This window comes from Tinamus guttatus, unplaced genomic scaffold (assembly GCF_059628265.1).
Source record: "Tinamus guttatus ecotype Peru unplaced genomic scaffold, ASM5962826v1 Tinamus_guttatus_pri_ptg000639l, whole genome shotgun sequence".
NCBI lineage: Eukaryota > Metazoa > Chordata > Aves > Tinamiformes > Tinamidae > Tinamus > Tinamus guttatus.
Window position 1 is genome coordinate 1,377,178 of NW_028289173.1, and position 144,179 is coordinate 1,521,356.

Here is a 144,179-nt window from a genome sequence, read left to right on the forward strand (position 1 = left end):
TCATTATCTGCAATGTACACCACAAAATCATGCAGTTCCTGCTTGTTTTGGTTCCAGTGATATTTTTCATTTTTGTTGAGGTTAGTTTTTTAAAAGAAATCTCAAAAGGAAGAGCCAAGTGTGCTCTACATGTTGTAGAAACATTTTTAATTAATGGTATAGTGACAAATAGTAGATGGTAGGTAATGGAGTCTTCCTGTAACTGGAGAATGGCTTCTTATCACATTATTTTCTACTACCTTCTCTCTTATGACAAATAACTCTAATGTAAAGCCTACAGTATGTTCACTTTAATTGTGATAACTGTTTATCATTAAAAATCATTCTGTTTTTTGCTGGAAGTACAAAAAAGAGAAACAGTGCCCATCAATAATTTGCAAGTGTCTGAACAAGCTTCAATAATTAAAGAATTAAAAGATATATATTTTCAATATATTTTTCTAAATACATGCTTTAGTGTCCATTATTTTAAAAATATAAGCCTTCAAAGACATAATTACCTGACAAGCATGAAACATTTTAGAATGCACTTCCAGAATAGTTGTGGCACTATTCTTACTAAGCTAATATTAATGTAAATCAGAAACAACTCCTGTAGCATCTGAAAAATTATACTAGTATGAGAACACTGTGCTGAAATTCAGATCTGACAAATACATGAAGTGCAGCTACCTCAAAAGTATTTACAAAGACTATAGAAACCTGAATTAAACTCATAAAACCAAAATAATTCAGACCTGAGTCAAATTTTGTTCTTAAATCATCTGACTGTGCCTTTGTATTGCTTTGTATTGTTTTGTTGTGTAGACTCAGGTAATACATCAACAAAAAGAAGTAAATTAAAGAGGAAGTGCTGCTCTAGATTATGAATTTTTTTTTTGTTAAATGTGGAGAGAGCCATTTAATCATCTGCTTATATTGCAACTGAAAAATAAAAAATGTCTCTTCTAGAAGAACACCCAACACATTAGTGAAGTCAGATTCAGATGTGCAGAACTGGATTTTACCTCTTAATGCCCTCTCTAGTAATTTTAATCCTTAAGTAGTGCTGTATGACAGGTAGAACCAGGGCAATATTCTGTGGGGCATGAGGTTATAATCTCATCGGCCTCTGTGCTTTATCTAGTGAACTCAGTGAATAAAATATTATTTTATTCTGATACACTAGCATATTATTGCATACTTCATACAACATTGATCAATATGATTAAGAATAAAATTTTAAATTTTAAGCTTGACAACTCACTTGTTCCCTGCCTTAGATTATATTCAAATGATTTCTCTAATTAAATGTGTATAACTGCTTTCAGATTGAGATTGTTTGCAAACAGATGTACTCATGTTTATAAATGAAACATATATATAATTGCTTTTAGAACCAAGCTCTTTGCAAATGCAAAGTTCATCATGTTATCATGTGTTTGAACATGTTTTTAATTGCTCTCATAAATGTGGAAACGTTATTTCAGTTAGTAACATTTAGTAGGATATTGAGAAAAAGCTTTTGTTATTAGATCCAGACTGGCATAAGAAAAATAACCTACTATTTACTTTAAATAAAAGCATTGTAAGTAAAATAAGTATGTATTAGGTTTGAGGTGAAATAAATAGTGTTTCTTCAAGCTGGTTTCCCCTGTTACACTCATGAGATGACTGTTGCAAATATGATTTCATTATCATGTTAAAAAAATTCTTCAATATTTTCTCCTGCAAAGTGGAGAACGTTAAAGATTTTTTAAAAAGAAATAGGGGGGAAAGGGTCTTTCCAATATTACAGAGGATTAGATGAGGGCTCATAGAGGCCAACCAGCAATTTTAAGTGTCGTTTCTTTCATCTTTTAAACAGTCCCTAGAAGCAAAGTTATTTAAGTATTCAGTAGGCACAGAGCTGTTTGAATAAGCCAACTTACTGGATTTGGAGCTCCAGAAAGATCGCCATGCAAAAAGAATTTTTGCTTTTGAAAAAGAAAAAAAATGTATATATACACTGTACATATACACACTATATATATAATAACTATGGATACTAGCTAGTATATATACACACATTATATATATGAGCTATGGATGTGCTGATCAGCTAATCTTTTGCTCACTTTTTTTTTTATTAGATGATAAATGGGTCCTCTATTATCTTGCAGTGCCTTGTAATCATTTACAATATGATCTTAAATCAACTGCTGCCAGGATAAAAATTAACATGGGGATCCAAATAAGTTTAAAGTTCTGCTGTTCTGATTTCATCCAGAAACTGTTAAAAAATTCATTAAGTATTAGTTTCCAGGTAGCTAAGTGTAGCAGTAAACTATGGACTTCTTACAATGAAAAAATAGCAGCCCGTGTCAAGTCAACTCACAATTTTTAATAATGAAAAATTAAATGTTTTGTAAATATATGAGTGTCATAAGTCCATGTTGTTACCTGTTCTGTGCTTTAGGAAGCAAACACTTGAAATTCCATCATTATTTTTTCTTTTCAGCAAAAATATGTGCTGGGGAGTTGAGTCTATATTTTCATCAACTGTTTTCTGAACTAAATCTTGTATTTTGTTCTGTCCATTTTAAAAACATTTTAAAACAGTGGAAACATTAAAAACCATGGAAAGAACAATTCATATGATGAACAATGTTTGCAGTTATGAAAAGTAGTTTAATGTTATTGCTGTTCTTTTGATCAAAGAACAGATTAACACCATTTGTTCTCCTTTTGCTAAAATATACCAGGAAAAAATATTTACTGTAAACTATACATACTTGTTGCTATGGGTTGTTAGTGGCCAGGTATTTTGTTTGAAGTAAAAAAATTATTGTATGAAAATTTTATGAATATAAATATAAAAAAAGTTTATGAAAATAAAATGTTGTATATTAATTTTAAAATTCAAAATTTCACCTAAACATTTTGTGTTTATTTCCTAAAAGGATTTTTATTCTGCAATGTCAGGCTGCTAAAATTTACAATGAAATGGCATATTTCAAGTTTCAAAATAAACTCTATCATTCAGTTAGGAAGTATCATGAATTCCAAAACATCTTAAAAGTATTATGTCTTTCTTCTCAGTTGTTACCAATCCCGAAAAAAACAAGTATTTTGGAGCAGATCCTCAGTGTAACTGGTACAGCACTGTTGACATAACTGAGTAACTGACTTCAGTAGTGTATAGATATCTGGATTTACAACAACTGAAGGTTTCAGGCAAATGCTATAGCTCACTACTGGATAAACAAGGCAAAGGAAAGAGTTTTCAGCTAAAATCATTTAGAGAATTGACCTACTGTTCTTTGAGCACTGAACTGTGTGATCTAATCACGACAATTTGTGTCTGTTGCTCTGCACAAAACAGAACATCTACCCTGGGGGATTAAAAATACTTCATGCTTCCTCAGTGTTTGACAGATCTTACAAAACAAGTTCATAAAAGAAGATTTTCAGAGCTTTTGATACAATGCTCTAGTTTTCTTCCCTTTAATTGTAGTAGCTGGTGAACTCGATTATACCATTGATTTATACGCTTGAAAAACATAATTGCCTGATTCTGATCTGACGTACAACAAGGTTTATTTTTATGTAATACTATTTTAGAAGTTTGATTTGTTGTTTGACTTTTAGAGTATGTCCAGCTTGTTAGTTGTAGTTTGCGTCAGAGTTGGAAGAGCCCTGGTTGCTAGTAAGAGGCCATAGGCTTTATATCAAGCTTGCAAGATGTCAGGACTGGGGTTTGTCAAGCTTGCTATGTCTAAGCATTTCTTAAGCAACCTCTAGCTTTGTTTTACTGGCACCAAGGAATCCATGTGCACTAAGAGTTCATCAATGTTCACTTAAAGAAATACAGACTTGGGCCTGAACAAAACTCTTCTTAGGGATAACAAAGAGAACAAAGAAATAATATCTAATATAAAGTCCCATATGTAGTAAATTTGGCTGTAAACACAGAGCTGCAGACTGATAAAGAAAGATCGAGATGTAAAAGCACATTAGAAAACTTATAAAAATGACCACCAGCTGGATCCATATTCCTCCTTGTGGAAGAATTGCTTGAAAAGGGACAATTGAGAGAAAAACTAGAGTCTAACAGAAGTTTTGGCATTACAGAAGCTTGCTTGGGGTGAGACACAGTTGCCACTTCCAGGATGGTTGGTACGCAGGGACTCAGCTCCTCCACAGTTCCCTGGGCAGCACAATCTGCCCTCCTCGCAGCTGCAAAGGGGAGTAACGGAGGGTGGAGCGGAGTGAAGACACCGCGGCCAAACTCTGCTGCACTCCCTGTGCTGGGCTGCTGATAACCGGTAGCTGCCCAACGGGATATATACGATAACATGTCTGGTGCTGAGCCAGCAAGGGTAGCAAATCACTCCTTTTGGGTGAACTTTGCTTGAACATTGGTCATTATAAGCTCATTTTAACTCCAACACACACCTCCATCCCAAAAGTTACCTGCCTTCCAGGTATGACAACTGCTCACTGAGCATGCGCTCTAGATTTTCGATTCACTATTCTTTTAAATGAAAACGAGGGACTTTTTCGCCAGTGAATAACAGAAGTATGTCTACAGTCGCTCAAGCTCCACCTCAATGTAAACAAAAAAGTATGTATATGCAAGTTGAACTGAGGAGGAAAGATGGAGGAGGGAAGATTCCATCGTGACTTCACTATCAGTCGATAGGCTGATCCCCCTTTTCTCCCTTTCGGTCAGGACATTGCCTGAGGAGACTTCTTGAGGCTGAGAGCCCTCTCCCATCTTCTGAGGTAGGTGATGATTGCACATTTGTACATTGGAGCTAGCTAAAAACCCCACACTGTAGTAGAGAATTTCCTGTTCTGACACTCGAAACCTGCTTTGTAAATGTTGCATTTGAATAAATTATGTTATTTGTGAACTTAACTGCTTGTTTGGAAGGTGATCGGACCTACAGTCTACAGACTGAATCTGTTACTGCTAGAGTCGGGCCTATAGTTGATCATACTGTTCGTGAACTGATTTGCTCCTTGTAAGGCGATTGCACCTACAGTCAGCAGACTGTTCATGAATCCGACACTGCCAGAGTCGGGCCTATAGCTACCACAGTATTTGATATCTTCCTCCCCCTCACTTCAAACTGCAACACTGCCATCAAAGGACTCTGGAAGTAGTCAATCTGCCATAGCTCTCCCTCCCCGACACCAGAATGAAATGACCAATGGTAGGAACCAAAGGTTCAATGGAAAGGAGAGTAGGACACTGGTAAAAGGGATAAAAATGAAGAAGTGTGTGTTTAGCAATTTTAACTCTATTCTTTGTAGAATTTTTTTGTTTCCTATAACAACTAGATCAGAACTAAAAATGTTTCTTGGATTAGACTAATATCTCAATTATATGAGCAAGAAATTCAGTCTTTATATATATTTGCACATGTTTATTTATGGTGTGCTTTCTCTTTGCTCATAAATAAGAATTTGAGTGCAAACGTTTCTTGAAATTTAGACACGCCCCGGATGCATAAAAGTCTTCAGTGTTTCTGAACTTTTGAGAGCCTTATGAGCTTCATTAGTTATTACTTATGCTGATTTATTTTTTCCTTTCTTGAATCAGGACAATTTAGCACTCTCTACTAATCAACTCTAGAAGAAATCAGCATTTCTTTAGAGGGTTTGTAGGAAAGACATTATAGACTTTGCTTAAAAATATTTCTTGTATTATCACAGCAGAATGGGAGAGTTCTAGCCAGTCCTAAAGCACAACTTGGTCTTTTTTGCAGTTTTACCCACACAGTAATCACAAGTTTTAATGGAAGTATGAGATAGAAAATGGACAGTAAAAATATCCTCTGCAGTAGTCACAAAACATAGGAACATAGTCAGAAAAAGCAACCATATGGCTATAACCTTATATTATATTACAACCTTATATTGCTGTGAATTTGATTTTAATTCCAGGAAAGTTCTCTGATTATAGATTTATAGAAATATAATTGCCATATATGCTTTCTGGGTACAAGAAAGTCTAAGCTCCTTAAGATGAAAAATATGGTAAATATTAGCCTCTTCCTCCTACTGGAGGCATAGTTTTTACTTGCATATTGTTCTGACCTTCTTGGTCTAGATTAAAACTGTTTAAAGATTTGTCTTTTTGAAGATAGTTGTATGTAATACAATTTACAGAAATAGGGCCTGAATAAAGATAACTAACTGTGGGTCAGAATCATTTGCAAGTTAGTTTATCATATGGGTTACTAACATCTACTGAAGGATTGTATTTGACATATGGAGGACAGTTTTAGAGCTGAATTTCAGTGAATATGTCTATAGTGAAACATGAGAACACAGATTTTTTTAATAAATTACATTATGTTATATGTGATGAATAACAATGTCTAGCATAGATCAATCTTCTATTTACAGTTTTTTTTTTTTTTTTTGTATGCCCACTAAAGGCAGAAGTTTCCACATTACTCTCTCTCCTCCTAAAAACAGGAAGAATGGCTTGTAGATTCTGCTTCATTTCACAGGTTGTCTGCAGGGCCAGAAGATTAGAGGATTTGTAAATGTGACAAGAGAAATTGCAGTGATACCTTAGGACCTCTGAATAGTTGTCAGATTCTAATATTCTTTTGGAAATTTGTCCTAGTGTGACTTCTACGAGCATATGCTTTTTATAAAAATATATGCTTTTTACAAAAAGCATATGCCCTCCTTAGAGAGCCAAGGAGGTAAAATGAAAACTAGTCTTGGTTAAATGAATAGAAACTCAGCACTAGGTTTTCATTTAAAAATCTGCCCAGAGGAAAAAAATACTTCTCTAACTCTGTTCTCCTCACCCATAGGAAATTTAGGAAAGCTGTTGATTTTCTGGTTATTTTGCCTCTCTTGTGTTTCTATAGGACAAATGAACAATTAAACCTGCTATTGAATTCACATTGAAATCTCCTGAATCTGTCATATTTTTCCTGCTTACATTATCAAGAAATCTGACCAAGAATAAAATTCAGAAGTGATCTGAAAAAATGACAAGAAACAGCTCTAACCTATGCAGAGTACCTGAAGAATCTTGCTCCAAAAAGTAAACCAATTCACATGCATATTTTAGAATAAAAAATAATTATTAATTTTTAATAATTGAATAGTGCCCCTGCTTGAGCAGGGAGGTTGGACTAGATGATCTCTACAGGTCCGTTCCAACCTCAACCATTCTGCGATTCTGTGAATAACATGTGAATAAAAATTTGTCATTAAAAAAAAGTTAAAAATCTTCCATTTTGAACATCCAGATTCTATGGAACGTATGAAATGAAAAAAAAAAAAAGAAAATACCAAATATGAAGGAAGACTTCTTCATGAAAACAAAAAGAGAATCACTGTATGCCACTTCATTTGTTTTTGAACAAATAAGTTATTATTCTCTTCACGTTGAACATAATGAAATGTACAACTTGATTTTTTAAAGAGAATAATACATATTTGAACTAGAACTGAATTACATCTGAGACTTGTTTAGTTGCTTTTCAGTTTCCTGTCAGAAAGTAGCAGATTCTTCTTCTAATTTTTACTTTAAATATTTTAAAAAGTATTTTAAACCTTGGGGAAGATTATGTATGTTTCCAATAACTTCTCTAATTTTGAATATTTATGTTATTCACACAGAAGTCTATTTTGACTCTTGCTGTACTCCTGAATTCACTTATTTTTCAGTGTCTAAGTGTTTAACATAAATTCTGTCCATTGAATAGGAAGAATATTGATCAATTTAATATAGTCAAAATGTTCCCTGTTTTCATTGTTCTTGGTCTTGAAATGAGCAATATATAAAGAAAAGCAGGTGTTTTATATCTTTTGTTGGATGAAAACACCTAGATAGTGTCTGATAACACAGAAAATCCTTATACGGTGTTGCAGCTGATATCTATTTAATTCAAAATCATAAATATCAATAAAAGACATTTTATATGTCTGGAAAAACCTAAGAATCAAATGTTGCATTGACAGATTGACAAAACCTGAGGTCTGCAGGGCAATTTAAAATATAAACCTCAAATTGATGCTAATGTTGCTGATATTAGCAGGATGTGGCTCTGTGAAATAATAGAAAAACTTGCTAGTTGGGCATATAGGTTACAGTACATGTAAGTACTTATTAAAAATGTTAGAAAAAATATTTCATTTTAAATATTTAGTTATACTTACTCTGTTTTTCCTCAAGCACTTCATTTGTTAACTTAATGAAAGCTGTGAGACTATTTCTCTCAGTAAGTGTACTCTTACCAAGTTTATTTCTGTAGAGGACTGTTTGCTTTGTACTGTTAGCCTTAAGTAGCTCCACTGACATCAGTCTGACATCTTATTCATGAACTTAAGCCCCCGTTTAGATACTTTGCTAGAAAAAGGCTTGCACTATTTGCATTAATATTAGTCACATCCCAACTATCTACTTACAATTTTTCAGATTGGAGCATTGTTATAGCATTCTAATAACAGGAATACTGCCTGCTCATCTATTTTTTTTTCCATCTATTTTTAATATCAAACAAAAAGTCTTTAAATTTGGAAAATTTACAGATGACAGGAATATAGTTTATTTCAAGGACAGTTTTGTTTCCATATTATTTTGACACAGTATCTGGTGCTTCCCTGTAGACATGTCTTAAGAACTTCACAGTACAATATTTTGAATTCTTACATGCATACAAGAATATTTAGTTCTACTTTCAATATCTTTTTTAGTTTTGTCAGACAAGATTAAAGAGTGCATATACACACACAATTTCTTATCTTTTTCTCTTGTACATATTTTATGTGGAACTCATATAAAAATAAAATAGAATGATGTAATAAAATTAAACAATATAATTATTGCAATGATCAACCTAAACAGCTACAAGAGAGAAATATTACTTTTTTCAAATTGTGTGCACATGCTTAAGTTCTGTTTTTTTTTTTTTTTTTTTAATATATTTTGAATATCACAGAAGACATGTCCCTTTAACAAGATATGCCTTCAATTGCAGGCATGCTGGGAGATAATTATGTGGTGTTCAAATATGCAAAGCTGAAAAATTGCTACAGTTCGCAATTGCATGTATTTTCTCCACTGTATTGTTTATAGCTAAAAGCAGAGATGATGACAGAGATATACAACTAAGGATGATTTTTCTGAACTGAAGCACAGCCAATAAATATATATTTTCCTCTTTCCTTCCTTCCTTCCTTCCTTCCTTCCTTCCTTCCTTCCTTCCTTCCTTCCTTCCTTCTTCCTTCCTTCTTCCTTCCTTCCTTCCTTCCTTCCTTCCTTCCTTCCTTCCTTCCTTCCTTCCTTCTTTCTTTCTTTCTTTCTTTCTTTCTTTCTTTCTTTTCTTTCTTTCTTTCTTTCTTTCTTTCTTTCTTTCTTTCTTTCTTTCTTCCTTTCTCTTTCTTCCTTTCTTCCTTTCTTCCTTTCTTCCTTTCTTCCTTTCTTCCTTTCTTCCTTTCTTCTTTTCTTCCTTTCTCCTTTCTTCCTTCCTTTCTTCCTTTCTTCCTTTCTTCCTTTCTTCCTTTCTTCCTTTCTTCTTTCTTCCTTTCTTCCTTTCTTCCTTTCCTTCCTTTCTTTCCTTTCTTTCCTTCTTTTCTTTCTTCTTTCTTCTTTCTTTCTTTCTTTCTTTCTTTCTTTCTTCTTTCTTTCTTTCTTTCTTCTTCTTTCTTTCTTTTCTTCTTTCTTTCTTTCTTTCTTTCTTTCCTTCTTCTTCTTTTCTTTCTTTCTTTCTTTCTTTCTTTCTTTCTTTCTTCTTCTTTCTTTCTTTCTTTCTTTCTTTTCTTTCTTTCTTTCTTTCTTCTTTCTTTCTTTCTTTCTTTCTTCTCTTTCTTTCTTTCTTTTCTTTCCTGCCTTTTTTTTTTAAAAAAAAAAAAAAAACATATATTTCTCATAAAAGTTTCTGGATTGACAGCCCTGAAGATTGAAATCCTCAATATATCCACAGAACAAGTACTGTGTAGCCAAGCAATAATCCCTCCATGTACCTCAACCCTGACCAGGAGTGACCAGACAGAGGCTGAGGCTTTGTTTCCGCTCACTATTTGGCCTCTTGCTGACTTTGCCAATGAGGATAGTGATTAGTGCCAGCCAAGGGGTGGCTTTTGGAAGGAAATGCCTGCTTGCTATGATCAGTATTGACACTAGACAGAACATAAATCACGTTTCTAGACCTTGAAAGAGATAGAGCAGTAGGAAGACTACAGTCAGTGTAAACATAACGATAAATTTCTTTTTTACACCTATTGCCTGAAAGCTCACAAACTTGCTTGTTGCTTGTGAAAAGATGACAAATTCAGGCTAAAGATACACTGCGATAAATTGAGCTAGACTTTGTACGTGAGTTTTCTCTGTGTTTAATCCAAAATCCCATGCAAAATTTCAGCTGGGCTAATTGATGGTCAAGAATTGCCCTTGTAGTACAGAAACAAGGGAAACAAAAGTACAGTCTGTTCTAACCACAACTTCCAGAGTAAATGACATCCTGTCCCTTGCTGAGGGTCTGAAAAATGTGACTGCCAAGGACTTTCTTTGAACAGTTTGGCCAGGAGAGCTATATGGCACATTGTAGATGAAATGTGTAATATTTTCAATAACGCTGTGGTTAGTTCCAAACTTATTAAGAGGCAATTATTTAAGACTATATTATCAAAAGTTCCACAGGAACTTAAGGAAAAATTTCTTAACAGTGAGGGTGACAGAGCACTGGACAGGCTGCCCAGAGAGGTTGTGGAGTCTCCTTCTCTGGAGATCTTCCAAACCCGCTTGGATGCAGTCCTGTGCCATGTGCTCTAGCTGACCCTGCGTGTGCAGGGGGGTTGGCCTAGATGACCTGTAGAGGTCCCTTCCAACCTTAAGTATTCTATGATTCTATGATTCTATGATCCATTCAATTCACTCATTCATCTAAACAGAAGTAATAAAAGCAAAGTTCGTAAACTGGACTAGACATTTTACAGAAAAAAATGAACATCTCATCCATTTTAGCTGAAGCAATCTACATCAGGTCAGATCAAAGGGTTATGTAGCTCAGTAATCTCTTTGTGACAGTGGTCAGTAGCACACTGCTAGAGAGGATAAATCAGACAAGCAGTCCCCAGAATATCTCATAGCTTTCAGCAAGTACGCAACTCCAGTACTTCCAGAGCTAGACACAGTGCTTTTGTATGATTCAGCACAGACAGATTTTCTTCCATTTGTTTGTCCTGTTTCTTTTCATATCTCTGTCCTCCATATCACTTGTAACTGCTGTGCTAGAAATGACAGTGAGCCATCTAATACTGCTTCTTTACTTTTGCCTTGCTGCTTGCAATGCTTTAGACCTCTGTCATATCCCCCACAGCATCTCTTTTCTCTAAAGGTTCCTCACTCCTTCTCCTTGCTCCTTCTGCAGAAGCAGCTCTGCAGCTCATGCTGCTTGTTTCTCTGCCCTCAACAGTTGCACTGTGTCCCTCTTGAGGGAGGCATAGCAATTCCTCTATAGACACTGCTGTTGGGACTGGAGTTGCACATAGTGTTCAAGAAATGCGTGTACTGTCTATTTATATGAGGAAGTAAAGATACTCGATCATTTGTTTTCCATTCCTTTCCTAATAATTCTAACACTGTTTACTTCTTGGATTGCTACAGAGCATTGAATTGACAGTTTTACAGAACTATCTCTAAGTGGGAATAGACGGCTTACTGCCATTCATAGTTTATGCAAAATTAGGATATTTTTCCCCTGAGTGTTGCATTTTACATTTATCTACACTGAATTGCTTTTGCCACTCAGTCCATGTTTTTTTGGTGGTCATAGTGGGAAATTGTTGCTTATCTTTCGCAGTTTATCTAAAATGAATATCACACCCCACGCCCCCAAAATAAAACCAACAAAAAGCCTCAAAGCAGAGAGTTCACTGTTGACAAAGAGAGTGCTATCATCCGTGCAGGGAAGGGAGAGGGCAGGGGGACAGACTCTTTATTCTCTCTGGGGATTTATGTACATGCTACATGTGCAATTGCACACCAGAGAGTTCTGTTCATATGCTCCCAAAGAATGAGTGAAATGTGCTCTCATGAGAAATCCATAGAGCTTAACTAAAATAGTAGTTATTTAAAAGAATCGAATCCCACTGTGATTACCTTAGTATATGATCTCCTTGCTTACACAAGGGGCAGGAAAATTGGCACATTGTCTTGTAAAAGTGTTCCACGTATCACCAGGATGGACAGATACTTGCTAATCCAGTTAATGCTCCCATGCTCCCTCCCTTGCTACTCATACACCCAATTAAAGTCTGGTGATATTATGTTAGGGAGCCAGCTGGCAGCTATTTCATTGGGCTGCACAGTCAGAGCTGGAATCGACAAAACAGCAGGCTCAGGAAGAGAAGAAAGGAGATAAGACTGTCCCACAGTATAGGCAAACCTGTTCCTAACACATGACCCCAAAATACGCATTCCTGCAACTTCTCTCCTTTCTGCTGAATGACTTCAACAGATTTAAAAAAAAAATAAAGGAAATGTGAAAGAAATCAGTGCACTTTCTCTCATTTATCATCATGCAGTTTTGGATCTAAGTAACCAATCAGTGGAGCATTCTGCCCTTAACAAAAGGTTGAACCCCTGGCAAAATTAGAGCTCCTGTAAGGGAGTTATTAATAGCAGCACTAACTGCAGTGACTTACTGCTGAGGCAAGCTAGCAGTGCAAGTTAGCAGCTCTGAAAATGACAGCCACTCAGTGCCTGCAATTGCCTTAGGAAGCACACGGACAGAGTCCAGGACAAATGTTCATTAAGTCAGATTTGGGTTCATTAGGTTGGTTCAGTCTCACCAGACAGTCTTGATTATTCTTTTCCCCATATAACTAACAAAACTAGAGAAGGAAAGAAATGCACCTGATGAAGGACAAGATTCTCTGGCCCCTCTGGTAAAACTTATCAATATGGGTATTTCAGTTACTACGTGAGGCTGTGATGGTGAGGGTTTGCCAAGGGACTAATATTGTATGATACAGGGTTCATGTGAGTGGGGTTTGGGCTCTTGCCTATTGCTTAGAATCAGACACATCCTCGACAGTGGAGGAGTCTCTCATCTATTTTCTTTGACATGACAGCTTGGGGTGAAAAACAGAAAAAAGGACTATTAGGAAAACTGAAGATAGTGGCGCATGGTATAGAGGTGTGAAGATAATGCCAGGACAGCTGATATTTCTGCATATTATATGACTCCATAGCACTGCTTGAAAAGCCTGAAAGAGCACAGAAACATAATATTTCATCTCAGACAGTTAGCCCAAATCAGGGTTGGTGTATATACCAGCTGGGCACAGGCATGCTTTTCAGGACCCACCATGGGGCCTCTGCTGTTACACGGGGTCTTGATGCCACCCTCCCTTGCAGAACACAGAAATGACCCAAAGTAGTTAGGGAGACAGAAGGAAGTAACAGATCAGAAATCAGCAAAGGACCTATTCACAGGGAATAGAAATAGCTACAATGTATCTTTAAATTTTTCAAATTTTAGCATTGCTTAAACCTACCTGTGCTATGTCACAGATGTCCACATTAGCAAAATACTCTGTATTTACTTTAGTGATTTGTAACTGTAGCCAAGCTGTGGAGTAGCAAAATTTGTCAAATCATGCAACATATTTAGAAGAGTTGATGTTTTGGAAGACAAACATTGAGGAAATTCATTGGAACCCAGCAAAATGATCAAACATTGAAAAGATATACTGTTTTAATTTTTAAACTGTCATAGTATTCATAAACTGAAGATGTATATGTATGAGCTATCAGGTCTCTTTAGCTCAATCTGCTTATATTATTTTCTGAATGTTCTTGATAGGTCTGGTTACAAAAGAAGAAGAAAAGAAAGAAAGGCTTTTTTTTTTTTTTTTTTCCCTTTAAGAAAAACCAAATAGAATAGGTGGCTGAAGGAAGAGCATAAGGCTAAGTTTTCTTCAGGGAAAGATTAGAATCTTCTCTGCACATGCTGAAATAGCTCTATCAGTATGAAATATCTTCTTCCTGTCCACAAAACTTTTAATTAAAAAAAAGATCTTCACCCCATTTCTGGGTGAAATGTTGCCATATTTACAGCAAAAGAAATGCAAGAATGAATAAAGCTTTTATCTCAAATGAATATATTCTTTTTACAGTTATACTTTTAATAAAATTTCAGTTTTGAACTTTTTAAATGTATGTGTTCAATGAAAATTTAGGAGGCAAAATTTCTAGAAAAGGGGAGATTTTCCAGCAGATATCCTGATTTTTGATGAATGAGCATTTTCTGCCAGGATTAAAAATTTAGTCAGAAATTTTCCAGTTGTTACAAAGCAGAAATTTTTATGAAGCCATATCATAATTTAGATCCTTTTAAACTATGTATTCACATTACTGAAATTCCTAATGCCAAGTCAATTATTTTCTTGATTTCTCTTCCTATTTCATTATAACTCAGCAGTCCACGTAATACTAGTAATAGCAGTTTCTGTTAAGTACTTCATCTCCAGAAATTGCTTTGAGGAGCGGGGAGAATATTTTATATAACCACATTCCACTGTGGCATGTATTGTTTATAAGAGATATTTTAGTATTTTGGATTTACTAGGACACATTCACTGTATATCTTTTCCTTTTTCTGAGGACAGGAAGCAAGAAAAGAAAAGAAAAAAATCTCTAAGAATCCCCTAAAAAGAGTGTAAAATCTATTGTCAAGTTTCTTACAAAAAAATCACAATTGCATAGTCCAATTATTGTTGCATTGCCAGCTTTTTTGAAGGACCGTATAGCAACCCATCCTTTTATTTGTTGACAAGGAGCATGTGACAAGTAAGAGCTCTGACATATGACATAAAGTAGGTTCTTCTGACAGCTTTGTTCAAAAATATCGCTTCACATAGCATAAAGAGCTCTTGGCTACACTGTTTGCTATATAAATTAATACTTTGTCAAACTAAGTTATGATTAATTATATTATTAAGTATGTTGCTCATTAATTCATGAAAAGTATTCTACATTCTAATATCTGGAATTTAAAATCTTATCAGCTACACAAAATTAGATTTCCAGTGATAAAAACACAGCTCCCATAGCATCTTACAGATATCCAAGGACTTTGAAATGTCAGAAAATAATTATTTCCTAGGTGATATTAAAACATTGAGTAGTCTCATACTTGAGAGAACAGGGGTAGAAATAATCTCTGCAGATCAGCTCTATCATCAGTGAAGACTCTATCATCAGTGTTTAGTCTCCAAGGGATGTTTCTGACGTAAGTAGTCAATAAAATTCATCTTGATTTAATCTTGTTTTGATCTATGTTCCTAAAAAATTGAGAGAAAAAAAAAAAAGAAAAAGGAAATGGACATGAAGAATATACATCCTTTTGTATGCATGCATTTTACTGAAAACCATAGGCTCAGTTTGTAGGCAGTAAACATTGCTATAAAGTGAATATAAAATCATAGACTAATTTAAGTTGGAAGAAACCTCTGGAGGTCATCTGGTCCTGCTTGTAGCAAGACTAACTCTGACATTAGAGAACTTTGCTTAGGGCTATTCCCAGCAGAGTCTGGCCATCTCCAAGGATGGAAATTGCACAGCTTTTCTGATGATGTGACCACCTTGGATGTGAGAAATGTTTTCCTTGCTCCTCACTTCAAGCTGTGCCAATTGCCTCTCATCCTTTTGGCCTTTATGATGAAAGTCTGCATCCACCTTCTTTATAAGCACTCGTTAAGTAGTAAAGAAGACAGTCAGTTGTTAGATCCCCTGGAGACTTCCCTTCTCCAGACTGAACAGTCTCAGCTCTTTCAGCCTCTCCTCATGTGAGAGATTCTCCTGCCCTTTTATCATCTCTGTAGTCCTTTGCTGGACTTGCTCCAGTAGCTCCATGACTCTCTTGTCTTCAGGAGACCAGACTTGGATCCAGCAATCCAGCCGTGGCTGGAAATTGGCCTCCTTTCCTGCACTTGGGCATTGCTGGCCCAAGCTCAGCTTGCTTTTTTTTGCAAGGACCTCCAGGTCCTTTTCTGCAAAGTTATTTCTACAAAGCAGGAGCAATCTGCGTGAAAGCAAATTCATGAATAAAGAGTCTTGGAATTGATCAAGTCCAGCAGACATGTGTATGTGATTCTAATAATTATTTCTAGTTAATTTTATTCTTAACACCTCATAATTAAAAAGCTCATCTAACAGAAGACCACAGCATGAAAAAAATCTTACTAGTTCTATATATGCTCTTTTCCAAACAGTGTATTATTACATTCCTTTTTCAATATATGTAACAAATTAATGTGAATTCTCTGTACTCTATAAACCTTTCATTTGGAAAATTTACTTCAGAAATATAGCTTTGAATGTTATTGACTTTCACTGGGAGTTTGTGCAAATGTATGTGTCTTCAATTATGCAGGTTTACATGACTGCAGTTTTCATAGCTGTCAAACTGAGTTTCCTTTTTAAGGAGTTATTCAAGATTCAGTTAGTGGAGAAGTATTTTATTTTGGTTTGTTTTTGTTTTTACCTAGTGTTTTTGTAAAAAATAATATTAAGCAATTGAAAAGTAAACAAACCAAAGTACAGAATGTACCATGATTATTCAGTAACACTAAGCTTTTCTGGAAGAAAGGAGAAAAGTGAAAGTGGAATTTAGTTTCTTTTTTTTTTTTTAATTTAACATTTAGAGAGCAATTACTTCACTGCTGGTACGAAATTAAGAAATCTCTGTGTTTTTGTATCCTCTCTTACTATGCTAAACTATCTGGAAAGTCATAACAATAGTAACTACCCACACAGAGTTCACGCAAGAAGTAGATTGAAGCAGGAGGAGACTACCACGGCTTTTAACTTCTCAGTACCCTCAGTTCTCCATTATTAAATTAAGAATAATGATATTCACTGAATAATGCAAGGATTAATAAAGTGTTGTATTTTTGTGCTTCTTCAGAGAAGAGCTGTAAGGGTGCAAAGCAGCATTAGGTGCTGCTATAGCAAATCCTTCAATGACAGAGCCTTGGACTTTGGAGATGCTCCATGACTAAATGAAATGCCATTAAAAATATAGCAAAAATAATAGCAATGGAGCAGGCTTGTCAGCATTGACAGATATTCCTGTCAATGATTTTTGATAAAAGAGAATTTCAGTGACTTGATATTTTTCAGAAAATAAAGTATTTAAATCCCAAACGCTTGCATTCTAACCTGTGACATAACCTCTGCTTAGTTTAAGTTGCAAATGGAGCTGTATACAAGGATAAACCATTCCTGTGGTTCACAAAATTATATATAAAAAAAAAACCCTGTAGTTCTGCACTTTTCCTCCACCCCTGATTTAAGTGACTCTGTATGACTCCTTAGCAGTCAGTCATAGATAAGCTGAAGTTGACTTCATCACTTTGCTGCATACAAAGTGAAGGATGGTATCTGAGGCCCATGGGGTGCATAAACATGTTAACCAAAAATTTCTTAAAAACAAAGGGTAAGTTCCTACCAAACCAAGTCACATACCAGAGTCAGATAACCCTATTTTCCTCCCATTTGTGCTTGTAACAACCAGAGATACCACCACTGAAGTAAAAACTTTGGAATAGAACTCTTCATTTAATAATTTTTTTTTCTTATTTTTCTAATTTCAAATTAATTATTTATGTTCCACTTGGGAAAAAAACTGGCTAGTATTCAATGACTAGACCCTTGATTGCTTCAAAATCAAACCACCACATTGCAATGGACCAGTGAGTCCTGTAGGCTACAACAATGAATTTTTGTTCATATGCGTGTTTCTATCTTACAGAAAAAATAATAGCCAGTATTAGTCACTATCTGTTAAAGTATCCAACATTTTGTACAATTTTATTAAGAGTGTGATACCTCCTTATTAACTAGGTGAGTTCTGAATTTATTCGTAAATCTGATCCTAAGAGACGAGAATAAAGCAGGCTACATTTCACACATCTCTAATTACGAAATATTATATACTCAGAGAAAAGCTTCTCCAAGAGGAAGTAGCTAAAGTATTTTTCTTAGGCTTTAGAACAGTGGTGTAGGAAGTAGTAAAAAATAGAGGTGAAACCAACCTAAAATAATGAAAGCAAGCACACACCAAAGGTTATATCATCCACACTACAGTTATCAAAGGATCAATACTTATTCCACTATGGCTACCTAACCACCAGACAAAAACCTGGTGAGGGAGAATAGTATTTTTTGTGACAAGAATTATGAGGAAAGTTAAGACAAATTTAAATGAAAGTTAGAGATTTTAAAGAGATGCTTTTGTTTCTAGTCCAATTTAAAAATAGCAATCACAAATATTCTTTGGATGTAGTTAGTACATTTAGAAAAATTATTAATAAAACCTGTGCAGGTAATAGGTAGATTAAAGGGAGAATTGGATACATTATAAGCCAACCATTCTTTAATAACTAATAAGATTTTAATTACAACTTTCTGAAATGTAGCAATTCTTCTTCACCCTTCCCCAACAACTTGCACACAGCTTGGGTGAAAGAGTGAAATTTTTAAAAATTAAGCCACAAACCTGTGATAACATAATTAATCTATCTTCGTAAGTTTAAAAATACTAAATTGTGAGTATACTGTCATTTAATGCTTTGCCACAGTTGCTTTGGACCATGCATGCCTGCATAGCTCATTAAAAGCAATAAAAGTCCAAATGAACTGAACCAAATTTAGGCATAGTGGTAAACACTATGTTTAACCACATTATACAAGAGCTGACACAAACAATCTTTGATTTAAGACATGTAATTGCCATTTCATTTTTTTCCTACAAAAATAAGTCTATTTAATGCTGACATTAAAATTGTGGTCCTGATTTCCTATGTAAAATGACCCTACCACTGCATTTTAGCATTGAGAACGCTACCATAATGTTTCACTGCTATATCCAGAGTACATTTTGGATAATTAAACAAACTATCACTCCACCTGAGAATAAAATACAGAAGATATATAAAATGCATGTTTTCATACACCTCATTTCCTAGTCTGCTGTAAAAAAAGTATTTCAGTGTGTTTCCAGGGCTTTCTTTTTGTAAGCAATGTTTTAAATAGCAATATATATTGTTTAAACTCAGACAGATGACTTTACAAGTTCAAATCTCTTTCATTTGGAGCAGTGGATGGTCTGTACCGCATGATGAAAGACATTTTGTCTACTGGAAATTTGCAGAATTGCCGAAGAGGCATTTGAAGTCCCATGGCAATTTACTATCACACTAAATGAAAGATTCCATTTTTATTTAGTCTAGCTGAATTCATTGTCACTATTTTTTTTTTGCTTAAGTTTTTTTGTTTGTTTGTTTAGCTTTCTAATGGAACAGTTGTCAAGTTCATTGAAAAGTGACTGAATATTTTTGTTAAAAAAATGAAAATCTCCTTTTTTTTTTTGGACAATTTGGAATAAAACAACACAAAGCATAAAATAGTATTTTCCCTAGCCTTATGCATTTCAAAACAGAAACATATCTGAATATGTGGTTATTCTTTCATTTCTCTAAAGTATATGACAAGGTATGTTGAGCTTTGCAATGCATTTTATGAAAAACAAAGCAGAATAAAAAAGAAACTGATAACTATAATTAGAAAAGTTGTTCATCCTGGCAAGTCTCCAGCCTTTAACAGTGCTAAACCCTTTAAAGAGAGCTGTAAGGACTTTACGCTTGTCTGGAATTTTCTTTAATGAATGTCTAAACAATTTCAGTATCTTGAGAATGGGCTGAAATGTTTCTATAACAAGTTCTAGCGCAACATTTAAAACTATGATTTTAATAAAAATCAAATATTCTGATATTGAGTTAATTATGTTCTCTATTAAAGTGATTTTTTCTTGATCAAATTTAGAAGTTTGTTTTAATATTTTTTCTAGAATTCTTTGATGTTTGTATCATGTGAAAACACAAATAAAAGGTTCGCTTTTCTATTTTCTGCACCTTTATGCATTCACATGATTCTATCTCATCATGTCCTTTCTTAGTTGTTTTCTTTTTTTCTCATCTGTTGATATCTCTCCATGGATATACTTTCCATGTTTCTAATAATTCTTCTGCCTATTTCTAAACTTAAAGTGTGTGAGGTACAAAAGTATCTCATTTAATAAAGCCTGAACTATCCACTTGCAACCACAGTCTGTATCTGTAAAGTGTCAGTTACTTGCTCCTTATATTTCCCTGTTTTCCTTTCCATCTTCTTGTCTGCATTGCTGAAAGGATACATCTTTGTCTATGCCTGTGTTTTTTCCTCTTCTCTCTTTTTATCTTTTGATGCTGTTTCTGTTCAGGAGAACAATAAAAAGATTGAAACTATTACACTCTGATTTCAGAGACATTTTTCAATAGAAAAATTTTGAGGAAAATAGCTTTTCCTTGCTTTTTAAAGACGGAACAAAAATTGTAGCAGAATGTCATAACAGAAAAAAAATAGAAAATCTAATGTTCAGTAAGCAGAAAAACATTTTAATAGGATCTCCTGAAAAGAAAGACTAACCCTCAAGGTTCTGTGTCCTATATACTGTACTAAAGTATAGTATATGCTAAAGCAACTCAGACTGTTTTTGCTGTTTATGACTACTCACGTACCTACACTTAGATGAAGTAGAATGTTGTAAGTTGGACACTGACCCAAAAGGCAGAAAACTTTAGGATATTGGTTTTCCTTTTGGCCTAATGTATACTCCCTGTTCATGGCTGCACCCTCTGCTCACCTGCTCCACTGTTTTGTATCAAACCATGTTGACTTTTTTTCCTCTTTTTCCTTATATTCCCTAGTGCAATGGTTCTTGTTTTCAGTGGAGTCTTCTCCAGAGCTGTCTATGAGACCATCGGGAGCGGTAGAATGGTGTACCTTCTGCCCTGGCAGTCTGTCCCCAGCAGTGGCAACAGCAGAAAGTGATTAAGGAGACTGAAAGAGCCTGGTCATGCTCTGCACTTTATTGCTCCTCATGCTCCTCTTTAATCATTTGATTGCAGTTATTACAAGGGATATACCTGTCTACTTCTTTTAGTATCTCCTTGTCCATGATTTGCCAAATTTCTTTTTGATCCTGCTGATACTGTTTGCTGCCATGACCCCTGTAGCAGGCAATTCCATCAGGTTACTGCTCACCACATGAAAAAATACTTACTTTTTATCTATTTTAAACTGAGTTCCTACTGCTTCATTGACCCTAGTCCCAGTATTGCAAGTTTTGGTGAATCTCAATTCTACATGAACTTTGAAAAATATGTTCATAATTTTGTAGATCTTGCTCAGACACCCTTTCAGTCTTTTCTTCAGACTGAAGAGTCCTAAACATTTTTATTCACTTCGAGGAGCTGTTCCACATTCTTGCTCCGTATAATTGCTCTTCTCTATATATTCTCTGTCTCTTTGTCTTTCTTGAGATGCCAACACATGTACACATGACACAGCTGTAGTTTATCAAAATTTCATACAGAGGCAAAAGGACACTTTCTGTCTTGTTTGTAGGAATGCAGTACACATAATTAGCAAAAATTTGGAAAGTGTGTATGTCTTTAACATTGGAATTTCACCCCAAGGATCTCAGTCCAAACATGGGAATGATAGGAAGAAGTCATTTTCTCTGAACTAAAAAGTGCATTTCCTTAGAAATTTAGGATTTAAAATCCCAGAAGATAAACCATGATATGCTTATTCTTATTCTTAGAGCTACATAAAAGAGAAACAATACCAACATGAACGCTGTTTGAAGTAGTTATTTCCCAGGGACTTGTTTTTTCTGTGTGAATAGAGAGACTTAGTTTAGGCTTGGCTACTTGTGTATAAACACATTTTCCAAGGGCAGACTGAGCATTTTTTCAGCAAGACCTTATCAGTTCTAAAGTTACGTATTGAAAGGCTTAAACTCAATTTACAGAGAATCAGAGATGGTAAAATTGTCAAAATTTAGGAGTCTCTTGGATTTCAGTTTTCTGTTTATTTTGTCACTGACCAGAATGTAAATTATAGCACATTCGCACACATACAAAAAAGTAACATTTTTGGTAACTTCAAACTGCATGCAACTTCATCTGGGAAGTTTTGCTCCCCAAACACATCATTCTTCTTGTTTTAAAGGTAAACATGACTAAATTATTTCCGCTTTGACATTTTGCTCATTAAGAGTCACGCAGTTGTGGTCAGATGGTGAATGGTTTTAGATATGTTTGGGGGATTCACAGGTTCAATGATGCCTTTCTTCTCATTCTGGGAAAAAATAAATCAGAAGATCATGAGTTCATTCAGCCGTGTGAAATATAAGCAGTTAAAAATGGTTGTCTCGTATTTTTATCACTTTCAAATTTGTAGAACATTTTGAGAAATTTTTCCTTTTCATAAAACAGTGGTCTCCATAGTAATCTGAACATTTTGAGAAGTGCGAAATTTAAGAATATTTAAGGATTTGAGCTTCATCACCCTCTTAAATTCCTTGCTTTGAGCTTTCCATTTTGGAGGACAGAATATCAAGATTAAAGATATTAGGACTACATTCTAATACTATCTCATTGTGAAAACACTTTTTAAAGAAAAAATCATCAAGATGATGTTGCGAAGACAAAATTGCTTATTGTCTGCTATTATCCAGAGAGAATTGGGTGAAAACCCCTCTACCCTTAAAGAAATTGCTGAGCCACATATTTGTAGATTTTGGAAAAAGCCAGACATTATGCAGACATTAGGGCCATCTGTCATTGAAAATGGTTTAGTTGTTATGTACTTACATAGAATGGTTCATCAGAGACTTGCACTGGCAGATGGCAAGCCTTATAAAAATTGAATGTGTGGTATTTACTTTTACTTTCCTTTTAAATTGTCTTTGGTCCCTAAGGAGAGAAGTGGGTATTCCCTGAAGATTGTTTCCTGCTACAAATCTGGGACAAATTCTGCACTTGGATACTTTTGTGAAACATTTTTTTGGACAAATCCAGAAGCAATGAAAAACGAATTGTCTCAACAGCAGCAGCAGTGGGATAGGAGTTGCTCTGCAAATATTCTTGCACTACGTGTCTCCTTTTGCCCAGGCTTGTGAGAGGCCATATCCTGGCTACACAGGAGAAAACTCTGCACCTTCCTGAGAAGAATCTAGTCAGACATCCAGCACAGGCAAAATTTGGCAAGGTATTTTTTCTAAGTCTAACTGTCATTACTCTGTGGCTGTGAAGTTCGTTACTTGAATTTATCATCTCTACCTAAATCACCACGGGGATCTACAGCAAGTGGGTGTGCTCATAATCATGAAATTTCTTTCCTAACATCTAGGTAAAATTTAGCTATACGTGTTCTAGTAACACAGCACCATTTACTTTTTTGCATAGGATACTATGAAAAAGTGTAATTAGGGCTGTTAATAGATAAAGTGCATAAGTAGACTCTGGTCATGCTTTTCGCCCTCCTAAAATCTATTACTAAAATTATGATTCTTTAATCTAAAAGGTTGAACACAAGATTTATTGCTATAACTATAAAAAAAGTGTTGAAGATTCAATAATTAATAGTAGTTTAATTTGTTTTTCTGTATGCGAATAGGTAAGCATAAAGGAAAAACAAGCTATACTAGTATAGAATTGAAATATAGCTTTATTACAGGATATGTGCCAGAAGATGTCACATTACAGGATAAAATCTTACACTTGAACTCCCAATAATTTGTTTTATGTTCATGTTTACAATCAGTTACTTTCCTGAGAGGCAGAGGAAAACCCATACATGGCTCAAAGTCATCACAATTTTTAATGATTTTTCTCTATTTTCTAAAATGTGAAAAAACACCGCACAGAAAAAAAAAAAAAAACAGAGTACTTTGTACCAGAGATCAAGGAAATGTAAGGTAAGGACCGCATTTTCTAAATAAATTTTAGCCTAAGAGTGCCATTTATATTAATGAGAATATAATCATTAAAATATTAAGTTTTTATTAAAAAAACTGGCCTAAATAGACTATTTTTCAGAACTCCAAGAAAATTAAGCAAGACTTCTACACATTTTCTAGAAGTTTGACCAGACATTTTCATTTCTGTACCAGTACAGAGAATCTAGACAATTAGAAACTATAGTAATACTGAAATATATTATCCCTTAATTGCAAAACATTGTAATTAGCCCCTGTATTGTGTGTATCTCCTCTTTGTGGAGAGTGTGGGAAAGCAATCACACAACTGCTATTTTGCATGAAACCTGGTGAACATGAAATTTTGAGTGTTGTGCAGATGTGCTGCCATAAGAACTGCTGGATCATAAATCCAATAGTGGAGTCCAAACCCAACTTTGCAACTCGGGCTGTTGTTTTCAAGGCTTTTTCAGATTGTTCTCAGGATTTTCCAGTTGTTTTCTTCACTGAATTCTCCAAAGACTTGATAGGTGGCTTGCCAGAAAGCCACCTTCAACGGTGCCAGTTCTTCTGCCAGTGTTCTCTTCAGAGTCCAGTCTCTCTTTTTCTATCGAAAATGCTTTGCTAATTATCAGCACAGTGATTTTACTATTTTTTTGGCATCTTTATTTCTTAGCAGCTGTCTTCCTGGCATGATTATATTCCAGGTCATGAAAATTGTATATATTTCCCCTTTGCTTAGATAAAAGGGTATTTTGTATTTTGTAAAGTTTTGTTTCAGTAAATGCTATATTGAAGATTGATAAAATACTACTTGAAAGATGAATATAGAGAACAAGATATTCACAGATAACTAGGAAATAAATAATAAGATATTTGCATGCATACTTCATAAAAAATGAGATGTGCTGCTTTGGTGCATGGGGATGTAGATATATTGGTTTACAGATATTAGGTATGTCCTGTGATTTTCAGTTTCGAAAGGGTGATTAGATGGTCCTGATTGCTTTAATACAGTTAGCAAAAAAATAGTGCTATCTGATGTATGATTGCACTTGAAGAATAGACTATAAGGAAAGACTTTCCTTTGGCCATAACAAAAACTCTTTAAACAGCAACTTCATCTTCATAAACTTGCAAAGTCTTCATCCTAAATGAATTATGAATGGGACTTTTTGTTTGTGTACATTCAGCTAGCTGAAGGACCAACTTAGTTCCCTGTGTATTTTCTTTTTGAGAGTGAAAACTCAGCAGTGAATTTTGCTGCCTTTCGGCTTCAATTGCCTCGGCGCATCGAGCGGGCATGGGTTCCACCACCCGGGAACCCGGGCCAAATGAGCACACACACCACTATGGTGGATGCAGCACTTGGCACTTATTGCAGACACATCCAAACTTATGTAGGGCACCTGTGACATCCAAACTTATATAGGGCACCTGTGTGTGGAGGCACGCCCCGTAGCCCATAGCTTTAACATCGCCTCCCATATTGGTTGGCCTCAGAAAAATCCTTTATGCATCAAGCATTCAGACCACTATTTTCATCCCTGGCCACACCAACCTTTCTTCCTACATATTCCCCCCTTTTTTGTTCTCTAATAAGAGAATCTCCTCTATTCTGTTACTTCCTTTAGTTTTTCTGAAATATTATACGGGCATGTGCCCATCTCCCCTATTCTTTCCGCTATTCTTTCCACTCAGCGCGAGATCTTCCGACCGCCGTACCCTACATCTCTCCCTCCCCTAAAATTTTCGCTGTACCCCGCTAGTGCAGCAGTACAGTCTGCCCAATGCTGGGGAAACACAACATCCCCGGCATTGTGAATCGCCCCATCCTTTCAGGAGCCGCTCGATGCAGTTTCACAGAAACATCTCATTCCCGAGCACACACTAACACAACCTTCACTGTCATCACCCCATCCTTTCAGGAGCCGCTCGATTAACTGCGCTAAGTTTCACAGAAACATCTCATTCCCGAGCACACACTAACATGACCTTCACTGTCGTGCCTCCATGGAGTCTTCGCTGCTTCCCCGGCCGCCCCGTCTTTCAGGAGCCGCCTGCCGAATCACGTCAGGGTCACCACTTGCTGCCTTTCGGCTTCAATTGCCTCGGCGCATCGAGCGGGCACGGGTTCCACCACCCAGGAACCTGGGCCAAATGAGCGCACACACACCACTATGGTAGATGCAGCACTTGGCACTTATTGCAGACACATCCAAACTTATGTAGGGCACCTGTGACATCCAAACTTATATAGGGCACCTGTGTGTGGAGGCACGCCCCGTAGCCCATAGCGTTAACATTGCCTCCCATATTGGTTGGCCTCAGAAAAATCCTTTATGCATCAAGCAATCAGACCACTATTTTCATCCCTGGCCACACCAACCTTTCTTCCTACAGAATTTACCATTCTTATCTCCTGAATCAATTCGCACCTAGTTCAAAATGATATTGTAAAACATCACAAGAAAAATAGCATAATGAAAAGTCATTCTAATCTTAGCTCAATTAGAATTCTATTCTTTGTAGATATCTATCTCTTTAACTAGCTTGTGCCTAGGCGAGTGCACATATTGCCTCAAGTCACAAATGAGGCACAAAAAACCTGCAGCATTCTTATGCCTGTATTTTTGTGGAAGAAGTGTTTGTGGAAGAATTGTTTGAAAGCAGGAACTGAGAGGAAAACTAGGGCCTAACACAGCTCTGGCATTACAGAGGCCTGCTTGGGGTGCTACACAGTTGCCACTTCCAGGATGGTTGGTGTGCACGGACTCTGCTCCTCCACGGTTCCCTGGGCAGCACAATCTGCCCTCCTCGCAGCTGCAAAGGGGAGTAATGCAGGATGGAGCGGGGTGAAGGCACCGCGGCCAAACTCTGTTGCACTCCCTGTGCTGGGCCGCTGATAAGCCGCACAGTGGCTGTGTAATGAGAGATATACGATAACAAGTCCGGTGCTGAGCCAGCAAAAGTGGCAAATGATGAACTTTGCTTGAACTTTGCTCATTATAATGTGAAAACCATACCTCCATCCCAAAAGTTACCCGCCTCCGAGGTACGACCACCCCTCACTGAGCATGCGCTTTAGATTTTCGGTTGACTGTACCTTTAAATGAAAGCGAGAAACTTTTTCACCAATCAATAACAATATTAAGTATGACTCTAGTCACTCAAGCTCCACCTGAATGTAAAGAAAAGTATAAAAGGTGAACTAAGGATGAAAAGTCTGAGGGGAAGAAACCATCGTAACTCTTGGGTCAGTCAACAGGCTGAGCCCCCTTCCCTCCCCTCAGGTCGGGACGCTGCCTGAAGAGACTAAGAAGTGAGAGGGAAGAATCCATCATAAATTCTGGATCAGTTGATGCGCTGATCCCCCCTTTCCTCCCCTTGCGTCAGAACGCCGCCTAAGGAGACTCGAGACTGAGAGCCCTCTCCCATCTTCTGGGGTGAGTGATGATTGCACATTTGTACATCAGAGCTAGCTAAAAACCCTACGCTCTAATAGAGAATTTCCTGCACTGACATCCGAAACCTGCTTTGTAAATGTTGCATTTGAATAAATCATACTGTTTGTGAACTCGACTACTTGTATGGGGGGAGGCGATCGGACCTACAGTTGACAGACTGTTCGTGAATCCGATACTGCCAGAGTCGAGCTTATAGTTGATTATGCTATTTGGGAACTCGATTCTCTCCTAGGAAGGCGATCGGACCTACGGTCCACAGACTGTTCGTGAATCCGATACTGCCAGGGTCGAGCTTATAGTGGATCACACTATTTGGGAACTCGATTCTCTCCTAGGAAGGCGATTGGACCTACAGTCCACAGACTGTTTGTGAATCCGATACTTTTTTTTGATATCTCCTTCCCCCCACCACCACCACTACCACTACGGCTTTCAAACTGCAACATTTTCAACACAATTTTACAGGCGTAAGTATTGCTTGCTTCATTGGGAACTTATGTTCATCAGTGAAAATCAAGACATTCAGTTACAGCTTGGAAATATAGGGTTTGAGCACTCCTGATAACTGAGCTCAGTGGAAATGAAAATCTGTGATTTTTTTTCATGGGGAGCCTTTCTCTTACAACAGTTGACCATGTTTATGGCTACTATGCAAAGTAGCCACTATGTTACAACTCCTAAATTGCTTTGAATGCACTAAAATACAGAATGCACTAAAAGTTAGAATATTAACTCTTCTATTCCTAACTTTGCCTGGAAGCCCTGAGATTTGTTGAGAATGAGACAAAGAGTTATGCGCTTAGTACATTTCTGCTGAGAATCCAAGACAGCTTCATGTGTTCCAAGTTTGTCAGGTTTCCACTGAACCTGAAGTGATAGACTAGAATGGAAGTTTAATTTTCATAGTAACTCATTCTAAATGAAATATTGCTTCTCATGCTCAATTACTTAAATGAGAAGAACGCATAGAGTTGCTCTAACACAATGAGAGATTTATCTTTAAGGGTTCCTTGTAGGCCACAGCCAGCTCTGTATAATTTTCCTTGCCAGAGTGTGCTATTGGCCAGAGTTTCTACACGGCCTGCAAGGAATTGCTCCATTGGCAAAAGTTAGACTTTAAAGTGAAATGAGAGCTCACCCTGTTCCAGTATCTGCCATGGTCCTGGCAACAGAAAGACAGCAGTTCTCCATGTTTCCTTGAAAGCTGCCACAAATTCAGGCACTCCTGAAATTTTGGTCCAACATCCTGTTTTCATTTATTAAGTTTGTCAATGCTTCCAGAGAAAAGACATTAAAAGAGAAGTGATATTCTGACCTGCAGAGACTGACAGAAAATGCTATCCTTTGTTTCAAAAGGAAAGTGTGACTCTGACACCGCAGTGGTGCTAAGCAATACCTTACCATCATTTCCACAGAAATCAGAGGGGTTACAGCTAAATTGCATGCTCAGTCCCTAATAAGCAAGGTGCAGAACTGCAGATGAAGGTTAAAGTTAGGGTTTGGGGAAGCATTTGAGAGGCTGAAACCTTGAATTTCAGACTGAATGATTTTTCATTTCATGGATACTTTAACAGATGCACTTGGTTCACTAGAGAGCAAACCCCTGGATATCAGCATTAATACTAAAATATTCTATTATGGACAGTGCATTTATAATGAATACATGAATTATTAATGCCAGTATTTCTTCTATAGTTCCCTACAGCAGCAGTTGGGTGTTTCCAAACTATTATAATCTTAGGATATATCAAATGAGTTTTTTTTTTTCAATAGAAATAGGGAAGTATTTTATGATATTGTACTGCACACCCATATACAAAACATCTGGTATTCCAGAAGGATAAATTCATGCTGGAACAGATGCTGAAATAGGCTGCTAGGATGATCATGGCAATAAAGGACTTATTGACGGAATAAAAATATTTGACTAAATTCACCCAGCCGAAACTCAGGGCAGTAAATTTCAGAGAAAAAGAGTTACATAAACTAAAGGACTATGCTGGAACAAGAATAAATTACTCTAAACAGGTTATGAATATGTTTAGGAAGTGGTTTCTAAATATCTGTTTGATGAAATTCTTGAATTATGTTCCAAACAGAATAGTGAGGGTAATAGAGTAACACATTTTGAAGATAGTTTCACACCCTCTTTTACTAAGGACATTACGCGTTTTTTTTTTTTTTTTTTTTTTTTTTGCTATGAGAAAATGAAGGAATTCTCTCTTTTTTTTTTTGTACACAGGAGATCAGTATCTTATGTACAATTATGTGAATGAACAAGGAATGCAAAAGTTTTACTTTTAAAGCTGTTTAATTTTACCATTTTTAACTCTTGGTTCCTGGCCTCTGTTTTCAGAGCTTCTCGCCAGCAGAACAGCTGTTGTTTCTAGAGAAAACTTGTACAAATATTTCTAGAAGGGCTGAAGTAGCTCAGCCCTGAGAGTTAATAGTAAGATGGTTTCCAGACTGGGAAGAAAGTGCTGCTGATGATAGACTTAAATGTTGGAGATTCCATTCTGGTAGGTGATGCTGCGGCTCCCTCTTTCTGCTTTACCCCTGGCAAAGAAATATTTTCAACATGGCCACCAACGGCTCTATTGGTGTCTCTGCTGTTTCTTTCTCAGGATCTCCTCAGCCTGATCTATGTCACCACATTCTCTGACCATGTGCTGTTGTTCAGCCATGGCACTCATTACTGAGAGAGCTGACTGCTTCATTACATCATTGTATTTTTCTTTGCTAAGAGATTTAATTGGCTGAGTATGTGTCAATAGTATTTTACAAATGCTTAAAGTGATTATGACAAATTTAACTGGTTGATGTAAGAGCTGCCAGGGCAATGCCAGATTAATGCTAGTTAGCAACATAAAATTATCAACATTATTATATCAAGTTGAAGCATTTGTTGGTTGTTCCTATTGAAAATATTCCAAGATGTGAGCATATTTGTTGCCAGGAAGTGCATAAAATAAGGACGTAGAATTACCGAGGACTGTTGCATGTGGTGGGCTGACCAACACTTCACACACAATATGGATTGTCTGATAAAAAGATAGAATATCTCATGGTTCATTTTGTGAATCCTTTTCATCAGAATAGTTGCTCATATAAAAAATTACATATCTGAAAGTGAGTTTCACATTCACTACTGGGTGAAATTTTCTCCTTGGGAAGCAGTGAATGCTTCACAATATACATGGCCATCTAGGCTAAACTGGGAGTATTGGGAGTGGAAAAAGATAATGATGAATAGAGCAAATAAAAGAAGTAAAAGAGGATAAAATGGGAAAATTAAACACTATAAGGATTAGCTAAGTGAACATTTGCCTTCCAGCTTCTAGAACTAGTGTTTCTTTTTCCACTTTAGGACTGATAATTGATTATTAAAGGTAGGATAATATTTTTCACTTATATTTCAGACTAACTGCACTGCAAGCAATCTTCACATGGAGAAATAATTTCTCCTTAAAGCCCAAGAGGTTACAAGTAATTACTTTAATAGTAATTGAATTATACCTTAATATTAGTATTATGTAAGAATTATATTTGAAAATGCTCTAGTACTGATAGGTCATATTTTTAATTCTACCTAAAGTGATACATATTTCAATTAGCTGTCAACTGAAATTAGCACTAAATCTAATGAAAACTATACATGCTTCTGTACATGCTATCTTTAATGCCCCTGTGAGTCTTGCCACTAGTTTAGTAAAATAAGAACTGGCTTGAAGGAGCAGAATTACTTGGCTTGTTTGTAAACAATGACAATACATTATGATTTGGGAAGAGAACAGTATTTGTCCGTTACTTCAAAGTTGAGGTGAAGGTTCTGTTTTGCAGAGGAGAATTAGCTTCCTTTCAATTTTAAACTATGTACATTCAATATTTTTGGAGCTTCTCCATGTAAGATTTAAAAATATGTGTTACTATATAGAGTATACATGTTATTATAGGCTAGAATGTCTATGTACTCTTACAATAGCATTTATCTAGTTTATGTATATGTAAATATAAATAAAATACATTTCCTACAAAACTTTTTTTCATAACACGGCTCTGCTTTTGTTTCAGTTGGGGTAATGCAAAACTGTGGTAGGGAATACCTGCAAGTGTAATAGAACTTGTACTAGAACCATCAGGGCATTTCACGTTTCACCACCAGGTCTTTCACACGTATAGTACGGCATGGAAGATCTAATCTTCTATGTATAAACCATTCCAGAAATCTCAAACCTCAAAAGTTAGAGAAAGCAGATTGTGGCATTAAACATCTTCTCTAAAACAATCTCTTTGGGCCATGTGTACATATACACTTGTATCCAAATGCAGTCTGTACAAAAATGTAATGCAGAAAACAGGTCAGAAAAGATCACAGAATTCTACAGTCTGAATCTCATGGCAATAATTCACATTCTAATAAATGGATGAAAAATAATTGGCCATGGAGGCACCTTCTGTGAAATGGTTTAAAGATCATGGAGTGAATGAAACCCCAAAGTAATTCTGCTGAAATCAATTGAATTTTATAGCAGAAGGAATAAGGATAATGAGAGAAAGGTTCCAAAATTTTCCTTTTTTCATTATTACTAGATCTTGAAGAAAAGATCTTGAAAAAGAGAAGAAAAATAGTGAAGCAACCTTGTACAGTATGTCAAAAACACTTCATGACTAGTTTAAAAGCATTAGTCATGCATCAAATAGCAATTTAAAGAGTCAAAAATTGCAAGAAATTTAACATGACTAGCTCAGCAACTGCGTTGTGTAAATATTTTGAATAAATTTTTGGTTACTTTATTTTCAACACAATGAGGATCACATGTATTATTAAAAATAAATGTTTTTCTTGACCTAATCTAATCCTGCTGTTTGTATTTATTGCACAATTAATATGGAATAAAATAGCAAACCTATATCCAGTCCTGTTTGTTATACCAGATATGCAGTTGTACATAATAGCAATTTGAAAATCCAATCTATAGGTACATGATAAGCAGGATTTTTAGTAGTCACGGGGATGCTTTTGCATTTCTAGCTGTATATTTCATGGTACAAAATGAGCTTGTTTTAATAAATGTGTAGGTTTAAAATTAGAAGCAATTTTTAGATGGAATTTGATTTTAATGGATGTATTCCCAATCCCACAAAGTCAATAGGACTTAAAATATTAACCTTGATGAGAATAGCAAAGTGCATAGAATGCTTTGTCAGATTTTTTGTTTGTTTTATATGTGAATTCAGAAGAAACAAAAACAGAAAAGAAAGCCAGATTATCTTTTATTTTGCACTGTGGCTGAACTAGGTTCAGGCCCAGGTATGAGGTTTTAATTAAAAAAAAAAGTTTTACTGCCTCCTCTTTACATATTGATTACTGTAAGACAATAAACATCACCTTCATATAGTATTCATATATATAGTCTTGTATAGTACCAAGAATACTGATTTTTTTAATTCTCATCTAGCCTTTATTTTGTGTATATTTTTAACTGTAATTTATGGAGGTATTATGAAGTTATGTGTAGGTTTTAAAACTCGTGCTTGTTATTGCTAATATAGAAGAGAGGCAATTGCCATACTTAGTTTGATAATAGGAATGCTTTATTGATTATCTGTTCATTTCAACATTCACACTCCTGCTACAGTAATTTACTTTGAGAAGACCAAAACAGCCCATGACTTGATAGTGCTTGAGAGTTACCTGTGCTTTTCATCTTAGTGCTGCAGTATTCTGGTGTGAGGTCAGTACTATATACGTATAAAGTATATGTTATAAAGAGTACATATACTGTTCAGTACAACTGAAACTATATAGATAAAAATTTTAAATATAAAAATTTAATCAGGATTTAACTCACCAACTGCAATGTCATAAAATATTCTGTGCTCTGATATTTCAAAATTCTGAACTTTTGTTTTTCTCCTCTTTTCTGCATAACCTTTCTGTAGCACATACTTTTGTGTGACTAGAATAGACTTTATAAATGCATTAACTTTCTCAGTTAGACCTATGAGAGTAATACATTTTTGATTTCATTGCCAAAATGAAATATTCAGAAAAAAATGAGTCTCATGCTAATTTTCGTCAACTCCTTTGTACCAGAATTAACTAGTATGTGGCAAGGTGCATTAGATCATCTTCCTAAAACTCAAAATTTGCCATGTCATCCAACAACAAATTGTCACTGGATAGTACCCCTACCCCAAGAACAAGATCATAAGAACATCTTGCTGGACTGCAAGTTTAGGACAGTCACTTAGAAGCTGAAATATTTCATTTCCTGAATATGAATGAAAAAATATATATTTCATACAAAAGGGAACCATGATCAAGTATTATTTCATCCAAAAATATTTGCTATTAAAATAGAAATGGATACCACACACTTAGTGTAATAATCTATGGTTCATGTCCTTCCAGAAATCTGCAGTTTTTGTTTCTTTTGTTTTATTTTGACAAACCTTTTAATTTAAAGTATTATTCTATTTAAAATACTTCAACAAAAATAATACAACATGCAGAATAATTCATTAAAAAAACCTGAATAGCGACAATGTTTTCTGACTCAAAAAAAAATCTTATTTTTATAATTTATTGAGTAGCAAACTAACGCTGTTCGCATATATTTGCTTAGTTCTGGTGAGCAGATGTGGGATCAGCTATATCTGTAAGTGATTTATTAAACAAGGGTCCATATGTCAAATTTATAAGTGTAAGTGGATGACCACATACTTTGTATGTAGCCTTACAGTGTGTTGAAGAAGGAATGTAGTATGGTTATTGATATATTAGATATTTTATGCTTGAATTATAAACTCTCATGACTATTTACCCAGTTAGTTGTATAATTTCCTTCTTCACACAAGGAACAAGTTTAGCCCCAAAATATCTTCTCTGATTATTAAATAAAGATAAGCTAAACAAATGAGACAATGTATCTGTCCTCAGGAAAAACAGGAAGTGATATTGAACTTTAACATCACCTGGAACAAGAACATCAACTCATACAACAAACCTAAGTATATGACATTCAGGAAGATATCAGCAGTATAAACCGATTTAAAAAAAAAAAAAAAAAAAAGGAAGTGCTTTTCACTTTTCTATTGCCCATTTCTTCAGGAAAGTGCCAGTAGGTGTTCTTGCCAGCTTGCCTGCAAGGCAGATGAAAGGCTCCTCAGATTAATTACTGTTCAGTTGTGACAGGTTTAGGAAATGGTTTCTATGCCAGAGCTCACTATTTTTTTTTCCCTTCCAGTGGTGGTTTCCTTCTATTCTTTCTGATCTGTGACTCACCAAGGTAGGATGAAAAGAAAAGTTTTCTGTGACTGCCCAAATTGCCAGCAATGTTGTCATAGCGGTGACATATGATTGCAAATATATATATATATATATATACACACACATATGCATTATGTATATATAAAATATAATTCTTATTTTTTCCTTTAAGCAATGGTGTCAGTCTTATAGCAGACAGTCTGCTCTATGGAGAAAGCCTGAGTTCTGTCCCAAAGCACCTTGACGTCCAGTGAAATATTGGTTTTTGAATTAGAGACTAATCAGGAGCAGCAGAGAGAGTGACGTGTTTCAGCTCTGTCTGTTTTTTTGTAGCCAATTACTCCAGGCTCCCAGTGTTCATGTCTTCCATGTACTTTCTTTAATTAGCACTTTATTAGTTTGGCTTCAGAGAGCGGGTTATGGAGAAAACTTTCCTGATGCTGCCAAATGGTCACAAGCAGGAGGTGATTAAATTTAATCTTAAGCAATAGGCATCTGCATGCATTCTTTGAACCTCAGTGTGCTTTAAAAGATGTGTTCCCAATAATTTATGCCCAGAGGGATTTTATGCTGTCAGTAAATGTATCTGAAAAGCTGGCATTAGCTACTGTTTATATGCTATTCTTTTTGGTCTATTTTAATAATAAGATTCTTGACTCCTCCCCACTAAACTCAAGTTGATTTATGTTAATAGTAAAGAAATATGAAATGATGTAGGCTCCCACCTTTTAGCAGATTGGATGTAAAAAAAAAAAAAAAAAAAAAAAAAAGCACCAGTTTCTGCTCATTGCAATCAATTTTTATTACTTCCACTACAGGCAGGCAAGTCTGTCATTTTCGTTATATAATTATTAACCTTGGTACTATTCAAATCTTGGCTGAGGGTTTTTAAAGAGGACTGCAGTGGCAGGTGAAGGGGCAGGAAAATGGATTAAATTTAATGGTAACAAAATTATGTGATAGAGGGCTGGCCAGACTTGTAGATCCAGCATATGCCTGACTTCATGTGTACCTCAAAGGGAAGACAGGAAGCAGGCAATGCTCAGATAAAGGAAAATGAAGATAAAAATAGAGTAGGTAGCAGCTGCCAATGACTTATCCCCCCTAGTGATACATTTCTGCATTTTCCCTTGCAGAAATTTGGCCTAGAGGATGCACAGCAGAATCCTAGTATTGTAGCTACTAGAATACCTTTTTGACAGTTTAATGTAATTTTCAAATACTGCTTATTTACTATGCCCTTTTCTATTGGCTGGAAGTGTTGTTAGTGAACATGTGGCTCATGGCTTTGTTAGTTCAAGATCATGAGTTTTGGTAGAATAAACTGTCAAAAAGACTGTTCTTTACTGGCATTTTACACGATCTGTGAATTGGTTTATAATTATACTATACCTCAACAGGTTTAGCAGATTTAGACATCAAAAATATCCAGTTAAAGGCATTTATGTCTGAACTGCATTTTTATTATGCCATAGCTAAAAGAATTTATTCTTTTTAGTTAATAAAATCCATAGACCAATTAAGAAACTGATTCAGTAGCTGCATACCAATGGTATCCATGAATTTAGCAGACTTGTTTGTATGCTTAAAGGAGCATGCTTAACATCAAAGACAGCATGCTGTGCTGACATACAACTTAAGCGGTCATTTATATCTCTGCGGGATTAAAAAATGTTATGGAAGTGTAAAATATGGGCACATTTATAGGATTCTTTACATCACATGTATCAGAAAGAGAGTGAGTAATGAAGGCCATCTCTTACCAATAGTCTATAACATTTTATTCTTTATAAATAAACCTTAAAAGAATAGGGAAGAAGTACTCAATGGTGAATATAGATAAAAGATCCTGTCCAATTAGCTACCACAATACACATTGAAAATAAATCTCTCTTTTTCAAAAGATTATATTTTTATAATATGTTTTCAGTACATTTATAATACACAAAACCCAGCAAAATATCCAAACAAATAATTTTTAATATCAGTTAAAATTCATTTGACAACAGTCCTACAGATTTATATGTTTTTACTGCTATCAGACTAGCTGAGGCTTGACAACATCATTAAATCACTTCAAGTAACTAAGCTTGAGCTCTCACTAGTGCTGTTATGTCTCATTATCAAAGGTGCTCCTCTATGCACAACTGCATTTCCAAACAAACTTATGAAGAATACAATATTATACACCATTTCTGGTGCTCTTGAATCTGTACGGGATTAGGTCTCCTTTGAATTGTGTTGGATTGATTTAGAATCAACAATACTTGTAATATCAGTTTTTTTTTCACAAAACAAGATGTTTGAAAGGAGAGAAGAAAAGAAGAATAGTATAAAGCTGAATTTAAAGGGGACTTTCTATGTAAGGAATCTTTGTAAAAGACAAGTACAAAACTACAGATACATTTGTTGAGCACAAAAGAGAGCACATCAGGTAAATCACAAATTTTAACTTACACTTTCTTTTGCCATAATAGATGAATCGTAGAAAAAACTCATGCTATATCAAATTAAAAAGAAATTGTCTTCTCCATCTGAATGAACATATTTCTACTTCCAAAGAAGTATTTATGTGTTCTAACTCTGTAGATTTTCACAACGAAGGATATCAACAAATATACATTTCCAATACATAAAAGAGCAGAATTCTGACTATTAAACAAATGTGCTTCATTCAGTTTAATATTTGGGTTGACAATCTTTACATTTTATATTCAGCATGAAAAACATTTACCTTTCCATCTAATTATCTACCTATTCTTCTATCTAGTTATCATTTTAATTTTAAAATGCTTTCCCTAAAACACTTATGTCACTTCTACAATATAAACAGAAAATACTTAATCGGTTGGTGAAATACATCTAGTTCCAAGGGTAAGCAGAGCTAAACAGTAGAAAGAAACATGAAACTTCTCTAGTGTGAGAGAAGAACAGCATTTTCAGTTTAAAATGATGTGGTAATATTTGCTTTTCAAAATACATTTGGTCAACTTGGAATTTTAATAAGACGAGCTACTTGACATCAAGGAGGGCCGATAGAAAACATACGCCTCAGGATACCATTGCCACAAGGGCTCATGGTCAGCTTGTGATCCACCAGAGCCCCAGGTCCTTCTCTAAAAGAGCTGCTCTCCAGCAGGTCAGGCCCCAGCCTGTACTAGCGCACAGGGTTGTTTCACTCTAGGTCAGGGCCTGGTACCTGGCAGCACAGTCCTCTGGGGTATCAGCTGCTCCTCCCAGTTTGGTATCATCAGCAAACTTGCTGAGGGTGCACTCTGTCCCTTCATCCAGGTCAGTGATGAATAAATTGAAGAAGACTGGGCCCAGTCCTGACCCCTTGGGAACACTGCTGGCTATAGGCCTCCAAAAGGACTCTGCACCAAAGGTCACAACCCTCTGAGCTGTGCTGTTCAGCCAATATCCTGGAATGCATGAAAAAAAAGGATATTTTATCATTTTGAAATAAGAAAATCATTATTTTCTAATTTGGGGAATTTTCTTATCATAAGAATAATAGCTTATTTCTGCTTCTTGATAGCTTGATCTGTGTTAGGTAAATATAAAACAAAGTCTTGGGAATTTCAGAAATACATACATAAATGATATATTCAAGAAATAATGAACAATGACATTTTTACGGTAAGAAAATACACATAAATATCAAAAATATATTCGAATATGTATTTAAAAATATATAAAGAAAGGGTTAATTATGAAGATTCCTTATAAAGGCTAGAACTTTATTAAATGAATGTTTTTGTTTTTCAATATTGGCAAAATGTTTTTATAAGTTTATAAGTTTATGCTATAAGTTTATAAGTTTTTATAAGTTGACTAACAAGCAAGGAAACCCAGGGATATCATACTTGAGGTTCACTGTAAATGAATGCCTAATCTTTAACCTTATCTGAATCCTTATTTGAGGTCTCCCTTCTTTCTTCTTCCCTTTTCTAATATCTTTCTTCTTTTTATATTTTATTTCTTATTTAATTGGGTGTCCAACTCTGACACTGGATCTTGGCTTCCCTTGCAGCAATTGCAGCTTTGATGCTTTCTTTGGGGATATCAAATCTCTCTCTTTTTGTGTGCTTCACTCAGTGGCTGTCTCTAAGCTTCTTGCATTGTTGCTCACTAGGAAACAAGAAACAGAAAATAATGAGAGGAGCCATGTGCAACCAGCAAGTACAGAAGACAGAGCATCAACTTCATCTGAAAGGAAGGCACCTCAGGGCAGCCCAGAAGAATCCGTATCTTCACTTTCAAGTAACACCAGGACATACATGAAAATTAAAAGAAAGAAAATACCTGAGGCTGATAACGGCAGTGAAGTGGTATTGAATAAAGTGGGTAACAAGTGATGATGACCAGAAATTGCAAGTGACACAGAGTAGCAAGCAAAGGATGAAAGGTTCATCAAACATATGCAGTACATGCAAGTTTATAGGAAGAAAAAGGAAATGAACATTACATCTATATATTCAAAAGCACCTGTCTGAAGAACTGTAGAGAAATTCCATACTGTTCATAAGTTATTTTCCTTCAACTTAAAGGACAGTGCCAGTTTAAGGGATAGTGCTATCTGTATAATTTGGGGATAGAGACACTCGTTTTGCTGGAAATTTCTTTGAAAAACAGTGATGCAGAAACAAAACTTTCTGTTTCAGGTTGTAAGGCAAAAGATAGGGTAGAAGGCCAAAGGAAATAAACAAAAAGGAGGAAAAAAATTATTAGTAAGGTCTCGCTGAGAAACATAAAGCATATTGGACAACTACATACCATTAGTGATTTAATTCTGAGGTTGCAGCTAGATTCGACCTCTTCAAAGACCGTTTTTTTTTTTTTACATATAATATTAAAAACCTTTTTGTCTTTCATGTTCTGTATCCCATGACTTTTATAACTGTACAATGTTTGACAAAGTTTGGCAGTTGCAAGTTCTGCAACTAATGGAATGTCCTCCAGAACAGGAACAGGAACAGCAGGTGGGCGGTTTGAGCATGTCCCAGTAAAAGTTGTAGAACTACTAAGCAAGAAGAGTGTGGGAGACACCATTTACTTCAATAGGGAGGAGATGTCCAAGATAAGATGCCCATCCCAAAACTCCCATTGCTTCTCTCGCTAGTTTTTTTTTTTTTTTTTCCCCCTTCAGGGAGATGAATACTTATATGCTATCATAGGAAGAAGTTTACCACAGTGGTTTGAAATCCAAGGCATAGCAGAAGATATACTCACATCAGTTTGTGCATTAGACATCACTGAAGTTGAGTACAGCATGGACTGGAGTTGAAAGTTTGAGAAGACTTTGGTATTATTTAAATCTGAGCAGTTTATACAGACCCCTCTAAGCTCAAAATACCTACACTGACTTTATAGACATACACACAGAGTTACATATGCACCCTAGTATTCTACTAAATTCTGCCAACTTCTGAAAGGAAATAATATATTCACTAAAAGGCCTCTAAACTATTTAAAAGAATAATACTCTTATTCTTTACCATAAACAGATTAAATGACAATGATTCAGCACTTGTATGTCTTATCTGAGCTCACATATTGCACCTAAATTCTCACTTCCTTTCGAAAACTCTTTAATCTATTTACTTAAGGTTTTCTAGAAAAGAATATAATTCATTTAAGTTGTTTACCTAGGCTCCTTATAATTCTGAGTGTGGGACAAGTATCTTTAAATGAATCCAAATTTTCTGTTAAAAAAGACTTGAGTTCAATATAGAACTCTAATTGAAATGTTTATTTTTATTATTTAACTTTCTGGTAATAGTGAAAAGCTCATTCAATTAGCCATAGAGAAAGCATTTAACTTATTTTTAAACACTGCTCCTTACTCATGTGAAGTGCTTTTTGTTCTAGTAGTCAGAAGCTGAAAGGTTTTGAATTTTTTATGAATGTCAAAATATTCAAAAAAAAGGAAGTATTTTTTCTTCCTGAAAATCTGTGCCAAATAACATTTCCTAAACAATACTAATTAATATCAATATTTTTCTATCAGTCTTGTAGAGGCAATGTTACTAATTGCAAAACAATTTTAAATGAATGTACCTATGGAACACCTCGTATTACCTTTTTCTATTTTGTGTCTTAATTGTAACTCTTCTTGCTCTATAAAATTGTAATATATGGAAAATACTGCAGACTTCTATTCCCTGATGACCTATAGAATACATGAAAAATAGAGAATCCTCAGCTTGCATTTTAATAGGTTGCATCTAACTTACATTTATCAAGCATTTGATTGTGTGTTCCAATTGAATAGTGCTGTTTTTAATTGCAGCTTAATCAGCAAGGAACAAAACACTGAGCAGCTCAATGGCCATTTTGCACACACACAGCTGTATGTTTTGAGGATACAAATTTGGCAGTAAAAATAGACTTCAAGGTTTCTAAGGCTCATAATCACTGACAAATATTTTGCAAAGCTGTTCCAGATTGCATTGACAATGGCATGTGACAAAAGGAAGTGGCATCTATAAAATTAGATTTTCTAAGAAATATTTTAATAATTTTGGTTTTATATAAGAAAAAATCCAGATGTTGTAGTTGGGGCAGCTGAGATTTCCATTAAGATGCTGCAACTTGCTTGGTAGCACAACTAGCACTTTGTCCCACCATGTTATACATCTGTCCTTTTGCTGAGACACAATCTACTTCCTCCTGTGATGTTTTTAAAATAACTACAGGGATATTTTTTGGTTCTTAATGTTAATAATTCTTAAATTAAAATTGATCTTTTTTTTTTTTTTTTTTTCTCCAAATACTTTACAAATAGCCAAGGGGTGGCAGTAGTCCATCCTTTATTTACTAATGCCCTTTATTTTTACTGGCCTTTCTTCGATATGTAGAACATATCAAAGAGATTCTTTCACAGGAAAGACAATTATTTCAAAGAGATATATGATTTCTCTTTTTAAGCTTTCAGTTAGATAGTGTTCCGATTCTGCCAAAGGTCTGTGTCAAAACCAGAGGGAAGGAGGGAACCCCTTTAAAGGTTACCTCCTCTAAAGATGGCAAGATGTATGGTTAGAAATGTGACTTGCAGGTGTGAGTGCAACCAGGAAAAGCCTTTGAAGCTTGTACACTGTAGGAGCAGAGTCATAGCATAGATACATACACCCTGTTCTCCAAGCTTAGGCTTCTCCTATATCACAGAATCATAGAATCGTTAAGGTTGGAAGGGACCTTTAGAGATCTTCTAGTCCAAACCACCTACACATGCAGGGTCACCTAGAGCACGTGGCACAGGACTGCGTCCAAGCGATTTTGAAGATCTCCAGAGAAGGAGACTCCACAACCTCTCTGGGCAGCCTGTTCCAGCGCTCTGTCACCCTCACGGTTAAGAATTTTTTCCTTAAGTTCCTGTGGAACTTTTGGTAATATAGTCTTAAATAACTACCTCTTAAATAAATTTCGAACTAACCACATCGTTATTGAAAATATTACACATTTCATCTACAATGTGCCATTCCTGTGGAATTTTTCATGCTTTAGTTTCTGGCCATTTCCTCTTGTCCTATCACTGGCCACCAATGAAAAGAGACTGGCCCCATCCTCCTCACTCCCTCCCTTAAAGTATTTATGTACACTAATTAGATCCTCTCTCAGCCTTTTCTTCTCCAGGCTGAACAGGCCCACCTCTCCCAGTCTTTCCTCATAGGGCAGATGTTCCAGGCCCCTAATCATCCTCATAGCTCTGTGCTGAACTCTCTCTAGCAGCTCCACATCCCTCTTGTACTGTGGGGCCCAGAACTGGACACAATACTCCAGATGTGGTCTCACCAGGGCTGAGTAGAGGGGCAGGATCACCTCCCTCGACCTGCTGGAGACACTCTTCTTAATGCAGCCCAGGATCCCATTGGCCTTCTTGGCCACGAGGGCACACTGCTGCCTCATGGTCAACTTGTCGTCCACCATGATGCCCAGGTCCTTCTCTGCAGAGCTGCTCTGTGGAAAGTCAGTGCCCAGTCTACACAGATGCATGGGGCTATTTCTCCACAGGTGCAGGACCTTGCACTTACCCTTGTCGTATTTCATAGAGTTTCTCACTGCCCAGTTGTCCAGTCTGTCCAGGTCCCTCTGGATGGCAGCGCAGCCTCCTCCCAGTTTGGCATAATCAGCAAACTTGCAGAGGGGGCACTCTGTCCCCTCATCAAAGTCATTGATGAATAAATTGAACAGGACTGGACCAAGGACTGACCCCTGGGGGACACCACTAACTACAGGCCTCCAGCTGGACTCTGCACCACTGATCACAACCCTCTGAGCTCTGCCATCCAGCCTGTTCTCAAGCCACCTCACTATCCACTCATCTATCCCACACTTCTGGAGCTTACCCAGGAGGATGCTGTGAGGGACAGTGTCAAAAGCCTTGCTGAAGTCGAGATGGACGACATCCACTGCTCTCCCCTCATCTATCCAGCTAGTCATTCCATCATAGAAGGCTATTAGGTTAGTCAAGGATGATTTCCCTTTGATGAATCCATGCTGACTACTCTTGAGCACCTTCCTGTCCTCCACATGCTTACAGACAACAGCCAGGATGAGCCGTTCTATCGCTTTTCCAGGGATGGAGGTGAGGCTGACTGGCCTGTAGTTGCCTGGGTCCTCCTTCTTGCCATTTTTGAAGACCAGCGTGACATTGGCTTTCTTCCTGTCCTCTGACACCTCCTCCGTTCTCCAGGACCTTTTGAAGATGATGGAGAGTGGCTTAGCAATAACATCTGCCAGCTCCCGCAGCACTCTTGGGTGCATCCCATTAGGGCCCATGGATTTGTGGGTATCACATTTACCTAAGTGTTCTCTAACCCAATCTTCCTCTACCCAAGGCAAGTCTTCCTCTCTCCAGTCTTCTTCTCTTGTGTCTAGGGTCTGGAATTCCAGAGGGTTGCCCTTGGTAAACACTGAAGCAAATACTGCATTCAGTAACTCTGCTGTTTTTGTGCCTTTTGTAACCAGGGCGTCCACCCTGTTCCCCAGCAGACCCACATTTTCTCTGATCTTCCTTTTGACAATGATATTTGAAGAAGCTCTTCTTGTTGTCTTTAATGTCCCTTGCCAGATTTAGTTCCAAATGTGCCTTAGCTTTCCTTTTCATGTCCCTGCTTTCTCTGATAACTTTTCTATATTCCTCCCAAGGGAAGGGAGGAATATAACTGGGGAGGAAGGGAGGAATTTCACTGGGCCTCACAGAGCCCAGTTAAATGCAGCTCTGTGGCCTTATGAGGTTTGTGTCCCCAGAAAACTTCACAGTTGGTGCTTTATAAACAGTCATTGCTGAAACTGATTATTAACCACCCAGGAAGGCATAGAAGAGAAAAGAGTATGGCCAGCTAGCAGCAGGGTCAAGGTTAAACTTCAGGGGTGAGCTTCATTCTCCACTAAGGTTTTCTTTGTAGAAGGGAGAAGGAAGGCATCTGGAGATGTAGATGGTGGAAGAGCATAGCAAGCTTTCTGCCTTGCATCAAGTGCATGCGTGAGTGTGAGAAAAGGCACTACATAGGGAGCCAGGTTAATGGGACCCACACAGAGAGCAGTATGGCACTGGCTGGGTCGCTTGGGGATTGAGAAAGGAAATACTTATTTAAGGAATAAATAAGCAGAGGATGCTTGGCAGCACTCTTTCCCAAAACACAGGACTCTTTTCTTCTACCTTTTATAGATGGTGGGTGTGTGGGTGACCACTGAGGCACTCCTCTGATAAGAAATATCAGTCTCTCCTTCATCTGAGAGAGCTGGAGGAAAGAGAACACATGCCCATGGTCTGAAACATGAGTGCTGTTTTCTGACTATGAAATATATATTGCAGAACAAGTCTGTTACCAAATAATAGATAAACAACTGGGAATCTCTACTCCCTGGAAGCAACAGCCGTCTGGACAGAAATTATCCCAGGACCCAGAAGGTGACACAGGTATTTCTGACCAAATTTGAAAAGGAAATTTGAGACTGAGACTAAGCACCACAGTGAGTAGTCCTCCTCTGTGGAGCAAATTCATAATAACATATGAAGCCAGCAGAGACAGTAGTAGCTGATTTAGCCAGATGTTTCTCTGACACAAAGATTCTTATACAGTTTCTCAAAGAAATGAACTGACTGCTTTCTTCTACAGAAAAAGGCTGCTCATGCAGCTGAGGCAAAGGCAGTGCAGCAGCAAGGACATTGTCAAAAGAGGTTGCATTGAGGCAGTTATAGAATTCCTAAAAATATCTCTTCTTTGCTTATTTATGAGACAGGTCCAGGATAGTCAGACACTGGTCATATGGTCTGTTTTAAATTTTGTTCATAGATATTGAGGAAAAACTCAGTCAATGGACCCTGACTCTTGGGCAACAATCAGGAGGTCAGAGTTAGGAGAGAGATTGAAACATGTATACAGCTCACATGCTATTTGGCTCAAATTATGAAATAAGAGAAATTTGAAAGCAAGCATATCAGAACATTGGTTCTGTTAGACTTCTGCAAGTTGATTTTAATTTGGTTAGTTCCAAGACAAATCACTCAATTTCTGGAACATTCAGGTGAGTATGTGAGGCATGGAAAGATTTATTGGAAGCAATATACATACACAGTCTAAGGAAGTAATATAAATATACAGTAACAGAATACATGAGTATCATGGCTCCTGGAGTACTTAGATGTTCCTATTGAGTGGAATAGGGTACTGTGAGAAAAGAGTGCAGTGTGGCCCTGGAACATGAAAACCTGCAAAGAGGTAATGCTCAAACCCTCAACCTATGAGCAAGTAAATTAAGAGAGGGCAAGAGCTGCAGAAGTCCAAAAATGCTAAACCAGGCAAAACTGCAGAATGTAGATTTTCTTCTGAAAGAATGTCAGTAGCAACTATTGCTTTTTCACAGGGAAGCAGTTACTTTAGAAAAGGGGTGTCAATTACAGGGAGTGCCAATTACAGACACCTATTGTTGAGAATCTTCTGGTAAATCAAGGTTTAATTTGTTGAGGATTGGTTTTTTTGCCCAATAGAAGCCCAATAAACGAGGCTTATCAATAGTGATATCTGAAGGCATACAGAGACATAAAAACTCCATCCACAGAGATAAATTAATGGTTTATACAGTCATATAGTATATGGTCATATACAATATAATCAAATTGTTTGATTTTATTGATTTTATTCTTTTTTTCCCTAGTTACAATTATGGGTCACAGCAGTGGACTACTAACTGGGTAAGCAAAATATTGTGGCCTTGTCTCACAGTGGAGTCTCTCTTCTGTTTGGGTTTTATTTGAGTAGAGATTTATTACAACAGAAGCTATTCACAAGGGAGGAACTTTTAAAGTATGGCTTGTACTGTATATGTTATTGCAAATAGTCCCCAGGGGAGTAAATAAGGTTGTGGCCTAAGCAAAACATAACACTCCTCACTGCAGGTTGTTTTTTTTTTTTTTTTTTTTTTTTTTTTTTTTTTTTGGTAAGAAAGGGATTTGAGGGAAATAAATAATTAATTTTTTTTTTAGCCTACATTCTTAAATTAATACAATGTAAAATTTGTACTTAAAGGATATTTCTAAAATAATACACTTTTCTCAGATAGCTGTAAGACTACTACTTTTTTTCCATAACAAATCGATACAGATTTGGGATTTTCAAAATGGGAAATGTCTAGGACTCTATGCTCCCAATGTGCTGAGCAAAATATGACTACACTAAGGTTAGCCTCAGGAGTAAAGAAGGTATGATTACGATCGTGGAGAACTTTTCAACTGCAATCTTCTCTTAGCTAAAGTTTTTTAAAAATCTGAACTATGTAAAAAAAATAGCCACTTCTTACTTTTTTGAAATCTTGCTTGCAAAGCAGTAGTATTCCGATAGAGATATAATTCTTATTATCACAAGTGTGCAACCATTGAATCCTACTCCACAGAGAGCATGTGATGAACTAGTATTTGTCTTATACCTAATGATAATCCTATACACAAATATCCTGGTGTGTTTTCGGAAGCATATTTATGATCTTGTTGTGTCTAGTCCAAGTTTCCTGACATTCTGAGTACCCTTTGGGGAAATATGACATCTTGCAGCAATGTACGCTGTGCATGTCAAAAAAACAATACCAATCTGCTTCTGCTACTCTGAGTTTTAAAAGTGGAAAGAGCAGGCTGCTGGCTTTTTAGCATATGCAGGATGGGGCTGTTTACAATATCATCTGGAAAAGCAAGTGCTTGTACAAAACAGTGCATAAGTAAAACAAAACAGCAGGAAACAAAACAAAAAACACTCAAATATTATAGAGTAAGTGACCACTAAAATGTAGAACAAGGAAATCCAAGACTTTTGTTTTTTCCCCCCAACAATTGCAGGACAACATAAATTGTCTCTGGAAGACTTGGGGTTGCAGAACATAGAAAGAACTTTTTTTTTTTTTTTTTTTTTTTGCCAGTTTCTTATTTCCTCGTTTATTGATAGCAAACAACTTCAAACAAAATGGGAATGGAAGTAAGAAGTAAAATAAATATCAGAAAAAAAAGATAGAATAAAATGGGGTGCAGTTAGCTTAATGCACTCTCTTTGTCTAGTTTTAAAAGATAAAATGTGAAATGAAATATAATAAACCATCTAAGACTTTGAAACTTAGCCACAATGTGTTTGAGGGTTCCAACACTGTTTTTTTTTGTTTGTTTGTTTATTTGTTTGTTTTATGATCATAGTCTATCTAAGAATTAGGATAAATTTAATTCAGGTTTAGTGACTTACAAAGCTCAAGCATGCCTCTGTGTAAACTGTGCTATGTAAAAACCTGCCCTGATGTAACCACATTGTTTAGAATGTCTCAATAGGCTCATTTAGAGCTAGCTCAGACACTGTGATCTTCACAGAATCAACTATCTTGATGTTGTAAGAATACTCAGAAAGAAAATAAGAAAGTATGACCATGACCTTTAGGCATTCTGTAAATAGAAATGACATTTAGTCTCGTTTTTCCATGACTTATTGAGTATTTGGATAAGGAATGAAGTTTGAGCAAAATTTTCCTCTTAAACAGCAGCTTCTTAGGTTTGTGTTGTAAAGAGCATATAAGTCATATCCTTTATGAGATATTTATGTTTGTTCACTTTAAATAAGTTTTTGTAAATCTATTTTTTCTCTACTCATTTATTTTTATTGTACATTCACTTAGAGTCAAAAAATAAGATTAAATAAAGTACAGTCATAATGCTAATTATTTGAATGTTGCATTAAAGATTTGAGAAAAATGATAGTAAAAACAAGGATAACACAGAAGCACAAATCAATAAAATAATAAAACAAGGATATCATTGCATCACAAATCAAAAAACCTACAGAATAAGATAATAATCAGGATGTTAGACAAAGACAAATATTTTCTGTAAACCAAAATAAGATATTGGGAATAATAAAGAAGTTTAATATCAGAAAAATAATATTTTTAAAGAACTTTAAAACTACATTTACATTGGCTCTGTCTCCAAGAAAAATAAATATATTTTTATTTTATATTTGCAATCATATTTTGGAGATGTATATTGGAAGAAATTCCCCTGGTACCATTCAATATAATTAGCTGTACCTTACATCTTTCAAAAAAAGTATACTTTAGTACAGGGCTGAATTAATTTCTGCAGATTTTATATGCCTAAGCAAGACCAACAAAGATGCTTCATGCATTAGCAAACTTTTAGGGTTGTCCAACATTTACGAATGCAATGGTTCCTCACGAACTGCCCGGCATATTTCTCCCCCATATTACCCATACAAAACATTAGGAGCATTCAGCTATATGACAAAAAACAGCAATTAGTATTTGGAAATTATGTTGGAAAGTAATTAGATTTCAGTGACTGACTGATAGTTTCATATATTGCTTGTAAATTATGAAGTAAAAAGAGATTCAGTCCTTTACATTTGATGGTATACTGTTTAAAAAAAAAGAGCAAAATGAATCAAATCTTTATTTAAAATATTCTCTGTAATAATTTATAAATTATATAATGAAATCAGACACAGAAGACCTCTAAACTTTAATTTAAGATTTTTAGGAAAAATAATATAATTAAACTATGAAGTATTAGCTGCAGTTTTCTCACAAAATATACAAATAATAGATTTTGCTTCTGTTCTGTAGCTACACACTTAGGAACAACTTAGTCAAATTCTGTGGACACAGCTTGCTGTGGACCCAGCTGAATACAACAAAAATGCACATATACATGCTCTAAGTTGATATACGTTGTTCAACTTACTTTTTTTAAGCATGAGTGGAATGCAAAACACAATAAGCACTACATGAACAAGAGAGGAAACTTCCAAGGTCCAAACATCCTAAAGGATAAAAACAGTATTCTCTTTAAAAAATCTCACATGTAAAATGGGAGACAAAAATCATTAACAACTTCAGCCAGGAAGTAGTATATTTTAATTTTGTGCATTTATACATAATGTATATATTTATACATGTGTGTGTCTGTCTACACTTTATATATATCTGTAAATATATTAATATATCTGCTTTCATGTTGCTTCCTGTAGGAAATTTTGCAAGTCTGTGACTTTTACTAAAAAAAGCAAGAGCTATGGAACTGCAGAGTTAAAAAGGAAGTATTGAGTGAAAAGGAGCAAGAGGACAAGAGGAAATCAAAATCTGCAGTGTTTAGAATTACTGAATCTCTTCAGCTACTAAAGCAGCAGGAAATAAGCTAAGGAGCTAAGGAGTCCTTTATATTCTGATGTATTTAAAAATATAATTAAAATTTAATAGGAAAGACTGTGGTCTTTGCTCTGTTCAACATTACATCACGAGATGATAGTCATCCTAATTCTTTTGGCTATATTAAGAAAAGATTAATTATTAGTAGTCCATTGTTAAAAGTAAGGAGTTTGGTATGTAAGTTCTTGTACCTATCCAAAGACAGAAAGTCCAAGAAAATGCGCCAAGACTATTATGAGGAAGAGTGATTTATGTGGCATAGCTGTCAGCCTTTGAGTACTAAGATAAAGGTTCAACAGTCCTGCATTATAGTAATCTTTACAAGCACACAAATTTTAATTAAAAGAGTTGAGTCTCTTACAGTGATAGGTTAAGCAGCAATTCTGATTACTTAACTTTAGATCCTATTAATGTTGCCTTATTAAAAACTTAAAAACTTAGCAGTCCATGCAACAAGAAAGCATTTTTAAGATATCAGCGTACTAAAGAAAAAGATCTAAGTAATGCCCGGTATCACTGTATTGCTACTATGTGTATAATTAGCATTGCTGATAATGGTAATGTAACTATCATTAGTGCCTAGCGAACGGTCTCTGAAGGTTGACAGGAGGACTTTTGTGAGGACACTTGCAGGCAGTTATTCATTTCATATGAACAACAGCAACTTAAATTTTGCTCTTCATCTTTTCCACATAATCTATAATCTTTTTCTCATCTTTTGTGCTGAAACACCTCAAGGCACAATTTTTTTCTGTATTAAAAATCGGATTCTCATACAATCTGTATAAGGCTATGTGAAATTGCATGTTTGAATTCAAAACTTCTAATGTGCTGTAAATATTTTGAAATGTCTTGCTCTTTAATTTCATATATGAAACTGATATCTGGCAAAAATTAAACCAATTAGGAATTGCAATAAAATAGATTGAGAACTGATTTCTTTTTTTTTTTCACTGAGTCATGGGTTGGTAAATGTAGTACATGCATTAGTATTACAAATATATCCAAACCTTCCAAACAAAAGATCCCATTCGGACTTGATCTTTTTTCATGTGGTTGCTCTATTCTGTAAAATTTCAGATACTTTGGTAGCTTTGACTTGCTTTCTCCTTTTATCGCTTGCTATCATCTTGTCTTAATTTCCCTGTTTTGAGAAGCTTATAGCATCTGCCCATTTTTAAAGATACACATAAAAGAAGGTCGGACATTAAAGGAAAGTACTTGTGAGAGAGAAGAAAAATAAACTAATAAACTAACATCAGTTTCATCCCTTTGGTTGTTTTGGCTGTTGGCATAACAGTGATATGCCAACATTTGGGCAAGCTGGCTAACTGGTGCCATTAAGTTATTTCAAAAATGTATGTGAATTTCAGCAGAAGACTTAAAGAAGAGGAAAAGTCTTCAGGAAAAAAATAGATGGAGATACATAAAACAGCAGAGGTATATGGGTTTGCATACTCTTCTCTGTACAGCCAAAGGAACAACAAGAATAAAATGGTCTTAAAGACTGAGACAGATTAAGATTAGTGAATAACATTGTTATTAAAATATATGATCATGACACAGGCCAATTTTACAACAGTTTAAATTCTTTGTTAATGAGTCAGACTTTTGCAATTGTCTGTCCTGTGGCCTTAGGAAGATATCTCAAACTGCTGCTCAGTGTTGCTTTACTTGACAGCACTTTATGCAGAGCTACCGTGATCCTGGCCTTTGGGGTTTGTTTAATCTAATTAAAATGCAATCTGGCTAGAATATTTTCTATCATACTTTTCCTGACAAGTGTGGGGAAGATTAGAAAATCTCATTTTAGATGGTTTGGCTGTGATTATCCTGGCCACAAACTTTCTTGTACAGTTACATTTAAGTTATCCAAAGTGACAAAAGCATTTGATATGAAATCAAATACCAATTATTTCAACATCTAAAAATTCTCTGGTGAGCTGTCACCAATAACTTTCCTTCTCCTTGATGGATATTGTGATGCTCTGGTGAATTTCTGACTATATCGTTCTTCCGCAGATTTGTATAGAACTCTTGCTGGATCTGCAGCATTCACTTCAAACTACTTTTCATTTGTGATGGAAAGAAACAACTAATATTAGCATCAACTTGTTTTAATATTAAGCAGAGAAAATACTGCATGCTTGCGATGGACTTACCATTCTCCTTCAGTACAGGCAAGTTACTAGAGCATCCACAAGCAAATATGGGCGTATAACTGTCCTGTTTAAAAACAGATCAGCATATCAGATTCCAGGTTGGTGCTGAATCACTTCTGCTCCTAGCTAATGATATTTGCCGTGAAAAGAAAAAAAAAATCCTGTCTAAATTTGCAAAGGATCAATTCAATCCAATTAGCTAGTAATGCAGTGATGGTAATTTGTCATAATGACTTTAAAGAGCTGCTGAAAACTTCTCTGACTGTGACTCCTAAACAAGGCATCCTTGATATTTCATGCCCTTTGAAAATGTTCCATTTTGCAAAGGGATATGTTTCATAAAAATATGTAAATAACAGAAGTGTTGTTTCCAGTTACAACAAATAGGATGACAAAGTATGTTAGAACCATAGCTAATTACAAACAGAGGGCTATGGCAATTTAAAAATGCATTATTTTTTAATAACCATAACCCCCCAAGAAAACTCAGAGATCAGAAGTCGGTTCAAACTTGAACTCCTTGCCTCCAAACCCTGAATCATCAGCACAGCACAGGGTAAAGGTACGTGGACAGTGAGCATCTGCTTCATTACGGATCTCTGACCAAGGACCTTTCCAATGCAAAAAGATAGAAGGAAAGGAGGAAGACACAAACACAGCCCTGACAGAAACAGGATAACAAAGACACTGACAAAGACTGAAAGTCTCTATGCACAACCTGATGAGCCACGAAGAAGCTAGAGGCACAGTTTCAGGGAGAACAAAGCTGGACTTTGTAACTGGTAAGAAAGAGGAAACAAGAAAAACATGAAGATTTTCAATGGTAGTCCCTGTGTCCGTGGCAGCATAACTGGTACGAGCAGGTCCTAAAAAACAGCCACGGAGTGGGACTGGTGTCTCAGAGGGGTGCAGATGTCCCTTAGCAACTTGTGAGAACATGTTAGTTGAACATGTTAGTTGAAGATGCAGTTACGTCAGTGTCCATAAGATACTGTGGACCTTTTTTACATGCTCTCTCTGAATAAATATTGGTGTGCTTTCTCTATTTTTTTTTCTTTGTCAATATGATTTGACTATTTAAATGCAATTCCTTCTCTGAGTTAGACAAACAAGCTACTTCCATTGAACTCTGTGGCAGCCTGCCACAGGGTTTGCCAGCAGCGGAATTTTGCCTTCTCCTGTCACTTGATCCTTCAAAGATATCATAAAACAGTGATGATCTTTAAATGACAATCTGTTGACTACTGGGAATGTAAATGCCAGAGAAATCAACAAAAAAGATACAACATTGTTTTCTATATGTCATGTAATTTTGAGGATTGAACGAGGAATGAAGCGATACATAAGCCATGTATTACCATGCATTAACCGTTAGGGCAAATTTCAGGCTTCCTATGTTATTAATTTCCACCCTTTAAGCTTTAAGATGTTTAAAGCTTGCTTAATCTTTAAAAAATGCCAGTCATATTGACAGGGTGCGAATAGACCCTAATATCTTTTAAGTGTATATTTATCAAAAAGTTGCCCAAAGTAGTATAAAGCTAATCCTCATAAACACTATTTTGTCCAAGTCACTCCAACTTAATTGATTTCCAGGCTTGAGCTGGATGCCAATTTTTAAGCTAGTTTAATTTCCGTTGTTTCTCTTATTATTTTAAGTGACAGGAACCTATTTGGTTGTTGCTTACAATTAAGCTGCTGAATGATGTCCCTTAATTTTCACCAGTGTGAGTCTATAATTAAAGATGAACTATTTTAGGCATGAAGTACATGATGCTCTTAAACACTCAACTCTGAGAAACTGTCCTCCAAATTCTGCAATTCTGCTCTTCTAACATCAACCCCAAGAAATCAAATCTGTAAATAAAGCACTGTGAGTATTATAGGAAGGAAAAATCAAAGACAGCAAAAATGAGTGAAACAAGTTGGAATGAAAACTTGCCTAGAGAAGCGTCATCTCAAAGTGAACATAAGATCCTATTTTCTCAGTAACACATTTCTCACATAAACTTTTGCATCCTATAATCCACTAGTTTGTAAAGAGTAGGGCTAACTCAAGCTTCATCTCTTTGCTAGTTCTTGCTCAGCATCTTTATCACAAGAGATTTGACCTGTGCTCTCCTCCATACCTCTAGACTCATAGTTTTACTGCATGGGAAGGTATACTAAAAAAGAATCTTAGAGTGTCTGAAGAATTAATAACAGATTGGACACAGGTGTAAAAGGCAAAAGAGAGATGCAATGAGAGAAAGGTTTAAACCATTTAACTATATATATCTAACTCAGGGACTCAAACACACACCTGGAGGTTCTTAGCTTTTTTTTTTTTTTTTTTTTTTTTTTTTTTTTTTTTTGTGGTTGTCTAAATCTAGAACTGGAGCTCTTGCATTTAAGACCTTTGAGTCAGTCCTAACTTTGGAGTCCCAGTTGACTCAAGCTAGATGTGATGCATGGCGTTCCAAGGTGACTTCCATGACATACAAAACTTCTTTTTGGAGGGTTGGTGGCCATCTATTTTTTTTTCCCTGAAGTGTAAAGAAGGTGTGTAATTAATGATCTGGATATAAGTCTATTTTATTTTATTTTATTTTATTTTATTTTATTTTATTTTATTTTATTTTATTTTATTTTATTTTATTTTATTTTATTTTATTTTATTTTATTTTATTTTATTTTATTTTACTTGTGCCATTGTTCTTATCCCCTCAAGGACCCAGGGATCCCAATCAAGGACCGAAATGTTGCTTCCAATGTCCTTATACGCACTACCCTACACTCTCAAACCCATGCTTTCTGCCTCCCAAATCCAATCTGTCATGTCTTTGCTTTTTGTCCTCAGTAAAGGTCTCAGCTTTCTCCTTCTCCCTCAGAACTTTATTCTGAAGTTACTTCAGGATCAGTTGGTAAGCTCCTGTAATTCCTAAGGCAGTCAGATCCCTTGGAAACTCAGCGGAAGCAAGGTGGGAGCATTTACCTTGCGCAGAGGTAAGTGACTGAAGATTACTAAATAGGCAGGTGTTGCCTCGATCTCAGGCAGAAGCTCCCAAACAGTAGTAGATATTATCAGGGATATTTTCAGTTTATTTCTAAATAGATGATGAGGGAGGAACAAACCCTCAGAAATCTATAGCTAGGTATAGCAATTTAGGTGGCTGTTTGAAGAATGTGAAATACAAGATGATTTTGTGTTTATACAAATCCAGCTGATGGTAAATTTACCCTCTGTAGCATAGTTTACTGAGTATCATCTAGCAGATTTTATTCTGACATAGGGAAAAAACATCTTAATTATGTCTTTGATTTTCCCACACTCTTCCTGTAAGGCTAAGTAATTTGCTTCTTTCAATCTTTTATACCACAAAGGATGTTGAGGGTGGTTTGCAATTTCTGGCATAGAGGTTTTATGACCCCTTCTGAGTTTAAGATATATTAGCACTTATCTTTGACTAGTAAGGAGGCTAAGCAACGTCTTCCAGTATTGTTCCTAGACAACAGAACATGTGTGACACGAGTATTTTTGATTTTTGGCCTGTTTCTCTAGATTTATTTTTCCTCAGATAAAAATGTATAGTTTAATACATTTTTTTTTTCACAAAAAAATAGGGGTTTTTTAGCTTACTCGAATGCCCTAACAGACTAAATAATTCCAGAAAATGTAAAAGGAGCCACCTTCATTTCACCTTCACATTCTCTTGAAAAATGTGTTATGCCAGATGTTTCACCACTAATGAGAAAATTAAAGTACCTATTCACACTCTGGATGTCAATAGTTCAGAGCTATATCAGTTATGCAAGATACCAGCTTGAATAGCTAAAGACAGGAAGTGTTGAACTACAAAAGGACTGTGAAGATGCCAGTGATTTGTTCTAAATCAAGGTAAAATTACACAGCCAGTTTTAGTCAACTTTGCAACTCCCTGCGGTCAAGTGTGTGACTTCTTTGCTAAAATAAAAGTTTGTAAAAGTTCATAAATTCATACAATTAATAAATTAAATTCATACTTTTTTTCTGTTTCTAGTTATTGGATCCTTATTTTTATGGGGGTTTATTTCACCCTTTATATCCGCTGAGTATCTAGAATCTTTTACATATTTTTCTTCTTTGCAATTTCTTCCCATAGACTTTGTCTCCCTAAACCAACAGATATTCCACTGATGCGACACCCACTCCACAAACCAGTACAAAGGGCTCCCGCACTTCTCATTTTTTCTATGTATTCTGCCTCCAGAGGTTTTATTATTTTATTCTGTGTTCCACACAGCACCAGAGAGGATCAAGGAAATCACAGGACAGTCAGGGAGCAATTACTTAGAGCAAATAAAGGAGCAGCAATAAAAAGCATTTATTGAAGGACTGAGACAAGTTAAGGTGGGTTTTAGCCAATTAAACATCTCTTTCATTGACAACCACATGAAGAAAAAAAAGAAAGCAATATTTTTTCATGGCACTGGATTTTAATGTATAACTGCACTGACCCTTTGTCACGTAACAAATGATGGTGGTAGGGGGATGGCAAGTGATGCAGTGTACTTCTCTCTTATGAAAGAAATAGTAATATATGTATTTTTTTGTGTGGACAGTGGTTTTAATGAGATTCTATGGCAAAATCACTATTATTTACTGCATAGAGTACAAGCTTATACAAAACTGCCCAGAAGATCATCTGGTTGAGTCATGGGGTTCAGATAGGACCTCCTGGCTTTCCAAACTCCTCAGAGAAGCTTGGCTGCATCTGAGTCCAATTTTAGTCACAGACTTGGTAAACAGTTTATGTCTGAGGAATTAGGTGTACCATCAGTCCTGGATACAATTTAGTAAAACTTACAAAGTGTTAGGAAGTTTAGCATGCTATGTTCACTTGCTACAGATCTGTTGCTGGTAAGGGATCTCTTAACCTTGAGGAACATCCTTGAGATGCATCCCTACCCAAGGGGAGATCCTGACGTGCAGTCTGTTGCCTTGCATGGAGAGCTCAAAGGGCTCTGGGGCCGTACCCCTTTTTATGGGATAAGATGATTGACTTGTAGTCATTTCTGCATATCAACCATTTTTTTTGCTGATGCCAGCTTAGCTAGGCCTTAGTCCTCAGTTCTTGTGCTGTTACCTCTCTCCCCAAGATCCACTGGAACATCCACCATCAGGATGCAGCCATATGGTTAGTGTTCAGTGGGTAGAGGAGAGAGAGATTTAGGGAGGCAGACTCCAAAAACAGATAACTCCACTGGTGATTAACACCTGAACAGGTCTTTGTGCAGAAAGTCTATCAGGTTGGGGAAAGAGCACACCCAGTCATACCCTTCAACCAAGTATTATCAGATATTATCAAAAGATTGTTTCTGAAGAAAGGCTGAATGTTTATCAGGATTTGTACTGATCGAAAGAGCCTTTGTTTTTTCTCCAGTCTAGTTGCAGATGAAATGGGAGATGACCTGGAGATGATGTAAATTCTAATTAGTTTGGTATTAATTTAAGAAAACCACAATATTTTGATCGGTAATATGCTTGGGGAAAAAAAAGTCAAAATTTAGTGAATCTTTCTAAAGTCAAAAAAATAATGCATAATGCCTTGAAATTTATTTCAATTTTGATAAATACCAGTGCCTCATAACTGACCTTTCAGAACTCATGAAATACCTAACTGGAAAAACAAACAAACAAAAAAAAATATTGTATCAACAGTACCCAAAGTAGCTGGATTTTGGTGGTAATTACTGCAGTTTTAACCGAAGGGCCAGTATTGAAGGGGTTGAGGATCTTTTTCTCCACAGGAGAGCTATAGTTAATTCTCTTTGCTGAAGCAGTGACTGCACAGCTAGGCTTAAACAATTGATTTTGTATAATAGTAGGGCTTTAATAACCAGATTTGTGAAGCACCCTAAAGACGAGGAACAAGGAGGTTATGCAAGCAAAACATCACAAAGGACTTGGTGACATCATATTAGTCTACAAGCTCCCGTATGGAGATCTGAATAGGCACATTGAATGTTAACTGGAAAAGTGCTTACACTCAGCAAAAGACAATCATACTACAATTCTCAGGCACTTCTTTCCTCTGGGCAATAGCAATTCATGGGCTAACTTTGGCCTGCCACAATTTCTGTGACAACTACCAAAGGTAAAGATTTCATTTGGAGGACATAAAACTGCGAAAACACTGCTTGAAATTCTCAGCTCATCACTAAGTTCAGTGAAAGTTTTTCCTTTTCTTCTTTGCAGAAGGTGAAGATGGAAAAAGAGAGCTAAAAATTGGTTAGTATTATAACAGTAAGAACACAGTTTGAATGAATTCTAATGTGAGTTTGGAGAAGAATTTACCCAACTTTGAAGTCTCTATTGGGATGGCCTGGTATACCTGTAGGATCATAACATAACTCAAGCTGGGATAGACCTCGAGAGGCATCTCCTGCTCACAGCAGAGTCACCTCTGAGACCAGGTTGCTTGAGGGTTTTGTCCAGTTGAGTCTTGAAAGCTTGTGTGGAGGGAGACATCACAATCTCTCTGAAAGCTTCTTCCACTGATGGGCTGAAACCTGTTTTTTCCAGCTTATGCCTACTGTTGCTCCTCCTGCCATGCACTACTGTGCTGACGCTGGATTCATGTTCTCATTAAAGCCCTGCTGTTTGATGCCACAGAAGCCATATGTGCTCCAGGCTGACCAAGCCCTAGTTCCTCAGTATCTTCTTACAGGGCAAGTGCTCCAGCCTGAGACTGTCTGGGGGGCCCCTTGATGAAATTACTCTTTCTTGCATTGGGGCCTCACATACCACGTTTAATGAAAGAGGTTTTGATGTCAGGGGTTTACTCCTGCTGTCCATGTGTCCTTTCTAGTTATGCGAGAATACTGTAGGCACAGAACATTAAAATTGATATTGTAAAATTAACAGAAAAGTATCTGTTCTGTTTATAATTGATACTGTAACTGATTCTTTTTAATTCACCATTTATTAACTAATGCTATCAAGTACAGCTTTGAGATCTAACTAGATTAGATTACTGTATTTTTATGCTAAACTTTAAATAAGCTTTATAGAACCAAAAGTTCAAATTCTGGTAGTGCCAAATTAAACTAACAATTTAACTGAGGCAGAAAAAAAAAGAAAGAATAGTGTGCACTTTACTGCATTATGAGTCTTTCAAATAAGATTTCTACTTTTAAAAAATTTTTATTTTATGGTCATAAAAGCTATGTCTCATGCTGTTCTTTGTAGGGGAAGGAATATGCTCTACTGTCCTTGGCAAAATTTATTCTAGCATTACGCAACATACCCCACTCTGCTTGATTGCTGTCTTCTAATTCCAGAATGGACGTGCTTCTCCAGTAATATATATTCACAGTTTATAAGATAAGGGCTTTTGTGACACAAAAATATTTTAAATATAGGCTATTAAATATATATATTAAATATTTCAAATACAGGCTATAATTATACTAGAAGTGTGAACTAACAAGTGACTTCAAAACATCAGTGGCCCAAGATAGTCAGTCATATTTTAATTTTGTAAGATAATAATTGTAATTATCTAAAAACCACAGTGTAAACTGATGTTTCATAACAGTAGGACTGTATCTAGTAGATTAGAAAATCTAATATTGAGTTGGAGTCAACAAAGACAGAAGCTATAGCTCCCTGATCTTGGAGCCCATCTCTAGCAGAACTTTAAGGAAAATGAGATTCTGTGTTATATTCTCCAAGGAATCACCTGTAATTGAGAAAAGCAAGACTGCATTGCTTCATTGCTATCTTGTGTAACTTTGTTATGTCATTTTGCAGTTTACCAGAAGATGCTCTTTAGAGTGTGTGACCACTAATGAAGGACGGACAGAAAGAAATGTGGTTTACCGAGCTATTTAATTTTATTCTTATGTGAAAGAAATAAAGTCAAATCCCTGCACTCTATTGATCAGAAACTCAATCTTTTATCTCATAAACTTTCTCAAAGAAGCTGTTTGTCAAAAGTAACATTTTTCCATTATATATATAAAAAAGGAATCTTTCAGTTCCGACTAATTGACATTTCCTTATGAAAAGATGTTAAAGCAAATATATTTTATCAACTTCAAGCAGTATAGGAAAATTCATATTATTCGCTTCACTAAATTACACAGAGTGCATATTCCAGCATATAACATGCAATATGCAATAACAGAGATGAGCTCAGACAGAAATGTACATTACCACACAGACATCTTTTTAATTTTCCTGTATGTACTGATTTATAGTCAGTATTGATTTTATTTTGTAGCATTACATTCTCAGTAAAATATCCTTAGGTGTCTGTAGCACAAAATTTCACCTGGCCAGTGTGTGTCTCATACCAGTAAGAAAAATCTTTTTTTCCAGCTGGATGCAGAGATCATCGTCTGTAAACAACTAAGAGAGTTTATAAAGAATCCAAAAGAAAAGTAATTGGAAATTGACAACTTGAGCACCAGTAAATATTAACACCCTCCTTCCTAATTGCTGCCATTACAGATTAATGGAAGACTTTTAAATCTCCTGACAATGGTTATGTAACACTTTGTGGTTAAGGCAACTTTAGACAGTACATAACAGATGTCATCATTAATATGCAACTGCATATGCTTCCAGTACACAAGTTTCTGTGAGCTGTTTTTTTTTTTTTTTTTTTTCACCCTCATCTCCTTGCTATTGGGAAATAATTCTTAAAAATTCTTGGTTTCTGCTTTTGAATTCATATGTTTTAAAGTGAACTGTTTTAACCCTTTGTCTCTTTAATGAGGGACTCTGTCTGGGCAGTGCTCTAGAGATATGCTAAGTATCTATTATCAGTAGAACTTGAATAGTTATAATTTAACAACTTGTATATGATGAATAAAACACCTTTCGCTCGGCCTTTTTTCCCTCCTTTTCTTTCCCAAGCAACTTAGAAAAGAAAATAAATCTTCAAGAAACAAAATGCTGTTATTCCTTCTGAATCTCAGCTTCTTGCTTTCTCAGAGAGTAAAACCTCTTGAACTTTTGAGTTTTCTTTCTTTAGGGAATACAATTTTTCTTCTCGCAGTTCTTCATGAGTTTCATTTTAAATAAAACAAACTGAGACCCTTATTGCATGACTCTACTGACACCCACATGAAAAGTCAATCAAAGAACATTTATGTTCTCATTTTCTTCCCAGTGACAAAGATCATGTATGGCAATCAAAGAAGCAACTATGAAAAAAGGCTAGTATAATCCTGTAAGTAAACAAGAGATTATTGTTTCGTATATTCTTCATTTCTCACATCATTCCTTCTCCACATATGCGTTGTCATGTTTTGTTCTCTTTCTTCATCTCTCTATCCATCCTTTCACTATGAATGAGAACATTTACAACACTGGCTTGCCGTGGTCTCCTTTCTTATTTCAGTCTTCCCTCTTAACTCATTTCTCCCACTAATCAAGACAGGAGTCTGAAACCAGACCATCAAACCAGCCAAAAGCAGCTTCTTAAGAAGCATACATACATCACCTTTCCCTCTCACAGATCGAGCTTGGTTTCTTCTGTCCCTTTGTATCCCTCAACTTTCCCCAACAGGGAATTGATGTCAGTTCTCCTGGTGAAAAGCAGTTGATGTACATCTGCCTTAGGGACCTGGGGCTTGTGCGTGAGTCAGTGACGGACATGTGAGTGAGCATCAGTGAATAGAAGGGGACATCTCCGAAAAGAGAACTGCATAGCAGAGCTCAGGAAAGCCTTCCACCTTGCACGTAGCTGCAGGTTTGGGGTCTCTGAGGCCACCTGAACTACTCTGGGCTTTTCGTCTGGGCTGAGTTGTGTGAAACTCACCCAAGCAATGGCCCAGAAAGGAAACTACCTGGATGAGAGCCACATCATGGAAACAAGGCAGCCACAGCTCCTTCTCACTCAAAGTCAAATGTTCTTAAGCAATAAAAGAAACTTTTAAAGGATGGGTTGTCTATTTGTTTTTTTACTGAAAAAAGTGGGAGTTGAAAAACCTATTGAGGGAAATAGGACCAAATATAATGACAGTCAAAGTTTGTCTATTGTTAAAATCATTGTATTGCTGCAATCTACATAATGCCATCCTCCTAACACTGTCTTCTCAGGTATCAAGGGATGCACAGATAAGACAGAATATAAGCACAGAGATGTTTGTTCATACTCTTCTGTCTCAAAATTCACTGAAAAAGAAAAATCTTTAGCTATTTTGATAGCAAGGAGACTTCTGAAAATATGGCCAAATTTGAATTGATGGAATATCCCCTTCTTGACAGGGCTGCAGAAACCTTGAAGACACCCAGAGATGTGAGAGGGACTCCAGTGATTTCAAGAAATGCTTTGAAAATAGCATTAACCTTAACTAATAACCTTTGGAGTTCATTTTATCCTATACATAGGAACAACATAAGGAAGAAAGAAATAAAGGAAGATATTCCACGAAATCTTTGTCCCTTTTTGTTTCTTTCCTTAATCTAGACACAATCACGTGGATTAAGGATTGTTTTGCTGTCTGTATATGGAAAATCATGCATTTTACAAAGGGTAAGGATTAAACTAATGCATTTTGAAAGTTAAATAAGAAATAACAATCTCTTAAAAAAAAAAAAAAAGACATGTTCCTTAAAAATATCTAGTGTTCAGCAGGACTCTAACAAGTCATGAAGGCCTTACTCTAGATGTCATTCAAAGCTTCCCAGAACACTGTTATCTGACGGGAGATAAACAGAAAGACAAACCTAAGAGCTTCTTAGGCATAACCTCTCCCCTCCCTATGCTGCATCTCTCTCTCTCTATGTAGAATTCAAGGATAACAATTGTATAAAAGTAAGAATTCCTGTGAACAGAGTATATTAACTTTACCAGTTAATTGTGGAGTAGTATCTTGAGAAATCAGACAAAACCAGAAGGTTATACAAAATCCACATAATAAATTACATTTTTCAAAATATTCTGGTGCATTTAAGGCTGCTTCAGGCTGGGTCCTGCTTTCACAGTGTAAATTCTTCAGAGTAACATATCACTATTTTGCATTTATTAAGCACCTCTGGAAACTAATGATCCATTTAGCCTAGACATGATACTTCAAACCCCCTGTTTCTGAAGCTGAATGTCATGAAATCACAACATATGCTCAGGCTACAAATGACACATTAAAGTAGTTCTAGTTTCTTTGCTGCTATTTGAGTTTCCATAAGACAATAAAATGCCAGTATTTGAGCAATGAGAGATACTACATTATCGATTATTATTTTTCTGTTTCCTCAGTTCCATCCATGCTCCTCTTTCTCCTGTTCCCATGCACCTCACCATGCACACACCGAGTACACACACGCACAGATGCTATGAGGTGACCTCTCACCTATCATGACAATCAACCGACAACAGTATGAGTTTCCTGGTGATGGTTTCCTGGCAGCACAGATTTGTTTATTGTAGCCTTGAAGCAAAGAAAAGCAGCGCAGGGTAAAGTCTGCACTCCATCAGTCCCAAGTACTCATCATCTCATAGATGATAACAGCAGAAGATTCTTGATCACATCTTTATCTATTTGTGTTGTCTCTTGTTCTGTGAATATGTATTTATGTATTCTGTTAGGTGAGACCCATACCTTAGAGACTAATTGCACTATTTCATCAACCCAAAAGATGTAAGATTTGGAATTTCATTTACCTGCCTGAGATAAAATTGTATTTCTACGCAAAAATTTATATGATTTTTAGTGTTATTTTAAAAACAAACATTCAAATGTTTTTGTACTGGTTTTGTAAGGAAATAGTGTTTTCTTGTAATTCTTTATGAGTCTGAATGGAACAATAGTTTCCGACAGAACTAGTCATCATGTAGGCAGTCAGTTTGAATCCTTGTCTACACAGTATCTTAATCCCTGTTGCAATATTCTTGCTCTGTCTTTTTTTGATGTTGGAATTGATCGCCAATCATAAAATACCTCTGTGCAGGTGACAAATTACCCACAAAAAGCAAGCTGATACCACTGAATGTGTCTCACTTGTGACCTAAATCTAGACATAACTCGCCTCCAGCTTGAAAAGCCTGTGCATTAACCCACTGTGCCATCTAACCACCCTCTACCTCCTGCAAGCTAATGAATGATTCATTGGTTTTCATGGCTTCGGTTCAACATCCTATTTCTGCAGCTGGAGACAGAGTTTAAAAATATTGCATGTGAAACACATTCATAAAAGCTATAGCTCATTAATGTGATTTGTTTACTATGGTCTCTCCACAATGGCTTTTTTTTATAAACTATTGCTTTTCATTTTCCTGTTGTTCTGATAATCCAGTAATAATAAAGTGTACTATAGAAATTAAGAGATGATCTCACATTCTTTCAGCATGATCTTGACCTCCACCGAAGAAACATATATGCGCTCTTCAGGCACTACTTACCTATGAACAAGTCATTTCCCTTAACAAAATGTGGAGAAAAAAATCCTCTAGATAAAAAATTTAACCTGTTCAGTATATCTGATTTAATCTTTTCTACAGATAGTAATATAGAAGTAGATGGATCGCTTTATTTTATTAGCTATGCAGAATTAGACAATAATTTAGGCAATACTATTTCACTTTTTCCATTTCACCTGTCCAACTAGACACAGCACATATAAACAGGAATTTTCATATCACTGCAAATCAAATATGTGAGATGGAAAAGAATAGCTGATGCTGAAAGGAAAGGACATTTCAAATACACTTTACTGGAAATAATTCAAGGCTTTCTTAAAGTCAGAATGCAGTTGATAAGGACCAGGCAGCTGGATGTTTTCCCAACTGTGTCATCCTGTCCTTGCTCAGTGATGCTATAAAAAACTGAAACATGGAATTTGAAGAAGAGAAAAAAGTAATTATCTTGAATGTTATTTAAAAGTTTCAGGAACTGCACATGAGGCCATGAAGCTTCCTTCTTCTATTTATTTCAGACTGAATTATGCAGATATAAGAAAAATGTTTACGGCCATTACCTGTTTTATTCTCGATGATTCTTGAATGGGGTTGCAGCATAGATTCATAAGAAGCTTCTTGGAACGCATTTGTAACCTGAGTTGATAAAGACCGAAAAAAAGAAAAAATCTAGAAAAATCTAATGTTCAGCAATATGTTAATTGAAATACATCTATTAGACACTGATCACCTGCCTACTTTAATGCTTGCTTCATAGAATACATGAGACTATTACCACACTTTCAGGCTACAGACACCCATGTTTATCTTGGTGTCTACCATCATAGGCAGATAAAATCTTCCACTAATCTGTCATTTATCACCATCAAAAGCTATCTTAGGAAAATTCTTAATCACATAAAAGTCTACTCATTTTGAGGTATAAGCTACTACCCAGGATGAGATAAGGTAACAAAAATGCTTTCAAAATAGAAATTGTGAGTGCTAGTAAGCACTGCAAAGTAAATCTTAGAGTAAGAAAAGCAGTTTATTTTCTCCCTTTAGTGTATTCTGTCTTAAAGACAAAGAAGGGATTTGTTGTTTAAGAAAGGTGGAGAAGCTTGATTTCCAAACAAGCATCCAAATCTGTTGTGTTGCTCATTCAGTATCAAGCAAAGCAGAGCACCTTGAGCCCAGTTCATCCCACAATACTACTTTCTCGTAGTCCAAGAGAAGCCGGCAGTCTGATGCTCACCACCTATGCTACAAATGCTGTACAGCACCCATGCTACATCCTGTTTTTCTTTGAGGAGAGTACTCTTCTTTTTATACAAGATAAGAGGAATGCTACACAGTTGGTTTTATACAGTGACTACAAAGAGAAGGAAGATAAATGTCTGATTTGTTCATATTATTTTCCTCACCATTTGACCTTAGAAATTGAGTCCTTTTCTTCCTATAGAGTACCTGTATTTGTATACTGTTGTAATACATTGGCAGTTTCCTAGAGTCGTCCAATGAATAAATTGTTACAAATGCTCTTGTCAGGCCATTCACATTTTCTCTCTATGCAGCAGGTTTTACATACACAGAATGTTTAATTAATTTTCTGTTTTTTATTATTATTATTATTATGCTACTGCCATTTGGCAGCTGTTTTGACAAAACTGCCTTCCTCATTACAGAATTTCTACTTGTGAAAGGAAGTCAACCACAGCAAATAGGCTTATTGAATTATCCAGCTCACCAATTATATAGTATAAAATTATTCATCCTGATATAATTTGATCAGGAAAAATCATTTATCTTTAGTAACTGTGTTAAATTAGATATTATTCTGCTGGATAAGTGCAATTTCACAAGTGTCTGTAGTTAGAGAACTTTTTTTAATTTACTTGAACATTAAGTTATTGCCTATTTTCTGATTTCACTTTGTTATCAGAAAGGTTAGTTTCTGAATAATTGCTCCACTGAGCCCAATTCATTCACAGCTTAAAAAGCAACACTTTAGCTATTTTAGAGTAAAATACCAGTTTGATACATGTCATTGGCAATGTAGTTTTGAAAAGAGCTGTTCTAAATGTATTCCAAATTGCTCATAAATCAATTAATTCAAAATCAGTCTTGTTACTTTAATACAATTAAGTTGTGCTCTTTGTGTGTGTTTTGGCACTATGTCAAGTGTTGTATTTAACAATGAAATGGCAATTTTAAGTCCTATTTTATTCAGCTTAATTCATTTAAAATTAACCTCACTAACAATATATTTATATATTGTCTCTACCTTGTGTTATCTATTTTTCTAAAAGACAATGTTTACTGTTTTTGAAATGTCCCATTTTATCAAAAAAGTAGTGAAAGAGATAACTTGTAGAGTGCAGTGAATAATTAACCAAAATTTATACTTTATATGGATAAGCACCGTGTCTGCCTACGCCCATCTCACAATTCAACAGAAATGCCTCAGTCAACAGAAATGATAGATGGAGTAGTCACAGTAATCTCTTAGCATATCAGGAGGATTTATTTACCTGGATCATGACCCTGTGCTGTTTCCCTTCAGATTGACTGTTCTTAGCATCTGAGTTATGAAAGTATGTCATCAGGCACTGGAATTGTCCTTCACTTAGAGGAAGGGGTCTGAAATGTCAACTTAGATATTGTATCTCATTCCAGTAAAAAGCTAATCACTGTCTAGATTAAACTCAGTTTACAAAAGCTTTTTCCATTATTTTCAGTAAATTCCTGTATAACACACATTACAGAGAAGCCCTTTTCTGCATGCTGTACCTCTGCTTTTTACCCAGGATTTATGATCTTTGTATGATTTCTAGCAAAGCTGTTCCCAGAACTGAGATGCCAAGTGCATTCTCCAGTTCAGTAAGCATCAGAAAGTCCTGTCCTCCCAGTTCTGACACAGCCTTTTCTTCCAAACTGCTCTCAATTGCCATGCTCATTTGACTCATTTGATAGAAGAGGCTCTTCCTTTGCCATTCTCCTTCAGTATACACATGATCTCATTGAAATAGCATGCATAGACTGGGTCTCCTGAGGGTTGGAAGGAAATTGAAGGAAGCAAGAAACTATAGACAGACAGAGAAAGAGCTGGGTGCACAGTATCTGTGTATATATGTTTTAACTTCGGTCCAGTTGGTGCCTGTGTCAGCTGCATCTCAGATGTCCTTGCAGACAAAGTATGTACAAGTATAGCTGAGTTGCTGCATGCTACTGGTAATGAGCTCATATCTCTCACTCTTGATAGTTGTAGATTTATAGCAGAACAATCTTGAACATCTTGATAGGATAAGATTATCCTCCCAAATAGGATGCTCAGTGACGCTCTACTGATTGAAAGATGTTCCTCTTTGGTTTCACGGTCTTGTATTGGCCATCCAAATGTTTCAGCTCTCTTTTCTAATCCAATGGGTCATTATTCTTCTGAAGCTGCCTAGCTTTAATAGGTCTGCTGCAAAGCGGATAAAAATATCCATTGTGGCTTTCTCTGTAAAGTGAGATCTGTAAAGTTATCCACCATCTAATCTTTTTCTAGCTACAAGATCCCAGAAATTTTTGGTGCACTGCAGAAGCACAATACACACAGCTGTATCAGAGCCAGTTTTGGGTCACATAGCCTCATCTTCTGTCCCTCTAAAAATCTCAAAGGCTCAAAATCCAGAGCCTCAAATACCCTCATAAACCCCTGTTATACTTATGAGTTCTGCATCATGGTTTACACTGCCATGTAGCCCACACACCTCAGGTCTTGCTGCATGCTCAGCAGCTGAGCTATTAAAGATGTTAAGGCCCTTTGTTGTTGCCTGAGAACCTGAGTCAATATCAATTTAGTGACTAACATCTAACATCTGCACATGTCAATATCCAAGGAAGTTGTGTGAAGGGGGTCCATCCATCCACCAGGGCAGGGACAGCTGAAAGATTTTCAGAGTCCTGAAGACAACCCTGTTCTAGCACAGAAAATGAGCAGAATTTTTACATACCGGGGTTATGTTTTGCTTTGTAAAATATGATGCATATTTTAGTAAGAGACACATTTATTTGACTGATTAAGAAAGATACCTTCCTCAGTAACTTCCTAAGGAAGTTACAAATCACATCTGAAAACTCATATTTCTTGAAGATTATCAAACTCTTACCCATCAGAGACAAACAATTTAGTGCTATTTATATCACACAGCTGCACAATGCTTAAAATCAGTTTCAACCTCAGAAGCTTTAGCTACTGAAAAAGCAGATGAAAAGGGAAGATAAAAAGGAAAAACTGAGCCTCCCTCACTGAGCCTCAGAAGCTCTAGAAGATTGACACTTAGGAATAGAAATGTAGGAATAGGAATTTAATCATTAGTTGTGGGATTTCTGAAGGTTCATGTTGTGAGCAAGCCAGATAAGGACGGATGAACTGCTAACTAAGAGATAAGGAGTGCAGCTGAGAGTCAGATAAGGAGTTAATGAGCTGAGACAAACAGGAAGAGGGGGATAGTTGTCAAATGTAAGGACACATGGGCACTGTTAGTTAGCCTCTGTTAGTTAGCCTATCACACTGTATAGTTAGATGCATAGACGCGGGGTCTTAACCGATCATTGTGAAGAAGTGCTCGTGTGTACAGGGAAGTCTTGCATATAAGCGCAATTGGAACTCTAAATAAACTGGCACTACTTGATCACATTGATCGTGTCCGTGGTGTCCGAGACCCCCGTGTTGACAAGTGGCGCCCGAACAGGGACCCTCGCGCCGAAGGCTTCCAGGAGCGCTTACCAGCGGTGGTATCCGAGGGTGCGGGAGAATCCAGCCGAAACAGGTGCTGCCCCGGCGCCTGGAAAATCACCGGCGTAAACACGAATTTGGAATCTCACCCAGGACAGGTGAGCAGCTGGGAAGGAGATGGGGTCCACGCTAAGTTCTGAGGAAGAAGTAGTGGTTAAGCTCCTCCAACATATCCTTTCCACGAAAGGACTGAAATATGATAAGGCCTTACTCAAGAAACTATTGACATGGGCCCGTGAGTGGGATTTGATCCCTTCAGTAAATGCGGCTTTTGAGATGCCCACGTGGGACCGAATCGGGTCAGAGTTGTGGGAAGAAGTGAGTAAGGGGTCAAAAGATGCTGTCAAACTAGCCATTGAGCGGCAGTTGGTATGACAGGTATTAAAAGAAATGACGGCCAAACGTGCTGCTGCAACGGCGGTACTTGTGCCTATCACGTCACCGAATTCAGAGAGTGGGCCGATGAAAGTGGCTACCTCCTCTCAGGAAGTGTTCATGGGCCCAGGATTACCATCCAACAAGCCGCGAAAGCAGGGGAGTTCTGAGCCCCCCATCGCTCAAAGGACATCACAGGGCCACCGACAGATCGTGAGTCTCCTGAACCTGCGAGCAGTGTACCTGTAAAAGCCTCTGCCAGCACTTCAGGACTGGGACCGCCATACCACCAAAAACTGCTGGTGTTTGGAGATCCATCGCCACTGAAAACTGCTGGTGTTTGGAGATCCATCGCCAAAACCCTCCAACCTGTGCCTGAGGCGCCTGCACTGTCTGTGCCCCTGCTTCTGGACCCTCCTGGCAAACCTGAGGAACGGCCCGGCTGGGTCCAGGACTTGTTGAATCGCCTTGAAAAATTAGAAACGGGGGCTGGGGAAGAAAAGGCAAATGAGATCAAGGACACTGATGTTCCTGAAGGCTTGACAACAGCAGGGGGGAGGTGCGGGGGGGATTTGATCTGTCTTTTAAAGAGGAGGGTTGGAGAATTGTAATTGTAATGCTTTAAGTGAGGACAGAAACCGTTATTAGGGCTATTACTTCTATTTGCTATGTTCGTCTGTATTATGTGTTGTATCCTCCATCTGGAGTATTGTGTCCAGTTCTGGTCTCCACAGTATAGGAGGGATGTGGAGCTGCTGGAGAGAGTCCAGCGCAGGGCCACAAGGATGATCAGGGGCCTGGAACATTTGCCCTATGAGGAGAGGCTGAGGGAGCTGGACCTGTTCAGCCTGGAGAAGAGAAGGCTGAGAGGGGATCTAATCAGTGTATATAAGTACCTCAAGGGAGGGAGTGCAGAGGATGGTGCTGGTCTCTTTTCAGTGGTGGCCACTGACAGAACTAGAGGTAATGACCACAAACTGAAGCACCAAAAATTCCACAGGAACTTAAGGGAAAAAAAATTAACAGTGAGGGTGACAGAGCACTGGAACAGACTGCCCAGAGATGTTGTGGAGTCTCCTTCTCTGGAGATCTTCCAAACCCACTTGGACGCAGTCCTGTGCCACGTGCTCTAGGTGACCCTGCGTGTGTAGGGGGGTTGGACTAGATGATCTCTAGAGGTCCCTTCCAACCTTAAGCATTCTATGATTCTATGGTCCTTCGTATATTGATGCCAACACAAGGTATGGTTGAAAGCTGGAAATTTGTATGATCTGTAGAGTAATAAAACTATTGTGTGAAATAGAATCCAGATCCTGAGAAAGAAGATGTTTGCCTGCCTAGGCTGAGCGATGAGGAGCGCGGAGGCGGCTGCTCAGCCAGGTTCACAGCCGACCTCCTCCAAAAGCAATTGAAGGCGGCTGCTCAACCGGGCTTGTAGCCAACTTAACTGCAAACATTCTCTAAATTAATTTGAAGGTCAAACACCCGAGAGGGAGAAAGATTAGAAAGGCAGGACCCTCAGACTGGGACCACTTACTGGCATGCGCACCTGCGCACCCAGGAGGGAAGGTTATGTGACTGAAGGTGGAGTTTGTCCGCCTCCCGGTCTGCCTGCTGGCACGTACTGGCCCTATGTGGCAGGATGCACCGGGCCTAAACAGACAGTGGGGGCTGGGGCGAGACTCCTAACACTGAGGCCTACGTTGTCTCTGCGGGGACGCTCGCCGCGTTGGGAGCCTGTCAGCAACCCTCTAATCTGCCAACTCGAGAGAATGCTCAGTCTCAGTATCCTGCCGACAAGTGTTACCTCAAGAGTAATTATTCATATTTGCTTCTTTAATGTGCTTTCACCTGAATAGAGGCTCGGGTAGCCACCTTGTTTTGAGTGATTATCGCCAAATCCCAGGCCCATTCGCACCTAATTAGCGACGAGGATGGGCTTTGGCAATAGAAACAGTGGAACTCACTAGTGGAGTGCACAGCTACGTGAGGTCGTGCCACCGGATAGAAACTGTGTTTGTGCTGTTTGTGTCTGTGGTCTTTAGATCTTCATTGTGTAATATATATCAGCAGAGACGGCTGAATAAGCACAACAAGAAAGTGCAGAATTTGAAAGTGGGAAAGCCGGGAATAACTCAGACTATGGCGTCCCCCCCACCAGTGGAGGACTGGGAGCCATACTCTAACTTGTATCCTTGGAAAGAGACTAGGGAAATGCTTCAGCACAGGAAGTAAGAATGAAGAACCAAATGCTGAAATGCCAGTTACTAAAAACAAAAAGGGGGAGAATTGGGAATTATGCCTGCAGAGAGATTGGCAAAAGCAGTATATGTTTTAAATTTTTTGAGATTACCCCAGGACAGCCTAGTCCCTCCAATGGTCAAACTCGGGTCTGGGCTAAAGGAAGTCCTGACAGAAGTAAAGTCGGGTCTGTGTAAGGCGATGTTGAGAGACTGGAACACGGGAAAATGGACGGGACCTTTGGACTTGATAACCTGGGGAAAAGGGTATGCTTGTATTGTTACAGATACTGAAACCGGATGGGTGCCAGCGAAATGGGTGAGACCTTGGCTGGAAACAAACTCACATACATCAGGCGTAGCAGGCAAGCAACTGGTAACCTAGCTGTGGAAAGTGTGAGCCTGCAGAAGAACAACATGGGAGGAAGAAGTGTTACTGTTATTAGCTGTATATTGTAGCTTTTAGGAGGTAGTATTGCTTTTAACGCTATTATAGGGGTTAATGCTGCTTTTAGTGCTAATGGATATGTTATGCTTTTTAGGCGGATTGTTAATTATAACCAAATCAAGAGTTGTTGGCTTTGTGGGACAGCAGATCAACTCAATGCACCTATGTTAGGTATTCCTTTAGGCAACTGGACAGACCTGAATCCGTATAGCCTACTCAATAGCTCATCACTGTGGGTTGGCTACAATCACGGATCAAAACGGGTTTGATGATTCTGCTAATTTTCTTGTGCATTTTGGTTGTCGTTCCCTGCCTGATTAAGTGTCTGAGACAGACAATGGACAAGGCGATCAAAGACATATTTTGGGTGAACCATCAAGAATCCTGGCTCAGTCAAAAACAAGAAGGGGGAATTGTTGTTCCATCTATAGAGCACTGACAGAGTAGGTTTAGCATAATTCTTAAGGGCTCTAGGATTTTCAGAATGGTAAATAAGCATTGGCTTTAACTTAAGGTCACTAGTTGCATTACTCCCTAACAAGAGCCAGCCTGTGCTTTGAAGCCAGACACTGGCTTCTCCTCTCTAGCTGCAAAACACCTAGCGGCATCTTCTTTCAGTATAAGGCTCTTCCATCTACACCAAAAACCTGTTCTTTAGCATAGCCAAATTCACCAATTACCCTAGCTAGATCTTCTGCATAACTTGCTGCAGCTTCTACATCAGCACTTGCTGATTCACCTTGCACTTCTACATTCTAGCTTCTTTCCTTAAACCTCATGGTTTCAAAGTTTTCTTCTGTGACTTTCTCATCCCCCTCAAACTTCATAGAATTGAAGAGTTAAGGCCTTGCTCTGGGATAGGCATTGGCTTAAGGGAATGTCGTGCCTGGTTTTATTTTCTTTCTATCCAGGCCACTAAAACCTTCTTCATATCAGCAGTAAGGCTGTCTTTACTTTCTTATTACTTGTGTGTGCTGCAGGAGTACTTTTAATTTCCTTCAGGAACTTTTCATTTGCATTCACCGTTTGGCTAACTGCTTACTGCAAGAGGCCCAGCCTTTGGCCCAGCTCAGCTTTTGACTTGCCCTACTCACTAAGCCTCATCATCCATTGCTTTTGATGTAAAGTGAGAGGCGTGTGGCTCTTCCTTGCACTTTCCCTGGGGCCCTGGTAGGGTTATTGATTAGCCTAATTTCAAAACTCTTGTGTCTCAGGGAAGAGAGGGGCCCAAGGAGAGGGAAAGACGGGAGCGTCCGGTCCACAGAGCGGACTGAACACACACGACATTTATTGGTTAAGTTTGCTGTCTTACGGCATGGTGCCCAAAAATAATTAAAGTAGTAGCATCAAAGAGCACTGAGCACCCTAACAGATATAATATTAATGAAAAAGTATGAAATATGTGAAGATTACCAAAATGTGATACACAGACACAAAGTGAGCACGTGCCATTGGAAAAAAAAATGGTGCCACTAGACTTGCTTTATGCAAGGCTGCCACAAACCCTCAATTTGTTAAAAAAAAAAAAAAAATGTATCTACAAAGTGCAATAAAGCAAAACACAACAAAACACGGTATGCCTCTGTAGACGTATATTTAACCTTTCAAAAAAGACTTTTCTTAAAAAAAAATCTGCTTGGAACAACTGCCAAAGTTTGGTACTATTTCCTTACATCAAACAGGAAAACAAGGCATGCACAGTGTTCCTCTGTAACAATTCTCAAAACTTTTCAGTTTCACTGACACTGAAACTGCTGCCAGAACTTCCTGACGCACTGAACCATACCCACATGGTTTGGTGTGCAAGACTGGTTTCTAGTGTTAAAGCTATGATATTTCTCACAGTGCCTGGTGAATAAATATTTGTAGTGGTTTCATAATGATACAATTCATACAGTTGAAGTTTCAAGGATTATTCTCTCTCCAAAGTTTATCAAAAAAATGGTTTGAATATAATTATAAAATAATTCAACATCTGTTCATTCATTCATCTCCATTCATTTGAAAGGAAAGTGGAAGGGGGCAGAAATTTCATCTAAGGGTACTGAAGAGCTGATTATAAACATCTGTGAACATGCCATGACTTTGTCAACTAACTGTATTCCTGGAAAGAATACATGTTTTGACCTAACTATCCGTACACCTCGGCCAGGCCTGGAGAAGGTTCTGTCAGCGTTTGCTCCAACGAAAATGGCAAGAGTGGGGTCTTGCACTGTTCACAGTGAAACAAGAGCATTCGGATTTTTTTTTCCTCATGTTTACAAGATTGTCATTAATAAAACAGTTGTCAGATTTTGTTAAACCTCAGCTTTTCAGGGGCTCATTGCTTGATCTATTTAATGTCTATCTGTAAGCTCCACAATTCTCTCCCCGCTAGCTCAAGGACTGCTTTGAAGTATTATGAGAGCTCTTGAGCACACTGGTCTGTGTTTTGGTCTGAGTTCATTAGGGACGAAATAAATCCACAGGACAGGAGAAAAGCAGATGGTAGCTTCCACTACCCTGCTTTCTGGCTCTTGGGAATCAATCGGAGAATGTGAACTGTAATCCAGTTAACTACCCCCTTGAGGCAAAAACTAGGGAATAAGAAACAACTACAAGTAGGGCCCAGCAGGATAGGGAACTCCCCCCACCGCCCCCCCAAAAAAAGAAGTTCAATTGGCACAGCACCATACAAAACAGCAGAAGGCAAAACCACCATCTGCTTAACTCCGCTTAGTCTACGCTCACCTTGGGGAACAACACGCACATACCCACACGAAGTAAAAAAGGAGTAATGAAGGAATTAGGACTTACCTTTTGTCTGTAACCTCCAACAAAGAACCTGAGCCTCTGAACACACTTTTATGTAAGAAAACATCAAAACCATAAAATTAATAAAACTAGCATTTACAATATCAACATAGCAATAAGAAATATTTATATCATAAAACTATCCTCTGAAAAATAAAAGATACACGAGTGCAGAAGTGGTATTCACTACTCAACTTTATCTTCACATTTTTTATTTTCTTGATGGCTAACAACAGTGAAAAAAAAAACAAAAGAAACAAACAAAAACTTAAGCACAACATATGTAAAGCTAGGGGAAGACTTTAAAGGCTTCCTACTGTAAGAATAAGGAAAAGAAAAAAAAGGTTGGCCAGGATTGAAAGTAATAAGGCTGATTGCTTGATGGATAAAAGGATTTTCTGAGGCCAACCATGAGAGGTTAACAAGGAACACTTGTTGAGATGTAAGCAGCACCTGGGAAGGTGGTGGTAAAGGTAGAGAGGTGAGTATATAAGGATCTCCTGGGAAGATCTGGGGAAGAAGAGGAAGAGAGGGAAACTTGCATGGAGGGGTGTTGTGTTGTGTGATTGTATGTATGTATGTATGTATGTATGTATGTATGTATGTATGTATGTATGTATGTATGTAAATATATATATATATATATCTCCTGTATCTCCCCAATTACCTTTTGTCAACAGAATGGATGCCCCAAAAACATCTAGTCATATATAACACTGGCTGTGGTAGTACAAGATGCCATAGATACCAGTAGAAGAGAGCTGCTGGCGGTGTTCAAGGCATCTGCCATATATAGGTATACTTGTTGGATAAGGAAAGGTGAGAAGCTTCTAAAGAACAATCTTCACAGGCTTCTGCACTAGTATGTCAGAATTATAAATCACTCCTTGGCACTCTATAAGAACAAAAACTTCAAAGATTACATAGGGTGACATAAACAGAGGGCAATAGCAATTAAAGACATGAACAGCTTCCTCACGTTATTGAATCACAAAGAATTTTCCAAGTGTGATTTCCTAAGTGTCTAGAAGGAGAATACAGGAAACCACTCCAGGGGTATCTGATGATAAATGGGAAGGAAATATACTTTTTAGATTTAATGCTATTTAAGTGGAATTAAATGAAAGATGCGAAGAAGAGAGAGAAGCTGTTAAAGTCACTGAAAGTAGTGCTAAGATTCTCAGCAGGAGAGACACTCGCTGCTGTTTCAGGAGCTCAAGTGTTAATCAGAAGATTAGCCAGGATGCCATCTGGATCCAGTTGCAGTATTGCTAGAGATAAGGAGTTGCATCTGAGAATCTTCTCACATTTGGTCCAGAAACTGGTTAAGAATCATAGAATCATAGAATGCTTAAGGTTGGAAGGGACCTCTAGAGGTCATCTAGTCCAACTCCCCTGTACATGCACCTAGAGCACGTGGCACAGGGTGGCATCCAAGCGGGTTTGGAAGATCTCCAGAGAAGGAGACTCCACAACCTCTCTGGGCAGCCTGTTCCAGTGCTTCGTCACCCTCACTGTTAAAAAACTTTTCCTTAAGTTCCTGTGGAACTTTTGATCCTTCAGTTTGTGGTCATTACCTCTAGTTCTGTCAGTGGCCAGCACCATCCTCCTCACTCCCTCCCTTGAGGTACTTATAGACACTGATTAGATCCCCTCTCAGCCTTCTCTTCTCCAGGCTGAACAGGCCCAGCTCCCTCAGCCTCTCCTCATAGGGCAAATGTTCCAGGCCCCTGATCATCCTTGTAGTCCTGTGCTGGACTCTCTCCAGCAGCTCCACATCCCTCCTATACTGTGGAGCCCAGAACTGGACACAATACTCCAGATGTGGCCTCACCAGGGCTGAGTAGAGGGGCAGGATCACCTCCCTCGACCTGCTGGAGATGCTCTTCTTAATGCAGCCCAGGATCCCATTGGCCTTCTTGGCCACGAGGGCACACTGCTGCCTCATGGTCAACTTGTCATCCACCCTGACACCCAGGTCCTTCTCTGCAGAGCTGCTCTCCAGAAGGTTGGTCCCCAGCCTGTACTGGTGTCTGGGGTTATTCCTCCCCAGGTGCAGGACCTTGCACTTGGCCTTGTTGAATTGCGTGAGGTTTTTCACTGCGTAGTTGTCCAGTTGTCCAATTTGTCCAGGGCCCTCTGGATGGCAGCGCAGCCCTCTGAGGTATCAGCTAATCCTCTCAGTTTCATATCATGAGCAAACTTGCTGAGGGAGCACTCTGTGCCTTCATCCAGGTCACTGATGAAATATATGAACATATGAAAAATAAAAGGTGTCTTATTGTTGGAAGGGAAATGAAGACTTCACCTGGTAAGTCAGAAAGGAACAAAGTAAAAGCTCATTCTTTATTGTTGTATCTTTATTGATGAAAAGTGAAAAGAGTGAGAAAACCCAGGTACATTTACCATTTTTGACACTGCTATCTTCCTAAAGGTTGTAGGCTCCAAATGTGATGTGTTCAGGCATAGATATTGTGCTGAATCTCCTTCCTAAGGAAGGAAAAAAAATAAGAATTTGTGAGCATTTTAGCTCTCAGTTTCCTGATTTTGCTTATCCTTAAGTAATTAACAAATCTTTTTTTTTTTAAAATGAAAAGGAAATGTTTATAGTTTTTAAGGCCTGTTCACAATGTTAAGATTATATAAATTTGCAGATGAACTGCTGTTATATAAAGTAGTTCAGTTCCTCATTGCTTGCTGAGGTCCTTTGATCCTCTTGGTTTACAAATGCTCTTACAGGAACATTTACTGCCTCAGATCCTGAAAGGGAAGAGGGGGCATTTTCATAAGCGGCTAACTTCTTTATTCAGTGAAAAAGGCAGAGCAGTTCCTGTTGCTATTATCAAATTCTTACTTACCAGTTATCATCAGGGAAATAATTACCCTGCCTCTGAGAAAATGAGTCATAAATAGTATTTGCTCTTAACTCTAGAAGTGTAGACGGTCTGTGCTTTTGAAAATAGAACAGACTCGGGGTGAGACTGAATAGAAAAAGGCATCTTGTAAACAAACTTGTCCTTTTCCTGCTATGTCCTTGCATTCATGTCCTTCCCTGGAGACTTGTTCATCGTTCAGTAGTCCTTCAGCTGGGCTTCAGCAGCTAGTGCTGCTACTGTGCAATGGTGCAGCTCGCACAACAGGACAAATGGGCGCTAGTTAGCAAGCCACATCCTTTGAGGACACTTAATGCATCTTCACATATACCAACTGCAAATAAGTGACTTAAAACTTTGTATGAGCTTTCCAAGCTTTCCTAGTTAGAGAAAATAGGAGAGAATTGCACAGAACCTTGCTGCACTGTGGAACTGCAGAAACAGATTACAGGAAGAAAGGCATTGAGAAGAAGCTTGCATTTGTCTCACTTTTTGCAATCCTGTGCCAGAAACAATGCTTCTTCTAATTATATTTACATAAAGGAAATCAGAACTAATGCAATTAGTTCAGACTCAGATATTCAATTTTAAATTCCTTTTCTAAGAGACATAGAGAACAGCTAAGAGAGAGAGTAAGTTAAGATGGGAGCAAATTAAACTTTACAGATCACCTCTCTGTGGTATGAACTCATCTGATTTCACATTATTTTATCAGAAAAGACTGATAGACACTAAAAAATAGTATCACTAGAAAACAAAAATGTAATTAAACAACCCCCCTGACAGTAAGTAGTATCCTTTTTGGAATTTATTGCACATAGAGGTCATTGCAATTAGATTTATACATTTGCTGTTATGTATGCAATGTCTCATGCTTTAAAAGTTGAGAAGGAATTTCCCTCCTGAGTGTTGCATATTGTTATTGTTGTGCTTCAATGAATTCATTTCTGGGATGCAGTGGAGGAAATATTACTTAGAAAAAAAGTAATGATGGACCCTGCTTCAGACTGGTTATGGGATTTGCTGAGCCTGTTGTCTGATCAAGTTTTGCAACTATTGCACTTCAAATCCAGAACTGTGTTCTTGTAAGACTGACATCTTTATTTTTTTCTTTGGGTATATTTATGTCATGTAATTTTGCTTTAGGAGATTAAAATCCTGGAGGTAAAATTAAAGGTTAAGAAAGACTGCTGCCATTTTTCTCTGCATAAATATGTTGTAACAAAAAAGCGAAACTCTTGAAGGCAAGATGAAAACAAACAGGGTATTCAGAATGACGTGAGCATCTTTAAGGTTACTACACTACTCACCACACTTGATCTTAGCCAAAAGGCTGAGAGGCAATTCTTTCAAGAGTTTTGATAAAAGCTACTGGTTATATTAAAAAAAATATTTAATATTATTTTTTTACTCTGGAGACAGTTGGGTTTCACTTAAAGTGGTGAAGAACAGTTATCGGGAACAATATTGTGCTCTTCTGAAAATCATACTAGAATATATTTGATTTCCAAATTAAAAAAAAATTAAAATGTTTCACAAATCACTTTGGTTATTGTCAAAGTTGCTTTCATGGAATTATATAATCTCTTATGACATAAAGAATACTATGTGAAATTATAGTGACACATCTTGATCAGGAAGTGGGACTATAGTTTAAAAACTATGTATACCACGTGGAAGAAGAGACATATCATTGTTTTCCATAGTTTAGTTTATTTTAGAAAATGCTCAAGTATATAATTAAAAACTTGCCTTCTCTATTCTTTCTTTAATTTTGAGGAGGTGAATCATAATCTTCTTTCTGAAGTTTACAGAATCTGATAGGTGAGAATTTGAAAGTAACATGAAACTCACTAACAGTTCAGGCTATCAATGACCACATACTTTAAGTGTGTTTGCACATTTCAATAGTATTATCTTGTAAGCTATTCTTCTCACTGAAAATCATTAGAATCAGCTGATTTGCCCCCTCTGTCCACACTACATTGGTGTTGCTAGGAATTCAGTTTTGTTAAGCTGAAAATTCATGTAAATTCTTTTTTTTTTTTCTTTTAGCTTAAACAGAATTATGTCCTTATTGGTGAAGTCTTACACTTTTCTAAGTAATGAGACCTTGATTTTCATGCCAAGAATGTATTATCCTGTGTTTAGAGCTAGGAATTCCTTGGGGATGAATGTGTGGCCAAAATACAATACTCCTGTCAGAAATAGAGGTAACACCACTTTCAAAATTCATGTTTTGGGCATTCCTGACCTGAGGTGTGTTCAGACTCCCTCACTCATATACATTTAAAAGTTGCCATCACCATTTAGGATGAACATTGACATTATTTGCTGCTTCAGGGATATTTGAATGAAGTTATTTCACTTTGCAATGAAACAGATAATTTCTGCAGAGAATGAATCAAGCTCCAAGTTTGACATATCATTTCTGTTTAAACCATTTAGCAATCAATTAGGTCACACTTTTAAATCAGTTTGTAAGAAATTCTAATACAGAAACATCTACAGAAACTACATAAAATAAAATTTTAATATCTCCCTTGTGCTGCTTTTTTTCAGAAATCACAATCAATTTTTGCACTTTTCAAAAACTTTGGCTTCTTCATTAGATGTATCCTATTCTCTTAAAATAAATAATAAAAAAGGCAAAACAAACTGCTAGTAGTTTGAATCAGATCCTTATTGAGTATTTGTGGCACACTAAGTAGTTATTGGACAGATAATTTATTTTTGTTTATATGTATTTCTTCCAAAATGTCGGAAAAAAGAACACAGTTACTAAAGCCTTGTAGAAATCTGAGGACAGCTTTGTTGTTTTATGGAAATGTGTCTGTTCTTCTAACCTTACATTGCAGGGAACTCTACATAAAACTTTAAAGACCAAAGTAAAAATAAGTTGCCAAATCAGTCTATAAAAGTAGACATGATGGAAACTGCCATTTCAATATGCAAGGGAGAGAAGAGGTGTCATTGATATCTTTAGAGTGCTATACTTTATAAAACCACGTAGAGGGACCGTAATTTTTTCACATCCAGGAGAGGAACTAAGAATTTCAGGCTTTTTGACTATTTTTTTTTCTGCATGTGTGTGTCAGCAGTATATATTTACCAAGAGAGAGAGAGATTGAGGTTTTTTTTTTTCTCCTTTCTTTCCTGGTGTCAGTAATGATATCAAATGCATTCCTTAAACCAGCACTGCTATATTATTTCAGATTTACTCTGCTAAATACTAAAGACTGGGCACTCAGTGTAATAAAAATAATATATCAAAAACAACAGGAGTCATGCTTTGAACCTGATGAAAATAAATATTTTTTTATAGCTGCCTGGAATTAATAGACAAATGAACTTTTCATTACTAGGGCACTATATATTTTACAATAGTGGTTTATTTTTGCTAAATCCAAATACAATATTGTGTACTCTAATGAATGGATTCATGAGTTTAAGTAGATGGTAAAAATGTCATCTAAGATTTGCTTATTTGTCAAAGACTTTTAAATGTATTTATAGTTCCACAGTAAATTCTATGAAATACACTAAAAGTGAGTAATAGTACTTCCCATTTTATAGGAGTCTTTCCTTTTAGTGACATTAGATTGATAAGCTACAAGAAAGTTCCAGATGTCTTAGAAAAATCACACTCCTATTCCAGACACATGGAGTGTTTTTGTCCAGAAAACACCACCTTAAAGTGAAGGTGGTGGTGAACCTTTCATTCACCTTAATTATACGGACGTTTAATGGTTCATTTGTTCTAAATCCTGGGAAATAATATATAGCTTTTTTTTTTTTCCTTTTTCCTTTTTCTTTTTATTTCACAGAAAGCATCCAAAGGGGAAAGGGATCAGGATCAGAAATCCACAATATATGATTCATTAATGTCAGATAAAACTGTGTATCTCACTTCGGAGGAAAAATAAATAAATAAACGAGGGGAAGAAGGTATCATTTTTTCTTTCTTTAAAATGTTATATTTTGGAGTTGTAAAATAAAACCTATTTTGTCTAAAGTTCAAATTCTGTCTGATAACTTTGAGAAAAGTGTAAATATTCTTAAACAGAGAAGAAAATAAAATTTCTGTCTTCCCATAGGAAGCAGTAAATATGCCTTAAGGACTAGAGGACATTTTTATATCTACCATTTAATATATGTCAAATAGCAAATCATATGTAGAATATGACTGCATTTTTTTCTTTCTCATGATACATATAATACATGTATATATACATACATATAATACACCTGCACAGGTGTGCATTAACTATGTACTCAAACAACTGGAACTTGCATAAGCTTCTAGTGATCAATTTATACTGGTACCCAAAATAGAGTCTCACCTAGAGCATTTATTTATTTATTTATTTAGGATACTGAGTACTTTTGAAGCTTTGTGGGGTCCTTTAAAATGTGTCTGGAGAAGAATCATATTCCTTCCTGTTGGAAGATTGCAGGAAGTATTTAGAAGAATGACTTATGATGGCCACATATGCTTGTACCTAGAAAGCCACTGTTTATGGAAAAATATGAGTCATATGGGGTATAATGAAGCATCCCAGTTCTCCCTATGTTCAACTTATACCCTCAGGGATACACATGGCTTGGAGAACATTTCCTTCTGCTATTCCTCTGGTGGTGGTAACATCAGATGATGATAACACAAAGTTGGGCCATAAAATGAAACCCCTGAATTTAATTTGGAATATTTTTGCAAGTAAGGGATCACAGTGTATTTGTACCTATTTGAGTCTTTTTTGGTTTAGCATTTAGCTAGGAATACGATCATATGTTCAACTCATCTTATAATACTCTCTCATTTGCTATCATTAAAAAAAAATGAACTGTTTTCTGAAGGACTCTTTCTGCTTTGTTTAAGGTACCCAGTCCTGACTTTTTACATACCTATTGCCTAATTTAGTGCTATTTACATTTATAAAATGCTTATTACCATTAAATATAGCATTGAAAATTGTATAGATATTTTAGGAGCTTCCTGTTTCAGTAATTTAGTATCTTGTCATGAATCGTCTAGTTTTCTAAAGAGAATTTTAATTAACCTAACAAGATACAAGAATAGATCGAGAATATTATATATATATACATATATATATACTTGACTCATCTCAGCAGAACACTTAATGGGTTTATCTTTTGCTAAATAAGGATTTGTAAAACAAGAAATGGGAATAATTCTCTGGCCAACTGCTTCATAAATCAATATTTGCTGAACATAAAGCCTCAGGAAAGAGGAAATCAAATGCTACCTTCAGCAGATTATCGTGGACACTTTTTAATGTGCCTATTCATTTACAAACCAGCTCCTATCTAATGTTTTTATGGTAAAAGCAGAATGCATGCAGAGTAGTATTGTGACTGTCATTAAAACTTACTTGCTATTGGAGGGTACTGTATTTCCACCCCTTCCATTGAATTCCATGGAAACTGAGCATTATGTCAGCAGGAGTTTACCTTCAATTGGAACATGCCATACAGATAGGATAAATAGACAGTTTGTCTGTTTTTTATATGTATTTCCTGTATAAATATAGATTGATCTGCATAGTTCCATGTTTTTCATGTGAGTTGCTTTTTTCATGTTTTATGTGAGACTCATTCCTTGTATAAGTAGACTGCTTAGATCATTGTGAAGTTGAGCAGAACTAGTGATAGAGGCTAAATGAATTAACTCAATTTCTGAAGATCTAGTGTAAAGACTTTGAAGAAAAATAGGTGAATGTTTAAAACTTTTTTTCCCCCCCAAATGGTCAATCAAGCAATTTCTGTATCTTTAAGAGCTTATACATATTGATATATATTCTGATTTTTTTTTTTACCAAACTTTCATGAATACTGGTGTTCAATATTCATGGTATTTCTCCATTTCTCCTGAGTATCATCCTGCCCAGTTATGTTTTTCATCATGGAACAGAGGAATAATTTCTGTTGCCTACTGTCTCATCATAAGAGATAAAAGTTATCATGTTTGTCTCCTACTACAAAGCAATTGCTACTCTACCCTCAATATGCAGATATCTATCTCATTTTCTTATCCCATTTTCTGCAGTTTTCCAGAATCTGATTACAGTAGGCTGTATAAGTGTTTCCACATTTTTTTTTCCAGTGTGTTTGACTTTTTAAATGTTTTTCACTTTCTCTGGTCTCCATTGTTGCATAGGATAGAATATCTAAGGGCATAGCAAAATTTTATTTTTCTCTCTGATGTAACTATCTTAGTAAAAAGCCGTATCTCACAACATCACACAAAGCCAGCCAAAGGCAACTGCAGCAGTCCTACTACAGTTTCCTTATCTAGCTTGGACTGAAAACAGCTATTTTACCTGTCGTTGTCATCGATAAAAATGAGAAGATAGTTCCATGACTATAAATAATTTCTCAAGAAATATTTAGTTTTGTTTATCTAGAACCTATTGCAACGAATTCTTTTATTGTACTAGAACTCAGACATCAGAGTAAAATGTCATCCTCATATTTTCATATATGTTTGCCAGGCTTTTATTCTTTCTGTCATCCCCTACTCCCTTATACAACACCCAAATATAACCATAGCATGAGTTTAGCCCGGAACTTTAGCCCAGAACCGGACAAAATACCCCAGATGTGGCCTTACCAGGGCTGAATAGAGGGGCATGATCACCTCCCTCGACCTGCTAGAGACAAGGTTCTTAATGCACCCTAGGATGCCATTGGCCTTCTTGGTCACAAGGGCACACTGCTGCCTCATGGTCAACTTGTTGTCCACCATGATGCCCAGGTCCTTCTTTGCAGAGCTGCTCTCCAGAAGGTCATTCCCCAACCTATGCAGATGCATGGGGTTATTCCTCCCTGGGTGCAGGACTTTGCACTTGCCCTTATTGAGCGTCATGAGGTTTCTCACTGCCCAGTTGTCCAGTCTGTCCAGGTCCCTCTGGATGGCAGTGCAGCCTCCTCCCAGTTTGGCATAATTAGCAAACTTGCTGAGGGGGCACTCTGTCCCTTCATCGAAGTCATTGAGGAATAAATTGAACAGGATGGACCGAGGACTGACTCCTGGGGGACACCGCTAACTACAGACCTCCGACTGGACTCTTCACCACTGATCACAACCCCCTGGGCTCTGCCATCCAGCCTGTTCTCAAGCCACCTCACTGTCCACTCATCTATCCCACACTTCCGGAGCTTACCCGAGAAGATGCTGTGAGGGACGGTGTCAAAAGCCTTGATGAAGTCCAGATAGATGACATCTACCGCTCTCCCCTCATCTACACACCCAGTCATTCCATCATAGAAGGCTATCATGTGAGTCAAGCATGATTTCCCCTTGGTGAATCCATTCTGACTACTCCTGAGCACCTTGCCATCCTCCACATGCTTACAGACAACAACCAGTATGAGCCATTCCATCACTTTTCCAGGGATGGAACTGAGGCTGACTGGCCTGTAGTTGCCTGGGTCCTCCTTCTTGCCATTTTTGAAGACCAGCGTGACATCATTGACTTTCTTCCAGTCCTCTGACACCTCCTCCGTTCTCCAGGATCTTTCAAAGATGATGGAGAGTGGCTTAGCAATAACATCTGCCAGCTCCCGCAGCACTCTTGGGTGCATCTTATCAGGGTCCATGGATTTGTGGGTATCAAGTTTACCTAAGCGTTCTTCAACCCAATCTGCTTCTACCCAGGGCAAGTCTTTCTCTCTCCAGGCTTCTTTTCTATAATAAACACATTCTTCTCTATAACAAATGCATTTATAAATAAATGTATTAGAAAAGTACTGCATTTAACAACTTCAAGTTTGGGTCTCCTCACGTAGGGCATGAAAGAGCTTTTCAATGTCAGAATGTGACAAACATTTTGGTTACTTCAGGATTTAAGCATGTTCCTAATACCTTGATGCACTTCTGATTATCTTTTGGTTGTTTCTCTCCACTTGTCTCATGAAGGCACACTTTATTCTCCTTGAAAACACTTGCCACTGTGGGGGAGTTCTTCTAAGATCTATGTCCCATTTTATAAGTCACCAGACTTTTATCTTATTACCTTGAAGTCACTCTTAGCTCAAGGCTAAATCTAAGATAAAATGTTTAGAAAAGATAGAGATTAAAAAATAAAGGGAAGAAGTTATTAATCTTCTTCAGTTAAGTTTAAACTGTGGTTTAAATTTAAATTTAAAGGTCTTTCTTATGTTATGTAACTGATGCCCTGACCCCCATCATTCAGATCTTCTGTAATTCTGAAAACCATCTGCCTCAGGATGCATCTGTTACAAGAAAAACTTTTGCAGTAGAGCAGCTAGCTTTAATGGACATTTTCTTTTAAGTCTTCCCTTTTTAAGGTATTAATTCTTTCTTTTTCTTTCTGTATAATAGATATCAGAAATGGCCTTAAAAATTAAAACAATAATTATTTTCCTTTGACAATGCCCCTTTGTTACATTACATGCTGTCTTTTTGAGCAGATAGATAGTAACATTTTCTTTCATTAAGGAAAGCACCTTTTCTATGGTACTTTTAAGTGCAAAAAATCCTGCTTATTGACCTTTTATATTGCACTGTTCAATGATGATATGTTTGGTAAGAAATCATCTGGATGAGCTGAATGTGCACAGTTCATTGTCAGCAACCCACTGTTATTGCTGAGCATGACCATACGGAAGTGAGGGAGATGATACTTTTCTTGAGCTCCTGGCCGTAAAGATAGATAAAGTTCAAAATAGTTTTGCTTACTGGGAAAAGAAACAAGGCAAAAATATTTGCTGAATGCTGTTTGAGAGAATCTGAGGATAGGAGAATTTGACATAGGCTGCAGCTCCAGAGCAAAGGCAAACAAAACTGCAAGCAAGAAAAGCAAAGAGCCTGGAGGTTTCCAAAAAGGAGGTGTTACGTTAATATTCCTGGTTCTGTGATTGCCACTTGGAACCAAGTATGAAGACAGGGGAACTTCAGTGCTATAAAATGATGTTATGTGCTATAGACAGCACTCATTATAGAATCATAGAATCATAGAATGCTTAAGGTTGGAAGGGACCTCTAGAGGTCATCCATGTTCTATATTGACTAAATGAATGGACTGAATCTTTTAGAGTACAGAAGATCTGTTTCCTTGTGGCATTTTCAAAAAGTATTAATTTGTCCGTATGCAAACACCTTGACACATCTTAACAAATAATAAAATGTTCTAGATGTTCCACAGAGTATGAGTCTTATGCAAGCTTGTTGTATGTACAACTATGCTTGTAATTGTACCCAAGTCTGTGATCAAGAAACAGTGAATCCAAACAGCAGCTTTGTGCATGTAAGTGGTAAGAAGGTGCTTGTTGAATGTGTTCAGTTCCTGTTTATTTGCACAGAGCTGTCTTTGTATATTCAGTTACCTGACTTTATCTGACTTTAATATGTAGATGCAATATATGCTACGTCAAGTCCTTCAGCAGCACTTGACTTTTAGTTAAACCAGTTGTCATTCCTTTAGTAAGTGTAACCTATTGCAATGCTTCTGGCTACATCCAAGGAGAAAAAAAAAAAAAAGGTGAGCTGTCCAGCTTTATTTTCTTTATTTTTAAATGAATGTACAAAGAACAAAGACCTGTTATCCTAGTATTTCTATGGTAATATTATTTTTTTATTAAGAAAGAATTAAGAAAATATTTTTATTACTTCATGATTTGAGACAACATACTTGATTTCAACACTGAGCTGCTGGGAGTTCCAGGAATATCTGTTATGAAAATATCCAAGATTTTGTAGAAATGTGCAGAAATTAATATCAGAATCTGAAGGCCAGATTCTCCATGATTCCTTTGTGTTAAGCAAAGCAGCAATAATTTTCGATGGATAGGATTTTCCCAGCTCTAGGGCTGTTCACATTCATTTGGAAGTTACGATAAAGTGCTGTTTTCTGTATCAGAAGGAACTAACAGCATGAGGAAGTCGACAGAAAGAGAGATGAAAAATCAATCTGACAGTTTTAGACATTGGTCTCCCCATACACTGACATATTTTAGCTGACAATAAACTACAGCTGAGATCGGAGAGAACTGAGATGCATATGGCTCAAAAGTCAACAGTGATCTAGAAAAAGCCACAGTTGGGGCCTCTGAATTAGCTAGCTTCCTTCCCAAAATCAGAGAGAAGCAGGGTTTTGTGGGTTTTGACACTTTCTTACTTTGAAAAAGAATCTCACCACCAAATTTCCTATGTGATTCTCCAAGCATTTATTTCTGTTCTTTGGAAAGGGAACCAAAAGCTGGATTTACTCCTAGCTGTTTTCACTGAGAGGGATAGAGGATCTTCCAGAAAACAACATATAGCACAAGATTATTCTTTTTTTAATTGTTTCTCTCTTTCCAGTGACTCTCTGACTACATAGAGTATTTAGTGGGGAGGCTTTACAATACAACAACCAGTCTGTACACCCCAATTTGACAAATGTCCAGCAGGAGAAAGAAAGCATAATGGAGAAAATTTAGTAAGATTTAAAGATCTTACCATGCATTATCTGCTACCTTTAATAGTCCTGCTGCTTAATAAGCTTCCCCACCTACTAAAATATTTATTAAAGGTACTAATAAAGGAAGTCAGAAAAGCTTAGAAAATATTAAGGAAGCATTCAATTTTCCAAAGACAGAATCTGATTTTATCTGTTTACTAGGTTTTGTTTGTCTATTTGTTTTTAATTTTTAGAATTTGAAGCCAGGAAAAAGGATTGTCTTCTGTTTTGATTTTTCAGAGAATGTTGCAGAGCTGCAGCTTGACAGGTGAAGAAGAATTTCTCTTCTTGAAGCAAGTATTTCAAATTAAAAACCCCTATTACATGACAGAAATATATATACACTACATATATGTGTATACTATATCCTAATACTGTATATATATGTATACTATATACTGTAGTATATACTATAGTATATAGTATATAGTGTGTATATATATATACACACAGTATATGCTATATATACATAGAACATGTTTATGTGTATATATATGTTTAGTACAGACTGCTAGAATAGAAGTGGTGATGGAGGAGTGGGAGCCCTTTTAAGTCATGACATATGGACTTCTTTCATTAATAAAATGTTATATGAAATGTCTTTAGGCTGAACTGCTGGAGAACATTACATCGCCTAGGCCCTGTTAAGGGGCTGATTTTGAAAGCTCTGTCCATTTATCTGATAACCAGATTTTCTCCAGCCAAGTTAAAACTTCAGTATTCGTGTAGCTGCAAGGAAAATTTTATTTTTACGCCTGATATACGGGACAGCTTTGACACCCTGAGCTTCAATAACCTCATAAGATGTTTAGGCCTATCCCTCCTCTATGTGCAGGCTCTTATGGCAGCAGCCCAGCATCAGGTAGCATTGACTGAGGATCTGCCAGTCTGTGTTCACACTTAAAAGCAACTGGTATAGTTTTCAAAAGAACTGCAGGTATTTTTTTCTGCTGTGCCTGTGATCAGGCCTTCTGAAGGTTTCTGGGGTCTTCACGAGCTCCATGTGAAGCATGTCAGTCCTATTCCAGCCAGGTGGGCAGCAAAGATGCTGCCGCTGCGTGGGGTCTTACCGGGGTTGCACAGAGCATCAGCCTCCCTCTCAGCGACACCTCTGACCGCCTGGCTGTCCCCTACCAGCCCTCCACCCACTGTGTTCAGAAACAGTATCCCTTTTTTTAGCTCTTCTAGGGACAAGCATATCCGAAACTGTCTTGCTGCCAAGTTTAAACAAAGCTCGAAAAACTGCTTTTCTAGGTCATTAGCAGATAGGGTCTCAGAGAGGCTTTGTGCCAGAGCACAAAGGCAGGATGTCTGCAGGGAGACTGGGAGGAGGCTCATGAGGCAGCTTGCAGGGAAGACTCTGCAGGAGAGAGGTAATTCTTACATCTATTTTCTAACACAGAAGCCGAGGAAGTAAATGGTTTACTATGTGATGAGTTAAGGGAAAGTTCAGAGCATAGCGATAAAAAGTGCACAGAAGTTTTCTTGAGAGTTCACAGTGCAGGTTCAAGTGGAGGACTTAGCTGCATTTTTATGACAGGTGTCACTCAAACCTGTTCACCTTTGTGCAAATGAGCAAGCATAGAGGAAGAGTTCTAAAAATTAATGTTATAAGAATAGAAAAGAGAGAAGAAAATAAATTCTTGGTCTGCCATCAAATTCTTTAATCTGGATGAAGGAAATGGTAATCCTATGATTTTTATGAATATATATTTTTGATAAGTACATTCTCAGTGAACATAAAATTCTCATTTGGTTGCTATTTTGGTACATGTATAATGTAAATCAGAAACAAAAATAGGGCATATAATTGTGTATATCATGCTCCTCTCATTTCTGCCTTTATTGAATTCTCCTATAACAACTGGATTTGGGAAAGGTCAAGAACAAAAGTATGTGACAAATTTAACAGTTAAATAGTGCAGAGGAGAAAGGAAGAGGGAAGATGCAAGGAAAGAAAATGCCTTTTACCACTTGCACTTTAGATCATAAAGTTTCAATTATCATCATGTCTATTCCTTTAAAGTTTCACCTGGGAGGCTGGTAATGATATCTAATGAATTTCTTAAAATTGAAATTTTATTTACTTTTGAAAAGAACTTAGCTCATTATGCAAGGATAAATTAAACATCTGTTAATTGCTCTTCTCCCTGACTTAATTAAATGTCATAAAGACATTTCATTTCACTAAAATAGGCAGGTAAGCTAGTAAATATAAAGGCCAGATTCTGTTCCTCTTTATGCTGATTCAATGGGAGATTTAGCCATTTTAGCTTTTGGTGTCACCCTTTTCACTAGAATAATATAGGTCCAGATTCACAAGAAGAAATAAGTCCTAAGACTAGCCTTGAAATAGGAAACCTCTTTCCTTCTCATGCTTGGGAAGGATTAGAAACCCTATTTATATACCTGTACGTTCTAATGCTATGACTAGGAGGTCCTCTGAGGAGGACCTCTCTGGCAACATATTCAGTATTACCGAGACATATATTACCAGGCATAAAGCCCTTTCTGAAGTTTTCTCAGTCATTTTCTTTCAACAATTGCAGGAGTTTCAACTTTTTATGCAATAGCTCTGCAGTTCTGCACACCAACTAAGGAGGTGGCTGGGTTCACCAGCTTTCCTTTCCAAAGCTCACAGCCTTTCCTTTCCAGAATGGCCTTAGATTCATAGCTTCTGCTCAGCAGAAGCAGTCGTGGGATGGCTCCTTTCTTCATCAGGGAAGTGCTGATTTGAACAGAATGTTTAAATGTCTGTTAGATCACAGACACAGAGATAGAAACTGCACTCTCACCAAGCAGAAAGGTCGTCTTGCTTAGTGAGCAGGAGGGCAGTGATTAGTTTTTCCACCACTACTTTTAGTGATTGCTTAAGTGTCTTTATTCCCTCCACTCTCTCAGATGAGGAGATGAACAAAGTTTCATGTTTATGGTATGCCATAGCAGTGAAATGGCATTTCTGAAATTCACAGTTTCAAAACAGGAGATAGATGAGATTTAGGCTAACACTTTTTGTGGCTGCAACACTTGGACAGACTTTAAGCTGCCAAAACTTAGTTCTGTCCACATGTATAGTCTTTCCAGTTACATCCAGGTAGCTTTTCAATACATCCCTTAAGCAGGTACTATGAATTTGCTTTCTGGTGATGTTTACCTTTCTGTTGACTAGGCTCAGGGACTTAATTTAGAATTTAGAATGATGATTATTTACCTCCAAAAATATTTTAATTAATTTCCATGATTTCCATTGAATCCTATCATGAGTTCCATGATTTCCTCATTGCTTATTAACTTCTCAATGTCTAGGTGCTACTAGATTACTATTTTATGTAACTATTTACAGTAAAGAATTCCTATATGAGATCACAACCCTAGAAGACCAATCTCCAAAAACATTTACAAGCCTTGTTTATATTAATATTTTTTTTGCCAATGTAGTTATGTTGATATGATTTACTACTACCTTGAATAGGGGTATGTCAAGAACAATCTAATTCTTCTATGTCTCCCCTGTGACTTGTCTTTAACCACACAAGCTAGCATTTAGTATTGACAAAGACTAGTAAAATGCTTGGGAGAAGATTAGTGCAAAACACAAATGGTAAATTTTACCTTTAATTTTTTAGAAGGAATCATCTTACTTATGTTGTAGCACTCCTTAGGAAAACTCAGAAAAAATTCTTTAAGCAGAGTCCTATCCTAGCTGTAATTTTTGCTCAGGAGACACTAATTCGATTTATGACTTTTCTTTAACGGTAAAACTCCTCTTAGACTATTAGGCTTTATATGGTCACTGTTGATGGAATATTTCCCCCTCCACACACACTCTCTTAAAAAAAAAAAAAAAAGTCTACAAATATAAATAATGGATACCTCTGCAATAGAAACAGTGATTGTATATGTGTTTAGAGATAAAGGGAGGCAATTCTGGTTTGACAATTAATCAATGACATATTCAGCTAGTTTTCCACAAAGCTTGGTGTCTTTTCTGATTAAAAAAATAAAGCTGTCCATAAGGAAAAAAATACTAATGTGCTTTGATTTCTGCTTTTAGTTTTCTAAATGAGAAAAAGCTTGCCAAAAATTCTTTAGTCACTTTGATGTCGAGAGGCTCTAGAATTTTTTTTTTGTTCTTTTTTTTCTAACATTTTTCACTATCTTACATACTTGTCTCTTGTTTTCTTCCATTTTTTATTACTTTCATTATTTCTACAAAACTTTTGTTAAGAACACTTGCAGATTACTTAAATGTATCCAATTTTGTCACTAAATAGTAGTGTAACTAACTATAGAGTAGTTACTCTGTAATTTCAGAGAACGTGACATTTGTACTTTATTTCATCCATATAGATTGTTTATACAATATATTTTAGTTTCCAAAGGTATCAGATATTTCTGATATCTCTCCACAGTAAACCTTTCATTTTGGAAAAATCTAGAGACTTCTGTCAGCTTTCACTTTATGGTCCAATACTTCAATCTGTATTCAATCTGTGCTCATGCATCATTTCTCTGGGACTCAGTGGAAATGTGATTTCAGTGTAAAAACCAAAGGAGAGAGAGCTAAGAGCTCAGTTTAATACTTGTTGAAGATGGTTGGAGGCTTTCTGCTGACCTCAGAGAAACCAATTGTCTTCTGCTGCAGTGTTCATGTTTTATAAAACAAGGCAATGTATAAGCAAATAAAGTAACTTCCACTCTGTTCTTGCACATTCATAATGGACTTCATTTAAAAATGATTGTTTTTATGATCAACCCCATACTGTTTGACAAATATATTTATGTATTCTAATTGCACTTACAGTAATTTGCAAGGCACAGTTCTTATTGTTCAGTATCTCTCCTGTGGCTGCAGTCCAAGTCCATGCTATCAATTAACCCTCTGAAAGCCTGATATAGTTTCATTTTAACTGACTGGATTAAAAATACACTGCCACTGTAATATTTGCCGGATTTCAAACATTTAGGAGTTACTAGAACTGGTAATGATGATAAATGGCTTTTCTTTCCTTTTGATGTAGAAATGAAAACGCTATGAGTTAAATAATGAATATTGATGGTTATACATCTGTGCAAGGCATTAACCCTGCTTATTCTAGTAACTCTCTCTGCACAAGTATGCACTTGCTGTATGAACAGAGAATGAGTCTGCGAAGTAGAAGTATCTTCTCTTACCTAGAGCAGAACTCAGCTGGCCAGAAAGCTTGTGTCAGTTCTCTTTTCCTTTTGTCCAATCTTGTTGCACTCTGTCTGGTGATATTAGAAGGGTTGGTGTTTGATGATATGATATGACCACACATGATATATTCCACAATGTAGGCAGACTTCAGATGGCCACATGGCAGGGTCATCCTAGTATATCCACCCCAGTAAAGCCACTCTGCAGAAGTAGGGGACACCTGGCCCGTTAGCAGAGACGGCACAAGAAGTTCTGGAGCAACAGAGGCATCAGTGCAACTCTGCCTTCTCGTGACATACTGAAGCAGGGGCACAGGAGTGTAAAAATAAGACTTAATCTATTGTTTTAATTTTCATATGTGCACAATTTTACAAATTCTGTACAAATCTGTAGGGGCATGTTTTCCTGCTGTGAATGAGTGATCTCTGTGCTGAAAATTGCTTCTGAAGTATTTGTTCCACAAGAGGAACTCTAACTGTTGCTTTACAAAGACCATATTACTGTTTTTTGTTCCCTGTTCTTTATCTTCCCTGTATTTTCTAATCTGCTTATTTCTTTTTTCAGAGCAGTCAACAACTGAGGAATGCTTACAAGATTAAGAAAGAAAAGGACAAAGAACAGTTATGTTGTGACATGTTACCCCACTGTGATACCAAGTTATCTAGATAATCAGGTATATTTGACCAAACAGGACAATTTAAAACAGAATGGCATATGTTCTTTTTATTCTCCAGTATGAGTCATGTTTGCTGATCCATCAAATTCCTATATTACTACCTGAAGAGAGACTCAGAGAGGTGTGGATACGCTGTTGAAGAGGGACAATATCTTCTAACTCCATTAACTTATTGTGCATAAGGTTATTCAAATCTACCATCTCTTTTAAGAACAACAGCAGTGGCAAAGTTTCAATTGATAGATGATAATTTAGGCACTTTTTGATAGACATGAGTGTTCTTGCAGTGATGGTGTGTGTTGCTGTCTTCCAGTTCTCAGTTCCTGTAACTCAGTTCAGAAACAGTTCATGAAGTGTAAGCTATTAGACAAACAAGACAAAAAACAGCTGCTTTATTTCCTGTGCTGCTTATTTATCACCCTTTTAATTGTATTTTTGTCTGAATACTTGCAAATCTACTTCTCTATTGCCTCTTGGACATCTCTCATTTTCTGGAAGCTTTCATTTAAAAAAAAAAAAAAAAAACGTTTTTGCAAACTGCAGTTTGCTTACTTATAAGCCAGTAGTAAAGTGGAGTTTATCTGAGTAGAACAAAAATGTTTGGTGTATACCAGAATGCATAATCACAAACAGAGAGAAAAGGGAGACTGTAAGTAGTAGATAATGAAAGCAATATTTTATTACATTTCTTGGAAAAGTCTTGATGACATATAGCAATCTTCAGAAAGAAAACAAGTTCTTACCTGACCCGAAAGTCAATGTTTTTGACTTGCTCAGAAATGGCATAAAGAGGCACTTCAGGCTTTAGGGAGCTCTAGTGATTTTAAGTATATGAGATCTATTCCCTAATGACCCAGAGCCCTTTTACTAGTTTTGGCTTCATTTTATTATCCCTTAATCCAGTGGATTTAGATTGGAACATATCAATTCAAGAAAAATAGCGGAACTAAGATTTTTGGATCTTTGATTCATAGAGGAATAAACTCTCACAAAGAATACTATGATTATTAGAATACATAATTAATTCAGCCAAAGCACTGATGATTACACAAAAAATACTAATTTAGGGAATGTATTTCACATAGATTGCATGTATTTTTTTCAGAACTACCACTTGGTAATGTTTTGGTCAAGCTGACAATAGCATATACAAATTTTCTTTGGGCATTCTTCTCCCAGGAAATATGCTTTGTCAAGTAACAACAGCAAGATCTGTGGGAAAGAACTATTTAAAATTCTATTTCTAATCTAATATCAAATATTATGATACAGATTTTAACCAGTAAAATGATTACTCTAAGTCTGTACACCATTGATAACCTAAGGAGAATTCATGATCCTACCTCTGATATCTTCCTCTAATCTTGAAGTGCCTTTGAATTGCATCTAGATCTGAATGGCCAGATATACTTTAAAGCAAAATTAAGACAAATAGAATTTCCCTTTTTCTGTTGGATTTGTGCCCAAAATATGTGGACATGTTTTACAGTGTTTACACTAAGCTGATTTATACCTTACATTAAGGTTTCATGATCACCAGTCAGGACCTCTATCTATGGAAACCAGCCAGTGAATGCAAACAGTATGAGAAACACTAACATCATCAATCAATCTCTTGTGTTAAATAAATGGGAAAATGAAAGGTACAGCTACAGCTAGAAAATGCATCACAGTCTAGGTGTTTTGAAAACTCTCTAACTCAATGGATAAAAGCCTTGGTAAGGTTAAAGAGAATAATTTGTGAACCCGGTATGCAGATTTTTATGGAAATAGTTTATTTCAGAGATATTCAAGAATTCTGAGAACTTCATTGCATTGTGAGAGATGGATCCTTTAGCCCAACCATAAGAGATTTTCAGCAAAGCATTTCTAAATGAATTCATCTAATTAGCAAGCTACTTATTGCTTATATTTTCCATAATAACTCAGTATTAATAAAGAACTTTTGTGAAGCTATCCGTATTCACCATGTCTGCTTACTGAAACTAAATCAGAAGCAAGTCTGAAAAAGATACTGAATTTACATTAGTATGCATCCAGTATTTGAAAGAAAATCGGGTTTTAGCATGCTGCAACATTTTCGACTAAATGTCATGAAGTTATCAGCTAAATCTGACATGAAGTAGCTCTGCAAAGTAATAAGACTTCAGGTTTAGTCTCTTGTTTTGTATCAAATATATATATTTTCCTTTCTTCTATTCTTATATGCTTATATCCCTTCTCAATCTAATATGTATTATTTTCCTTCTCAATCTAACATGTATTATTTTGTCCAGTCAATTTCTCAGTGTAATTTTCATAGTGGTAAGTAAAAGTTGCTGTACTGAAGAATATGTTCTACAACTTTTAATACGAACTTTTCTCCACTAAAGAATTTTAAAATGTAAATATTTTTCTTGTCTCAAATTTGGGTAAAAGATCTGCATGTTGAAACTCTTTACTGAAAATTTTTGATTCTATGCTATTTGCTAGTAGGTACAATAATACATTTTTCCTTTCCTAGTAGCTGCTCTCTCTTTTTCTTGGTATACTTCTGTCTCTTTCTTTTTCTGCCTTTGAACTTTAGTTCAGTGACAGAGCCAGGAGAAGGAAATAATCTTAACTGAGATATTTCATTTTTTTTTCAGATTTTTATTTCTAATTGAAATATAAAATATTTTAACAGTATATTTTTCCTAATGGAGAGGATAATATTTATCCTATTAGTCATTTTGATGATTACTTTTTTTCCCTCCTTCACTTTTATTATGTGAGATTTTTTTTTTAGCTTTGAAAATATTTCATTGGTGACTGCTATTCCAAAATATAAAATACTTGTTTTCATTACATAGACAAATAATTCCAGATTCATATAGTTCTGTGGTCCGTATTCGTATGAATAATGTTACTGACTTTTAAGCATTCTCATTAACTAAATGTATCAGTGGAAAAAAAATAACTTTCTGAAAGGTTGATATTTTTTTCTCAGCTAATATGATGGATAGTCCTGAGAAGATATTTGTAGTCAGCAGATTTTGTCTTGTGTAGTATATCACAAACAGTGAAACCATTTTAGCTGTGCCAAGTACTTGCAAAGAGAGGAGAGAGAAATATATATTTTTCATTAAGACAAAGTGACTCTTGGTTATTTTAGTGGTGTGCTGTGGATTTTCTCATAATAGCAAAGAATTCAAACCAATTTTTCATTTTGAAATGGCTAGATTTGTTGCTGAGAATATATTTTACCACCTTTCAAACTAGAGGTCAGAAACATCTACAAATATAATCAGTATTTAATTTTAAAAAGTTACAAATAAGAAAAAAAAATCATAACAAGGAATATTCTATGCTTTAAATTTTAAATCAATCTGAGACCCTTATGATTAGAAGTGTATGGTGAGATTTTAACATATGTCATAAACATTTTATTTCAACCATTGTTTGAGTGTGAGGCTAGACCATATGGAAATCCAGCTTTGCTGCTCCTTGTTAAAGCTACTCTGCAGAAGAACTAAAATATTAATGAAGGTGACTACTATACAAGGCTTTAGGGTATCTTATCTCCAATATCTCTCTGAAGCAAGAGCTAAGCTTTGTTTAGAAATGTACCTGGCTTGATATTATTCATTTGCTTCTCTGAATCCTATTGTTGTTTCCCATATGTCCCATATCTGTATAATTAAACCAGAAATCCCACAAATTAGGTTTTCCATAGTTCGTTCTTGTAGGCAGCCCTAAAGTATTTCTTATATTCCATCTATGCCTAGTCAGAGCACAAAAAAAAAAAAAAAAAAAAAAAAAAAAAGGAAAGATCAGAAAACTGCTTTCAACTATTTTTAATACAATTGATAATTTTGTGAAAGTTGTGCTCCTGTCATTTAGGCTGGCTTTGGCCAGTCTGCAACATTTATTTTTTTCTTGTTAACTTTTATCAAATGCTATACTTGTTTCTCACTGAATCAAACATAAAAAGACACTGAAGCAGAATAATTATGGCAATAGATGCTGGGACAAATGGGGAAACACTTGATGGAACGGATGGTGTTCCTGTCATTCTGAAGAACATTGCTGTGTGACAATGACTGCAATAAATAAATAAATAAATAAAACAAATAAATAAATAAGGCACTGTGTTTATGAAGTTGACAGTGTAGCTAACATACATGCTTTCAAAGCTTCCAGAGAAAATTAGTGTTAGTTCTTCTTCTGTGTTTAATGCAATTGGTCAATATCATATAAATAGTGCAAGATAATTAAATGATATGTGTGATATATGCAAACAGTTTGTATAAGAACAAGTTTATGCTAATTCTCCTTCAGTGCTTTTTGATAAAACAGCTTCTAGCTGATTCTACTATTCATAAACAGTTGCATGGTTTTATTTTTTATATTTTATATATTTCTTTTTAATTATCCAGATGCCAGTCATCAACTTTCTCATTTTCCTACCATTCATTGACATTCATTTAGTCTGTGGTCTCTTGGTTGTTGCCCTGACAAATGGGGAACAGTGGAGAACCTCATGAACTGCTAGATTAGGAGTGGGAGGCATCTTTTCAGATTCCCCATGGCTTTGTGTTACAGAGCCTAGGAATACATTTGTGGCATCCTCCAGTAAAGAGTAGCCTTGGAGAAAATTATGTAAGTCATACCATTTCATATACCATAAAGATATCAAATCACATTCTTGCTAAAGGAAGTTGAGGCACACTTCCAAGGAAAAAAAAAAGGGGGGGGGAATTTTGAATTCGAAACTGAATGTAGACCTGTAAATGGTCATTGCCTTGTCTGTGGCAATGTGACTTTTTATCACCTTTTAAGATGTTGCCCAATCCCATTTAGTCAGTGATTAATTAAAAAAAAAAGACTAATTGCTAAAAATAACTTATTAATCTTTAATGAATTGTTAAGGACAATTCAGAGAGAGAGTATTTCTGTAAAAGAATGAATTCTATAAACGTGTCTAAAAGAACGACTAATTGCCTAACTGAGTTAGAAAAACAAATCCTATGGCTAGATTTAGAATTGTTAACATATCCATCTGCCTTCTTTGACAGTCAAGGTAAGCTCTTGATTGATTCTTCCATTTGGATTAAGATTCAAGCTAGCATATTTGGTTCATTAGCAAAATGTCCTGTCAGCTCAATCAGGAAAATATTTTTTTTTCTGTTGCTATCTGGAATTATAAGTAAGGGTGAACTGCAACAAAGAGAAAATACACAAAGTTTCTATAAAAATAGATTATATATCTATATATTATATATATAGATATTTTTAGTCTTAATATATTTATATTTTTACATGCAGTGTAGTGTTCAAACAGTAGAATACAATGCATATAAGATTTATAACATCTGTCGTGCTGCTGTGAGGTGACTAAACAAGTTTTTTTTTTGTAAGTATTACTTATTTAAATTCTACAGATAAATCAGCAGAGTCAATAAAGCTTACTTTGAAGAATCTATAATTCCAATGAAAAATACTGCAGGCTTGCAATCTCCTTGAGTAGTGTGAGGGTCCACTGAATTTCAGAAACTCAAAAATATAGGGGCAAATTCAGTATGACAGATAATGTGAAAAAAGATTAAAGGAAAAAACATGAGGGGCATAATACAAAAATCATAAAATAAAACTTATAGGATTTAACCCTTTCATGTCCCAGAAAATTTTGCCAGTGACTTGGATCCAGATATTTGCTCTGGGTATATTTTGTATCCAGTATAACCATTGTTTTACTGGATGACACTATTTCAAATGTTATTGACAAACTTTGATTGTATCTTTATTTCTACAGTTTTGTTTGTTATGTGTTTTGCTCCTTGATATTAAAAAGGAGGCTTGTCTTTTAGAGAAAAGCACAAGAAATTAAAGACTTCCAGTGAGACAGTAGTATTCTACTCTCTACCTTCCTAGCCTTCTGTAAGCGGTAATACAGTTTTCTGTATACAGCGTCTGTAAAACTATCATGATCAGTACTTTGCTGCTTTCCGTTCAGAGTATCTACTCCACAGTGATTTTTTCTAACCACAAATATAGTAGCCAGGGCTCAGAACTAAAGACAATTTTTATCTGGGCTGTAGTTAGTAAACTTTCTGTTCTGGGCTATTAGAAAGTTATCAGACTGATATATTTTCCAAGAGGAGAGGAAAATGATGGGAGTTGTTTATGTTCCCCAATTTTAACAGTAAAACAAACGAGCATGATTTAATAAGGGGTCTCGTAAAACATTAGATTAAGTATATTTTTTTCTTCTATCTCTGTGAACGCAGCTCAGACATATGTCAGATTCTGTGTTTTCCTTCTCCTTTTAAATTTCTAGCTGCTAGGAGGTATTTTCATCCTGGAGCAAGACTTGAATATAAGACATACCCACGTATATAAAACGGTCTACATGGAGTAATAATTTCTCCCCAGACATAACCTATATTTTTGGTCTGTCTTCTATAGTGAGCTGCTAGAGCTGGATATGAGTCCTAAATCAAGAGCAGTGCAAGAATGATAACAAAATGCATGGGAAAAAATCTGCACTGCTTGCTGCAGTGTTTTCCCTCCTAGGAAGGACCATTGCATCTTCCATTATGAATTCAGTATTGACTAAAAACACTGAACATGCCAGTGCATATTTAAGCACTTCTAAAGAACTGTATGGTTTCTGCTGCAACCAGACTTTTTTGGTTTTGTTTTTGTTTTGTAACTGTTGGTCTACTGGTTAACACTGTCTACTCGGACTTGAGATATGTGACTTTCCCACAAACCTGTTGTATAACCTTGGACAAGTAATTTCTCTGTGTCTTTCGTTTCAAAGTCTACGACGGGAACTATATTTCCCTCTTGTTTAGTATAAAACTGATGACCCTAAATGCTGGAATGACAAATGTAACCTCAGATCCTGCATAGAACAAGGAACTTGCCAGTATCAAATTTGAATACCTGTGTCTTTTTTAGTGTTTAGACTTGACTTCGTGAACATGGATTTGGGGAACCTCATTGTCACAAAATCCTCTTTCCCAATATCCTAAAATAGAATAGTTTTTCAAAAGTAATGGGAGACATAAAGGTAGGGGAAGAAAATCTTTCTTCCTCTCTCCCTCAAACCCAACTGATTTTAATTTGTTAATTTTTGTTTCTGTCTTTTCAATAGTTCACTTTTTATAAGAAAAAAAATGTATGCATATATTGTGAAAATAATTTCTTGGTTTCATTTTGGTGTACATTTTTACAAATAAGTGGAGGAAATACATTTGTATTTAAGGGAAAGATGAAGAATGTCTATACGACAATCATACAGACTCCGTCTCCGGGCTACTAATTTTCAACTCTGCAATATTTATAATATGTTAAATTTGTTTTCTAGGCTTGCATGTTGTCTTTTAAAGAAATATTTTAAACATTTTATCTGAAAAAAAATCACAGAGAAATATTTATTATGGGATAGTTTAATATATGACATTTCACTTTTTCTTTATGGGAAAAGGACCTGAATAGTAAAGAGAAATACTTCTCGCCCTCCCCCACCAGATTAAGTTATCTAAAGATAAACTGCCTAAATATTTAATCACCTTTGCTTTCTACATACTGAATAGAGATGCTCCTGTACTGAAAGGCACCTCAGGCAGTATTTTAGAATGGTATTACAGCTATCTCTCTAGTGATTATGGGAAGACTTGGTGGCTATCATAGGCAGGGCAGCTCGAGTTAGCCTCGATGAATATTGTCCTGAATGTATAATGGTGAAATTGCATTTCATCTTTCAACAAATTTTGCACTCCTTCAAGAACTTCTGGAACACGAAACAATTAGGTTTAACCAAAAACTTGCTTGTGAAGGCTCTTCACTATGGCAGCTAAAGAATAGCTTTTCTCACTAGTCCCTTTTATAGAGAGCTTCATAAGGCTTCTTGATAAAGAGATAGCTCTTAGTTTCAGAGGAAACATCTTTGGAACTATACAAGGTGGTAGAGGGTGATGAATGATACGTCAGGTTCTGAAAGTGTCTTTTGCAGAAAAAGAGGCAGTGCATGTTTCTTCACACTTTAACTAATGTGTCATGTAGAGAAAATTATAGAGATTTAAGCAGCAATTTTCTTGCAAACATTTTTAAGTGACTTTTTGAAAGTTATTTAGCATATACACCTGCTATAATATCTTCACAAAAGCTGTTCTGTAGAGAGGCATCACCAAAGCCTTGGAATCAAATACTCTTGTGTTCAAGATCACACCAAGCTACAGAACTAAAATCTGAAAATCTAGGTTATATACAGGCCTACACTTTTACATTAAAAGAACATCATGAAAGGTGTAAAGTCATGAAATTAGAAGTTTAAAAAAAAACTAAATTTATTTGTGAGAACCATACTCAATTCTCCAGCTGCCATTAGATTGTCATAGTTTCCCTGCTCTGCTCTTTGTAGTTTTATTCACTACTTGGCTTCCAAATCATGAAAATATATAAGTTTTATGTCTGACATGGATTTGAAAGCCCTGTTTTATTTGCAAAAAGACAGACTATTCATTTTTCTCTATGTGATGATCAGGATCAGAGTTTTCACTTGTTGAACACTGCCAGAAATGAAGTGACACTTAGGGAAGTTTCCTCTGTGCTCCTGCTCTAAGAGTGGCAGAGGTGGTAGATGCAGATTTGAAGATGACCCTAAAGTGAAAAAGAAAAAAAAAAAAAAAGAAAAGTTTAATTGGACATCAGGCCTCATACCACAGGCTCAAGAACCTTTCTCTCACTGTGAGGGAAATCATCAGCTGCTAGGAAGAGGACAGTGAAGGAAGAGAATGTGTAATTTATCTCTTTTTTTTTTATGTTAATCTCACTGGCATAATTTCAACTCAGAGGACTATGATATGTTCACCAATAGTGTGTAGTGGACTTCGCTGGATGTAGTGCATTTCTATCACTGTTAACTTAGTATACTCTGCTTAAGTATTAAGTAAACTCCTTGCAAAAGGTCTGCAATCTGTTATTACTTGTCAAACTAATAAAACTTGTGATCATGACAACTGTGCTAATATTTGTTGAAGAATGAAAAGTCTATGAAATGCATGAAAATGTCCAAATAAAATAGAAATTGTTATAAATTCCCCAGCATCCAGAGGTACAAAACAGCAGAGAATATATAATATCCTCTAGAACAGAACTCAGGGCTCCATAGAAAGCTTCAGTGCTATTTCCTTGAAAAGAGTCCATCTGCTAGAGGTGAGGCATCATAATAGGGCACTTATTGCATTTGATTTAGCATTGTTCTCTGTTTCATTTATGAAGTAAAATTTTGTTTCCTAGCATGCGAGAATAATTTTTATTCATTTAAAACTTGATCTTGAAAACAATCTGTGCTGAAATATTTTTAATGAAGTTTTTTGCTGAACCTATTGACATTACTCCTCTGAGCAAATTCAGCTATGAGCATTTTTACAATCAAAACTCTTATACGCAAGATAAGGAGTTACATGGCTAAGACTTTCTATTAGAATTCAGGATAAGACTATCTGCTAATCTCAGAAAGAAGTTAAAGTAGTCACTAAATGCAATCTTTCAGAAATGCCCCTTCTAAGATTTTCTATCTGTCATAGCAAAAAATGGGCTTAAAATGGACAGGACTTATGATGATAAGTCCAAAGGAAGAGGTTTCACTGGGAAGATGGGAAAATAGATGACCAGAAACTAAAACTAGAAGGTATGAGAAAGAAAAAGCCAGACCTGAATCCATGGGAATAGAACAACAGCTTCACTTTTATAAAGCAAATGCTGAGAAACTTCATTTTGAAAACAATTGTCTCTATTTTTATCACTGAAGTACTGCATCAGTAGTGAATGGATCCAAAGTAAGAGAAATGGGCGATCGGAGGTCTTGAATATAAAAATTAGTAATCTTCAGAAAATAATCTCAAAGGTAATGTTCTGTGCTCAAGCATGCTCCACTTTGTGGCTTTTAGCCAAATAAATTATTTCAATTTCATGCAATTTTCACTCTGAAGGAAAAAAAAAAGAAAAAAAAAAGCTTGCTAAAATGCTTTCTTTATTCTGTTAAGGAGGATAATAATCTTTTCACCTTTCTCTTTTATCTCTTAGTAAAACTTCTGCAAGTGACCTGACTCCTTTACTCCAGTTTCTAGTATGCAGCTTCACTGTTCTTTTCTTTCTCTGTCCACTTCTCTTTGCCATTATTCTTTTTTTTTTTTTTTTTTTCCTGTTCTTCATATAGATTTCGCTCTGTTTGACTGTTCTCAGTGTTTCTATTCCCCTGATCCTCTGCTATTTTCTTTGGTCATTAGATGATTCTAAAAGAGAGTTCAGCAGTACAGAGACACTGTTACTGGCACAAATGTGTTCAGGGCAGGAGCGAGATGGAGTGTTTGCTTTTTCTTGATCTCTCGTGTACACACAAATCTTCTTTCTGCTTCAGTAGACCCAGCAACTGTACTTTTTTTTGTGTGTGTATCTTCTTCTGAAGTCTAAAGACTTAAATTTGGCATTTGACTGGCAGTGCTACATTACTAGATGAGGAAATAGGTGCAAGTATGGTCGCAGATGCAGTCCAGTGAAAAATAAATAATGCTTTAGCTCACTTGCAGCCCTACAGAAAGCAGTATCCTGACATTTCCTGATGACATTAGTTAGATGATATGAGCAGACTCCCATTAGCTGATAAATCCTTTCATTGGAAATACTTATTCGTGGGGGCACTATTTGGACTCCACTACTGTTGGAGGCTTTTGTGGCTGTTCCTCAGGGTTGCCAGATTTTCCCTGGCCTGATAAAGGAATTTCAAGCTACATGAGACTTATTAGCAACTGTGAAATGTTTCTTCCACAGTTCCTTCAAGCAGACAGCAAGTAATGTGATGGATGAGCCCAGACAAGATTAGGATCCCAGCTCTCTCCCTTTCTATTACAAGGCATTTTCAGGGTCCTAGAGCTTTATTCTATGGTAGAAGGAGTCTCTCTCCCTGTTAAAGGGAGGACATTTGAAAACTCTCTTCTCCTTGTTCTTCAGATATTTCTCTCCCGTGCCCTCTATTTAATGGAGCCCTTCCTTGCCTTTTCTGTATCCAGTCTCAACTCTGGGCTGGATTGGACACAGGCCCTTGGGAGAATCCCATCCACACTGGTCCACAATCCACAGTGTGCTACAGTCTGCTCTGTGCCAATTGAGTTTTTCTGGGCTGTTGGTTTCATTGATCAGAGAGGGACTTCGTTCTGTGTTTTCTAGTGTCAGATTGCTAGAGCATGTGCCGCATGGCAAAGAAATACACTGAGTGAGTTAATGACATATACTAAGCATCCCTCAAAGCAACATAACAGACAAAGTGAAATGTTATCTAATAAGGCCAATTTTCATGATCATCCTAAAAGAGTTAGGATCTTGACTTCAGCTTCTGCTTTTCTGGAGCTAAACAAATGAAATTAATTAAGTTCACTTCTGATTTCAAACAGAGAGGCACCTGTGTTGCTGTTCTAAGGCTTACTGGCCAGGCATAACAGTAATTTTGAGACAAAAAATGCAAAGCAACAAATTTGTTCTTGGGTAAAAAGGGATGGAAAAGAGCCTAAGCACTGCTCATTTCTTTCTCTCTTTACTGCCTGTAATCATTCTGGTCTGAACAGAAAGGTCCCACAGTTGTTTTGTCCCTGTCACAATTCATCCTGGCAGGATTCAGCTGTAGAGAGACACGTCATTCCTTTATACAGTAAGAGGAAAGGTTAATTGCTATCTATCTCTTATAAGATAAGTAATATCTATAATGAGCTTTGCAGATTGATCTTGCTCTCACCTGGTATTATCAGGATGGTTTCTTGCCAGGCTGTACATGAATGAAACTCCTCTGAAGAAAGGGAAACAATTTCAGTATGGAAGTGTCACTAAACAGCCATGTGGATGGAGAAAACAGCACAGCATTAGTGTAATCCTAAATATAGGATTGAAAATGTTTTGCTTGTGGGTCCTACCAGACAATGAAGAAAGCAATAGTTCAGAAAAAAAGGAGGATGCCTTGCCATGCGTTATCTACATTTCATATTTTAGTTTAGTGTGTCCATGTTAGATCCTGCAAACATATAGCAAGTGAAAGATTGTAGCTCTTATACATCTGTCAATTCCATGGAAATCACTGAAAGATTAGGGTAGATGAACACTGCAGGATTGTGCCACCGAGTATTGTCTAGAAGAGAATAGAATCAGGGATTAATTTGGCTAAAACAAATCAGAAACTCAAAGAGCCTAAGCTTTCACGTGCTTTGACAGTCACTGTTTTTATTAAAGCAATCGTTAAACATTGCACACATTAAAAAGGAGCTACAAAGAGGTGCAATATTTCAGACATACTTGTTAAGCTCTTTCTTTCCATAATGATGATCTTCAAAACCTTCAGTGAAACTTCATGTGATGATAAAATAGTTTCTTTAAAGACATGCAATTCGCACCTCGCTTTCTGAATCTGTTACTAAAGATTAAGAAGCTAGATTAAATGAGCAAGCCTTATGATTTATTCTAAAGACAAATCTCTTTAAAAAATTAGAAATACAAATAAGGATATTTTCACAGATTTTAATGTCTTCATGATATAGATTATTTGTTGATCTTAAATATTTGTATAACTCCCAGCAGAATGGAGCACTGTTTGCACAGAAATACAGTAACGACATATGGGATCTCTTCTGATCTCATAGTACGTCCTGCTTCTTTCATGGCCCAGTGCTCACTTTCTGAACAGCAATGGCGTAGTGCAAAAGTAGTCATTATTATTTGAGTGGAAGTAAGATCAAGGACAAACTTTGTCATTCTATTCCAAGCAGTTTATTTGAAGGCTCATGGTTCAGGCTGATTCTTTGTACTTCTTTGCATGCTCTGAATCCTGCTGAAGTGGGAAGAGGCAATTCTGAGTTATTGGAAACATGTTTTTTATCATTTGCAATGGTTTTGATGATTAAGTTGCTTCCAATATGGGCCCACATCATAAACCATATAATAAGGCTCACATTTCAGATGGGCCCATTAGAGCATATTCAAATTAGTATTTTTGATCTGAGTTGAATATACATAGAAATCACCCACATAATTCTTCACACCTACTGAGGTCTGTAAGCAAATTCAAAATTTGTGATCTTGTCTGATCCTAGATCTCAAAGTCTTAAGAGCCTCAAAGCTCTCAAATGTGGGTCTAGCATGGAGAACAAATACTAATTTGCAACAGAATACATTGTGTATATTTTGGGAGAAGACAATTTGTCAGACTTTGTACATATATAAAGTCAGTATTATATATATATATATATACACACTGCATGCATAGAAGTATTGTGGATATATATACATGGGATACTTTTAATTACATCTCAGAATCACAGAATCATGGAATGCTCAGGGTTGGAAGGGATTCTAGAGATCATCTAGTCCAACCCTTCTGATCCAGCAGGGACACTTAGAGCACGTGGCACAGGGTGCCATCCAGGTGGGTTTTGAACATCTCCAGGGAAGGAGACTCCACAACCTCTCCGGGCAGCTTCTTCCAGGGCTCTGTCACCCTCACAGTGATCACCTCCCTTGACCTGCTGGCAATGCTCCTCCTGATGCAGGCCAGGATCCCATTAGCCTTTTTGGCCACGAGGGCACATTGATGCCTCATGGTTAACCTGTTGTCCACCAGGACTCCCAGATACCTCTCCGCAGAGCTGCTTTCCAGCAGATCAACCCCTGATCTGTACTGGTGTCTGGGGTTATTCCTCCCCAGGTGCAGGACCCTGCTCTTGTTCTCGTTGAACCACATAAGGTTCCTCTCTGCCCAACTCTCCATCCTGTCTAGGTCTCTCTGGATGGCAGCACAGCCCTCTGGAGTGTCGACCACTCCTCCCAGTTTGGTGTCATCTGCAGACTTGTTGAGGGTGCACTCTGTGCCCTCGTCCAAGTCATTGATGAACAAGCTGAAGAGCACCAGGCCCAGTACTGACCCCTGCGGGACACTACTGGCCACAGGCCTCCAGACGGACTCGTCCCCATTATCACCACCCTCTGGGCTCTGCCATCCAGCCAGTCCTCAATCCACTTCACAGTCCACTCATCCAGGCCGCACTTCCTAAGCTATCCTATGAGGATGTTACGGGAGACTGTGTTGAAAGCCTTGCTGAAGTCAAGGGAGATCACATCCACAGCTCTGTGCTCTCGTCCATCCAGCTGGTCACCTCATCGTAGAAGGCTATCAGGTTCGTCAGACATGACTTTTCCTTGGTGAATCCGTGCTGACTACTCCTGATCACCTTTTCTCTGACATACCTAGAGATGGTCCCTAGGATGAGCTGCTCCATCACCTTTCCAGGGACGGAGGTGAGGCTGATCAGCCTGTAGTTTCCTGGCTCCTCCCTCTTGCCTTTTTGGAAGACTGGAGTGACCTCGGCTTTCTTCCAGTCCTCCGGTACCTCCCCCACTCTCCATGACCTCTCAAAGATGATGGAGAGCGATTGAGCAATGACCTCTGCCAGTTCCCCCAGCACTCTTGGGTGCATGCCATCTGGGCCCATAGATTTTTGGGTGTCCAGTTAGCCTAAATAATCCCTAACCCAATCCTCCTTGACCAGTGGAAAGTCCTCCTCTCTCTCCATTCTCTCTCTTGTCTCCAGGTTCAGTATATGGGGACTGGCCCTAACAGAAAAGACTGAGGCAAAGAAGGCATTTAGTAACTCTGCCTTCTCTGCATCATCCGCCACCCTTCCCATTCAGCAGCGGACCAATATTTTCCCTAGTCTTCCTCTTGCTGCTGATGGATTTGTAGAAGCCCTTCCTGTTGCCCCTGACATCTCTTGCTAACTCTGATTCCAAATGGGCCTTGGCCTTCCTTGTTGCATCCCTGTATTCTCTGACAATGTTCCTGCATTCTTCCCATGTCATCAGATCATCAAGATTTGAAAGTCATCAAGATTTGAAAGAGAGCCTGAAGAAGACTGTTGCTTGACTGCTGTAATACTATGACTAATAACATCACTATTACAAAAGCACAAATCTTGATTTAATAGTATCGCTTTAGATTTCACCAAGGAATGGACGGGAGAAAACTGTCCACTAACAACTCAGCAAAGCTTGAGGATTCCAGCCAAGTGGAATAAGAGCAAGCTTCTGACAAGATCCTATATATATTTGGTATACCAAATAAATATATTTGTACAGGATTGTATTGTTCTGTTATTCTAGAGGATGTACAGGCCTATGTGTCTCATGCCTTCTACAGTGTCACAGTCTGGAGAAAAAGAAAAGATAAATAATGAAGCACAGCTTATACGTTAGCCTCTCTTTCCAAGTCTCCTGGCAGCTCATGTATATTGACAACCAACATTAGGACCAAGGAAATCGCACAATGAAACAGAAATTAACAGACTGCTATTTGTGGACACTCAAAGGAAATCTTATACATTTACAAGTCTAAGTTTGTGTGTGACAATGTATAGGAGACTCTCAAAATCATGATTTCAGTAAAAATAATTGGGTTTGGATGATTTTGACATGAATTCATGATGAACCTCTTCATTCAGGTTATATGTGGAGATGCTCAAGCACAGGGCACATGTAGGCATGCCTGCCTGATTTGCTGGAAAATACCAGAATGATAACCTCTGCAGACACATAGTACTTCCCCAAAACTGGCTAAGATATTTTTATGCTTTCTCTCTTCACAGTAATAAAAGGCAGTTCATGAGGCTTTATCAAACAAACAGCAAGTATGGATATTTTGGAGCTTAAATATATAGTATGCCTTTATGTATGAAAGTATGCAAAAATGGCCCCCATTCTGTGATTCTGTGAATTGCATATACATCATCTTCAATCTAAATAAATCTAAATATCTGTTCCATGTCAGTTAAATTTATTCAAATTTCAAACTCCTAGGGATTCCAGTGGGGGTAATAATTCATCTGTTTCAGCAAAGTAACAACTTCTTCAGCTTCTATCAATGCATTCAAAATGAAAGTATGACTTTCGTTAAACAGAAGAAATCTTTCCAGTGCGTCATGTAGAACAAAAGACATTGCAGGATGTCATGCAGGCTTGGGAAAAACAGGTGTGGATTTTTGTTTGTTTTTCTCAATAACAAAGACAATTCCTATATAGTGATGTGAAATGCTTAAATGATATTATTGAGCTAGTTGCGGTTTACATTATTCAGAAAAATAAACATGGCAATGCTGGCATCATTATTGCATAGGGTCTGTTTATCACCAAAGGATATCACTGCCTTTTACTAGATAGTAACCTCTAAACTCATTCTGTGAAACATTGGAGTGTAAAAAATATCCAACTCTTCAGATCAATTTTCTATGCTTGACTCAGGGAGATAAAAAAATCAATAGCTAATGTATGATATGAAGATACTCATAAATAACCTTGTTAATTGTTAGTAGGTTAAGATGCTTTAATAAACTGAGATTGTTATTGCTACTTTCACTTCCATTTAATGGCATGGCTGCAATTCTGCAGTGTGCCTAGCCTGTGGGAAACTGAGAAACCGTGAGAAACTGTGGGAAGCTATGGGAATGGTGAAAGTTAGGAGTGAGAAACTGTGAAAATTAGGAATAATAGACTAGCAGATAGAGAAATCTAAAACACAGGCTGGATGCACCGATCTCTGGTTGGTTACCTGTTGCCCATTAGCAGGATTGGACCCAGGTAGCAATAGAGTCAAGGAATTGGCTGGAGGCAGGGAGGAGCGCGTGGACAGCGCGTGGACAGTGTATGCTCACACATTCAAAGAATATATAAGTTTGGCTCAATAAAATGGCTTCTGGTCCTAAACCTTAAGCCTCTGCTCCTTCGATGATTCCCACGTCTAGCCTATAGCACACCCTTTAAAGTATGCTTTAGCTCAGAAGTATCTTTTCTGCTGTTCGTTTGTAGGCATGATAGTGGCAAATACAGGAAGAGAGATGTCTGTTTAGGAACTGTTCTCGTGCATTTGTACTCTTGCATAAGATAACAGAAATTTCTTTATCCATTGTTTTCTACAGACAGCACAGCAGTTCTATAGCTGCTGAAAGGTGAGGACAAAGGTATGTGAAACCATTTATATATTAACCTGAGGGTAGGTTAAGGAGTGGGGAAATGCAGGGAGGGCTGCTAAGTGTAAAGATGTTTTCTGTGATTTCACAGGAGTCTGAGTGCAAACGAGTTATCATGATTCTGTCTACAGCAATTACAGATTTTTGGATAGCATCTTCTGCGCATTTTCTATGCATCTTCTATGCATCTTCTAGCATTTTTAGCTATGTGCTTACACTCGAAATGACTGGGCTTCAGCTAGATTTTAAAAGTTGATTTTCAGGAATTTCCTCTGTGTTCACCATGCAAAACAAAGGTTGAGAACTGGCTCTAACTCATCATCTTTGAGGACAGACACTTACTGGCTAAAAACATTGATTTCAAGCCAAAACTTGCACAGAAATATCACCTCACAATCTTATTGTTAAGTTCTTTCTAGTTTTTGTACAATATGCACCATGCCTACCATTCATCCTTCTGCTTGTAGTCATTTGCTTAATTTCATTATTGTAGACTCTTGCTAATGCAAACATTGAATATTAGCAACTAATTAGTTGCTCTAACAGAGAGTATTTCCTATCAACATGCCTATCAGAGTTATACAAGAAAAGACAGACCTGGAAAGGCATTTCAGCACCTACATGCAAGTTAGGTGCCTAAATGTCTTACAGGTTTGGGTTCATAATGATGAGGAAATACTGTGTAAAATTAAATGCTATAGAGAGGCAAAAACGACACGTGTTCTATACTTCCTTGTCTACATACATAGCTAGGAAAGAAGGGAAAGAGAGAGAGATGTGACTACTAAGTTCTGGGACCTAGTATGGAAATGCTGCGCTTTAGTGTGATTCTTTGCTGTGGTCCTAAAGTTGCTACTCACCAAAGGAGAATAGACCAATCTTGGGAGTTTTCTGTCTCCAAAACAGATCTTATCATGATCTCAGTGGAAGAAGAGCTAGAAGATCAAGCTGTTTAATTTTGAAGCTCCTGTTCTCCCTGTACCTGAGTCATTTAAATCCACGGAGTGGCTCAGGGTACCAGATGAAAGAATGTCCTGCTTTATTTACCCAAGGAGGAGGCATTTTTCCTCACCAGTAAAGAGTGTCTAATAGAAGTAATGAAAAAGAGACATTTGGAGAATTTTCAAAAGTCAAAAAAATTCTAAGCAAAGAGCCTTCATAAGAAACTCCTTGCTGTGACACCAGGAGTAAACTTCCTATTGAAAGTGCATCAAAACTTGAAAGCCACCTATCAGCTTTACTGGGGGAGGAGAAGGCCTACTTTTCTTGCTAAAACAAATAGACTGCTATCCGTTTATGTCTAAGCCTAAGGCAAAATGACTGTTGTAGCTTAAGAAAAATATCCTTTTCAGTATCCAAAATGCATATCAATGTCAGCTATCTAAATCTGTCAGGGATGACCAAATATCAACTAACATACTACTCTTACAGAGCTTTTCTTAAGGTAGCTTGACTAGGAATCTGTATGCATGGGAGGTTTTTCTCCTCTAAGGAACCACCTACCCAGGTGTAATAACCACCTAGCAGCTGGTTGTTCAGCATTTTATAGTAGTTGGCATTTCCTGTTAGAGAAAGAAAAGATTTATTACATTAAATAAATAAATAAGCAAATACTATAAAACTGTATTATCTTTAAAAAAGTCATTTCTTATTAAAGCATTACTCCATGAATAAAACTGCTGGTAATTATCTTCTTATATACAAAATATATGCTTTTAGATGTACTTGAACTCATAGGGTAGAGAAATTTCTGGAATGAATACTCTTCCTAAAAAATCCTTTGTTAAACAGGAACGTTTCCTTTTTTTAGGAAATTGTTGTTCAAATAATTAAAGAAGAATGAATAAGAACTGGGACAGGCTGTAGCAACTGGCTGAAGAAGAACTTTAGAGGCTTTATAGCTGTCAGGTCTTTAACTGTGTGTCAGCAAGAACGCTTAGTTATTTCAAGGTGGTCTCTGGAAATTAACCTTTGCATGCAGCCCTTCTTCCTTCCCAAGCACTTTGCTCAGACGTTGCTAATCTGTCAGCACTTTATTGCTTTTCTGTTTCTTTTTCTGGTGAACGGTCATGGTTATAAGAGGTGGGTTTGTGTAATAATTAGGGGTTGCACAATATAGCCACGAAATTTAATCCTAATTATGCAAAATTATTCCTAGTTTTATTTTATGACCAAATGTCTGTGGAGTTTAAAATCAACAATTCATTCTCTTCAAACTTGGAGACTTTCTGTCATGTAAAATGAATTAGGATCTTTCATTTCTGTTTAGGCTTGGGTGACACAACACTTAAGATCTTCAAGCCCATTCAAATCCTTAGTTCAGAGCCATTGTTTAATGTTTTATACTACTGAACATCAGCAAAATGACAAATCACTTGGTTTAGATGATGAATTCTGTATTGCTACTTTTTTTTTTGTTTTTTTTTTGTTTTTTTTTTGTAGAAGATATTAGATTTGCACACATGTGGAATCCAAAACTGTTCCCATTGGATTTGGCAACTGAAATTGCCATTAGATTTAATTACTAGGAAATATGTTTTGGTTGTGGTCATGTGCCCTGAGGTTTAATAAAGCAAGTGCTAGTTATCTGAGGAGTTTTCAAAACACTTGTACAAAATATCAAAAAAGTTATTCTAGCCATCTACACCGAATTTCTTAAATCCTTCCTTTTAAAAATACCAAAATGTAACCTGTTAACATTTTGAACTGAGAGAAATACCGAACATGCTAAGAAGACTACATAGTTACGATGCATCACATAAGCTGCACCCTCTGTCAGAGGAAACATTGCTGCACTGTGATTTAATGTTTTTGCTACCAGAGAGAGCAGGAAGCTTTGAAAAGCATGTTTCCTTCTTGTCTCATAGGCCAAATTTATTCTGTCAAATCATTTAACTTCATCAAAAGCTTTCTTGAATTCTGTATTAATATGCAAGACAAGTTCCACAAGAGTTATGGCCTGTCATATTCCCAACAACACCCTACATAATGGCTGCAGTATGCCTGTCATAAGCTTATCTTGTCTTGGCAATGTCTACAACAATGCGGAACTTAGCCCTTTGAAATAATTAGATAAATGTGCATTTTTTGACAGGAACTGCTTGTTCTACCTGTCAGAAGCAATAAATACATTCTGCACACGTACACATGGCTTCCCCTTTCTATATGCTTTCATTATTAATCATGACATTAGGTATTTGCTGCAGATCGGGTTCTGTACAAAACAATATATTTTGTTACCTTGTATATACATTCAGTGCTCACTGAGAACCCCAAAACTTGTCCTTCAGGAATTTGTGACAATATTCCCATGTATTTCAACAGAAACCAAAGCAGCACAGCTGCTTAATAAGCTAGTATATGGCAATGTGATACTACTTTCTGAAAGAACTAATTTGGTAGAAGATAGTACAAGAAACAGTATAGCCATATTAGCTTCTATTCTGCTAACACACTAAATTTGTATTTCTGGAGTGCTTTTTTCACCAGGAAGAACGCAAAAGTTGTTGTGAGTCAGAAGTATCCAGTACACAGCCAGCCTTATCTGAGCTACCTTAGCTATCATGAGGCACAGGCAGAGGCCACATTTAACATGAAGTAATCCTCCTCATTTACACTGCCTGGTGCAATGTGCTTTTTTGAATCATGTGATTTAATAACATGGGTTTAATCTTATAAAGCTGATTGTCATCACAGCTGTGTTTGCCCTGTAAACATGTAGGTATAATGAGCTCAGTGCTTTTGACATTATAAATGGAAGATTTCTTTCTTTCTACTGTGCTCAAGTGCTGGAGGCTGAAAATACATACTGCACTGAGGATAAAATGTGTCTAGCAAAAATTTTTCAAAGACTTTGAAAAGCAGGTGCCAGCTGTCTAAAAAGCATGCTGTTTCTTGAGTAAACATATCTATATTAATTTCAGCTTTGTGTCTGAGTTCAAATCTTTTCTTAAAAAAAGTGGGCCCATTTAGTTAACACTGAGCATCATCCAGACTCGAGCTGAATTTATCTTATTGAGCTTCAGATGTCAGTATCTGAACTAGTTATTTAGACTGACTTTAAAATCACTGGAGGCCCTTGTTAGCATAATTCATCTCATCCAGAGGTAGGTGTCTGAGGCAGGTCAGATGAATAACTTGAGGTGTTTATTTATCTCCATTGATTTCAGAGAAACTCTAGACACTTAATTCAAGCAGAGGTATGCATGATATAGACATCTAAAATTAGGTGATACCTTTCTCAAAGAGTTTGTTAGTGTGGATATCTTGAGAAGCTGAAAGCTTTTGCAGAGGTGAAGATTTATTCATCTTAAAGCCAATTCCTATATAACCCATCAGTGCCTTAATTCTATCTGATGTCTGTCATTTGGTTATAAATCTCAAAGTGCTATATCTCTTTAACAAAGAAGGATAGTATTATGAATGTTTGAATCTTTCTTATAATTTGGCAATGTTCTTATAATTTGTCAAAACCATTGCCAGATATTCTATGAAGTTTAAAGATAGTCTTTTTTTTTCTACTACATTTCTTGTAATATTCTGTACACCCATACTTACAATGAATAAATAATATTTCCTGTGGAACACTATCTATCTAACACTATTTTTATCTAACAAAAATGTATCTTACTGTTGGATTTTTATGCAACACAATACAGAGAATAGATAGTGAAGATGAAAACTATTGAGTAAAAAAGGCCCTTTGCCATTTTAGGAGGACAGGAAAGAAGATAGGAGATTAAGATTTGAAAGCCTTTTGTCAATGATTTTACAGAGCTATGAAGAGGTACAGAAATTCTGCTTCTACATTTGAAAAGCCAGCAATGGAAACAACTTGTACGGAAGTGCAGCCATTTAAGTTTTTAACTTCTGTTAGCACAACAGAAACATCTGCAGATACATACTCTCACTAGCGTCCCAATAACTCTGGAACTGTGAAGGTACAAGGGTACGCCAACTGGGAACAGGACAAGCATTCATCAACTAGTCATGTGTTGGTGACAGGGAAAGCTAATCCTTAATATCAGGAAGAGGCTTGGTCAAAATATTAATTGGCCATCTTTCACATTAGCAGTAGTGAATAGTGAGGCCTTGGGAGCACTGACATTAACGTTATTCATGAGTTGTGGATTTTGGAGAAAAAAAAATTAGATCTGCTCCAAATCCACTAGCATTCATTCTCCACAGAGGCAGACAGATGTGGCATACTTGTTCTGTTGGAGAGACTGGAATATCTTTCCTGTAGTCCAAATCAAGTCTTATCAACATACTGTTCACAAATATAATTTTAAGAATTTAAGACATGAACACTTTATTTAATGTGCACTTATCTCTATCCTTTCTCTACTTACACGTTTTTTCTCTTTCACATCAAATATGATGTTATTAGAACAAGACTACCTTCCTGAGGTCATATGCTTCCATCCCGCATCACCATTTGCCTGCTGTATACAAAAAAAGTATTTTTGCTTCAAAAATATTTTAATATCTTTTTTACGATCCCCCAAACAGGAAAACTCAGTATATTCGGAGATTGGCATGAACATGGCGAGGATGTTTGGATACTAGTGATGATCAGCTACAGACACACTCTGCAGAGATTTATTCAGAGGATGTTCATGATGAGAAAATAGGGACGTGTAAATCACAAGGGTACTAATTTCTTCAGCTTCTAAATAACAAATTAATGGCAATGTAAAACATGAAAATTTCAATTAAACAAGAATAAAGATAAATCACAGCTACCCTAGAGGTTTTTCTAAAAAGACTCTTGTGGTGAGAGGAAGCTAATCTGATTTTCTGCACTTCTTGAATCCTTGGTTGTAATCCTGTTGTGATAATGTTATCTGATCAAGCACAGAAAGCAGATTTTTTTATGCAGGCTTTGAAACTGCACAAACATACTTTAATGGGCAATGGAGGAGAAGAAAAGAGTGTATCTACAGTGTTAGACTGGTTAAATTTTTTGTGACATTTTCAAATTCAAAACTTTGACAGAAAAAAAGTTCTAATATATGAAAACAAAGTATATATATATAAGAAGCCTTGGGGGAATTGTAACTGGTTATCTGGACAATTGTGAATGGGATCTGTTTGGAGGTAGAGCAGAACAGTTTTTAAAAGCAATGTGTAAGCTGACTTAGATGAGTGAGATTTTATTTGCAAGACTGAGACAATACTGTAATTTAACACTGAAGAAGTAGACTCTTGTTGACTGACCTTCTTTCTATAGACTCAGAGCAGCCACATTTTTGTATATATGTGTTGTCTTGTGTAGTTTTAGGAAAGAAGAAAACATAACAAAAGATAGACAAGGTTTATGGAAAAGTTTTAGAATTACTAAGAATAGGTAGAAAAAGGGCAGCAATGCAGGATAAAAAAGCAAGAAGAATATCAAAGGAAACAAAGCAGCATAGGATATGCATAGTCAGTAGAAGTTTCAGGGTAACTGTGAGAGCACCAAAAGAGGTTGAGGCAGGACATCTTCCTATAACTGTCAGGAATAAGAAAAGTTAAGGAAAGTTAACTGTTCAAGGAGCAAGGGTTATACTCATTACCCAAAGGATCTTGGCGCTTTTGGAATATATTTTTTCCTGTCTCTCAGAGTGTATCATGCAAATCTATAACGAGCATCAGGACATCTGAAGAGACCAACTGCGGAAGACATGCCTGTCATTCTGCCAGTTCTGCATAGGCCTCAAATCCATCAAAAAATCCTAGGCAATACAATAACCTTCAGCCATTGCACTGAATCTTGTGTCTAGAGATCATCTGTAGGGATCATCGGTAGGGTTACAGACACCACTGAATGCCTGGAAAGGGAGGTTGCAAATGATGTGGCCTTTCTCCGCTCTCATGACCCTTTTGTCTCTATATATTGAGATAAAAGTCATTGTGTCCCTCTGTGGAGGGAGCATTTGTACAGGCCAGTATTTAAAAGCAGAAAAGATATGTGGCATAAAGAAGTCTTCACAGCACTGGAGGCTGTTTGATCTACAAGAACACCCTTTTGTCTTCCATAATAACAACCTAGTAACTGACAAAAATCTTTTCCAGTCCTGTTGTGAGAGAGTAGCTGAGACATTGTCCTTAGTAGCTCACAGTGGGGGGACATAAAAGGAGTATTATTTCTGTTATTGCAGCATTTATTGAGTCTATATAATGACTTTCATCTTATTCCATTCACTCTTTCATGTGTCTTGATGATTTTCGTCTTAGAACCAGTTATGGAAGCTCCCACTAACCGCTGGACTCCTTATAGGAAAAGTCAACTCCTGCACTGTTTTTGCTTTTGGATGTTAGTAATTTATATTGTGCGCATAACTGATTGTGCTTTAAATAAATCTAAAGAATTTTAACAGACACTAAAAATGCCTCTGAGTGTTAGAAATTTAGACACAAAAAAAGGTGTCACAAATCTGTATACATTTTTCTGTGCCTGTCCACAAGGCTACGTGTAAAAATCCTTTTTAATTTTTCCTTTGTTTCTCTGTTTAAACTACTGTAGTTGCTTAAGCAACCACAGCCAAAAAGCTTGGTGAGGGTAAGTCAGGATACATATAGCATAATATTTTTCAGAAAAAATAATGTGATTTTTTCATGTACAATGTTAGCCTAGTTCTACTTAAAAGTTTTAGAAAAGTAATCTGAACTCTATTATCTGTGTGAAGCTGACCTTTTTGGTACCTGAATTGCTTATCTCCCTGAATGACTTGTCCCTGCACTTTAATTATTTTTCCCCAATATTTAGGGGATTTTTTTAACATAAAATCAATATCTGTCTTTTATATAAAAATGAAAACTCAAAAGTACTTGATGTCTGGAATACTTTAAGGTGTTGCAATTATTATTTACTGTAAAATTAGTGTTGATCTTTCATGTCTTTCTTAGCTAAGGATTCATTAAAATCTAGGCCAAGGGGAGAAAGGATGCCATCCATGCAATTTTGCTGTCTCAAGTTAGAACTATATGTTTGTAGAAGCTGTTTTTCCCTGTGAAATTTCTGGTATTCAGTAAGAAAATGAGAACTCCATCTCACTGTTGGAAAAATACATAGTCTCACTGACTATTATTGCAACTAAGCCTATTGCTTTTTGTCGTGTGCAGACTGGACATGCAGAATAATGAAGTCTTACAACAGTCCTAAATATGTATTTATATACACACACAAAATTGTACATAGAGATCTGCATCTGACAGCTGTTAGCAAGTCTCCAGTCTTTTTTTTTTTCTCCAAATAGAACATCCACAGTTCACTATTGTTTCATAGGTCTTATTTTCAAGACCCTTAGTCTTGAATGTATTCCCACATGTCTGCACAGTCTGCTTCTTTGCTCCTATAGAAGTTTGCCCTGTCATAACTTCGCTATACAGTCTTCATTGGAGACTTGTCTTCATTTTGTGACACGCTATGACTATCACATTTTTCTCTAACTTGATCTATCTAGTTAATCTTCATTCTCTATTTGCATGGTAGTTGATTCTCATACAGTTCTAGAGGCCCAGACTTTTGACTCTGAGATTGCTAGATTTAGGACACAGATTGTGTAAAGGCTCTGTCAGCTCAAACAGGCAGAATTGGGTATAACGAGCAAACACTACACACTTGCTTTTGCATGTTTTGCATGGGTCCTCTGCAGAGGAGTATGAGATGTACTCTATCTGTGCAGTACTTATGTGTATCGCAGGATGGAGGATCAACTGCAGACATGTGGTAATTCAACCACAAACCTGAAAAAGGTTTCAAATTTTTAATTTCTTTAACTGAAAGTTCTCCTACTCACTTATGACTTCTTGTAGAGTTTTATTCTCTAATAAGACTTTTTTTGATTCATCAAGATCATTTAAGATCTGATTCCAACATCTAGTCTACTTATAATCCCTACCAACCTTGTCATCTGCAAATTTAGTGACAATATTCTTTTTTGCATTTGAGATTCCTAATGATAAGATTAAGCAGATACATACTTTTAGAGTTATATACTTCCATTATCTTTAGACAGAGTGTTATGACTGGTTCCCCCATGGCAGTGTTTCATCTGCATGGACAAAAATTTCCATGGACTGTTTTTAGTGAAAGATTTAGGAAGCCAAGGTACTGGGGTAGACGTGTATCTACTGCTTTCCCACATAAAGGTTCTGTCTATTACTGAAGGGAATTTTGTTTGATTTTTTTTTTTTCCAGATTAATTCAACTTAAAACAAGCTCTGTGGCATGTCAGATTTTAAAAGTGATTATTTGACTAACTCTGGAATAGAACATGCCTGAGTTGTTCTTTTAACTGACATGAAAACACTTTAAGAGAGGCCTCTCCTGATGACCTGAACTGGTAGTAGCCTTTTATATTATGAAGTTTGTATGAAAATGTTTCAAGCAGTGCAAGGAAACCAAGTGCAAAAACAGCATTTTCCAGCCTAGTGTCTAATGTGTCTTCTAGCATAACATAGCACACATTAATATTACTGAGTATATGATGATGCATCCTACACTTTTCCACAAAGAAGTAGAAGAAAAAAAATTAAAAGAAAAAGCTTAAGTTCTTTCCCCAAATACCACATGAAATTAAATTTTCTATTTGTCAGCTGAAATGCAGTTCATATTCAGATTTGGGTAGCAGCAACCATAAAGGAAGAGATGGATTTCACTTGAAAAACATTATGAAGAAATAGTTTGTTTTTTAAATAGAAGGAAATGGAAGGGCTAAATGTGAACAGAGAAAATTGAATGAAGCAATTTCTTTTTTGGAAATTATATCTCTCCCAACTGCAGAAATGCATGGTATACACAGAATTTTGCAGCCACAAACACACCATGTGTACATGTAAAGAAATATATTTTTACCGTAAAGTACAATACTGAAAGATATACTTTATAATACTAAAAACAATTAAAGCCGTGTTCATCTTCTAGGCAAAAAAAAAATTTCAGGTCTGAAATTCAACGTATGGAGATGTATATTAAGTCAGAAACCCTTCCCCTTTCCTGGCAGGAAAAAAGCAGAAAAGTGATTAGTTTTGAAACAGTATGTTTCATTCTGCCTGCTGTTTCCAACAAATGTTCCTGGTTTCGCATGGAAGGTGTTAGGCTTCAAAATTGCTGCAGTGATTCTTCAAGGGGAAGAGACCCATTTAGGCGCTTTGGAATAGGAGATAGGCCTGAAAAAACCCTTCTGCTATGTGTCCATCTTCAGAGTAGCTCAGTGCCTGAGTAAAGACCTGGTTAAACTGCATAGTTCCTAGTGAATACGAATATCTTACAGGGCTCTAGCCGTGCTGCTCTATCTCTAAAATTGTGAAAAATTAATATGTCTTGTGATTTGTTAACCTCTGTAAGCTTTTGGATTAAAAAAAAAAAAAAAAAAGGTGAAGTTGCAGTATTTTGTATGCTAGTCAGTGTTCTTGTCCACCTGAAGATATTCTTCATGGTATATAAACAGAAAATTAATAGCAAATAGCAAATTGTATTGACTTAATTGTATTGTACATGGTTACTCAAGAAGAACCCCTCTTAAATCTTAAAACAATTAATTATGATGTATCTCCTGCTTAATTACATGAGACCGATACATAGAAAATTTAACAGTTCACATGTTCTCTGTTGAGCACCATGTTCTGTAAGGGTATGTGGAAAGTGAGAGCATCTGCTTCATCTAGGATCTCTGATCCAGGATCTTTCCAGTGTAGAAGGGCAATAAACAAAGGAAGAAGTGACAAACAAAATGCATAAAGACACAGTTCTTACTGGAGACCTGGCATGACCAAAAGTCTTTGTCCCTACCTGATGAGCCATAAGAAGCTGTAGGCAGAGCTTTGGAGAAGTCTTTGTAAGTGGTAAGGGGGCTTAGACAGGAGGAGTTTAACTTATTCAAGAGGGCTTCTTGACCTTTCTGTTTAACCTCATGCTCTGTGTCATGGACAAGTGCTGTCATGGCAAGGTGACAGCAACTGGAGAGATGCGAACAAGTGAATTTGGGCCGACAGTATGTGTGTGCTTGTGAGCAGTGTGCTTGCCACGTGCCTTCTGTTAGCATCAAACATGGGTCTTGCTGAAGGCAGCACTTGTCTGTGGCAATAGATGTGGCTGGGTCTGTCCATGGCCTCTGTGTGTGCCTGCATATATGTTTATATATGCACACATATATATACATGTATAAATATAAAGAAAAACATTGGCTTAGGAAAGGAAAGCTGCCCTTGAATTTATAAAGAAAATTTATAAAGCAAAGCTATTTGTATTTATTTCAAACTCGAGCATAACTTCCTTAATTAATTCAGTATTTCAAAATTAAATTCCACTCCTTGGAATTATAGGATTGTTTTATTTTTACTCCGATTATTTGGAGTAATTGGCTATGCATATTTATAACCTAGATTAACAAATGGAAATATGACTAATAAACAGGATCCTGAACTCATACTTGCAACCAGGATGAAATCACTCCTGGTTTTTGAACTGAATTGAATGGATACAGAATCTCGTCTTATTATTATCCCAGACATGTATCTGGGTCTCTTTATCAAAGATGTCTGCTATATCTGTGATTTATCCCAAGTCATATTTGCCGAAGGCTAATTATTGACATTGACATTTTTCTTTAATACATTATTTGAATAATATCTAATTGCTGCTTAAATTAGAAGTGGATCATTGAAAAATTTTGTACCTACAAAACAAAATGTGAGGCGTTACTAATGTTTCCTTTTCCTTAATTCAATTAATGTGCTAATTTAACTCTTTTTGCTGGGACAAACACCTGGAATTACAATGTCAAAATCAATCTACCTTAGCAACAAATGTTAAAGATACTAAAATCTATTATGGTTTAGTGTAAGATAATAGAGAATGGTATTTTGTGAGGGCTATTTTCAAGCAAAAAATAAATAACATCCCCTGACTCAAAGTGCATATTCAATATTTTTTTGAAAATTGTGCTTTCAGGGCCCTGCTGATAAACTAGTTTATTAAGGTTCTGCAGTGTTAACAGAGGGATGGATCCTTCTCAGTTTTTAAGATATTTTCTTGAGAAATACTATAGTGTATAGTTCCTCTTGATTCATAGGGCCTGGTTTAGTATAAAAGCCAACATAACTAATAGACTCTGTTAAATGAGGCATGGAACTCATCAACATTTGATCAAATCAAAAGAATTCGAAACAAGTACTTCAGAATCTTTTCTAAGCTGTAGGAAATCCTATCACGGATGGCCTTTAAAAATTATAATATAATTATGCTACCTCTTTTAGATTATTACTATGTGTCTTTCAAATTTGAAATACAATTTCCTGTGTGTATTACACTTTTGTGGAATTTTGTATGCTCATCAAGCAGAAAACTATATGTGTTCAAGTTGTAAGCAATAGCAATATCCCTTTCCAAAAGCCCAGTAATAGCCAGTGGGGTTATTTACTTACATTGTTTCCCACTGGTTAGTTGCTAGTATCTTTTGCTAAACTTGATAATGTTCCTGTCATTGCCTTATTTACTTTTAGATTTTTCTCTATAAACCAAGTACACAACAACCTTGGAGAGCTGATTCTTTATGTAATGAAAACACGGTCATTTAGTATCTATAAAACAATGAAATGGAAATTATGTTTCCTTCCATATTTTTTTCTGTCATTACAGTTCAGTATTGTAATTATTTGTTTTAAATTAAAAAGACAAAAGCACATCAAGGAGAGGTGGAAAGAAGTTAGTAGTAAAAGTTAAAAGACATCTTATTTGTCTATCAGAAGAGCAGTCATGTAGCAATTTCTGCTTTGAGCACAGAATAGTGCTGTCTTTTTTCTTCACCATGTTGTATAATCTAGAACTATTTAGGGAAGTCTTTATATTCAATCTCAAAAAAAAAAAAAAAAAAAAAAGAAGTTGTAAAAACAGATCTGTTATCTTTGGATCTTTCATTTTCTTTCTGATTTTCCAATAGGTAAAATCGCTTGCTTCCTCAATTATTCCTGTCTGCCTATTCTTTCCCTGTTCCTTTCTTCCAGTTTATTCTATACTCTTCATGCTTTTCCTCACCTTCCTTTCCATGTTTTGCTCATCTCCCAGAGAAGCAATAACAATAAACCTAATCCTGAGGTTATATGAATTTCTCTTCCATCGCATTTTGCCATCAGTCTAAGAACACATGTGTCTATCCAGCATGTTCACACCACCAGTTCTTTGAAGCATATACTGTTTATTTTGTGGGCAGGAACTGAAAAAGCAGATTCTTGTTTTTCTTGAGATCATTCTATAATAACTATATAATGGCAAGTTATGATAACTATGTAATTCTGTTCATAATAGCATTTTAAAACCTGAGGGTAAGTAACAGAAAACATTATATTTTACCCAAACTTGACCATTGGTTCCATTCAAAGGAAGGGATGAGACAGTTACAATTTAACTCATTAATTTACTGCTTTGTATACCATCAAAAATAAAATTATTTGAACAGTCTTATTGGTGCTAAGCAATTGTGTGTAGCTCTGTCAGAAAAGATCTAAGAATCTTTACGAGTCAAATATATCCCGCATTCCATCAACTAGATTTTTTGTTTCTCTATGTATTTTGGGAGAGCTGACAAAAGAGAAGTATAATATAATATTATTATTAAATGAAATAAATCTACTTTTTATCCTGACTTCAATTAGGTCATAGCCTGGTCAGGACAATACGATGAATGCACAAGTAAAACTGAATGATGATATCATGCTAAGTTGTTCTTCTATATAATGAACTAATAGTTATTATAACCTTGCTAGATAATGGAGTTATTTATTTATCAAAATGCCTTCATTTTTAGGTTTTGCTTAATTCTACCTGATACATAGTATTTTAATCAAACAGTTTTCCTAGTCTTTCTTCCTGATTATTATTCAGTTAAGCTCAGTAAGATCAACGATGTTTTTATGATTAAGACACTAACAACTCTCTTTCTTAAAACTGTTAAGTTCCATTTCTTTGTATTGCTATAAACTTCAGATGTGACTTTGAGGTCAATGACTGAGTCTTTGTTTCAAAATGTCATAGTACTAATATATTTAAAGTTAGAACTGTGCAAGAGTACTCTATTGAGCTGTGATTATCTTTCTTTCCTAATAATTTCTTACATTTACTTTTTTTCTTGACCAACCCAGAGCTTCGGTCTGTTGGTTCCATAGCCCTATTTACTTCTTAGTGACAGAGGACAGTTTGAAGATCATTACAGAAGCATAGGTACCGCTTATTAGTTTTAAACAGTTTTTCTCCTATGAATCATATATCTGCATGGAATTTAATTTGCTGTCAAAACTAGGCCCTTCTTTGTTACTCTGAATAACTTAATGAGAAGCTTTGTTACTGTGCTATTCAATCTCACCCCTTTCCTGGATTATTTATGAAAATGCAGAACAGCCCAAGCTATAGGAAAAAATCTTTTAGGTCTCCACTAGTGACTCACTGCTGATTGCTGAAAGTAACCACTCACCTTTATTTTTATTTCTTTTTTTTTTTTTTTTTATCAGTAAGCTAATAGTAACAGTTTTTTTGCTACTTCTTAAGGATATTGACTGCTCTTTTTTATCAGTGAATCTATCACAGGCTTCCCACTCCTGAGACACTTGCAGAAGGATACATTTAGCTTGTAAATGTGCATAATGCACTTCAAAGTTTATGAGGTGTTTGTCTAGAAAATCCTTGCTTATTTACAAAACTCATTCTTTCCCTGATACTGGGGGAAAAAAAAAAAAAAAAAAAAAAAAAAAAAACACTAAATTGATACATAACAGTTTTGCTTACTTCACTCTCAGTTGCTCCTGAGCCCAAATGCTCTTATTCTAGATTTGCTTTTCTTCAGCTAACCTAACGCCAGCAGCCCTTTCACAATTATGTGTGATACTTACTTAGCTTTCTATTTCCTCAGTTTTGGTTATTGCGCTAACAAAAGTTTGAATTAACAGAGTAGGGGTGAGTCAGTTTGTGTTTTGAACCCACAAATGATTCCTCTTGGTGTCCAACTTCTGTCCAAGCTTTGCCATGTGGTCAAGCTTTGAGTAGTCTCCCTATTAGCAGCTACCTGAATAATTATCAGAGTTTATTAACCTCTTGTAACATTTTCTAGGGGAGCTACACCATTGACTCCAAACTCTAACAATATGGTTTTTTATTTCCTGTCAGAAATAACAATACTATCTGATATTTGAGCTCATGTGAATTACAATTAAATTAGGCACAATCTTGTGGCAGGCCAGGTGGCTTAGCATCTGTTCTGAGTATTGTGGAATGGGAAGCTTGATATGAAAGCAACCTCATCTGTCTTTCTTCCTCTCTCGGCCATTCACTTGGCTGGGGAAGCTCTGCCATGCTGATATCGTGAAGATGATGCAGTTAGGTGGCCTGTCCTTGGCTCCTCTATAGAGAATGACTAATGATGAGGGATGCAAATACAGGATTGGGAAAGTGACAGCTGCTGAAGGGATTAGTACCTCCTGCTGGTCAGCTGATAAAGTAACATAGAAGCTACCCGCCTGCTGCTTGGCTCGATACACTTTTTTTTTTCGTAGTGTCTGTAACGCTATGTGTCTATTAGCAGATGCAGGCAAACTTCAGCTTGCTTTGCCTGTGCTATGCCAGCAGTGAAGATATGAGGGATGGATGGACCAGAGCTTTTTTGCTATTGGATGATTATTTATGCTTACTTATTTGAAACACTACAGGTTCTGCCCTCTTCCTTTCCTTCAAAAAGGTCACATGAAGCCTGTTTTTATCCACTCATTTATGCCTTTAACTTACAGATACACCAAAAGGTCACTTCAAATTTAGAAATGGGCCAGAGTGCTAAGTCTATACTACAAAAGTCTCCTGTATTACCTGGGTTTTACAGAAAACGGAAAGTGAATTCAAGAGCAAATGAATAAATTTTTATCTCATGTACAGAAGGGAAAGAGGAAGAACTGAAGTTTGTGTGAACGCAACATTAATCTTTCCTGAGACTGACCAAGAGAAGTGAGCAGTTAGCTCTGCTGCTAACCTCCCAGAAGGGTCTGGACACATCAGCAACCTCTGTCATCTCCCCGTCCAATAAGATGGTAAAAATAAGTCCAATTTATAGACACACAAACATATTTTGCTTTCTAAGTGTATACAATGAATTTGTTTGCTTTTGTGTTCCTCTTAGAACACAAAAGAAACAATAAAGAATAGCCAATACATGCACAGACTGAAATGACTCCAAATTAAATGCATTTAAATGGAAACCAACTGAATATGTTTAAATGAAAACTTTTTTTTTCTTTTGCTGTTTTTTTTTGATGGCAGATTTTAAAACTCAGATAAAAATGGAAATTAATCCAGAGTTTTTCTTCTTCTATAAGTTAGAATCAGACTGATAATTGTTACTGAATTTAACATGCACCTCTGTGTCATTTCATTGCTAACTAGAAAAATTCTTTTGAACTCTTGCTTAAGAAGAGCACTGTATATTGAGATACAAGCTGCCAATTTTAAGTAGTAAGTTTTCAGGTTATAACAGTGCCTTAGGAAAGTTTTTCCATCCTCAGGGTGAAGTGGAAGTCAGTTGTTCACTACTTGATTTACAGTCTGTGAAACAAAGACTTTTTTTTTTTTTAATAAGCGTTCATTATTTATGAAGGGTTTGAGTTAACTGATCAGTAGGACACATCTGCAAGTGAGGGTGTAGAGATCAGCAGAGGAGTAACAGTCTATGTAGAAATTTCACCAAGATTGTTACTTAAAAAGAATCACCTTTCCCACAATCTGCTATTTTTAAATGGAAATGAGAAAAATGATGCTAATATAATAACTGTCAGAAATGCAGCATTAGTACTTTGAAGCCTCCATTTCTACATTTTTTTTTTGGTATCTCAGTGCTGCATAGCCTCTGGGGAGCTTTTGTTTTATGTTTATACCTTTTCATTGTACTTACTTTCACAGTATATCTGTTCATTACAGATATCAATGAATTTAGCTTACCTAACCCTTTCGAACTGAAAAGACTATAACCACTTAAAAAGAATTATCAGAATCAGAGACATAAATAAACGTCTAAAAGCAGAATGACCAAATGTCTGAGAATACAAGTGAACACCTACATTTTTATTAATTTGGTATTTTCCCTTCTTTGGGTGCCGGTGGAGGAGTAACATACATAACTTTATAAGTCTTTTGATTATGTTTCAGACAAAAAAATGCAATTTGTATGAAGCTAGGTCTGCATTTTCTTGAATGTTTTATCAGAGAATGCTCCAAGTATGAACTCAACTGAATGTAAATAGTACATTGCTGTTCTCCCCAGTCATCTTGTACTATGGAACATTGATGTGAATTCTCCAGCCTCTCTAGTCTTGCAGGAAATGAGGCAACTAATCTGTCCACTAGTTAAAACTAATAACATAGGAACTGTAGGAATAAGGAAAAGAGATACCTTGCTGAATATCTCCTTTTGCCTCACCACTTATTCAGAAGTATCTTTCTCTGACAACCTTATTTCCAGTTCCACCTTAGTATGTTCTTTGTGGGCTCTGGAGGAAACACAACCCTTTTGTAGAGCTATAAATTTTGTACAGCTATAAATTTTGTACAGCTAAATTTCAAGACAACTAGGTGATATCTGTGTATTACAGATAGCTGCATCCTCAAATTGCACACCAAATCATCTTCAAACCACCATATAGAAATGTTCTCATACAGCACCTAAAACCTAAACATAATGAGATACTGAGAAAATCTCTGAACAGTCTCATTCACACTGAAGACAGATGCCAAAACTTTTCTGATTGTCCAGATTTACTGTTCAATAGTAGCCAATTAGTATAAAAATTAATCCTAGCCTTTCTCCCTCAGCAGTCATTTAAATGAGCAAGCAGAAAGTAGTGCATTTAAAAGAACTGTACTGTGAGATCCAGGGCTTTTAATGGGCTACAGAGGCCATATTAATGAACGTGAAATCTACCATGCAAGATCATAAAAGAAACAAAATAGAACAAAACACTTCAGAAAAAGTGTTCATATATTTTTCTTTAAAGAAAAAATATTTATGCTTTCAATCATAATTTGTCTGACATTTTATAGGTAGTACTTCTTCCTTCTAGCCTCCCCTTTATTGGCTACGGCTCTGAAGGAAAAGCAAAATAAAACATAACTAAACACTTTAGCGTTCTCTGTCTGCTTGTTAGTTTTTAGTCTGAAATTTCTAAACTTGAAGCTGTTTTCTGGCTTCAAGCAAAATACTGTAACCGAGCAGAACTGCTTATCATATCACTGTCAGTGTTCACTGGGCCTCAGGGTTTGATTCTGTAAATGGAGACTGGCTTACTGTAGTAATTCCCAGGAAGCAAATTAGAATTTATTCTTAACATAAGGAAAAGAAAAAAGGTCTGCTGTTATATAAATCAGCATATTAGGCAAATATTTAAATGTAATGAAGCACTATAGACAACTTTGGTGGTATTTATCTTTCAACAGTGGAAAGAAGTAATATGTTTGTTATTTTTACTTCTGAACGTTTGCTCTAGACAAGTATCAGTATCAGATTATGAGTTGCATCAATGCCTAAGGTGTTAGATGCTTTTTTAAAATCCTGAAAAAAGGACAATTCTAGAACAAACTGCATGACAAAAAATCTGATACTGAATTTCATATTTATAATGAAAAATCCCTATAGCCTGAAAAAAAAAAAAAAAAAAGCTGATATGATTAAAAAGATAAATTTATGGCTTCCTAGGAACCTGGTATTAAAGGGCAAATGCACATCTTGATTAGACTTCAGTGACCAAACTTTTTTTTTTAATAAGAGCAAACCCCGGAAGGCAATAGAAATTCAAAATATTAGGTCTACCTTCCAAGACAGCATTATTAGTAGCATATTCTCCTAAATTAGTAGAAATGAGCAAATATCCATTAAAATATCTATTAAAATTTAAAATATTCATTTAAATCCATCAACTTCTGTGGAGTAAGTAGTAAAAAAATACATAGGAAAAATGCTCTCTTATAAGGTAGCTATTGGTAAGCAGCCTCTATTTTTAATTTTAATTAACTATAATATTGTAGTTTTGACCTAGTTTTAATGCTTTAATCTGCTACTGAGATTGTTGCACATTCTATTCCTGCAATTGAAAATCCCTTTTCAGGCTTTTTAGCTATGTCATCTCATAATTTATAATGCATACGTAATATAGAATTACTGGTAACATCAGAGTTATTGATTTGCCCAGTTTTTAAATATAAACGTGAAGAATAAAGCTTCCTGGAAGTCAGTTTTGAAGTTCAGAGCCAAAAGAATGGAGAATAAATGCCAAAACTTATTCCTACATACCAGATCTGCATCCTTGTACAGTTTGTCTTACATAGACCATTGACCCTAGCAGCTGGAGTAGCTCTTACTTTGCAAACTGGCTTCCTCAGGGACACTTTATAAGATGCTCTCTAACCGTGAGCTATCCTCACTTTCTGCTGGCTGCTGTTAGACAGTTTGAAACTGTCCAGGTCTCACATTAGCAACTTTTTTTTTTTTTTTTTCCACCCTTTCCTAATGCAATATAAATGACTGAACAGCATAGAGGCTTTTCCTTTTATTCCATCCAATACCCTTTTATACCCTTATAATAACACAGGTGTAAACTTCACTATGCCTTTCACTGGTGTGACTGTGAAATGCCCTGGCTATTCACCATACACATCCTTATCCACATAATGAAAGTGGCCAGTTGCTTCATCATTTCTCTCAGGCTCAAACAGAAATCTCTGAAAACCACTACAGGAGCCTTTTGCTTGTATTAGCCTTTAACAACCTCTGACTAGCTATCATATCTACATCCTCTTCCGCAGAAGGGTTTAGGCATGTGTCTTCTTGTGAAAATTCTTCAAAGGCCGAGAGTTTGCTCATCTTTAAGTATTCCCAAGCAAAGGGAGATTTTCTCATTCTAGCTGCGCCTGCTTCCTAGTCCTTGCTTGCAGTCTCAGAGAAATGAGGATTTCTAATGCTACAGTGGCATTAGTAGGAGCTATGAAGCCACAGCATGGTCAAAATTACTGATTGTGACTGATTTGATCACAAATTATGTAGGTAAAATGAAATGTATTCTGTATGATTAGAATATTATATTACACAACAGAAGTTCTAGGGGTAATGTAAGCAACAGCTTTGTAATGCACTATATTGTCAAGATATATTCAAACATGAATTGAGTCAACACAACTCTCAGTGATATTGTAATGCTGTTCCAGTAAGGTCAAGAGATACTTATTCCTTCATTTCAAGCCACCTTTCTCTCTCCTTTCAGCTCTCTTGTTTCTTCCATGGTATTCTCAGGGTAAAGCAGTCACCTAGCAAAATATTATTTCAAGCACTTAAATTTTTTATCACCATTCTCTTGCTACAGGTAATTCCTATAGGAAGGCCCTGATCCTGTAAAACCTTGCAAGCAGTTTTCAGTGAAGCGTTCTACTTTAAATCGTACAAGACATTTGGTATGTGACACACTGCTGACATAAAAAAACAGTCTTAATTTCAGGATAGTAATCCTTTTTCATACACACAAGTTCCTTCTAATAAATACACGAGAGGAGCCATTTTAAAAAATACATATTTAGGATTATAAGATGTAGCTAAGCCTCTAAATCCCAGGCATTCCAATGTAAATTTGTCAGCTAAGTATTTTTAAACTCACAGTGGTATTTATACAGCTTGGCATTTAACCACACTTGGCACATGTTATTCAAAAAAAAGAAAAAAAAAGTAGTGCTCCTTGATTCCCATCGGAAATTAAATGTGTAAAACTGCATACAACATATTTTGGAGATAATATTTTTTTTTCTATTTTAAGGTGAATCTGAAGTTTCTGTGATCACCCACAGGAAAAAATTACCAGTTACTTAGTCATTTAGGTTCAACATGCAATATTTTAAAATAATTTTAACTAGGATTTATGTAGACCTTTGAGTTTTCCTCTGCAAAGCAGTTGCTTTCTTGTTTTTAAAAATAATGACCTTGTGTGATAGAAAATGAGAAGCATCCAGCTGAGAAAAAGACTTTTAAAACATTCAGAATTGCATAGACTAATTTATGTGGCTTTTTGTACAGGAACAATAAACTGCAGCAGCATTAATAGAAACACTGGGAACTTCAATGGCTATAGAAGTTAGCAGCAAAACTTCATTTAGTCAAATTGGACTGGAGGTGAGATATGCAGGGAATGGGTAAAGTAGTAACAAGCCTGGATGCCTAGGGTTGTGATCAGGACTGTGAGTGGAGTTACATTGATAGAGTAATGTAAAGACTTGTGATTGGGATAAGGGTATCTTTAATTCTAGACAAATAAAAAAATCAAAGTGGAGGGAAAAAACTACCACCAAAACTGTAATTGTATATGAACATGAGGTGAAATACTCTTCTGGTTTTTTGTTTGTTTGTTTGTTTTCCCTGAGCAGGGAGGAAAATGTATTTTAAAAAATGAAATCAATTCAGAAAAATATTGTATTCTATACTAAGTATAAGCCTGATCATGACATGAGAAAGTATTTTGACTGATTCCTTATTATGATTTTGGACACAAAGCAAACATAATTATTTCAAGTAGGGTGCTATAAACAGAGGCAAATACCCTCCCTCTGCAACAGGCCCTCTCAACAACAGTGTTTGCCATTAGCAGTAACTTGTCTCTCGCTAACCCTTTTTCAATAAAATTTGTCTTATTTATTTTTGAATCATTAGACCTGTGTTCTGTCTTTCTTCATTGTGCTTGTTTCTTGCAGTCTTGACTTTTCCATATACTCTTGGCATTTCACTGTCACCACATTATTTTTTCTGCAGCTTTTTCTTTTTCAGGTATTTTCACAAGCTATTTGTTGGAGGTGATGGCTGTTATTGGATTAATACAAAAGAAATGTTCTTTATCTACAATAGTATTTAAATGGAATTGTGCCTTACCCTGTGAAAAATCTAAATTAAATCAGAATTATAACTTGCAAGGCAAAGGAAAACTGAAGGTAAGTAAAGTAGACAGAACTCAATAAACACAATTTATTACGTACCTTCAATGCATGTTTAATCTTGGCCATCAGTAGTACTTGCAAGAAGAGATATAGTAAAAGTTATAGCTTATCAATAATTAATACCCGTTGAACAGTCTGATCATTATTCTTGTAAATAAGCATCTTAGGTTTTACTAGTTTGAGATGTTCTGTTTCCATCGGCCTTTGAGTGTAGCACAGCTATCTTGATGTTCCTTCACATTTGACATTGCTTTCAATTTGCATCTCTTACAGGGCATTCCAGAAAGTGAGACAGATGATTGACATCTCCACATCTAAAGCAATGTGGTTTTGTAGCATTACTTTAATATTTTAGCTTGCTTGCAAATGGGGCTTTCATTTCCCTTTGTATCATTTCTGTTTACTGCTCTGATGTTAACATTCTGTGAACTGTCACTGGAGGAGGAAATTTTGTTTTTTCTTTCCAATTGTTTCTGACAAACTCAACAGTCTTATAAAGGGTTAAATTGTCCTCAGCTGGCATTAATTTTGGATTTTTTTCTCCCCAATTATTTAATCACAAATCAATTTGTCGTCTAGAAAACAGAAACTATTTGAGCTGTAAAGACAAAGTCATGTGAAAAAGCTGCAAATCTATCACTCTTTTATTGGTGTTTTTTTTTTTTTACCTCATTTCTGCAAAAGTAACATCTCCTGCAATGTTTAATATGGGCCAAATATGCTTAAAATATACTCATTTCTGGTGGGAATTGCATTATCCTTGTCTGTAGAATAAAAGGAGCAGCTGGTACGGCAGGTAAGCTGTAGGTAAGAATGTGGTAAAAAAAGCTTTTAAAACTGCATGTTTTCAAGGATGACTTGAAAGGAATACATGAAATCTAAGCGCCCCTGCTTTAGTAGCTCTCATGCTGGCAGAGCTGCCAATCAAGTAGGTGGACATGGGACTGCATCATGTCAATATAAGTAATGCCTTTTGCCATAAAGACATTGTCAGAAACACTGCATTGTAGATTTATTGAAGTAAGTAAATGGCCTGTAAGAATAAATGTTATTGCTCCTTTCCTTACATTAATATTTTCAATATTTTTCCATTTTAATTTTCAATATTTTCCCTTCTTGTGCAGAGTACCTGCACAAACTTCTGCTTTGTGCATTTAGTATGAGAAATATGAAGTCATAGACTCATAGAGCCATTGTGTTTGAAAAAGAATTCCAAGGTCATTGAGTCCAACTGTAAACATTTCAACACCATGCCTGCTAAACCATGTCTCATATAAATGTTTCTTGAACGCTGCCAGGGACGGTGACTCCACCACCTCCCTGGGCAGACTGTTCCAATGCTTGACTACTCTTTCTGTGTAGAAATTCTTCCTAGTGTCTAACCAGAATCTCCTCCAGTGTAACTTGAGGCCATTTCCTCTTGCCCTATCCATAGTTACTCTGCAGAAGAGATCAACGGAGCTATAGAGAGCAATAAGGTCTCCCCTGAGGCTCCTCGTCTCCAGAAAAAATAACCCCAGCTCTCTCAGCCACTCCTTGTGGAGTCTGTGCCCCAGCCCTTTCACCAGCTTCATTGCCCTTCTTTGGACATGATCCAGCATCTCTACGTCTTTCTTGTAGTGAGAGGCCCAAATAGTTTCTGCTTCTACCAAAAGCTTTTCTATTTCTTTGCTTCACACAGCAAAAACTGATAGCTGTCGCTGGTTCATATTATAATATAAAAGGAATTTACATATTTTACATAATAATTTACATAAATAAAAAGCTTCTGCTTAATTCTTTTAATTCTGCTTAATTCTTATTACTTCTTCTTTAATAACATAATGGCAGGTCTTTTTCATGGTTTCCCCTTGCATGTACATTTATCTCCTGGAGTAAGTGTCTGGCACCAAATCCTCAAGAGACAGTACTTCCTGAGCTTCTTTAGGAAACATCTGCCTTTTGTGAACCAATGTCAGTTTTTAGTTAATAAATAGTTAGCTATTTATCTGAACTTACTTTGAGCATTCCTTCCGGCAATTGGTATACTCCAGTCTGACCTTTTCTCAAGAAACTGAATGTGACAGTATGTCTCTGTTATTCTGTGTAACTGGAAGAGACTAAAGGAATTGTAACAAGACATGTTTTGTTTGCTAATAATATTTCACGTTCAAGATATTCAGTCAAATAGCTGACATCAGCACAATACCATTTTAAACCAGACATTTTCTTTCATATATGTATATAAATATATATTAGAACTGTACTTTTCTGTGGTTGCAAGGAACCTTGTGCATGAAAAGGCTAGGACATGTGCTAAACATGGTTCACTCTCTCAGATAGAGAAAACAGGGAAAAGTGTACAGTAAGCAGAGCCTGTGCCTAAGAGCAGGTCATCTGAAAATGGGAAGAACCTGTCAGTTCTATTGCATGAGTAGACTGTCATAGTTAAGAAGAATTACTGTACTCTGAGGTCAGGGATCAACAGGAAGGGCTGAGAATATAAGGTGATAGAAAGTGTTTTAAGTCTTGTAAACTCTTACGAAAAAAAAAAAAAAAAAAAGACCAGGAAATTGTAGGGTACGTGCATTAGGAGAAGTGTTGCCAGCAGGTAGAGGGAGGGGATCCTTCCCCTCTACTCAGCTCTGGTGAGGACGCACTTGGAGTATTGTGTGCAGTTCTGGCCTCCCCAGTACAAGAAGGACACTGAGCTTCTAGAGAGGGTCCAGCGGAGAGCCACGAAGATAATTAAGGGACTGGAGCATCCATCTTATGAGGAAAGATTAAAAGTGAGCGAGCTGTGCCTGTTTAGTCTAGAGAAGAGAAGACTGAGAGGAGATCTGACCAATATGTATAAGTACTCAAGGGGTGAATGTATGGAGGATGGGGCCAAGCTCTCCTCGGTAGTGGCCAGCGACAGGGCAAGGGGTAATGGGTACAAGTTGAAACACACGAAGTTCCATCTCCATGTGAGGAGGAACTTCTTTCCTGTGAGTGTGACAGAGGCCTGGCACAGGCTGCCCAGGAGGTTGTGGAGTCTCCTTCACTGGAGATCTTCAAAACCCACCTGGATGCCACCCTGTGCCCTGTGCTCTAGGTGTCCCTGCTGGAGCAGGGAGGTTGGACTAGATGATCTCTAGAGGTCCCTTCCAAGCTTAAGCATTCTGTGATTCTGTGATGTGTTCCTGAATTTGGGAATCTCTTCAAAGAGATTAGCTTTGGGGGGTGTGTAGCATTCTACCTAAGTAAAATGATAAAATAATCCCTGCATCACAAAAATAGAGGAAGGGGGAAAGGAGGCCCCAAATCCTCTGCATGCAACAGAAATTTGATGAATTTTGGAGTCTGAGAAATAAATGCTTGTGAAGGAGGTCTAAAACTGGGATACAAGTAACTTTTATGAATCTGGATGTTCAAGTTATTTTGGCAGTTGAACTCTGCTGAATGTGAAACACAACTGAAGTGACATGAACCTGAGGTGGTGCTTTGGCCTGAAGATAGACTGGGTATGGCATGAGTAAGAAATTGTCAGTTAATTTTATCTCAGTGCAAAAGGCTGATGCAGAAACCTATTCAGCATAAATTGTCATGATTTTGAAATAAGAGTGATAGATAGAAGTAGATGTAAAGCAGTAGAAGTAAGTCACGGGGTTTGATGTCTCTGCTAAAACTTTGGTATGTTGAAAATCTAAAAAGCCCAATAACATTGAATAAACTATGCAATTTCTTGAATGAACATGATTAAGTTTGTCCCAGTCTGTTACATTTGTACGATGCCTGGCAGGATAAAGACTTGGTTTCTAATATTATCCACAGCAGTTAATGAAAATGAACACAGATATTAATTGCCTTTTCTATATCTGAAAACCATCTGCTTTTTCTGCTAGTCAATTGAAGTGCCTGAATTTAATTGTATAGGTAAAATACACTCATACAAAGATTAAGGAAAGATGATATAGTAACTGTAATTTGACCACACATCTCTTAAATGTATTGTTTTTAGTTAAAACTTAGACAATATTTGTAAAAAATATGTACTGCGATAATAACTGAAAATACTGAAGACCTCAGTCTTTAATTTTGTATCAGTAATACAGAATGTAAAAAAAAAATCCTCCTCTTTTTACAAATTGTCATTCATCTGACCTCAGACTGGTTATGACACAGTACTAAAGATCAGTCTTGCAGACCCTGTCATCAAAGATATGGCATTTTCATGTTAAATTTTTCTAACACCTCAGAGTACTGAGGGAACTTGTGCTAGTGAGCTAACTGTATTAACTCAAATGTCTTTCCTATTTTACTAAGGATACTGAAACCACCTATGTCACAGTGACCATCTTCAGAATTAACTGAGGATCTTCATCCCTGTGGAAGAAATTACAGCCTTAACCTCTCAACCTGACTGAGGTCCAGAAAGGCTTTTGAAGATGAAATATCTTAATTTTCATATAGGCAAACTGCTCTGAATTCCAGGTAGAAATAATGGTTACACAGTAGGGAGCAAGAACACACCAGTCAGAACTGCAAGCTCTCAGAGTTTCATACACTCCATACACTTCACTTCTAGTTTGGATATAGAGATCTCTTTGAACAAAAACTGTTGATTTTCTCTCTGCTATGGTTCAACTACAGATCTGCTTTGGACTTTACAAACTGTTTTTTTTTTTTCTCTCTAAATGATAGCTGGCTGGATGTGCTCAATGTCTGTGCTCACAGAAACCCACTGTAAGGCAGTCATTTTATAGTATCACCAGTCTAATATAAAGCTTACAGAAATGCCAATACTGTGGCTATATGTACAGTTGCAGACATACCTACTATTTAGCTCTACAAATTCCAAGTGGGTCTCACTATTTCTTAATGGAGACACAGCCTTAATTTCCATGAAGGTAACTTCAGCAATTCTTGTTAGTCCCCTTAAAGGAACATCTAGAGGGAAAAGGGGGCTGAGCTAGAGCTCTTATAGAGTAGATCTTGAATATTAAGGTGTCGCTATTCTATGTTACAGACAGACAGGATGCACCTGGATTTATATCACCACAGAGGTATACACACATAGTTCCAAGAAATCCAAGGGAACTTCACTTATCATAAAGTAAGTTCATGGTAAAGTATCTGACTGCATCGGGGTCTATAAAAGGTTACATTTTTTTTCTTTATTTCCTTACTCCACCCTCACCAAACAATCAAAAAGTTTGTGGAAATAATCTATTTTCTGATGCTCTTCTTGCAGGCAGTGTGGCTTCACACCTCCCTTTCTGCTGAGGGTGATTAAGTGATACCAAGTTGCCCGCAATGTACTAGATATTCCAGGCTTCTGATACTGAGGAAAATGGGCAGTTTACAGATATATATACTAACAAGCAGAAACCTGATACTGTTCAGACTTTATGATAGGAAAAATGCAGCACTGAATTATCTTTTTTATCTTTCTAATATGTTTAAAATAATAGGAAAAAGAAGTCACATTATGATATATGGCACTATAAAAGGAAACATCCAGTTGTCAGGAAGAGGAAATCTTATTAATAAAATTGAGAAAAATTATGTTTTACCTAAATTAGTTACCTACTTAATTTATCAACACCTGCTATAAAGCCTTGATAAACAGTAAAGATAGAAATAATTCCAGCTAAAAACTTTATCAAAACCCCTTAGGGCTTTTGTGGAATCATAAACCAAAACCAATTGCATTAAAATTTTGTTATAGAATAAAATAGAGTAAAAATGCATCTTGTTAGTCCAAGCTAATGTTTTAGCTATTGGAAGAAAATCCTCTCTATCTGAATCAATAATACATTTTATGAAAGATAGTTTGTGATGTTTGAAAGCTACAGTAAAACATTTATTTCTAAAGAAAACCTCTTAAACTATGAATAAAGTTACTCTTAATTAGATGTGCACAGTGTTAATTAGTGTATCTTTTCAGTGTCATGTTCATGCAGGGGAATGTGAATAGAAATGCAAAATCAGCATAATTTTCCGAGTAGGTTATTGATAAAATGGTAACTCCTAACAACCTATATTTGTGAAAAGATAATGACATGAGTTTGCTCTGATGTGGATAGGTTTCCTTTCTTTCTAACTGTCATACATGACAGTGATTGTAAAACTGGAGAAATTGTGAAATCAAGTATTGTTGAAATGGAGAAGACTGTCTTCAAAACTATGTCTGAAAACCTGTTTTACTAGGTCAAATCCCAGTTCTAGAGTCCAATCCACCTACTCCTTTATTAACCTTATTATTTCTTTGGGGAGGGCATATGGATATATTAATAGAATCACAGTATTGTTGGTAGCTTGTGGGTGCTTTTAATCATAAATTGCAAGTCCAAACACAAATTATAACAGAGTTTTGTGGCTGAAACCCACATCAATGGCAAAAATTAGAATTAGATGCTTTCATATGAATATGCACTTTTAGCCTAAGAATATACACTTTTGGATCTTCAACTCATTAATTTTATAGGCACTAATGCAATGGGTAAGATCTTCACACTTGTGTTCTGCACTGATAGAAATAATAGACTAATGATCTCTCTCAACATTACTCATTTCTATGAACTAATGATCCCTTTCCATGGAGGAAATCATTTTTTACAAAGTTATATCATAGTTCTGAGTGATAGTGAGTTCAAATTAGGCTGTTAAACACCAATGTGCTTACCAACTATTAATTCTTCTTTTTAATTGCTTTTAAACCCCACCTTATTTCCCATTGTTTCTAGACTGTTCTAAACAAGACAGGGGAGGATGGCTTGTAATTTTTAAAATGCACCAGCATGTGGTGGAAAAGCAGCATTTTCTATCTACAGCAGAGTCCTTCAAGATGCTTCTCTCTCCAGTCAAGCTAAATGTTGAATTAGCTATAGTTTAATTAAGGAATAATGGAGCAATTGGCTTCTCTGAGGGTGGTGAGTTGATTTATTTGGATTTGTTCATTTTTCTTTCTGAATTTGGTAAAGTTTTCCTGGAAAGAAAAATTAGCAGTCCTATTTTTTATCATTTGTGTCAGAGAGCTGATTCTAAGATCTCAAATTTGAAACCCAACAGGGATGAGTCGAGGTGCCTAGAGCCTGAGACAGTTCCATGCCACTCCACTGCTCTCCTACCTAATGGTGTGAAAAAGAATGTCTTGTTAAAAAAAAAAAAAAAGAGGAGAGGGGGAAGGAAAGTGAGAGGAAGAAAAGTAAGGAGGCTTCATGTTAGATTTTTACTTTAATTCTGTAATAGCTGTAGCTGGAACCTAAGCAGAACTGCTAGGAGGTTACTTAGTTTTTTTGGTAGAAAGACAATCAGAACAACTGTTTTAGCTGTCCTATCCAAGCTCTTGAAACATCTTGAAGATTATGTCTTATAGGTGTGTTTTTTTCGGGGGGTTAGGCGAGGGAAAGGATACTGCACAGGCGTTCCAAGCCCCTTGTTTTTGCCATATTGCTCTGCTTGTTTGTCCTTTGTCTTCACTAGTTTTTCTATGTCATATACCCTCTCCTGCTCTTTTCTTCACCCTGTTGGACTCCCTGATTGAAAATATGCTGTATTATGTATGCTTGCTATATTTGAACTACTGGGCTTTACTGACATGGTTTAAACCATGCAACAGAGACACTAAACTGTGTGTGTGTGTGTGTGTGTGTGTGTAGAGGGAACATTTAATGAAAGACTCCAGTGCCTGCAGGGCAGAGATGGAAGTCTTCAGCAATGGTAATCACAAATGAATGGACCTCCAGAGTTTCAGGCTGCCCGAGGTCTCATGCTGCAGAATTTATATTAAACTTGTGTTTCCTGTGGATTTTGCTGGACTTCTGATTTTTTAAAACAAAACAATCCTACCGTTTTTCACTGCTGCAAAGAAAATAACATGCTGTGGAAAAGCCTCCACAGTGGATAATACGCATTGATCAGAATAAACGAAAATAGTACTTCTCTCTACTCCTCATCATTAGACAAATAAAATTTTGAAACATGCATAAAATCCAAGAGTAGAGCATAAACACTCCAATATGATAGCTCGTACCATTTCTCTGAGATATAAAACTTGCCTTTTGGAGCATCTGCAAGTAGAGGAAGATCTATTACACTAAAATATCACCTTTTTATTCTTTCGCTGCACACACCACATCATGCAGTACAAAGACAAAGAAATCATCTCCCATCTCATACAATTTCTGAATAGTTACCAACACAGATACAAGCCAACATGTTAATTATAGACTTGTAAAGATTCATATTAATCTTTTTTTTTTCTTTTTTTTTTTTTTCTGGTAGATATTCTTTTTCTATTGCCATAAGTTGCTGAAAATTGCTCATTAAACTTCAAGCAATGCAATGTAACGCTTGCTACCATTTATAGGCAAGGCTCTCCAAAGCACAATTAGAGGGAGTATTATGACACAGAACAATGGAGACAATTATTTCTGAAGTTTATTAATGCTAATTAGCATATGGCATCTAAGACAGCTGCTGATACTTCATGGCTAAATACTGAGGGACTAATTAGCGTTTGATGTTAATTAGCTTCTTCTGCATGTACACTGTCCTTAGATGTATATGCACTGTCACCACTGGGCTATTAAAAATCTGGCCTAAGCTTTCTTGCAGCGGTATGGTATGGCATTTACGAGATTTTATAGACTGCACAGTACAGCTCTCCAATGCGCCCTTAATAGCCAGTGTAACAGCTTTAACAAGTCAAATTCACAAAATCACTTTGCAGTACATTACCACATTGCATTTTAGACTAACTGAATAGTGTTGAAATTGTTTAAAAATGGCAGTCTTTCATTTTTATTAATAGAAATAGTAACCTAAGAGATGAAAAATCATATATAATGAACTGAGAAAGAAAGAAAGAAACAAAGCAGAATTTCTTGGCTTTATATGGTGTTATGTACTATTTAGTTTTAATCTTGTTTGTTCTGAATACAGTTAATCTGCTTTTGTTTTTCTTTTGTTTTCTTTTTTTCCCCAGGAGATCCCTTTTCTCTCTGTATTATCAAACATGTATGCCTTACAAAATTTAACAGAATTTAGAATGTTGTTTTTAAAAAAGAAAACAATAAAATTGTCTTTCTGTAGCTAGCAAGCAGGAAATGAGCATTTCTTCTTTCTTTGTTATCAGATTACAATTGCTTTAAACATGAGTTTATTATTTAAAATCAGATTTAGCCAAGACTACTAGCACTCTGTGGGGAATTCCATGTCAGTCATAAGTTTTTTTTTTTTTTTTTTTTTTTTTTAGCAAGGTAGTGTGTATGAGATGTAGGTTTTAGTTTTCTGCTTCTAGTCACTAATTCTTATCTGTTTTTAGAACACTGATTTCCTTAAACAGGAAGAACGCAACCTGAACAAAGCCCCAGAGAGGCCAATAGCAAATCAAACGAGGTTACTAATTAAATCTTCTGTGTGAGTCAAAGTTGTCTTTTATTTCATTGTGACTGCAAGTGTCATATTTCAGAACCATTTTTCAGAGGACAGAGGGGAACAAGGACAGGACCTAGGAAGTTGAGTTTCTACAATATAAGATTCTAAAAAAGAAGATCAAATCCTCCATCTAATTTCTAGCCCTAGATCTGGAAGAGCGAGAGCTACCTTGTCAGGTCCAGTATGGTAAAACGTATCTTTAAATGGCTTAACATTAAATGCAGTAGTTGTGCAGCAGCAAAAAGCACTTCTGTTATTCAGGGATAATTATAATGACTTCATTACATTAAAAGGATCTCTCCCCAACATGTTGAGTCTAAGCTGATAATTAAAAGTTTTGGGGTAAAGACAAGTGATTTAAAAAGTATATGTTAAATTCTGGTGATTCATGTAAAATCTGAAGCCTCTGAAAGCCTTTATTGAAACTACAGCATAAAAACAACCATAGGATCTTGCTATTGCAGGTTGATAGAAGTATCTTTGATAAAACATGACTGTGATTTGAAAGAAACAGAGTCTAAGCGGAAGCTGAGTGAGGATGAAGAAGTGTAAGAGGTGTAAGAAGTCAGGCAGAGAGGGCAGGAGAGCTGCGTGGATGAGCAAGGAGCTTGTGGCAATGCTCAAGCAGAAGAAGGTGGTATACAGAATGTGGAAAAAAGGACAGGCCCCCTGGGAGAAATACAGGAACATAGTCAGGGAATGCACAGACGCAACAAGGAAAGCCAATGTGTGTTTGGAATGCAATCTGGCAAGAGATGTTAAAAATAACAAGAAAAACTTCTTCAAATATATTAACAGCAAAAGGAAGATCAGAGAAAACGTGGGTCCGCTGGTGAACGGGATGGGCACCCTGGTTACGAATAACACGGAAAAAACAGAGCTGCTGAATGCCTCCTTTGCTTCAGTGTTTAGCAAGGGCAGCCCTTTAGAGCCCCAGGCCCTAGGGACAAGAGAAGAAGCCGGAGGAAAGGAAGACTTGCCCTGGGTAGAGGAAGATTGGGTCAGAGAGCACCTAAGGAAACTCGATAGCCACAGATCCATGTGCCCTGATGGGATGCACCCCAGAGTGCTGCGGGAACTGGCAGAGGTCGTAGCTAAGCCGCTCTCCATCATCTTTGAAAGATCCTGGAGAATGAGGGAGGTGCCAGAGGACTGGAAGAAGGCCAATGTCATGCCAGTCTTCAAAAAAAGCAAGAAGGAGGACTCAGGCAACTACAGGCCAGTCAGCCTCACCTCCGTCCCCAGAAAAGTGATTGAACGGCTCATACTGGCCTTGTCTCCAGTCACATGGAGGGCAAGAAGATGCTCAGGAGTAGTCAGCATGGATTCACCAAGGGGAAATCTTGCTTGACAAACCTGATAGCCTTCTATGATGGAATGACCAGCTGGATAGATGAGGGGAGAGCGGTAGATGTTGTCTATCTCGACTTCACTAAGGCTTTTGACATCGTCCCTCACAACATCCTTCTGGGCAAGCTCCAGAAGTGTGGGATAGATGAGTGGACAGTGAGGTGGATTAGGAACTGGCTGGATGGCAGAGCTCAGAGGTTGGTGATCAGCGGTGCCAAGTCTAGTTGGAGGCCTCTAGCTAGTGGCGTCCCTCAGGGGTCAGTCCTCGGTCCAGTCCTGTTCGATTTATTCCTCAATGACCTGGATGAGGGCACAGAGTGCTCCCTCAGCAAGTTTGCTGATGATACCAAACTGAGAGGAGTAGCTGATACCCCAGAGGGCTGCGCTGCCATCCAGAGGGACCTGAACAGACTAGACAACTGGGTGGTGAAAAACCTCATGCAGTTCAACAAGGCCAAGTGTAAGGTCCTGCATCTGGGGAGGAATAACCCCAGACACCAGTACAGGCTGGGGACCAACCTTCTGGAGAGCAGCTCTGCGGAGAAAGACCTGGGCGTCATGGTGGACGATAAGTTGACCATGAGGCAGCAGTGTGCCCTCGTGACCAAGAAGGCCAATGGGATCCTGGGATGCATTAAGAAGAGCGTCTCTAGCAGGTCGAGGGAGGTGATCCTGTCCCTCTGCTCAGCTCTGGTGAGGCCGCATCTGGAGTATTGTGTCCAGTTCTGGGCTCCACAGTACAAGAGGGATGTGGAGCTGCTGGAGAGAGGCTAGCACAGGGCTACAA